The sequence below is a fragment of the Anabrus simplex genome, chromosome 14 (genome assembly GCF_040414725.1).
Source record: "Anabrus simplex isolate iqAnaSimp1 chromosome 14, ASM4041472v1, whole genome shotgun sequence".
Taxonomy (NCBI): domain Eukaryota; kingdom Metazoa; phylum Arthropoda; class Insecta; order Orthoptera; family Tettigoniidae; genus Anabrus; species Anabrus simplex.
Genome location: NC_090278.1, coordinates 66,047,599 through 66,191,777, shown reverse-complemented (window position 1 = coordinate 66,191,777; position 144,179 = coordinate 66,047,599). Strand labels below are relative to the sequence as shown.

Genomic DNA, 144,179 nt, shown 5'->3' with positions numbered 1-144,179 from the left:
TTTGAAGGTGCTCAAATACGTCAGCCTCATGTCGGTAGATTTACCGGCACGTAAAAGAACTCCCGCGGGACTAAATTCCGGCACCTCGGCGTCTCCGAAAACCGTAAAAGTAGTTAGTGGGACGTAAAGCAAATAACATTATTATTATTAAAAACACATACAATAAGAAAGCCCTCTTGGAACACCAAAATAAGGCATTACAACAAAGTAATTAAGCCGGAAGCACTCTATGCAGAAAAAACACTAGTCATTGGGAGGAAATTACAAATGGAGAAATTGGAAAGCAAGGAGAGGAAAATTTTGAGGAAGATCATGGGTCCCAGATTCGAAAATAACAAACAATTTTTCTATAGAAACGAAGCCCTCTATGTAAAGTCGGAGAGACTCTTGGATACCATGAGGAAAAGGAGGATTGATTTCTATGGACACATTTTTCGAATGAGTCCTGACAGATTAACTTAACAGATCTTTGACTTCTTTCACAAAAAGAAGGCTAAACCCAATTGGTTTAAGGAAAAAAAAAAAAAATTTAATTGCTTATGGCTTTTAGTGCTGGGACTTCAGCTCACCAGGTCTTTTGATTTGACACACGTAGGCGATCTGAGCTTCGTGATGATGAAATAATGATGAAGATGACAGATACAGCCAGCCCCCGTGCCAGCCGAATTAACCAATGATGGTTAAAATTCCCGACCCTGCCGGGAGTCTAACCCGGGACTCCTGTGACTAAAGACGAGCATGCGAACCATTTAGCCATGGACCGGATGTTTAAGGAAGTGGAAAAGGGTCCGAGAGATCTTAAGACTACCAAAGTCCTGTTAAAGAATGGTACAGCCAAAACCGTGACCAAAGACAAAACTACTGTAAGAGGTTCCAAGTTAAGATCAACACCAGAAAACCGATTCAGATATCAGAGATGGGAAGAAGGAGGAGATCAGATAGATTGAAGAACTATTGGCAGAAAAAAAGAGCACAGTGATGTATCCCAAAGATGGGTGATTCAAAGTGAAGAAGAAGAAATTAGATTTAACCCTACATAAACAATTGTGACCAGTTGCACCGAAACGGACTCAAAGTTTGCAGTGGAAATTTTATAGCAGAGTTGAACAAAATTGTCTGGGATGTAAAAATTGCATTTCTGTGTTTTGACTTCTTGTACCTATAGGTCTTCTTAATAAACTAAGTTATCCAGTAGTTCGATTCCTCGCCACTTGATATCATAATACCAATATAGTTGGTCCATTATTGGACATTATAAATTTTCCAGCTAACTCATTCCTGGTTGCCAGCGTTTCACCCCAGTGTGCTAAGTTGGACTCATCTTTTTTTTTTGGTGGGCGAAGAAATGGAGAGTCCTAGGGCGAAAACTATGCCCTTTTACTCATCTGTGTCCAAGGAACAGCCGATGAGTCGGAAAATCTTAATTCATTGCACTGGCGGGGGTAAAAGCGATCTGTCTTGTAGGTAGAGAACCTACAAGTCAAGAGAAGAAAACCCCTCTTCGCTACATTAATTTGGAAAATATAATCATGATCGTTAGTGGCGGTGAAGAAGAAGGAGTCTTCTTAACAAACGGCTTTTCAGGGTATAATGTAGAGGTATTTAGTGGACAGGTCGTGCTATAATTTGGAAAAGGCCGAAATGAATTTAAGGCGGGTCATACATGAGCCAAGGACTGCGGTTTTTATAACGAGTGTTAGGCTTCTTGGTCCTGATGACTCGTTTTAGTACTGAGATGCCCTGATCGGTAGACTGGGCTTGGAGTATTCTAGCCTTGGTCATCTTGGTTAACTTATTTATCTGTGTTCTAATAGTCGGAATACGGACTTCTCTGCGTATCTTTCTATTAGATCTCAGAATGGGAGCGCTTGTCATCTTTCTGAGTATTTTATTTTGGAAAACTTCTAATCTGGAAAGAGGAGTTTTGGGAATATAACCCCAGGCCTCGCACCCATAAAGCAGTATGGGCCTGATACATGCTAAATAGAGCTTTCTCTTGATGGAGTTTGAGATGTATCTATTATAAAGCAGAGGTTTCAGGTTGGCCACACGTACCCATGCTCGTTGCAGGGCCTGTTCTATATTCCCTCTCCAGATAAGACTTTTGTCCATTGTTAAGCCAAGATATTTGATTTGATTAGTCCAGGACAGGGCGGTATTGTTAATATGAAGATGACCCGGTCTATCAATCAATCAGTCAATACTGATCTGCATTTAGGGCAGTCGCCCAGGTGGCAGATTCCCTATCTGTTGCTTTCCTAGCCTTTCTCCAAAATGATTTCAAAGAAATTGGAAATTTATTGAACATCTCCCTTGGTAAGTTATTCCAATCCCTAACTCCCCTTCCTATAAATGAATATTTGCCCCAGTTTGTCCTCTTGAATTCCAACTTTATCTTCATATTGTGATCTTTCCTACTTTTATAGACGCCATTCAAACCTATTCGTCTACTAATGTCATTCCACGCCATCTCTCCGCTGACAGCTCGGAACATACCACTTATGATACAGATGTTGATTCCCATAGGGAATCTGAAATATTTGTCCTGAATGAGCAAATTTATAATACCAATATAAATGGTCCGTTATTGGACATTATAAATTTTCCAGCTAGCTCATTCTTGGTTGCCAGCGTTTCCCACGGTATGCACTAGCCAGCGTATTGGTAGGTGTGCTAGGTACCAACTGATGAGCCCACCCTAGCACATGAGGGCGAAACGCTGGCACCAAGAATGAGCTAGCTGGAAAATTTATAATGTCCAATAACGGACCATTTATATTGGTAACATACCACTTAGTCGAGCAGCTCTTCTTCTTTCTCTCAATTCTTCCCAACCCAAACATTGCAACATTTTTGTAACGCTACTCTTTTGTCGGAAATCACCCAGAACAAATCGAGCTGCTTTTCTTTGGATTTTTTCCAGTTCTTGAATCAGGTAATCCTGGTGAGGGTCCCATACACTGGAACCATACTCTAGTTGGGGTCTTACCAGAGACTTATATGCACTCTCCTTTACATCCTTACTACAACCCCTAAACACCCTCATAACCATGTGCAGAGATCGGTACCCTTTATTTACAATCCCATTTATGTGATTACCCCAGTGAAGATCTTTCCTTATATTAACACCTAGATACTTACAATGATCCCCAAAAGGAACTTTCACCCTATCAACGCAGTAATTAAAACTGAGAGGACTTTTCCTATTTGTGAAACTCACAACCTGACTTTTAGCCCCGTTTATCAACATACCATTGCCTGCTGTCCATCTCACAATATTTTCGAGGTCACGTTGCAGTTGCTCACAATCTTGTAACTTATTTATCACTCTATAGAGAATAACATCATCCGCAAAAAGCCTTACATCCGATTCCACTCCTTTACTCATATCATTTATATATATAAGAAAACATAAAGGTCCGATAACACTGCCCTGAGGAACTCCCCTCACAACTATTACAGGGTCAGACAAAGCTTCACCTACTCTAACTCTCTGAGATCTATTTTCTAGAAATATAGCAACCCATTCAGTCACTCTTTTGTCTAGTCCAATTGCACTCATTTTTGCCAGTAGTCTCCCATGATCCAACCTATCAAATGCTTTAGACATGTCAATCGCGATACAGTCCATTTGACCTCCAGAATCCAAGATATCTGCTATATCTTGCTGGAATCCTACAAGTTGAGCTTCAGTGGAATAACCTTTCCTAAAACCGAATTGCCTTCTGTCGAACCAGTTATTAATTTCACAAATATGTCTAATATAATCAGAAAGAATGCATTCCCAGGCCTTGTATTAGAAAAAATAATTGCTTGGGTCTTGCTGGCATTTATTTTAATTCTGTTCCGAAAGCACCACTTCCAGAACAGTAAGATCCAAGCTTGCAGAGCAGAGATGGTATCTCTGTTTCTCCTTCTAGAGGCATAAACAGCTATATCATCAGTGTACTGCTGGATTTCTATTCCCTGCCACTGAGGTAGATCGTTCACATATAGGGCGTAGAGTATAGGAAAGATTTTTCCACCCTGAGGGACTCCAGCTCGAAGCCTCCAAGGGGTGGAATTTTCTCGGTCTACAGTAACGTAGAATTTCCTATTTGTGAGATAGGAAGTAATACATTACATACATACATACATACATTATCATTATAGACTGTTAAGCCTTTCAGCGTTCAGTCTGCAAGCCTCTGTGTATTTACTAAACGTCGCCACAATCCTCGATTTGCAACTAGTGTTGTGGCCTCATTTAGTTCTATACCTCTTATCTTTAAATCGTTAGAAACCGTGTCTAACCATCGTCGTCTTGGTCTACCTCTACTTCTCTTACCCTCCACAACAGAGTCCATTATTCTCCTAGGTGACCTATCCTCCTCCATTCGCCTCACATGACCCCACCACCGAAGCCGGTTTATGTGTACAGCTTCATCCATAGAGTTCATTCCTAAATTAGCCTCTATCTCCTCATTCCAAGTACCCTCCTGCCATTGTTCCCACCTGTTTGTACCAGCAATCATTCTTGCTACTTTCATGTCCGTTACTTCTAACTTATGAATAAGATATCCTGAGTCCACCCAGCTTTCGCTCCCGTAAAGCAAAGTTGGTCTGAAAACAGACTGATGTAAAGATACTTTTGTCTGGGAGCTGACTTCCTTCTTACAGAATACTGTTGATCGCAACTGCGAGCTCACTGCATTAGCTTTACTACACCTTGATTCAATCTCACTTACTATATTACCATCCTGCGAGAACACACAACCTAAATACTTGAAATTATCGACCTGTTCTAGCTTTGTATCACCAATCTGACATTCAATTCTGTTGAATTTCTTACCTACTGACATCAATTTAATCTTTGAGAGGCTAATTTTCATACCATACTCATTGCACCTATTTTCAAGTTCCAAGATATTAGACTGCAGGCTTTCGGCACAACCTGCCATTAAGACCAATCGTCAGCATAGGCCAGACTGCTTAGTACATTTCCACCTAACTGAATCCCTCCCTGCCATTTTGTACCTTTCAGCAGATGATCTATGTAAACTACGAACAGCAAAGGTGAAAGATTACAGCCTTGTCTAAACCCTGTAAGTACCCTGAACCAAGAACTCATTCTACCATCAATTCTCACTGAAGCCCAATTGTCAACATAAATGCCTTTGATTGTTTTTAATAATCTACCTTTAATTCTATAGTCCCCCAGTATGGCGAACATCTTTTCCCTCGGTATCCTGTCATATGCTTTCTTTAGATCTACGAAACATAAACACAACTGCCTATTCCTCTCGTAGCATTTTTCAGTTACCTGGTGCATACTGAAAATCTGATCCTGACAGCCTCTCTGTGGTCTGAAACCACACTGGTTTTCATCCAACTTCCTCTCAACGACTGATTGCACCCTCCCTTCCAAGATGCCAGTGAATACTTTGCCCGGTATACTAATCAGTGAGATACTTCGATAGTTGTTGCAATCCTTCCTGTTCCCTTGCTTATAGGTAGGTGCAATTACTGCTTTTGCCCAATCTGAAGGTACCTTACCAACACTCCAGGCTAATTTTACTACTCTATGAAGCCATTTCATCCCAGCCTGCCCACTATACTTCACCATTTCAGGTCTAATTTAATCTATTCCTGCTGCCTTACAACAAAGGAGTTTATTTACCATCCTTTCCACTTCCTCAAGCATAATTTCACCAACATCATTTTCAATCTTGAATAAATAATTTGGAATGACATGGAGGTCCAGAAGTTTGGCTATTAAATTTTCATGCTAGACGGTGTCAAAGGCCTTTTCTTTCCAGGCTCTCAAGCAGCTCCGTCCAAGGTCACGGCTTAACACTTGGCTCTTCCATCACGACAATGCTCCAGCACATCGTGCTAATGTAACAGTGGATTTTCTTGTCAGATTAGGGTTGACTGTGCTTGATCACCCTCCATACAGTCCTGATCTTGCCCCATGTGACTTCGCACTCTTTTCCAGAAGTTAAGATGACGCTGAACGGACAGCGTTTTTCATCCGACGAGGAGCTTCTGGCATCATGGGATCGAGAGTGTGCAAATGTAACCGAAGAAAAGTGGCAGAGTTGGTTCGGTGACTGTTTTCGATGTATGGAGAAGTGTATTGAGTGTGGTGGAAATTAGTTTGAAAAAGTCTAAAGCGTTCACTCACATTGCAAAACTTTCCTAGTGCCCTTTGTATAATGGGACGCGTAAATGTTTTGTTATAACTTATTTTTATTATTTGTTTGAAAGGATCAACTACTTTCCAGACTATCTGGGCTGCCACGAGAAAATACTTTAAGGCGAAACAAAATAATATTAAGCTAGAACGTTCAATTATACACATAACAATATTTCTAAATTTACAAAAGAGTTCATAAACAATCAATCAATGTCACAATTAAGAAAACTTAAAAGAACACTTGAAACAGGTAATACAAATCCTAAAAGTAAAAGGTGCGAAAGAGGAAACCAGCAAAATTGTAGATGAACTTGTTTATAGTACCTTCCAGAATAGTTCTCAACCAAACTTCGTACAAATATAAATTACTATCTCAAAAAGATACTGGAGGAGTAAAACACCTAGCAAATCTCGGGGAGGGAACGACGTCCAAGAATAATCAATAACGACCAATATTAGCTTGGAATCCATAGTTAAAACTAAGAAACAATGTTTAGGTTTTGATCCACCCTATCAATACACATCACTTTACAAGTGAATTATTTAATTGAAAAACATATTAAATATATTTAGGGACATGTTTCCTCTCTATTTGAGGCTTCATCAGCCATAAAATCATGTGGTAAATTACAAAACTCAAAATTCAGAAATTGAAAAAAATGGAAGAACCTAAGCTTTTTAAGGCCATTTTTGAGAAATGCAAAAATAAATATAAATACATTATTTACACAAATTGACCTCACTTCTTGCAAAATCATTTGTTGTCTTCAATGTTAAAAAATGAAATATAATTTGAAATATGACATGCCTGCCATAACGTCTCATATGGAATCAATGTCCATTGTTGCTGACGTATTTAAAATGGAAGTTCCTTTTGAAACTGTTGAGAAAACATTGGAGAACAAATATACACATATTTAATGAGGTAATTTAACACTTCTTACAAACAATCTTTCTGCAAAGTTAAATATGAACGACCTCACTTGAAAAACGTTGCAAGCATTGTTGGAATCTGGTAGTTTCAGTGTGTTGACTGGGAAGATCGAAATTCTAGCCTCGGAAAAGGTGTGGTACTAAATCCATATCAGAACATTTAAAAGCATTAACTTGTAGAATTTTCTTTCAAATTGAGCTATTCTGGTAGAAGTAATTTGAAGCCTTATGAGACCTCCTGTCATATGGCAAAGACCAGCGCTGCATGACCGCCATATTCGTGGCTTAAATCTTAAGAATATTCCATTTTGAAAAAGCCAAGGTCAGGAAAGAAAGAGATTAAAAATTAATGGGTTCAAAACCCTCGGATATCTTAAGAAAAGAGATTCCGTCACGAATGTATGACATAAAAGCTTACCATAAATGAAACTCCCTATAGCTGGTTTAGACTGAGCCTCGCTCTGACTTGCTTCTCCCCACGCTACTGCGCATGTTGTAGTTTTGTTTTCTTTCGCCCAGCAGAACTTGGCTAGTGGCGGAAGGGGGAGAACAGTGCTATTAGTGGGGGAAAGGGGAAATAGCTCAGCCTGTAGTAGGAGCGGGAGGGCAGGAAGTTTGAATTAGTTGAGGTGACTTCAAATTATTAATTTTTTGTGATGATAGAAGCGATGGTATTTGTTCATATAATGCATTTTTGTTCTCTTGAACGTCATTTACATGTTTGTTTGTGTTAATACTCTGGTCCAAACCTATATGAATATTTTCGTAATTGCTCATCAGGTTCCCTTGCTTACTTTTTTTAAAATGGTCAAGTCTTTATTTATGTCAGTATATTGGTGACCAGTATCCCCCATACGGACACTCATTGCAGAATACTTCTTGTGTCTGTTGGCATTGATGTGTTCGAGATATCAAGATTTTTTTCATTTTCTGAATTTTGAGTTTTGTAATCTACCACATGATTTTATGGCTGATGAAGACTCAAATACAGATGAAACATGTCCCTAAATATATTTAATATGTTTTTTAATTAAATAGTTCACTTGTAAAGTGATGTGTATTGATTGGGTGGACAAAAACCTAACATTGTTTCTTAGTTTTGACTGTATCAATACAGATCTATACGATGAAGTTCGTAAATTGTACGAATCCATAGTTTCTGCAGTCGCTGAGTTGTATTGTAGCATTCTGGATGCCGTTTAAATACCACTTCAGCTGTATAGGTATGGCGAAAAGTGGTGATGAAGAAAGTGTTCAAACTTACCGAGATTATTTAATTAGCGAGAAACAAAATAATCTACTTGTAAGACTTGAAATGAAACGCATAACAATAACTTCTAAACTACAAAATAGTTCTTAATCAGTCAATGTCACAATAACAAAATCTACAAAATTTATCTTCACACATAATTAATAGGTAATAAAATATGTTGTATACAAGGAACTTGGTATACAAGGCACAACATAAAAGTTTATTGCTTCAACACATTTATACAATATGTACATGAAATAGAACAAAACTTTTCTTGAAGCTTGTTGAGTTGCACACGTTTAATGTTAATATAAGGTAGTAGGCTGAGGGCCTGAATAATTTTACATTTGTACAAATTGAGATTCCTATATACATTCAATCTTGTCTTGATGAGACAGTCTGTTCAAACGAGAGAATGTTCTTGATAGTCGAAAACTGTCGGTCATGATTAATAACAAGTGGAACTTGTAGAGAGAGTTCGTATTAGCAGAATGCTAACAGGAGGCATATAACTTGCAAGGAACTTGCGTCTAGTGTTCATATATAGCAGAATGCTATGATTGGAGTCGGAGCACTGTAGGGGACTTGAGTGAGTATCCGAAGGCTTGGATGGGTGCTCGACGTGGCTACGGGATGCAGGATGAATGAGGCAATGTCCAGAGGTGAAACCTCACGGCCAGGAATCAGGCCACCTGTTCAGAACACATTTTTAAGAGGGTGCCTCCGTCTCTGACTTGCGGTGTAGCCTGGTTGTTGGACACTGTGGGAGTCCTGGAGAGGCGAGAAACATTGCTCCTTTTATAGCGCTGGCTGACGTCACAGACGATCACGTCAGCGCTTTGCAGTCTGCCTCGTGGTCTCTGGAAACATCCATGTCGGGCGGGCTGCGGCGCTTGTAGGCGCGGAGGACACACACAACAGAATATCTAAAAGTAAGCAATCAATAAAATGCCCAGGCAGCGCCGGGTTATATAGCTAGTGCTATAAAAATTGTGGCTACCAACATATTCTTGTTCTTGTGAACACTCGCTGGGGTAGGTGTTGGTGGTTATTGTTTTAACCCTTTCACTCTGGTTGACTGCTGTAGCAGTCGGGAGGGAGCTGTGCCACGCACCCGGTCGACTGCTGTAAAAGTCGCGTGCCTTTCGGCTGTTTTCCGTTTCACTGCGATAGACTGCTGTGGAAGTTCGGCCTTGGATGTCTCTCATGGCTGTCTTGGGAGTGTATACACTGTAGTTATGGCTATGTACACCAGATGACAGGAGTAAACAGTTCGAAGATGAAAGCAATATGTCCGGTATGCTACTCAATTCGCACCTAGTTGCTCCCTTGTGCCGACGTGCTTGTGCTTCTTGACTTAGCTTTCAATTGCTTTGAAACTGTGAAAGGCGTGTTGTCAGAGGAAAATATTGCAGAGGAAGCTCTTGCCCTCATATTGGGTAGTGACTTTGAAGAAGGTGACGATGATAGCGATTTATCATCTGATTCTGGTGACGGAAAAACTTCAGTCACACCTGCTTCAGGCACGTTTTCTACTCCAGTTACCACTTTGTCATCTGAAAGGTCCACCTACTTCAATGATTTGACTGAAGATGAAGATAGTAAGGATGAAGATTAGGTGCCTGAACACTGAGCAGAAAACTAAATTGGAAAAAGTAGAACCTGAATCCAAAGAAACATAAGTTCGACGCAGCTAACTCCGGATTGAAAAGTTGAGTGGAAGAGAATGAAAAGTGCTAAAAATATAGTCGTAAGCTTTTCACCGAATATGCATTACAAATAAAATTTAAAAAATAATTTTAAACTCTGCCTTTCCTCTCCTCACGTCATGAGCCGACTGTGGACTGGAAAGGGGAGCAAGACAGGTATCCTGTACAGCGGGCTCAGTGAACCACCCGCTGCTTGCGTCCAGAGGGTCACACCACCATACTCGCTACGCCGGAGTTAAAGGGTTAAGAGGAAGTACAACTGGGCAACCATCCTCTGTTAACACTACTCAGAAAGGAAAATGGAAGAAGTCCAACACTTCAAAAAAAATGAATGTATCAACAAAAGAAGGAGATTTAAAATGAAGGACTCCCTTGTCTTTGCAAACTTAATAGGCAGTGTCAGAAAAGAACAGGAGTTGATCAAGAGAGGTCCAATAGGAAAGTTGACAGTGAAGAGCCTGGCACAAGAATGAGAAAACAATGCCTGACTCAGCAGCTAGGACCATGGTGGTTGTCAACCCACACTCCCAAGTTCAGAGTCCCTGGTTCCTTTCTTAATCACCTATCAAAAAAAAAAAAAAAAAAAAAAAAAAAACAACCACCCCAACAATCACACGTATTTATAAAATTCCCCAATCTTTGCTTCCATTTTTTTTGGGTTCAGGTAAACCTAAGTTGGTGAGCAAATTTCAGAGGCTGTAGCACACTATTTCAGGATTATAATAACATTCAGTGATATTCTTTGAACTACTTTTGATGTTTGTAAAAAATATCTTTAACTAAACCGTGCATTATTATATTTTTTAGAGACTTCTTTTTTACAATTTGTTTTACGTCACACTGACACAGATAGGTCTTATGGCTATGATGGGATAGGAAAGGCCTAGGAATGGGAAGGAAGCGGCCGTGGCCCCAGCATTTGCCTCGTGTGAAAATGGGAAAAACATGGAAACCCATCTTTAGGGCTGCCGACAGCGGGGCTTAAACCCACTATCTCCCAAATCCAAGCTCACAGCTGTGCGGCTCTAACTGCACGGGCAACTCGCCCGGTTTCTTAGAGACTTGCACCATATAACATGAAAGTGGGGTGAATAGGAACAATGGGAACAAAGTATAAGAGAGACCCTCATTCAAAAAAACTTATTTACCTGTGGATGCTGAAATAGTTAAAGTCAAAAGTTTTGAAAGTCAATACATTTAGCAACAGAGAAATTCAAAATTTCAAAATCTGCTTTACAAAGATATGTTGCTATGAAGAAGAAAGGAGGACAGACAAGTTTGTCACATGATTTTGAGGAGAAATTGGTAGAGTGTATTCTGATATATTGTGAGTGGGGTTACCCGCCGAGTACTTTTGATGTCTGATGTTTAAGTATTATTTAGACAGAGAAAGATCAAACGTTGCTAAATTCAGAGACAATATGCTAGGAATCGATTGGGCCTTCTCATACCTGTCTCGATGTAGCCTTTCCCAAAAAATGTGTCAGAATGTGAAATGTAGCAGAGCAAAGGTGTCATCAGCAGACATCAGGAAGTATTTTGACGAACTGGAAAAGACTATCGAAGGTGTCCCTCCTGAGGCGATTATCAATTACGATGAAACCTGTCTTGCTGATGATCCAGGTTGGCGCAAACTGATCTCCAAGAGAGGGTGCAAATATCCCGAAAGAGTGATGTAATACATCTGTGAAGTTTGCAGCAACTGCCGACAGGATGCTTTTACTGCCTTATGTCACCTATAAGGCTCAGCATCTGCATGATTTATGGACAGGAGGAGGGCCATGCGCAGCTTGATACAACCAAAGCAAATCAGGCCGGATAAATGGATGCTGCTTTTTTGATTGGCTCGAGAAGATAATTATTCCATACTGTAGGTGCTTCATTGGGAACAAGGTGGTTATTGGAGATAATCTAAGGTCTCATTTTTCTCCTGTTGTTATAAAGATGTGCAAAGGGAATGACATTTCCGTAGTGTTTCTGCCTGCAAGTTCAACACATATGACCCAGCCTCTAGATTCGGTATTCTTCAGACCACTAAAAGTTGCCTGGCGCCAAGTGATGGAGTCATGGAAACTGAAGAGAGGAGGCAACAAACCTCTTCGCAAGATGTTTCCAAGGTTGCTAAAGCAGACTCGACAATATGCAGGATAATGTGGAAATGAACATCATGTCTGGGTTCAACAAATGTGGAATACAGTATATCTATTAAACAGGAAGAGCATTTTGGAGAGACTTCCAGGCTGCAAAGAAGTAGAAGATACTTCTAACAGCCTGGATGTCAATGACAGACTGACAAGTTTTCTCAAAGAAATGCATGACGGTGGTGATGAAGAAAGCAACTCTTTGATGCCTGATGAAGAGCAAGGAAGCGAGCCAAACAATTCAGAACAAGGAATAGAGGAAGGAAGCTGGGTGAAAGTGAAGTTTTTTATGATCGAGGTGTGGAAAACGTCTTCGTAGGAAAGGTACTGAAAGTGATAAACCCAGGACAAAATTACCCAGGAACATTTCTCAGACAGTCTACGAAAGTGTTTGGTATTTATCTATTCCCAAATGTGGCTGGTGAGTTTGAATTCGAGCAGACACAGATGATGACTATTCTGAAACCATGGGTTGTAAGATCCCCCCCCAACATGGCACTACAGCCCTTGAAGGGCCTTGGCCTACCAAGTGACCACTGCTCAGTCTGAAGGCCTGCAGATTACAAGATGTCGTGTGGTGAGCACAACAAATTCTCTCGGCCGTTATTCTTGGCTTTTGAGTCTGGGGTCGCTATTTCACGGTCAGATAGCTCCTCAATTCTAATCACATAGGCTGAGTGGACCTCGAACTAGCCCTCAGGCCAGGTAAAAATCCCTGACCTGGGTGGGAATCGAACCCGAGACCTCCGGGTAAGAGGCAGGCACGCTACCCCTACACCACGGGGCCAGTGCGGGTTGTAAGAAAGGGAAGATATAAGATTTCAGTGAATTGTGAAGATTTTTGGATGGTTTGTTGTGCCAACCATGTAAATTCTGCACCCATAATAAATACATTGTTCTTTATAAGCTGCTCATAGAAACATACAATGTGTCCTAATTAACCTAAACATTGGTCAGAATAGGGACATCCATTTAAAATACCCCAATGATGGGGTCAATTGGGACAGCCCTTTAAAATAATATATCCAGTTCTACAACTGTAGGAGAATATTCTGTGTGTATAAAATATAAACACTTGAGTTCCTTTTTAATAGAAAAAATTACCCCATTAAAATTAACCAATTGGTTCCTGCAAAAGTTACCAAGCAAAAACCGAAAAGACTCCCTATTCACTCCAATTTATGGTATAGAATTTGCTATGCTTGGTAGAGTAGATATCTGATGCCAATTAGACAGTGCATGCAGACTTAAAATTAAACAATCAAACAAATAGATTTTGAAGAATCGATACATTATTAGTAAGTTAATCCAAGACCAGCAACAATTATATCAGTGGGCAATTTGACTAACACTCAGGGGCCACGATGAGACAGATACATCTGACAACCCAGGTATTTTTCGAGGTTTTCGTGATATTATCTGATGTTTGCTACATGATTGTTCTGTCTCTGAAGCATATTTATATTCGCCACTGCTATCAGATTATTATATTTTAGCTAAAAATATTGTGGTGCTGGTCAGTAAAAAACTAGACCGATTGGGGAGGAGGAGGAGATGGTGTCACAGCCCTGCCAGAGTAAAAAGTCACAAACTGCTACTGCCTACAGATTACGATGTATCTCGGTTCAATCCAACATACTGTTCCAATAAACTGGCCAGTTATTTCTGCCTCTTTTGGTTACATTTTTATTGCATGGTACACGTAGGTTTAAATTATAATAATTGAAACTTTTAAAAAACAGTCAGTATAAATGTTAGTTTAAAATTATTTAGCCTAATTTAATGTAATCCTCTAAATGTTCATAAGCAGCATCCGACTTCTGGAATAAAATTACTTATAGCTGGTTTCAGCATTCTGAAGAAATATTGTAAATAGCTGGCTCCTGTTGCAAGCAAACATAAGGTAACCTGTAATTTCACTTTTGCTGGAATAGCAGCTCGCAAAACAGTGCCTGTTTTTTGAAATAATTTTAGGAATGATCGTTTCAAGCAAAAACTCAAACTGCTCTGATCCAATCTAATTAAATATCTGTATTCTCTGAGATCATGTTTCAAATTCCCTTAACAGAGTTGCAATTCCTCCTTTACTATCTCTTCTTAATAGGCATCATCTTGTCCATAATTGTTTCCTATTACTGATAACTTCATCTTCGATTTTCTCTATTAGGGCAGGTATGATCAATTAAAATTAGAATTAAAAGTACAATAGTTCCACCTTTTCAATACAAATTCAAGTAAAGTGAGTTACTTTACAGAAAAAACATTTTTTAGGTACAAGTTTCGACCCATTATCAGGGTCATCATCAGCCAAAAGCGCGAGTGGCACAATGTATCAAACAGTCCATAGAAATAGTAAAAAAGTTGCAAAAACATAGTGGATTTGACATTATAAAGATGAAGAAGAAATAGTCGCAATTGTGATAAAAGTTTCAGTAATGTAGGCCTTCTTAGCTGTCATTGAAGGAAGAAATCAAGACGATCAATTTGGATGTCGAATCTTGAGATTTGTAATTCTTTCGTTATGAAGTTCTGACGCCTTGCACTGAGATGTGTTGTACGTATTACATAACTTATGGAAACCCAAGAATCTTTAGAGTTGTGTATCACTCGTTATGAAGTTCTAACAGCTGTATGTCATCAAAGGTTGTAGTGGTGTTAAGAAAACAATTTATGCACACGTACTGAACAATGTAGAAAGATGATACAGAGATGTCATTAAAAGATATTAAAGTCCTAAAAAAAGTTGCAGTAGTGATTAAAAACTCTCAATTTTTCTCATTTTCCTCCTTCGTGGAACCATGTTACTGTACCCTTGAAACATTTCAATAAACTAACTCGTCCAATATCTCTTTGTCATGTGATCACATCTACGCCTCAGTAAGTTACTCGGCTGAGTAACACAGCGAGTGACTAGGCCCAGCACTCGATAAGTGCAAATACACTATAGAGAATACGTGCCACTTTGCAAGAAATTGATTGTCAGCGCACCTAGCAGGACGGCCTTGAAACTGAGTGTAGTAGTGCCATTATACACTATAAATAATGCCAAAAGTGTCAGTTTCTAAGTCACCTTTAATTAAAAAGTGGTAACAGGAGTTTTGTCATTTCACATCGGGTGGTAACATTATATTCTGTGATGTTTGCAGCAAGGAGATGAGTGAAACTTATTTATGTTTCCCCCTAACTAGTTATTATCAATTTAGCAAAATAATCATTGTATTTTAATTGATGCATATTAATATACATAAAATTGAAGCTTCCTAAAAATATTTTAGAACCTATTTGAGAGTCTATTTTAGGCAGCTGACGTTTAAGGTCAGACCGGCAATTGTGTCACTGTCAACATGTCTCTCAATCAGTTTAGTACAGGAGAATACGGAAGTGTCCAGTATTGTTTATAGTGTATGTGGTACGTTTAATTCCGCGTTAACAAACAGTACTGCACACGAAACTGCTCTGGACACAGTTGTTAATTAATGTTGAGGCTACCTCGATCAGACTGTTCATTGCGTGCTTTAAGCAAATAGGTCGCTTGGGGTTGCTTTCCTGTAGTTTCCCCCTCCCCTACTGTATTTGGTTTCCCGTAGAATCCCGTTCGTTTTGGTTCCGCTATAGACAAATACAGTAGAGACAATACGCGACACTGAGCGAGATATCGAGGGACAGCTATTGGAGCTCACTCTAGTGGATAGACCTGAACGGTACTGATTCTGTCATAAGAGCACGTGTATTTTTGTGTGAAGTTTTTGGTGTTATTTATGCGTTTACAGTGAGTTGACATAATTAAATAGTAGCATGTGTCATTCCTTGATATCTCCTCTCAACATGAGGGGAAAGGTATGTGCTGTGTTTGACTGCAGTAATTACGAAGTAGAGAAAAATGCGCGGTCGTTCTTCAGGTTCCCTAGTGACAAGAACATGTAAGTAATATTGTGTTTGTATATATATGTATCCTTCCAGTGACAGAGATTTTTATAGTACTTCATAATCTTCTGACCTGCTTGAGCCATGTTTTAACACGCTTAAAATATAATACGCATATTTTATTGTATAGTGCAGCAGTTAACCTTCAATACTGATGTGTTGTTGTAGGTGTGATCTATGGGTTTTGAAATGTCACTGAAGCAATTTGGATAAAGTGTACAAGAAAGAAGGGACGTTACGCTTGTATAAGAATTATAAGATCTGTTCAGATCATTTCCAGGCCAGCGACTTTAAAAATCCTCGACTATACAGCCAAGGGTATGTTACATTTTTACTCTAATTGTACGTACATAAATATTCCTCAAAGCATCACTATCGACAACATTTTCAAACTTTTATTTCTTTTATCCCTCTTCTCAGATTAAAGTCGGGATTTTATAGATTTTCTTTCTGTTAGTAGGCTTCATGTTAAGAGGAAAATTGTCCAGCTATTAAGTGTTAATTCATTGCGTCATATGTGTAAGGAATGTGCCGATATTTTTATTGACAAATGTCTTAATGTGATGATACAATGTTTTTAAATGAGTAAAAAAGACAAATCCAGCCGTAAGATTTCAGGCAGGTATGCTAAAGCTAAAAAAGTAATGCATAAATTTAAGATCAAGCCATTTCACACCTTGTTTATATGTCTAATTTCAGTCTTTGAATAATAACCTTTTAAATAATTCTTCATTCATTTATCCAGAATTGCTTTAGCAACTTCGAAGTTAATATCTCAATACCACTTTCTTTCTAGACGTAATTTATTTATCCATTTTCGTACATACATTTCCATTGATATTAGAATTTAGCGCGATTTGTTCAGGTCACGTCACTAGGAGCGCCACCGTCGAATTGTCTCCCATTTTAGTAAGGCGAAATCCGTAAGTGTCGTGTATTGTCGACTGTATTTCCTATAGATGAGAGCGGTCGAGTGCAAATATCGACTCTTCGATTCGATTCTAGTACATGCAAGACAACTATCTGCACAGGTTTAATGAAATAAAAACACTCTGACAAGACAAATACTGTACGCTCACACAATTACAAAATAATGTAACACAGAACTGGTACAAAACATAATTAGCGGGGAAAGGACACCAAGTAACATTGACAAATATAAAAATACAAAACAAAATAGTGTCGTAATAATATCAACGTTGCCCACGTTACCATGACAACAACACGCCATTTTTCGCAACAGCGGCACCAACGTCAAACTACAAGTCTCGAAAAGGAGACCTATTAAAATGGATGACGATCTAAGTCATTAAATGAAAATTGGGTTGGCAACACTGATAGAAAAGTGACAGTCGTGTTGAGCGCGAGTGTGAGACAAGGATCATATAAGAGACAAGTTGAATAAGAGTATGGGCATATAAGTAGTGTTGTAAATACATCGGCCCAACACTAAGCTTGGTAAGAAAATATTCTTATCTATCTTTGTAATAGTCAGTGTCTACGTCACATTAAAAATCAAAATTACAAAGTCTGTTTTGATGCAGCTCTTCATACCATACCACCTTTCCCTGTGCTAACCTTTTCATTTCTCTGTAACTATTACATCTACTCTAATTGCCTTCGAAATCTAATTACTAGGGCGCCGATTTAATATATACTTAAGAGTACTCCATCTAAGACACCCTCCACACAACTTTGATTATAATGGATTAACATACTGTATATTTTTTCAAGATTTTCCCAAATGAACCCTGTTCTATTGCCTCTCAAAATATTTTGCACCTCACATGAAGTTATTAGACAAAACTTCATTGGAGCAATTTCATGGATACCAGAAAATTTGTACTGGAATTTCTGAATCTCCTTTTAAAATAGAACAGATAGTTGAAATATTTTTCTACTCTGGATTGTGTTATGGTTCATGTTTGTGGGTTACTGTAGTCACGTCCTAGTTCGTGAACCATGGGCAACGGCTGAGTGGCCTAGTAAGTGGTCCTGAGAGTCGGGATACCAGTTGCTATGGAATGGGAGTGGGCATCTCGGACATATTCTGAGTCGTGGCCCTCCTTGTGCTCAGGCGGCCAGGACTACACAATTCACCGGTGGTCCATAACCCGTTAGAGGAGAGATCCTCACTTGGACTATGTGCAAGTAGGGCAGCATCCTGCTTCATGAATTTGCCGAGCTCAGAACACTTTAAGCAAGCCTCGGACCTATGGGAGTAATGGAGTCCCACTCCCATTTGACAGGCGAGGGACTCCTTGGAAACAACTTGGCGAACGAAATGGAATTCGATGGGGAGCTATCAATATTAATGGGGCTTATGGAAGAAAGAAGGTAGAACTTGCTGAGTCAGCAAAGAGGATGCATCTGGATGTGCTAGGAGTAAGTGATATTCGGGTAAGGGGAGATAAGGAGGAAGAGATAGGAGATTATAAAGTGTACTTGACGGGTGTTAGAAAGGGAAGGGCAGAGTCTGGGGTAGGGCTCTTTAGCAGGAATACCATTGCACGCAACATAGTTTCTGTTAGGCACGTAAGTGAGCGAATGATGTGGGTAGATTTGTCAGTGGGAGGAATTAGGACAAGAATTGTGTCCGTGTATTCACCATGTGAGGGTGCAGATGAGGATGAAGTTGACAAGTTTTATGAAGCATTGAGGGACATCGTGGTCAGGGTCAACAGCAAGGATAGAATAGTGCTAATGGGCGATTTCAATGCGAGAGTTGGGAATAGAACTGAAGGATACGAAAGGGTGATTGGTAAATGTGGGGAAGATATGGAAGCTAATGGGAATGGGAAGCGTTTGCTGGACTTCTGTGCTAGTATGGGTTTAGCTGTTACAAATACATTCTTCAAGCATAAGGCTATTCACCGCTACACATGGGAGGCTAGGGGTACCAGATCCATAATAGACTATATCTTAACAGACTTTGAATTCAGGAAATCTTTTAGGAATGTACGAGTTTTTCGGGGATTTTTCGATGATCCAGACCATTATCTGATCTGTAGTGAACTAAGTATCTCTAGGCCTAGGGTAGAGAAAGTGAAATCTGTCTGCAAACGAATAAGGGTAGAAAATCTCCAGGATGAGGAAATTAGACAGAAGTACATGGATATGATTAGTGAGAAGTTTCGAACAGTAGACAGTAAGCAGGTTCAGGATATGGAAAGTGAATGGGTGGCATACAGGGATGCTGTACTAGAAACAGCAAGGGAATGCCTAGGAACAACTGTGTGTAAAGATGGGAAAAGGCGAACATCTTGGTGGAATGATGAAGTGAGAGCAGCCTGTAAACGTAAAAAGAAGGCTTATCAGAAATGGCTCCAAACAAGGGCCGAGGCAGACAGGGATTTGTACGTAGATGAAAGAAACAGAGCGAAACAAATAGTTGTTGAATCCAAAAAGAAGTCATGGGAAGATTTTGGTAATAACCTGGAAAGGCTAGGTCAAGCAGCAGGGAAACCTTTCTGGACAGTAATAAAGAATCTTAGGAAGGGAGGAAGAAAGGAAATGAACAGTGTTTTGAGTAATTCAGGTGAACTCATAACAGATCCCAGGGAATCACTGGAGAGGTGGAGGGAATATTTTGAACATCTTCTCAATGTAAAAGGAAATCATCATGGTGGTGTTGCAAACAGTCAAGCTCATGGGGAGGAGGAAAATGATGTTGGTGAAATTATGCTTGAGGAAGTGGAAAGGATAGTAAATAAACTCCATTGTCATAAGGCAGCAGGAATAGATGAAATTAGACCTGAAATGGTGAAGTATAGTGGGAAGGCAGGGATGAAATGGCTTCATAGAGTAGTCAAATTAGCGTGGAGTGTTGGTAAGGTACCTTCAGATTGGACAAAAGCAGTAATTGCACCTATCTATAAGCAAGGGAACAGGAAGGATTGCAACAACTATCGAGGTATCTCATTGATTAGTATACCAGGCAACGTATTCACAGGCATCTTGGAAGGGAGGGTGCGATCAGTCGTTGAGAGGAAGTTTGATGAAAACCAGTGTGGTTTCAGACCACAGAGAGGCTGTCAGGATCAGATTTTCAGTATGCGCCAGGTAACTGAAAAATGCTACGAGAGGAATAGGCAGTTGTGTTTATGTTTCGTAGATCTAGAGAAAGCATATGACAGGGTACCGAGGGAAAAGATGTTCGCTATACTGGGGGACTATGGAATTAAAGGTAGATTATTAAAATCAATCAAAGGCATTTATGTTGACAATTGGGCTTCAGTGAGAATTGATGGTAGAATGAGTTCTTGGTTCAGGGTACTTACAGGAGTTAGACAAGGCTGTAATCTTTCACCTTTGCTGTTTGTAGTTTACATGGATCATATGCTGAAAGGTATAAAATGGCAGGGAGGGATTCAGTTAGGTGGAAATGTAGTAAGCAGCCTGGCCTATGCTGACGACTTGGTCTTAATGGCAGACTGTGCCGAAAGCCTGCAGTCTAACATCTTGGAACTTGAAAATAGGTGCAATGAGTATGGTATGAAAATTAGCCTCTCGAAGACTAAATTGATGTCAGTAGGTAAGAAATCCAACAGAATTGAATGTCAGATTGGTGATACAAAGCTAGAACAGGTCGATAATTTCAAGTATTTAGGTTGTGTGTTTTCCCAGGATGGTAATATAGTAAGTGAGATTGAATCAAGGTGTAGTAAAGCTAATGCAGTGAGCTCGCAGTTGCGATCAGCAGTATTCTGTAAGAAGGAAGTCAGCTCCCAGACAAAAGTATCTTTACATCAGTCTGTTTTCAGACCAACTTTGCTTTATGGGAGCGAAAGCTGGGTGGACTCAGGATATCTTATTCATAAGTTAGAAGTAACAGACATGAAAGTAGCAAGAATGATTGCTGGTACAAACAGGTGGGAACAATGGCAGGAGGGAACTCGGAATGAGGAGATAAAGGCTAATTTACAATAGAGTAAAATAATATATTATTATTGGTCCACCTTTTCAATACAAAATGAAAATTACATAGGGACTAGTTTCGACCTAGTAATAGGTCATCATCAGCCTGAAGTAAATTAAAGCGTAAATATCGAAGAAAACATAAACAATGTAAACACAAGTACAGTCTTTTTAAAGGTACATACCATGTGGGAAGTTGAGTAGAGATATATTAAAAATAATAACTCTTCCATTTGACGAAGCACTGAGCGGAAGTTATGTAAAGTTCGGTGCGCCGTATATTATAAAAGACCACTGTGCACTAAATGATGTAATAAAGAAGAATAGTAGGTTGAATGCTGGCTTCTTCGAATATACAACAGCTAAGAAGAAGCCAGCATTCAACCTACTATTCTTCTTTATTACATCATTTAGTGCACAGTGGTCTTTTATAATATACGGCGCACCGAACTTTACATAACTTCCGCTCAGTGCTTCGTCAATTGGAAGAGTTATTATTTTTAATATATCTCTACTCAACTTCCCACATGGTATGTACCTTTAAAAAGACTGTACTTGTGTTTACATTGTTTATGTTTTCTTCGATATTTACGCTTTAATTTACTTCAGGCTGATGATGACCTATTACTAGGTCGAAACTAGTCCCTATGTAATTTTCATTTTGTATTGAAAAGGTGGACCAATAATAATATATTATTTTACTCTATTGTAATCACAGTTCAATACGGATCTATCATTATGAAACTTATTTCTTTTAAAGGCTAATTTAGGAATGAACTCGATGGATGAAGCTGTACGCATAAACCGGCTTCGGTGGTGGGGTCATGTGAGGCGAATGGAGGAGGATAGGTTACCTAGGAGAATAATGGACTCTGTTATGGAGGGTAAGAGAAGTAGAGGGAGACCAAGACGACGATGGTTAGACTCTGTTTCTAACGATTTAAAGATAAGAGGTATAGAACTAAATGAGGCCACAACACTAGTTGCAAATCGAGGATTGTGGCGACGTTTAGTAAATTCTCAGAGGCTTGCAGACTGAACGCTGAAAGGCATAACAGTCTATAATGATAATGTATGTATGTATGTATGTATGGATTGTGTTCAAGCACACACTTTAGTTTGAGTTCACTGCTTGGCTTACGCTGCCTGACACTCCCTAGAAAGTTAATGCAGTCTGTCTAACAATGTTGACCGTTTACACTAGCGGTTTAATTTTTACCAATAGCTCTGTGATGGAGCTGGGGATTCCAGAGAAATGGCACATCATGCAGCTTAGATCAGCTTGCAAGTTTGCTGATGTTAATTCTGTCTTGGCATCCTTCACAGAAGATGCTTCCAATTCGTCAATTTCCTCAATTATCGGGAGGTAAAAAGGCATGAATTTTAAGCTCAATACTCGTAAGAGAAAAAAAAATTATGTTGTTCCACCATTCAGTACTCTGTTACAAACAACTTTACATTATTGATACATAGTGGAGAGATATTAATTTTACCAGAACATATTTTAGTTGTCTTGAACTGTCATCACCTGGCTGGATAATTAATTTGATTAAAGACATTTTAAGAATAACTAGAAAAAATACATAAATGGATGATGTATTATGAAAAATAAAATGTACATTAAGAAGTAGCATGATGATTAAAAAATCCACTGTTTATGTACATTTTAAATACACATTTCATTATTATAAACATTTTTGGTTACGGTATACATTCATACTATCTCCAGTTCACTTGTAGGCGCAGTGATATGCTATTAGATCTGTTCATTAGGGTACAAGGAAGGAGTAGAGGTGCAAAAATACTAGGTTTTTGTACTATTACCTGCCATATAGAACACTGAAAAGGACACTAAATAGGACTGGAAGAGCACATGGCGACCATGTTTACTTGGTGACGGAGGCTCCAGCAAGTCTGAGTCTCAGTTCAAGGGCGTGCTCCAGATGTACAACACATACTGCGTTAGTGAACTTGAGACAACATACCCCCAAAGTAAGGCAAAATAAAAAACAGCCCCTCCGGGGATTTGAACTGGCTTGCCATTTATGAGGCTGCCCATGAATTAACTGCTGGTTTCAACTGAGGTTACACATTGACCAGTACGCTTGGCGTAGACCTGATGCACACTTCAACGTTTATAATGTTTTCATTCGCTGTTGCCTAATGAGTTCATTCAGGAGTGCTACTACTCCCTGATCCATGGCATAAGGTCGGTGGAGCACTATGGATTGTGTTAAATAACATCCGTATTATGTGCACACTGGAATGGTTTGATTTTTGTAGGTTGTCTATAAAATGCCTGTGTGTAAAGTGTGGCCTAAAGCTATATTCGAAGGGACAGAAGACTCATACTGTATTATATAAAAACATAAAGGTCTAATAAAACTACCTTGGGGAACATCCCACTTAATCATTACATGATCACTTAACACTTCACCTACTGTAATTCTTTTGAGTTCTGTTTCCTAGAAATTTAGCCACTCATTCATCCACTCTTTTGTCCAGTCCTTTTAGAACATTCCAGTTGCATGGGATGGATCATCTCCATCCTCTGCAAATCTCTCTTCTAGTTTTCTCTTTGTACTTGTTTCCTCTATCTTGCCAATATTTCCATGCTCTTCAGCATCTCTAACACGTTCCTTATCCACCTCTATCATTGACCATGGGCGCCCATACCTGGGGGCTAGCACTCAAGGAAAGGAAAAAATCTAATGTAGTCAGGTGATTTTCTTTCAAGAAAATGATTTAAAAGTCGGTATTACGTAGAAGTGGTAGTACCCCCCCCCCCCTTCCCCCACCAACAGGCAGGGGATACCGCAGAATACAAGTCGCCATTCACCTTCCAAAATATTAAAAATACTACATACCCCCAGGTCTAGGCCCCCTCCTACAAAGTGGCATATGGGCACCCATGTCATTGACTGCACCATGCTGAATACAGTCCCATCCTTCTGAACACTTCACATCTTGCTGTGTTGTATTTGTTAAAAGTTTCACTAACATCATACAACAAAAAGCAATTGTTCATCTTACAAAAATTGTTTTTTTAATTCCTACACCAGATAATACAATTTCAACTCTCGTTTGGATTCTGCATTTGCCTTTGGAGTCACTTCTTCAACAATTATTCGGAGAAGAAATACACATTATTCAATAGAAAGTACGTTTTTGGAAATCAGAGGCATTTTGACAGTTACAATGCCTTTACAGATGTACTTAAAACTGTTTTTAAAAGTTCCTACACAGAAAAATAATGCTGTGTATTATTTCATGAAATACAGTACATTTCATTTTGGATCTGTGTTGACTGTTATGTTGTACAAGGTGAAAACTAGTACTGGTATATTGGTTCCACCTAGTCAGTACTTATAAGTTTATTTATAGTTCAAATTTGTAAAAGCATCTTATTAAATAACAGGACATGTTTCGGCCACATTACGCCATCTTCAGTTCTCTAGAATTAACTTAATTAATAAGGTAAAAGTTACAAAACATGAATAAAATTTACACTCATATGATATACGGTATTTGTAAATGAAAAATAAGTGCATATTGAATCATCATCAGATGAAGAAGTCGCTAGATGTAATGTGATGAAGTCAGAACAGTTCTATGTAAAATGACAATGGCTGACAAAAAGAAGAAAAACCTCCATAAACCTGATTAAGTAGTCCTATTTTGGCTAAAATATTTAAATAAATAAAAGCTATATATTTTCAAATTTTTTACAAAACAACCTTATCCCCTTCAAAATACTCTCCATTACAACCAATACATTTGTCCCACCAGTGCTTCCACTGTTCAAAACTTTTTTTTTTTTTTAGCCATCTTTAGAAATGGCTGACAGCTCCTCCCTGGTTTTTTTCTTAACCTCTTCAGTGTTGTCAAATCGCTATCCTTTCATGCTCCTTTTCATGCGTGGAAATGAGAAAAAGTTGCACAGAACCAGGTCAGGCGTGGGGCAGTGGAACCATGCCATTTTTAGCCAAAAACTGTCTAACAGAATGGCTGTGTGTGCAGGTGAGTTGTTGTGGTGGATGAACCAATCTCCTGTCTACCACAAATCAGGTCTTTTTTGAGGAACACTGTTGCACAATCTTCTTAAACTTCCCAATAAAAGGTTTGCACGTTGTTCACTTAAATTTGCCAACATAAAAAACAAAACAAGAACAAAACAGCGCTAGAAAAAATAATCACTGCAGATGAGCAGAACAGGCCAGGTCGACAACACAGGCGGCAATGAGTTGGGCTATACACGCCTAGCGGCAGAAATGTGTACTACACAGGCTTCGCCCACGGCAATGTTATTCCGATTATTTTTTAGTATCCCCTCGTAAAATAAGAGTTTTGTCTGTACATTGCTCAGAATTTAAAAAGAACGGTATTTCTGGATTGGTTGTGTCCACAATAACAAGGAAATGCACTTTTATATTTCTGTCTGTCTGTCTGTCTGTCTGTATGTATGTATGTATGTACGTATGTATGTATGTATGTATGTATGTATGTATGTATGTATGTATGCATGTGATTCACGAGAAAATGGCTGAAGACAGTATAATTAAAATCTGTATGTAAAGTTGGGGAAAGTACCGTTACAATTTAGGCTATAAATAATTTTATTCTCCTTGGATGAAATGGTAGTTTAGGGGAAAGCACCTAAAATTTAATTCTTTAAATACCTATGTTATTTGTCCTACTGGAAAGTACTACATAACAGAAGTTATAGAGAATACAATGTTCAGTTTTACCGCACCGACTATGATAATAATGGTGGTGATTACTGTTTTAAGAAGAAGTGCAACTACTGTATATAACGCTAATCAGAGGGAAAAAAATGGAAGGGGTTCGACACTTTGAAAAATGAAGGTATCGACCTAAGAAAGACAAGGGCTACGAAGGGAGTGAAAATGAAAGACTCCCTAGGCCTCCATATGTAATACTGTCAGGGTCAGAAAAGAACAAGAGTTGATCAAGGGAGGTCGGATATGATAGATAAAAGTGCCAGCAATGCCAGGACTCAGCTAAGGGCCCCGTGGTAGCCAACCCAGCTCCTAAGTTCCAAGCCCTTGGGGCCCCTTTTAGTCACCTCTTACGAAAGGCAGGGGATACCGTTTGTTTTATTGTACCGCCCCCACCCACAGGGGGTGTCTGTGATAAGAGTTCATGAATTTCGACTTTTGTTACTTAGTCCATGTCAACGCCGAGCAATGCTGACATGGAAATATTGTTCAGTCGTATTAACTGGCTATGGTTTTTGTCATGATTGTCTTTACGTCTAAAACGGAGAGATGAGTGGCGACAGAAGAGACAAAGCATATCACATAAAACCAGTCGTCAGTATAATGCTATTGTTGATCAATTTCATGAGCTTTCATTATTGTAGGCCTGTCTTTCTCTTCTGAGATGTTATCTTCATTTGGTGCATATACGGCAATGAAAGTAGTATCTTCATTGGTGCTGCTGTTGAGAGTTAAAGTCATTGACATCATTCTTTCATTGATGAATTTCCAGCACTTGACGTAATGTCTGTAGCCTTCGGGGATAACTATGGCGACTCCTCCCTTTGCTGTCTGTTCCTTGTCCACGCCTGAATGAAACATTAAAAACCTTTCACCACTGCTTGGTTCCATTAGCTGTTCACACCCACTGCCTTTCTTCTTTGTCTCTGTTACTGCCAATATGTTCAGCCTTGCTCTTAGCATTTCTGACAACAGTTCGAACTCCTTGCCAGCTAGTCCCCGTACGTTCCAGGTTGCTATGTTCATAGTCCTTTTTCCTCGCTTGGTCGTCAACAGTTTAATCAATCCGGTTTTCCCTCTGTAATTTCTTTTAATAATTGTTTCTCGGATACTTGGATTATCAGCCTTAGTTCCAAAGCCTTGTGGGAGGTGCTGCCTCCCTCATAGCCCTCGGCCTGCTAGATTTTCTGTCAGGGTTTCTTCCCTTAGCCTTTGAGGTATCTCCCTCTCTGCAAGGCAGCAGTTTTGCCTCGGTCCGGGACTGCTTATTTGGGTTTCCCCTTATTCGCAGCTAACCGCCATATTTGAGGGCCGTTCGCTATCCGCCACCTGCAACCCGCCCGGTAGTTGAGGCTCGCCCTGGGTCATCATCAGTAATACATATTTAAAAAACGTACAGGCCACCTCATCACATATGCCAGTGTTGGCTGTAGCAACCAGATCGACTTCATTCTTGTTCAGCGATGCAGCTTTACAGCGGTAAACGATGTGTGCAATGCCCTGCAATGTTAGCTGATAGTCCCTAATATGAAGATCTGAAAATCTTCAAACAAAGATCACCCGTGATCAGATCAAGTGGTGGAATTTACAGGAGTAAAAGGCAGCTCTTATCAACTGCATCAAATTTCCCACCAGTCATTCCAGGCTCCGACACAACAGTATTCATTTAAGGGCTAGGGAATCCTTCATTTTCACACTCTTCGTGGCCCTTGTCTTTCTGTGACTGAATCTTCATTCTTCGAAATGTAGGTCCCTTCCATCTTTTCTCACTGACTAGTGTCGTATAGAGGATTGTCGGCTAGTTGTACATCTTAAAACAATAATCACCACCACCACCAATAAAATCTTTAATGACAATAGGAATACAGGTTTTTTTGTTTGTTTTTTTTTCTGGACATTACACAAGCATTTGGCAAGTTCTGCCATGACAGGCTAATTTACAAAAGGAAGCAATTTGTCTTTCTACCCCACCTAACTGCTCTCATTACGAGCTACCACCCTAAGAGTAAATTTCAAATAACTGTTAGGAAGGTGCTGCAAAATCACAGCAGGCATGCTTGCCAAAGGGGAGTATGATAACACACAGCATTTTCAACATTTACATACCCGACAAGCCAAAACCTCCAAAAGCTAATCTTTTAGCAGTATCATGGCATGCACCCAGAGTTGAACAGTATCTCCAGGACACCATCTCCACACTCGTACCCTCGTTCGAGCAGTGAAGAATCAAAAAAATTTCAATTATTGCTACATATTTCACTAAATGTCAAGATAGACTCGATGGCGGTCTAAACTTCTTTGGAGAAGTTATTAGATGGTCTGATCAAAAGTTAGATGTTGGCTTTTCAGGCATTTGCTCTATTAACCAGCGTTTCGTCTTAGGTCTGACACTAGACTCGTCAGAGTGGGATGTGTCAGACCCTACCCACTGACGCTGGGGTGTATGCAGGTGAACTTATCAGAAGCCTATTTATAAGGCACAGTCTGATAACTGCATACGGGAGATAAAACTCCACAATGGAATTAATGCCCGCCTAGCAATTCCAAATGGAAATTCTAAGTTCCCATGGAGGGAATTAGATATTTTTCCACCCGTATGCAGTTATCAGACTGTGCCTCATAAATAGGCTTCTGATAAGTTCACCTGCATACACCCCAGCGTCAGTGGGTAGGGTCTGACACATCCCACTCTGATGAGTCTAGTGTCGGACCTCAGACGAAACGCTGGTTAATAGAGCAAATGCCTGAAAAGCCAACATCTAACTTTTGATCAGATTTTTGATATGCTCTATTGGTGGAAAAATATCTAATTCCCTCCATGGGAACTTAGAATTCCATTTTATTAGATGGTCTTCGAGTGCCAATTATCTGGTGTCATCCTAGACTGAGGATTGATTTGTCGTGAGCATTTCAAATAAATTTTAGCCATGGCCCACAGCAGAGTCTCTAATGTATTTCCATTATTGAATGCCGAGTCCCCAGAGGAGTGCGATAGACTTTGGCAGCCGGTACATTTCCTATCCTCGCCGCTAAATGGGGGCTTCATTAATTCCATTCCTGACCCGGTCAAATGACTAAAAACAGGCTGTGGATTTTCTATTTTCATTGAATGCTGAGTACTGCCTTTCCACATAAAACAACCCCAACTGTACACATCACTAGTCAGACCGCTATGGGAGTATGCCTGTCACCGATTGGCACCCGAATAACGTACAGTCCATTCAAAACCAGGTCCTTTGCCTTATCGCAGGTGCCCATTGGTAGAAACGTAATGCCGACATTCAGGAAGAGCGTCACATTGTCACCCTACGGGAAAAACGGCGGGACATGGCTGTCAAATTATATAGAAAGTTACTCTCAGTGAAGTGACTAGTGATGTGTACAGTTTGGACTTGTTTACCTCTCTAGGTCACCCCCTGTGAGTGGGCGCAGTAGAATAACACACACTGTATCCCCTGCCTGTCATAAGAGGCGACTAATAGGGGGCCCAGGGGCTCTGAACGTTGGAGCGTGGGTTGGCAACCATGGGGCCCTGAGCTGAGTCCTAGCATTGCTTTCACTTACTTCTGTCAGGCTCCTCACTTTCATCTCTCCTATCCGACCTTCCTTGGTCAACTCTTGTTCTTTTCCGGCCCCGACGGTATTAGAGCATTTGAGGCCTAGGGAGTCCTTCACTTTCATGCCCCTGGTGACCCTTGCCTTCTTTAGCCGATACCTTCATTTCTTGAAGTGACGGATCCTTTCCAGTTTTTCCTCTCTAATTATAATAGTGTTATATAAAGGATGGTTGCCTAGTTATACTTCCTCTTAAAATAACAATCACCACCACCTTTCTTGGTCAAATCGACATCCAAGGCCTTAAACATGAAAGGTCAAGGGTGATCCTGAGATAAACAACGTGCTTTGTAAAGGTCACACACTGGCTAGCCATGACAAAAATGGAAAATTCTAATATGCACCAGTTAACCAGTCAGGGGATGAAATCATTAGGGTATGGCATTCGAGACCTGTACCAGTCGACAAGCCACAAGTCCATGGTCCTTCGGTTTACCCCACATTGCAAATGAAAGAGGGCTGGGTAGTAGTAGACAGTTCAAACTACTGCATCGACCAGTCAGCCTCTTGCATCATGTGATGAAAATATTTGAGCAGATTTGTGATCGGCGTCTGAGAGACATTGTCACAATGGGCATCAACCAGTGTGGTTTCATAAACGGAGTCGATACCTTTGATTCAAACGTGAATTCTGTAGAAACATTGAAACAAGAATAAGTAATTACACGTTTCATTCCTTGACCTAAAGGAAGTGTTCAATCGTGTTCTGCATCAGCTTATCTGGTATGCGTTGTGTGACCTTGACATTCAAGAGCTGCTTATCGACTGGGCCCAAATACCACAATAAATAAATTTCATAATTAATCCGTATTGTCAGCCTCAACACCCCGTGGTATAGGGGTAGCATGCCTGCCTCTTACCCTGAGGCCCCGGGTTTGATTTCCGGCCAGGTCAGGGATTTTTACCTGGACTTGAGGGCTGGTTCTAGGTCCACTCAGCCTACGTGGTTAGAATTGAGGAGCTATCTGATGGTGAGAATGCAGTCCCGGTGTAGAAAGCCAAGAATAATGGCTGAGAGGATTCATCGTGCTGATCACATGACACCTTGTAATCTGCACGCCTTCGGGCTGAGCAGAAGTCACTTCGTAGGCCAAGGCCCTTCAAGGCCTGTAGTGCCATGGGGGGGTCAGCCTCAACAAGATAGAAGGTCTTATTAATTGAGTGACTCCACCTTTACAATACATTACAATGTTATTCCTTTTTATTTTATTTTAAGGAGGGACATGTTTTGTTTCTTTTTTGTGAGTATCTTCAGCCTAAGAATATTATAATAGACACACAGTATTCTTAATAACACTAAAAAAAAAAATCACTTATCCTTAAAATGTTTAAGGGTCAAGATGACTCAATCTGTCATATGTAAACACGGTTTTAAAAGCAATTCATGTTGTTAAAAAGTTGTCATAAGACCAAATTACTAAGTGATGAAAGTCTCCTTGAGTTTTGATCCTCAAAATAAAAATGAATGTGTTGATCCCAGTGTTCTAAAATCAGAAATAATCGTGAATTAGGTCGATGTCATCTCAAGTTAAGCCTCCGTGGCTCAGGCGGCAGCGCGCCGGCCTCTCACTGCTGGGTTCTGTGGTTCAAATCCTGGTCATTCCATGTGCGATTTGTGCTGGACAAAGCGGAGGTGGGACAGAGTTTTCTCCGGGTACTCCGGTTTTCCCTGTCATCTTTCATTCCAGCAACACTCTCCAATATCATTTCATTCATCTGCCAGTCATTAATCATTGCCCCAGACGAGTGCAACAGGCTTTGGCAGCCGGCACAATTCCTATCCTCATCACTAGATGGGGGCTTCATTCCATTCATTCATGGATTTTCATTTCATCTCAAGTTGGAAGCTTGAGTACGTATGTGTCTAGTTAAACAAGGCTTGTTTTTCTTGGTGGAATTACTCAATATGCTTGTTATGTAGCCAGACCATTTTTTAAATTTTCAGAACCTTTCATATACCAATAATATGTGGATCGCACGAATTGTCCGGCTACATAACTAGCATATTGAGTAATTCCATCAAGAAAAACAAGCCCTGTTTAACCAGACACATACGTACTCAAGCTTCCAACTTGAGATGACATTAACCCAATTCAAGATTATTTCTGATTTTAGAACACTGTGATCTAGAATTGATTATTTTAACTGTGTTGGTTCAATCTTGTCTGTATTGACTTATATTCAATTTCTATGAAACACTTAAGTTAGCCACTATATACTAAAATTTTAAATCTGCTCTACTCTTAAAACTTTTGCTTTCCTTGAGCCCTATTTTACACCTAAAATGAAAATGAAAACCCACAACCTGTTTTCCAGTCATTGACTGGGTCAGGGATGTAATGAATGAAGCAGATAAAGGCTATTAGTACGATGGGATCGCCATTCCCAAAGTGATTTATTAATGAATGATAGATGCTATGAAATGAGAATGGAGAGTGTTGCTGGAATGAAAGATGACAGGGAAAACCGGAGTACCTGGAGAAAAACCTGTCCCGCCTCTGCTTTGTCCAGCACAAATCTCACATGGAGTGACTGGGATTTGAACCACGGTATCCAGCGGTGAGATTACACCTAAAAAAGAAATAAAAAATATTTCTTTCTGTCTAAACTGTTCACTTACACTTACTATGTCATTTAGTAAACACTTTAGATATAGAATAATTTTCAATTCATAAAATGAATAAAACCTATTAAGTTAGTCCATATATGCTAAAATTTAAAATACTTTCTTCTCTGTTCTTGAAATTTCTCCTTTCCTTAAGTTCTTATATACACTGCTATAGTTCTGAGACCTTTCATATAAATCAGAATTTCTTCTTTTAATCCCATCCAACCATGCGAACCATTTTTAACTGTCAAGTTCTTCAATTTCAGCTGGTACCAAATTTGTCAAAATTAAAACAGCATTACACTTGTCTGAACTAAACAAACATGTCCTTGCTCCTCTGCTTGCTACCAATGACCTATGATCAACACATTAATTTGTATTTTGAGGATCAAAACTCAAGGAGACTTTCATCCTTTAGTAATTTGGTCTTATGACAACTTTCTAACAACATGAATAGCTTTTAAAATTGTGTTTACATATGACAGATTGAGTCATCTTCTCTCTAAACATTTTAAGGATAAGTAATTGTTCTTTAGTGTTATTAAGATTATTGTGTGTTTATTATTATTATACTTTTAGGCTGAAGATGTCTCACAAGAAAGAGACAAAACATGTCCCTTCTTAAAATAAAATAAAAAGTTATTAAGTTATTAGACCTTCTATCTTGTTGAGCCCGAATGCTTCATGAGTATACTTGTAGCAGAGTGAGGTGTTTTGCTGGCCTCACTAGGAGCTTCCATGTGAGAGTTGGAGTATGTCAGGAATGAGCCCTGTCATCGCTGCTCTTCATACTTGTCATATAGTAGGAGTTAGACCCGTACTTCAGCAGAGGTGAGTCATCTTTGTCCTCTCGGGCCAATAACAGGGAAACTTAACATATTCAGTTCTACAACTATATTTACCATTTTGACTTAGAATCCGGAAGCAACTCATTCTTCAAAGTAATTTAAAGGAACTACTTCTAAAGATCGTAACAATCCTTTATGTCATGAAATATTGTAATTCAAGGATTTTACTCAACATCAAAGGTCATTCTACAATGTTTTTATGATTGCACCTGTTAGTTTTACGGACTTCTTCATCAAGAATTTTATGAACAATTCTCATTGATATTATTGACAACATGACTTGGAACTTTAGTCAAGTTTGCAGTTATATTATTTGAAACGTCCTTGTATTTTTTTATTATTTCACTTTCACGGCCACATTGGACCACTGCAGTCAATTTTTTTTCTATTTGTTTTACGTCGCACCGACACAGATAGGTCTTATGGCGATGATGGGACAGGAAAGGCCTAGGAATGGGAAGGAAGCAGCCATGGCCTTAATTAAGGTACAGCCCCAGCATTTGCCTGGTGTGAAAATGGGAAACACGGAAGACCATTTTCAGGGCTGCCGACAGTGGGGTTTGAACCCAGTATCTCCCGGATGCGAGCTCACAGCTGCGCGCTCCTAACTGCACGGCCAACTCGTCCGGTAATCCATTTCTGTCCGGTCTTCTATGATGTTTTATGGGTTTTTTTTCCCTTTCTGTTCTTCCGGTATTTCTTCATTCTGTCTGAGCTTCGTTTTCATTGTTTTTCTGAAATTACCCTTTTAGTTGTTCCTCTTTTATAAATTTTTGGTAGGAATCTAATTTTACTGTTCTTCAATTTATTTTATTATTTATTTTTACTTTATATCCTCCAGGGTTATGCCTAATTCTTTCATATCTTCTATTATTTCTTTTATCCAGACAGGTTGTTGGTTTTGTTTCCAAAGCTTCTCCAAAATTCTGCGTGTTAACCTGTCTTGAGGTGTTCTCAACAGATGACCAAAGAATGATATTCTCTTCTTTCTTATGAAATCCGTTATAGGTTCTATTTCCTGATATACTTGTATATGTCTTATCAATCTATTAATGTAATTTTATATCTGATGTATTTTGTGAAATATTCTAGCTGATGATGTCCCATAGGGGAAAGAGACATGTTCTAGATCAAAATAAATATATGTGTTGAATAGGTGGAGCACTTTACAATATTTAACTATATTCTTAAAATTCTTGAAATGTTCAACTGACACCTAATGTTGCATCTGATTGCTTAAAATGGCATTCTTCGATCAGAAGAGTGGACGCTGCACCTGTGGGGAAATGCTAACGTGAAGAGGAAGAAAATTATACGTACAGTTCAAAAAATTCACTTTATCCTACATACTGCTACACTTGGTACAAATCTGATAACTTACCCGTTTTACATTTCAGATAAATCGCGCCTTTTACCGATGGCAGTAACGAGTGATACGTGTAGACAGCTTATGGCATGTCTTAAATATCCGCTACGCCATGTGCTTCATGAGCAACACTCTAGCGACTTCAAATCATAGAGCTGATCTTAATAATCTGATTTGACTGTGATTTTTAGTCTCGCTTTTTGTTTTGTGTCTTAATGAAGTCCAGAAACCTGTACTTACAAATGCTAGGAGTTGGAAATTAAATATATGGATGGCCTAGTCATAATTTAACAGGGTCATGGTACTTAAAACAAAGTATATCCCTGGAAATGGGAAATTATGTAGATTCCATAGCCTATTCAGTTGTTACCTTTTTATATCCCTGTGGCCACTTATTTTATAATAATAATATAATTCTCTTTAATCAGTTACAGTTAACAAGATGACAGCCAAGGACGGCCTTCTCGACAGTGAGAAGCCTGGTGAAAATAATCAGTTTTCTAAGCATACATTGGTGTACTTCGACTTGGAAGCAACAGGCATTGGAAGAAATTCTGAAGTATGTCGGATAGTGGCTCATTTTGCGGAGGAAAGCTTTTTAAGATACGTGTGCCCCATTGGAACAGTTGCAAAAATGGTTGCAAAACTAACTGGATTATCTAAGAAAGATGGTATTCTTTACCTTAGAGGAGAGAGAGTTGAAACTGTGTCAAACATTGATGCTTGGAAAGACTTCTTGAAGTTCCTCCAAAGTACTAACAATAGTGTTGTGTTGGTTATACATGACAGACGCAATGAATGTTTCTTACTTTTCCGTGACTTGTCGGAGCTTTCTCTGATGGAGGAGTTTAGGAAACTTTGCTCAGGTATAATAGTTACACTTCCTCTGAGCAAAAATATATTTTCAGGAAGTAAAAAAACTAGCAAGAATTACAATCTAAAAGAACTTGCGCAAGATAACCTGGGTAAAGAAATCTCAGCAGGTATTGACGGTGCTATAGCTGATGCAATAAATTTGGAAAAGCTAATGAAACATGCCAATGTTCTACCAAAAATGTTCCAACAACATTTCTTTTCTCTTTCCATCTTGGAATATTGGTATCAGATAAATAGGCACACAATATTACTAAGGAAGAAATTTCCTTTAACAAGTTTAGGACTGCCGAAGGAGATGGCTAAATCTGGGATAACTTATGATGACCTAGTAAGGAGCTACGTCGAAGGTGGAGAAGATGGCATTGCATTGTTCCTCTCTCGCAGGATGAAGACTACAGATCCAAAAGCCATCAAAGAGGACATCATTGCTATTACTCCAGTTCTAGAGCAGCAGTTTGCTAGTCTGGACTTGGAGGGCAGTCGCCAGCATTCGACCGACCGCTATGTGCCCCCACATTCACGCAAAGAAGGTTAGTAACTGTATGTATTTATTTTTCATACATTTGTCCTTAGCAAGTGCATACAAATCAGCATTGCTATCTTTGGCGATGGCGGCGATGGGATAGAGAAGGCCTAGAAGTGGGGAGGATGCGGCTGTGGCCTTAATTAAGGTACAGCCCCAGCATTTGCCTGGTGTGAAAATAGGCTGCCGACAGTGGGGTTCGAACCCACTATCTCCCCTAATTGTACGGCCAACTCACGTGGTGGAAACCTTAGATCTACTCAAAGTTAAACATACAATAATAAAAAGTGGCATATCCAGCACGAATTGTTCCAGGAGATTACTGACAAAATAACAGTTTTTAAAAAATGTCGCGAACTTTATGCTGGGATCACTCGGGAATAAAGAGAATAAACAGCTCGACTAAGTGAAATGTTTTGTCAGTGGAGAGATGGCTTGAAGTAACATTTGTAGACGTATAAGCTTGGGTGGAGTTTTCAAAATTAGGGAAAAAAAAACCCCCTGTGAAAATAAAGTTGAAATTGAAGAGGACAAGCTGGGGAAAATACTATGAGAGTAATCCCAAAAATAAGGTCTCCTATTTTTTTTATAAATACAGAACTCTGTTCATGTGGGTGTTGGTCACAATATTGTGAAGAGTGTTTCCCTGCGCTCGCATATAAACATGCACACGCTGCGCTGAGGCACTCAGTCTTGGCTTGGCAGCCGTTGAGAATGGAGCTCCCGTTGGATGTTACTGCCAAATGCATGGATGTCAACAATGTTCATAAGTGGTGTAGAGAGTTTGCAGCCGGTCGGACTGAAATTCACGAGAAACGAAGGAGCGGGAGACCGTCAATTTCCATCGAGACAGTCATCAAGGTTGAGCAAATCATGCGTGAAGACTGGCGGATCACCCTGGATGATTTCTCCACTTTGGTTCCTGAGGTTTCCCGAAGCGCCGCTCACAGAATTTTAACGGAAAAGTTGAAATACTGTAAGGTGTGCACAAGATGGGTGCCAGCACCGACAACGAGGTTCACAACTTCCTGAACAGCATGACGGCAAGCTGGTATGAAATGAGTATACAAAAACTGTCATAGCGTCTACAAAAATGCATCGACCGAAATGGAGATTATGTAGAAAAGTAGCTAAATGTTCAAGCTGTAAAATGATGTAAATCATTGTAGAAATAAACAGGTCTATGTATTTATTTAAAAAAAATATAAATACATTTTCACGATTTACTGAAGCTTTGAGACACGTACATTTACCGAAAGAAAATACAATTTATGTGATAGGTTCCACATTTAGTAGCCTCTTTTGACAGTATAGGAGACCTTATTTTTGGGATTACCTTCATAGTTTATAGGAAGAGTAGGATTGGAGTAAGTTTAAGAGATATATTATTGATAAATTTCCAGCTTCTTTAATATAATTTAAGAAAATACCTGGTATACAGTTGATAAGGAATCTGCTACATGGCCAGCAACCCTAAATACACATCAGAGGAGGTAGGTAGGTCGGTCGGTCGGTTGTGGCACTCTAGCTTGTCAGTCGGACCTCACACACTTTCGTAGCCAAAGTTCACTTCTTGAATTAATGGCATGTCTCTCTCCATAATTTCCACTTTGGTTCTTTGCAATAGTATTGTTATTTTGACCACTCATAAAACGAAAGCAGCATGTAAACAGGTCACAAACTACACTTTGTTCTATACACTGCCACATGACATGCTAGGGGCTTTACGTCGCACCGACACAGATAGGTCTTATGGCGACGATGGGATGGGAAAGGCCTAGGAGTTGGAAGGAAGCGGCCGTGGCCTTAATTAAGGTACAGCCCCAGCATTTGCCTGGTGTGAAAATGGGAAACCACGGAAAACCATCTTCAGGGCTGCCGATAGTGGGATTCGAACCTACTATCTCCCGGATGCAAGCACACAGCCGCGCGCCTCTACGCGCACGGCCAACTCGCCCGGTCACATGACATGAAAGCCAATAGCATTGCCTTTTGCATTTCAGATAAATCATCCCTTTTACCCATGACTCTCATGAGTGATGCTTTCAATATCCGCTACATCAGCTCACGGCACTTGATGTACTTCATAAGCTATACTCTGGCAACATCAAATGTTGGAGTTGATCATAATAATCTGTCACAACCATGATTTTTAATAATTCCTTTTCTTCCTGCCTTAACGAAGTCCAGAAACCCCCCATGTTTTCCAGGTTAAAACTTTAGTTACAAATACCATGAGTTGGAGATTGAATATATGGCTAACCATAATTTGGAAGGGGCATTGTATTTTAAACACTAGCATGTAACCAGAGCTTCACCTGTGTTTATTAATTCAACTGTTAGATAATTTTCAATAATTTATTTAAAAGCAAAATAAAAGCATCTATTAGCATACATCATTTGCACATAAATTGAACAAATTACATTATCTTATTTGTTAATTATACAGTAGAGTCTCGCTCAACTGACCTTCACTTATCCGTCATTCTGTATTATCCGACACTGGTAGACTTAATTTGAACTTTTGGTGGAGCAAATAAAAGCAATATGTGCAATTTAAGACATTAAGACATGACTCATCTTTCAAGCGACTGCGCACCCTATCCAAGTGCAGTCTTCCCTGGTTAGTACCAAGTGGTGGAAATTTACCAAAAAGATTTCCATCCATTCTTGACTGTCAGAGGCATTTAGCCTTGGATGCAGCAGGCTCCGAGTTACAAGTATGGTTGTGAACCATAGAGGTTGCCTGAAGATGTTCTCTGGCTGTCATTATTATAGATAGTACATATTGGCATGTATTGTATATCCTTGGAAATGGGAGATTCCACAGATCCTCATTGCCTATTCAGTGGTTACATTTTTATGGCCCTATGGCCACCTTAATAATAATAATAATAATAATAAAATTAGGCTTTTTAATCAGTTGCAGTTAACAAGATGACAACCAAGGACAACCATGAGAACCCCAGAGGAAGTCATCACTTTTCTGAGCATACTTTGGTGTACTTCGACCTGGAAGCAACAGGCTTTGTGAGAAGCTCAGAAGTATGTCAAATAGGTGCTTATTTTGCGGAGAAAAGCTTTTCAAGATATGTGTGCCCCATTGGAAGATTAACGAAAAAGGCTACCAAAAGAACTGGATTATCTAAGCAAGATGGTATTCTTTACCTCGGAGGAGAGAGAGTTGAAACTGTGTCGAAGATGGATGCTTGGAAGGATTTCTTGAAGTTCCTCCAAAGTGCAAACAACAGTGTTGTACTGGTCATATATTACAGGCACAATGACTCTTTCTTACTGTTCCGTGATTTATCAGAACTTTTACTGATAGAAGAGTTTAGGAAAGTTTGTGCAGGTATGATAGATGCATTTCCTCTGTGCCGAAATGTATTTCCTGGAAGAGTGGAAATTGGTGAGAGTTACATACTACAGGAACTTGTGCAAGACAACCTGGGTAAAGAAATCTCGACAGGTAGTCACAATGCTATAGTTGATGCAATAAATTTAGAAAAGCTAATGAAACATGCCGAAGTTCAACCAGAAACATTCCAGCAACATTTCTTTTCTCTCTCCAACTTAGAATATCAATTTTGGACTGACAAACAGACAAACAGAGAGAAGAGATTACTAAAGAGGAAGTTTCCTTTTATGGGGACATCTATGGCAGTGAAGTTCGCTGAAGCTGGAATAACCTACAATGACTTAGAAAGTATCTACATCGAAGGTGGAGAAGACGGCATTGCATCGTTGCTCTCTGGCAGGATGAAGAATCCATATCCAAAAGACATCAGAAAGAAAGCCATTGCAATTTCTCGGATTCTCAGTAGTGAACTGGATTTATACTAAAAACTCTAGCCTTTTTATACTCATCGATCCAGAAACTGTGAGGTGTATATAGTAACTCTTAGCTGAATCTACCATTTCTTCCACTGACTTTTGCTATTTAACCTCTGTCACTCTATCTTTTAATGTTGATGTTTGAGACTGATTGTGGGTGTTGTTTTAAAGGGTAAAACCACAGGACCATAAGACCAGAGAGGAAATCACTTATTCACAGAATGAAGCTGGTTTTCTATCAAAGTTACCTATACACAGTATGCCAATTTAACCGTGATGAATGACAACATAGTTAAGCTGTAAAATATGATCATTACTTAATCAATAATAATTAACAATAACATTGAAGAAATTGTCTGTTTATTTCAATTAAGAGTAAGCTTGCACCAATACCAATCCTGCCACGAGGAAGGGTTGGCGGCTCTTGCTTACGTCACATTCTCGCAGGTGTACCACATGTGCAATTTGGACGTACAAATGTAATCCTATGATTTACTTTCGGCGTCAATAAACAGGTAGGTATTGGCGTTAGGGGTTGAAGGCGGTCGCCAAGTGGTTACGTTTGTTAGGTTGGTACATCTTAAGCGCATGTGTAGATCGACGATGGCGGAGTGGTTACCTGCAGCAATTACCACGTGGTCGTGATATACGTACAATTTGCAAAAACTCTTAATTTTCGCATCTAAGTTCCTTTTTTGGACATGGTAGAATTCGCCCTTTAGGTTAAAAAATTTCTGAGACCCGAATTGAAGGTGATGGAGTTTCACCAATTCTTTTTAATTTGGTATTAAACAAAATCATGAGGCAATGGGAAATTAGATTACATGAAAAAATAATATTCTAAGTATCCATTTCTGGCAAGGGAAAGGAAGATTTGAGGTGGAATGTCTTGCCTTTGCTGATGATATAGATGTAATATCAGAAAATCAATTACAAACAAAACGTAAGGAAGATCTGTTTTGATTGATTTAAATAGAAAAGTGAGTACCCTATATGCCAATCGCTAGGAAATAGAACGTGGTAAAAATTTACATTCGCAAGAAATAGAACGCGACTGATATTCACATCACCGGCTATCAACAGATGGTGCATACAAATCACACCTTTAGCACTAGAGATGGGCAAAAAATAACACAACAGTTATTTTGGAACTGTTCCGTACTCGGAACTGGTCTCTAAGTGAACAGTACGCCGGAACATCCTGTTCCGAAAGAACAGTGTTCCGTGTCGCCTGCACTCCAGCGAGATTGGTCTAGCAGCATCCTGTTCCGAAAGAACAGTGCTCCGTATCGCCTGCACTCGGCGTCTACCAACACCCTGTTCGGAAGGAACAGTGTTCTGTATCGCCCTGCATCATAAAACTTAACTGATATTATTAGAACACATAAAAATATTTATTGGTTAACCAAATTCTGTTTCATAAAGGTGTATACATGACTAATAAAATGTCTTCACTCATAATATTAGTTAATTAGTCAGCTGATCCAATTGGAGGTTAGAATCGGTTTGTTGCATTTGTTCTTGATTTGTGTTTGTTCCCAGCAGTAGGCTATTGCTTGACTACAACTGGATATTAATCCATATGTTCAATAGGGTCACTTGATATTTTCGTTGTTCTGACTTTCGGTGCATAGGAGAATGGGTACCGGTAAAAAAATTTAGAGTAATGTGAGAGAAGAAATGTTCTTTCTGGAAAGTTTTTGGGTTGCAGCCTATTGCGCACTCTATAACCCTCCTTTCTTTTTCTTTCTTATGTGCTCTTAAAAATCTCTGTTGAGATAGACTAGCAACATCTTGGTTTACCGGTGGTATAAGCGGAGCATAAAAGGATAGACTGGGTCTCCGAGCAGAACTGCACCAGAAGAAAGTCTCCAACCATCAGTCATCTTATTGTTCAAGTCACTTAGCCTTAGAGCCCTAGCATCGTTGACACTACCAGGCTAATTCTCACAACATAATAAGAATTCTAAGTGGTGGTGGTGGTGATGATTATTGTTTTAATAGGAAGTACAACTAGGCAACCATCCTCTATATGATACTAATCAGAGATAAAAAAATGGAAGGGATCCGATACTTCCAAAATGAAGGTATCGTCCAACGGAAGACAAGGGCCACGAAGGGCTGAAAAAGAAAGACTCCCTAGGCCTCGCAACCTAATACCATCGGGGTCAGAAAAGAACAAGAGTTGACCAAGGGAGGTCGGATAGGTTAGATGGAAGTGGCACAAATAAGTGGGAGCAATGCCAGGACTCAGCTATGAGCCCCGTGGTCGCCAAACCAAGCTATCAACTGTATAATTCTAAATGTGGCCCACATATGAGCATTAGATTCAAGGAATGTTTCCCATAACAATCAGCAAATGCTGGTTCATACGCACTTGGTGCATCAATTTCTGGCGTTCCACCAAGTACTCCACAAACTAAAGGAATACCGCCAAGTTCAGCGAATATGACAAATGCAGCATTTCGCCATAGTCAGCTAACCATCATGCGATATCATGAGGAAGGGTGTCATCTGGCGCTGACATAACTCTGCAGACTGTCGTTTTTGAAATACCATGTATATCAGAAACAGAATGCTACTGTGTACCACTACGTAACCAGTTCAGTGCAATCTGAAGCTGCTGTTTTGAGGTTAGTGCTTCATTCCTTGCATTCTCCTATCAAGCATATATTCATATGTTCTGTAATCCGACGTAAATCTCTCATTGTATTCATATGTTTGTTCCCCACCAGTACATTCGCTCCTCATCACTATTTGAATCAGAGTCAACCCGTTCACTGATCTTTACAATTTTATGCCAAAATATTAAAATACCACTCACTTTGCTTTTTTTTTTTTTGCTATTGGCTTTACGTCGCACCGACACACACAGGTCTTATGGCGACGATGGGACAGGATAGGGCTAGGAGTGGGAAGGAAGCGGCCTTGGCCTTAATTAAGGTACAGCCCCAGCATTTGCCTGGTGTGAAAATGGGAAACCACGGAAAACCATCTTCAGGGCTGCCGACAGTGGGGTTCGACCCACTATCTCCCGAATACTGGATACTGGCCGCACTTAAGCGACTGCAGCTATCGAGCTCGGTCCACTCGCTTTGGTTTCACTAATAATATAGATTATGAGTCGAAATACACTCATGGAAATAATCCCAATAATATGAGTAACTTTTATAAGTCATATTGTCCTTGAAACTGTTTACAAATATTATTAGGAATATCTACTAATATTATTACCTAATAAATCTATGAAACGTAATACTCATAATATTAGATAATATTATTGGTTTCTTACTAATAATATTAGTGAAAAATGTTTAATGAAAGGGGGCTCTACTGTACACTCGGCGGGATTGGTCTAGCAAGACCCTGTTCCGAAAGAACAATGTTCCGTATCGCCTGTACTCAGCTGGATTGGTGTAGCAACACCCTGTTCCGAAAGAACAGTGTTCAGTATCGCCTGCACTCGGCGGGATTGGTCTAGCAACACCCTGTTCCGAAAGAACAGTGTTCCGTATCGCCTGCACTCGGCGGGACTGGTCTAGCAACACCCTGTTCCGAAAGAACAGTGTTCAGTATCGCCTGCACTCGGCGGGACTGGTCTAGCAACACCCTGTTCCGAAAGAACAGTGTTCCGTATCGCCTGTACTCAGCTGGATTGGTCTAGCAAGACCCTGTTCCGAAAGAACAGTGTTCAGTATCGCCTGCACTCGGCGGGATTGGTCTAGCAACACCCTGTTCCGAAAGAACAGTGTTCCGTATCGCCTGTACTCAGCTGGATTGGTCTAGCAAGACCCTGTTCCGAAAGAACAGTGTTCAGTATCGCCTGCACTCGGCGGGACTGGTCTAGCAACACCCTGTTCCGAAAGAACAGTGTTCCGTATCGCCTGTACTCAGCTGGATTGGTCTAGCAACACCCTGTTCCGAAAGAACAGTGCTCCGTATCGCCTGCACTCGGCGGGACTGGTCTAGCAACACCCTGTTCCGAAAGAACAGTGTTCAGTATCGCCTGCACTCGGCGGGACTGGTCTAGCAACACCCTGTTCCGAAAGAACAGTGTTCCGTATCGCCTGCACTCGGCGGGACTGGTCAAGCAACACCCTATTCCGAAAGAACAGTGTTCCGTATCCTGGTTGGCTCATTGTTCCGACTCTGGGCGAACGTTGAGTGCTATTTCTCTGCACTGGCTTCGAAGTTCTTTGAAACTTGACTGCACTGGAGCATCAATGGAAGGGGAAGGAACCCACAAAATATGAAACTGTAAGACGTAGAGGCGCCCATCTCAGTCAGCATTTTGACAGACAGCGAAAGTGTGCATGGCACTGATTTTTAATCTTTATTCGTATGAATTCTTGCAGCGTGAAACCACGTGCATCGTCAAAGTATTCTTTTAGCGCGATTTACGGCTGTCTGTGTTGTGCTATCCACTCTAATTTGTTCATAAGAAGTGTTAGACTATTATACATAACGATATATAAAACATGGCGATATCAATATACCAAATGTTATTGAACAAGGCCTAAATATTTCATATTTTACTGGTACCTGTCTTCTTAGTCCGCCTCTGTGGTGTAGTAGTTAGCGTGATTAGCTGCCACCTCCGGAGGTCCGGGTTCGATTCCCGGCTCTGCCACGAAATTTGAAAAGTGGTACGAGGGCTGGAACGGGGTCCACTCAGCCTCCGGAGGTCAACTGAGTAGAGGTGGGTTCGATTCCTACCTCAACCATCCTGGAAGTGGTTTTCCGTGGTTTTGCACTTCTCCTCCAGGCAAATGCCGGGATGGTACCTAACTTAAGGCCACGGCCACTTCCTTCCCTCTTCCATGCCAACTCCTCCAATCTTCCCATCCCCCACCAAGGCCCATGTTCAGCATAGCAGGTGAGGCCGGCTGGGCAAGGTACTGGTCATTCTCCCCAGTTGTATCCCCCCGACCCAAAGTCTGAAGCTCCGGGACACTGCCCTTGGGGCGGTAGAGGTGGGATCCCTCGCTGAGTCCGAGGGAAAAATCGACCCTGGAGGGTAAACAGATTACGAACGAACCTGTCTTCTTAGTCAATATGTCTGTCGAAACTAATTTATTTATTAGGCTGTAAGATACCTGAAATATGAAACAGTTAACAACAGATCACACCTGAAAATGAAATTCAATTTAATTAAGGTGTTTCTTTCTCAGGTTTCATTATTACCCACTTTTTGTGATAAAAACTATATTTCAGCGTTCTTTACAGACATTAAGAGTAAAGCATGAAACTAACAGTGAGGAACCAATTTTAGAATTAGCATTTATGAGGTTCGTTTCGTTAATGTTTTCTAATTCCCCACTGCCTAAACCGTTTACTGTTATTTTGGAACTGTTATTCGGAACATAGTATTTTTTCGGAACCGGAACAACCGGAACTGTTCCGGAAAAAGAACAATTTCGCCCATCTCTATTTAGCACTCACGCGGCCATTGGACCACGGCCCGCTTGATTCGTCGCTCAAGTAGCTTCTTGGAAGGTGGGCAGGGATGGGTGCAGCCGGCCGTGAGTTGGACCCGTAAACGCTACTGGCGCCGACTGGCGCAAGGAGCGGCATAGGGACTCTCTATTTTGCACAATCTGGCCAAAGTTGGGCGATGAAAAGATAGGTGCTTGAATAAATTTGTCGTATTTCCACCGAATTTTACGTGTTTAGAACATTGTTTAAATTGTGACGGTTTACTGTCTATTTTTAAGTAGATCCACACTGTACTGGTCGGTGGAGCCATCTTCACAACTGAAAGTAATTTTCACGGGAAAACCACCAATGCAGAAACGTAACGTGCGATAAAAAATTCATATTTATTCGCAAAGTACAAAGTGTCAACAATATGCAACAGGCCAACAGTACCAACGCAAGATGTTCGTTCCAACACGAGTCCCTGACCGTCCGACGCATGTGCAGTTGAGAGAAAGCGTTCCAACACACACCAAACCAATCCCGGACTGATGCACGTACTCAAATTCGGCGTTACAATACACCTCAAACTGCAGTTATTGACCGCCAGAACTCGTCCGCGGCCTGTGGCATGAACCGGTAGGACGGACATGCGCAATATAAAACATGCGCGAGAGAGGAAACTCACTGGACAGACCACGTGCATTTCCACTCCTGTCCTTTTTTTTTTTTTTGCTAGGGGCTTTACGTCGCACCGACACAGATATTCTTATGGCGACGATGGGATAGGAAAGGCCTAGGAGTTGGAAGGAAGCGGCCGTGGCCTTAATTAAGGTACAGCCCCAGCATTTGCCTGGTGTAAAAATGGGAAACCGCGGAAAACCATCTTCAGGGCTGCCGATAGTGCGATTCGAACCTACTATCTCCCGGATGCAAGTTCACAGCCGCGCGCCTCCACGCGCACGGCCAACTCGCCCGGTCCACTCCTGTTCTGTTCCTTGTTCTTTTCAAATGTGGTTTGTTAACAATGTCTTAACCTCTAAGCAGTAATCATTATTTCTAAATCTGTTAATAAATTCTGTTAAGGTATTTGTGAATTGAGGAGTAGACATAATAAATAAGTAAAAAATCAATAAATAATAAATTAGTAAATAATAAATACGCAATAAAAATGGAAAGGTATGGAGATTTCGTTGAAACTTTATCCAGTGAAGATGTATTGGATATGCAGTTAGCAACACCAAGGAAGCGAGAAAGTTATTTGCGTAAGTTTTATTGTTGTAGTGGAATTCTCGAGGTTCTTTCTAATCGCGTCATTCTGAGTTCACTCTCCAAACTCAGTAGTGATTATTCTAGTTGTTTTTTCTAATGGCAGAAAGTGACAGGGTCACGGCCATATAAAAGTCCATTAGTAATTTAAAACTTGTAGGTAATCCTGGTACATCAAAACGGAAACCTACTTACCACCTGTTTCACTGCTTTCCTCTCTCACCCTAGTGGGGCCTGGGAGCGAACTGTGCTGCACATGTGGGTGGGTGGGTTGGTTGGTCGGTCGGTCGGTTGTGTCTATGGGGAGCATGTATTGAGGCGAACACAAACACCCAGTTCCCGCGTTCGTGGAATTAACCAGACCTGGCCAGGAATTGAACACGCGACTCTATGAACCGAAGGTTGAGACAATGAACTTTGAAAATAGTGAATTATGATGATAAATAATAAATAACGTGCAAATGTATTTATTTTTATACCGAGCGAGTTGGGCGCGCAGCTGTGAGCTTGCATTCAGGAGATACTGAGTTTGAACCCCACTGTCGGCAGCTATGAAGATAGCTTTCTGTGGTTTCCCCATTTTTACACCAGGCAAATGCTGGGACTGTAACTTAATTAAGGCCACGGTCGCTTTCTTCACACTCCTAGCCCTTTCCTATCCCATCATCACCATGACGTATCTGTAACGGTGCGACGTAAAGCAGCTTGTAAATTTAGTTTTACGTTTGTAGTTTGAGACTGACTATGCCTAACAAAAATGTGACGATATCAGCAGTTCCCTTACACAGTATTTTCTGCCGAGTATTGGGAGCTGAAAACTTTTATTTTCTTCCTTACATCCTCAACCGTAATCTCCTTTAATATCATTCGCTATCTCGCTGTATTTCCTTACTTGCAAATATTTAGATATATATAAACATTCATGTTATTTAGTTACTTAAATCATGTTTCCTTAACAGTGAAATACAGGCCTAAGGCTTGGTGGCAGATATCCCTCCCTAACCAATTAAAACGAATATAAACCATGTGTGCGTATTTCATACCTTATTAATTTTTAAAATACTTGTTGTACCGTATTATATATATGTATTGAATTTCATCAGTATTTCAGTAATTTATCCTTTCTTTTTTTCGCACGAATCTACAAACAACTAAACAGGGCAAGGTAATACTAAATACCTACGCGCCAAATTCTTTGTTTACACGTCAGATCGCTGTCCAGGAAGTGTTCCAACACGATCAAGTTCGGGACCAGCCGCTGACCAATCCCAAACCGGCGCATGCGCACAGGGTGATGCATGAATCCGCCGATGACCGTAAAAAACTCGTGTGTTGGAACGAACCTAAAATACGCGCAGAACATTGATAGGCTAAATGAATGGATAGCCAACAATATAAGGAGCAGATCCTTGCTACCGGTCACTACCTTTTCCCCGTATTATAATACTTCGTGTTTTCCTTTCAGGCCATTAGACTACTCAGAAATATATTCATTATAATTTTGTACCTGTTGTTCGATTTATACCACTATTTCATAATTTTTGAATGATCATTTCGATATCGGTAAAATATCACAAAACAATATCGATACCACAAAACTATAGAAAGAATACATCGATGCTGAAATATCGAATATCGGAGGAAAAGTATTGATATTTACTCATATCGAAAACATGAACGAGCAAGGAAAGCCTTGAAATAACTCGTCTAACACAAGAAGAGTTGTAATTTCAAATCCGTAACAATTAAGCCCATGTGTGTTGTCCATGCAAATACAGTTATTTCCATAATCGCGTAACATATCAATGTGCGCCTCATCCATTATACTTAAGACAAAGTCTTCTTCGCGCAGCTGTGGAAGGGCTTCCAAACTAACTGCCTGAGGTTTTTAGAACCGGACTACAGAATCTAGATTTTGCATTTCCTTCACCCAAGTGTCCACACTCGTGCTGTCATTCGCATGTCTAACTGCCTCGGCTTTAAAGTTATAATCTCTTGCTATGTTGTGAAGATCTTTCTTTGGGCTACATCGCGCATTCCTATCTACGAAATGTCACCGTAAAATTTGTCGCAAATGGAACATAATAATTGCTTTTACTTAAATGAAGTGAAAAATCTGCGGTAAATTAAGAAATACAGTCGTTTTTAGAGAAATATGAATGCATACTTTAGGCCTGTATACAGGACACCTTTATGTCGTATTTCGCTGCTGGTGCCGTCTTTTGTTAATTTCTTGAGGTTCAGGGCTAACACCGAGAAATGGGAGTGCTATGTCTGTGGACTCTCATTATCTTTGTCCATATTACTAGAGCGGCCAGTTGAAACAGCAAAATGAAGGTCAATAGCATTCACGAAAAGAAAAATAGCATGATCCCTGGACCAATAATTTTTTTTTTTGTTCGAACGAAAATAGCATGATCCCTGGACCAATAAATCACTAGTCCACAGAATTCTTCCTATGTACATTGGCCATTAAATCTTGCATATATGTATTTCGTATGGCATGAGGATACATTGTTACAATTTGGTTATTAACAAATATGTATATACAATTTTTTTTTTTTTTTTGCTAGGGGCTTTACGTCGCACCGACACATATAGGTCTTATGACGACGATGGGATAGGAAAGGCCTAGGAGTTGGAAGGAAGCGGCCGTGGCCTTAATTAAGGTACAGCCCCAGCATTTGCCTGGTATGAAAATGGGAAACCACGGAAAACCATCTTCAGGGCTGCCGATAGTGGGATTCGAACCTACTATCTCCCGGATGCAAGCTCACAGCCGCGCGCCTCTACGCGCACGGCCAACTCGCCCGGTACTACACAATTACACAATCTTTGGTACTGATGTGCCTCAGTAAGTTTTGCAGTTCACCTAGAGCCACCGGCGAGCGCAGACGTACGGAGTGGAGGGTCCCTGGAGTGGGAGAAGGTAGTGTAAGTGCGGAGTGTTGGAAGTCAGCGAGGTGCTTACAGGCAATGATTGGTGTAGAACAGTACAGGGCGAGCATAGGTGGTTGGGAGGGAAGAAAGAAGAAGTGAAGGCAAGAGGATGTAAAATAGAACTGGATAAAATAGGAGAATTTATGCTTTCTGCAGCGGTGATTTTGATATTGCTTTGGATCGGGGGAGTAGAACTAAACCTAGGTCCGACTTCCAGGGGAAATATGAGCTGGGAGGACATGGAAACAATCAGAAAAATTGTAAAAGAGGTGGTCGCGGAGACATGTCCCTTCGAACAAATCAAAAACATGATCAAGGAACAAACGAGGGAGTTTGAAAAAATGAAGGGGTGGTTTCAAGAAAAGGTAGAAGACACAGCTTCACAGGTGAGAAGAAATGGTGCAGAAGTTTCAGCATTAAGAGAGGAAATAGGGAGATTGGAAGAGGAGATGTCGAAACTGAAAGCCGACGTAGTTGTTAACACCCGAAGTCGCAGAAATAAATGCTTATTTATATATGGAGTGCAAGAGGGGAAGAAGGAAGATAAGACGAGTATAATTTATAAAGTAGTGGACATAATTCAGGGTAAAATGAAAATAAATTTCAGTGAAGTGGACATTGATGATGTGACAAGAGTGGGAAGATTTAGAGGTAATAGGCCTATCAAAGTGCAATTATTTTCTACATTGATGGCTGATACAGTGGTGCGTAATGCAGGTAACGTGCAAAGGGAAAAATATGGATAAGGAGGGACATGGGAACTGAAGCGTGGAGGAATGAAAGAATCCTTAAAAAATACATGATACGAGCCAGGCAGCAGGGGTTGAATGCAGTCATCAGAGGACAGGAATTAGTGGTGACAGGCAACAACTGGAGGAGAATATGGTCGGTGAATAGACTGATGGATCTAGAACGGAGGATGAAACAATATGAGGAGGCTAGGAGAAGTGTAGTGAATAATGGGGAAGACAAACGAGTGAAAGATAATAGGCAAGTGAAAGATAACGAGGGTAGAAGTGTAATTATCGGAAGTATTACTGAAAAGTGTCAAGAGAGACAGAGGGAGGTGCTAAGTGGAAGTATGAACAACGGCAAGGAAAGAGCAGTGGACGGACAGTGCAGTGGAGAGGCTGAAGAACAAATGGGTGATGGGGGCAAGGAGAGTGAGCAACAAGAAGCTGAGAGAGCTGAGTGTAGTGGTGTAGTAAGGCAAGATCAGGGTAAAAAAGTAAGGTCAGAGTTAACCCGTGAGAGTTTCGAGCGGAATCAGAGTTTGAGCGGAGGGAGAAATAGAAACTTTACGGACATGTGGAGAGTTACGAAAAGTAATGAGGGTATTGTAACAAGATGCAAAAAACAATAATATAGCGAGTAAGTAAGCAATTAAGGGCATGATTGTAGAAGAGGTAAGAGATGGAGGTGGTGTTAGTGGAGTTGAAAGTTATGATGGTATTTATTTGTGGAGGCTGAAACGTTGTGATGGAGAAGTGGTATATAAGTTATGATATGTTATAGGGTTGAAATGTGATGTTGGAGAAGTGGTGGTATAAGATGGTGGATGGCAGAAGGTGAGTGTAATGGTAGAAGTAGAGGTGGTATATGAGGTGGAGTTGGTGTTGTATTGCTGAAATGTGGTGTTGGAAAATAGTGAGAGCTTGGAATTTATGATTATGTGTTATGATTAATTTAGGAGGTGTTATATCGTTGGAATGTGGTGTGGGAGAAGTGGTGATATAAGTAGAGGTGGTATATGATGTGGAGTTGGTATTGTATTGCTGAAATGTGGTGTTGGAAGTATTGAAGGCTTAGTATTTATGATTATGTGTTATGATTAATTTATGAGGTGTTATATCGTTGGAATGTGGTGTGGGAGAAGTAGTGATATAAGATAGTGGAAGGCAGAAGGTGAGTGCAATTGTCGAAGAAGTAGAAGTGGTATATATAGAAATGAGGTGTTGGAAATGTGAAAGGCGGCTTGGTAGGTTGATATGATCATTTAATTATGAATACTGGAGATTGTATGTAGAAGGTTTATTTGTTGCTGAATTCGGAGCTGGGAGGTGATAGTATAGCATGGGTGATTGGTATGAGTAAGTTGATGAAATCTGATCATTGATTACTGAATTACGGAGATAGAGAGGTGGTATATGAGGTGATGTGCGAAGATGGTTTGGTATTGAGATGGTTTATTTACGGCTGAATTCGTGGGAGTTGGGAGGTGGTACTATTGTATTGGTGTCTGGTATGAGTATTGAATTTTTGGAGTTGGAGAGAGGAGATTTTATTATCATTTTGTAAATTTTGGTTTCTTAGTATGGAGAGGACGAAGAAATGTGATGTTGGAGAGGTGTTGGTATATGCGTGATTGGTATTTGTTATTCATTGCCGAAATTTTTGGAGATGGAGAGGTAATTTTATTATGCAGTGTTATGGCGGAATGAAATGAAATGAAGCAATGTTAACGCGGATTGGTAAAAGTTGTGGTATGGTGGATTGGAATGCAATGACGGAATATTGTTGTTATTATTTGGCCTTCTACTATAGGAGGTGGAATCTGAAAGATTGAATGCAATGTTAGTGTTATGGCTGGTTTGGTATGCAATCGTGTAATGTTGCTGTTGTAGCTTATTTTGGAGTACGTCAGGGAACAATAAAGGTGATGAAAATGCTGAAGCAAGAAGGTTGCGTGATGAGTGGGTACGTGTGAGTGATAACAAGCAGAAAGTTGCAACACCAGCAGTAGAATGTAAACATAGACCCGGCTGAGGAGGTACGATAGTTTGGGACCAGCAATAAGAAATGGGATAGTTGTTATTCTTAGTCTTATTTTTACTTTTATTTTTATTCGTGAGTTGTTGTAAACTGTTGTTGATGGAGTTAGTTCTGGTCTATAACTGTGGCGTTAGGTCTTTTTGTTTTATTGTTCATTTTATTTTGTATATGCTGGAGAGTGGTGGCTTAGGTTGGACTATTTTATTATGAACATGTTTTGGGGGCTGAACGCCTGTTATGTTCATGAATAAATGATATGATATTCAGTAAGTTTTGAATTACACTAAATGACTCACTGCAGAAATTACAATGATACCTATCCTATGGATTACAAGATAAATTACGCATATCCACCCCTTCAGTAATAATATCTTCAACTCACTACGACACTCTTATAAATCACAGGAAAAACTTTAAAATGCCTAGAGAACCTGAACACATTACGCCTATCCACCCCTTTAGTAATAACAAATACTTTGATACACCAATACCGGACAGCTCTATCTCCACAGCATTGAGTGGAGTGCGAAGAGCGACGGTGGTGACTTCTAGCGTGTTGGTGTGAACTGCATACTTGTCTATGCTACAGTCAAGACCAACGGGAGAGGAATGCACTACACTCATTGGAAATATTTTTGTTAAAATAATTGAATAATAATAATAATTGAATAATAATAAATTTTTAATATATGAAATGCCTCCTTCATAAACCTCCAAACGAGCATTATGTTAGCCGTGCCTTTCGCTGTCTTAAAAATTATAAAGCAGAATTTGTTTGAGGATCCACCCAGCCTCTGGGAGAAATATTTAACAACGAATCTCTCCTCTTCTTTTTGGCCTTTTCTCAATTACCTAGCGCAGGAATTTGTATGGACTTAGCCTAGTTTTCCGGCCGGATGCCTTTCCTAACAGCAATCATATATGGAGGAATATATACCGTACTCACTATTGCGTGTTTTTGTGGTTGTTTTCTATATGATGTGTTGTATATACTTGAAGATGCGTATGAATACAAATACAAATCCGTACCACTCGATCTACAGGAATTAACAGACGCGATTAAAATCTCCGACTCAGCCGGGAATTGTACCAGCGCCCTCTGAACCGAAGGCCAGTACGCTGACCATTCCGTGGTGATGATTATTTTAAGAATAAGTACAACTGGCCAGCCATCCTCTATTAATACTAATCAGAAGGGAAATGGAAGAGGTCCAACACAGAATTCCTGCTGGACTATATTCCGGCACCTCGGCGTCTCCGTAAAAGTACTTAGTGGGACGTAAAAAATATATTATTATTATTTTCTTACAGTAAAAACAAGGTGACTGGATGCGAAACTCATGTCCTTCAATTTTCAATTTCAAGACTACCACGATAACCATTACGCTACAGGCCCACAAGTCTCCGATTGTGAAATTTATAGTACTGTTTAACAATGTGGACCCTCAAGTTTGAATATACTAGAGTTCCATATTTGTTAATATTATTAGTTTTAGGTCCCACTAACATTTCAGTAGAGTATTTGATTGATTTTCTTAATATAAGGAGCATAGAATGTATTAAAGTATTTGGTAATAATACCTTCAACCACGGCCGACTGGATCCCTCGCTGCGCTCATTACACCGGCCTTGACAATCGCTTGTGAAGTCCAGCATAAAGCTGTAATTGGAAAGTTTCACAATAATGTCGCTGGAGCGCCAGCCTCCTAGTCACTGACAGGAAGCTGTATACCGTAAATTGCCGCATTTCCAGTTTTATTTATATTGTTTTACTGTCGTGAATGTTCGCAATGAGGTGCTTGTTGGCTTCATATTGAGAGCTGATAGTTATGCGCTTGTGAGTTTATTTTTTGTGATTATATTTTTTAAATTGTGTTTACAAATCTCTGAACTTATGACATTAGTGTGCGCCTTTTTTTTTACTTCGAGCAGAAATTTTCTGCAAACAAGAACAAATGTAACAAGTGGCTCAAAGTGATTTCTCGCTGTAACTTATTCCTGAACAAGAATTTTAATTTATGCGCTTATTAGTTTTTTGATGGTGTAGGGATTTGCTTTTCTTTAACTGTGTTTGGAAATATTCGAATATGTATTGCTGTGTGCCCTTTTGTATTTCGAGCCAAAAAGGGGGACACTATCATTTCATGAATTCTCTGTAGACTAGGACAAAACTACGGAGTGGCTCAAAACAATTAGCACATTCATCTTAGCTTTTCCGTTTATATTTCGGGTATTTATCTTCTTTCTTTCTTTCTTTCTTTCTTTCTTTCTTTCTTTCTTTCTTTCTTTCTTTCCTTCTTTCTTAATCGGTTTACCCCTCCAGGGTTGGCTTTTCCCTGGGATTTATTGAGGGATCCCATCTCAAGGGCAGTGTCCAGGAGCGTGAGACTTCGGGTCGGGATATGCAACTTGGAAGGATGAACAGTGCCTCACCCAGTCGGCTGCAACTGCCATGCTGAACAGCGGCCTTGTGTTGGGGATGAAATGATTGGAAGGGATAGACAAGGAAGAGGGAAGAAAGCGGCCGTGGCTTTAAGTTAGGTGCCATCCGCGCATTTGCCTGGAGAAGTGGGAAACTATGGAAAACCACTTCGAGGATGGCTGAGGTGGGAATCGATCCCCTCTCTAATCAGTTGACCTCCCAAGGGTGAGTGGACCCCGTACCAGCCCTCGTACCACTTTTTAAATTTCGTGGCAGGTCCGGAAATCGAACCCGGGCCTCCGGGTGTGGCAGCTAATCACGCTAATCGGGTACTTTTTACCCCTAAATTTTCTTTCAATGAATAATCCTTTAGGCGGTGCCGTATTTGACATATGACAGCAACACAACACATTGTTATCCATGATAATCTGAACTTTAACATTTAAACATTGACAAGTAAGAACCATTACTTTTATGACGGTAAGGCCAACATATGAAGTGTTGTTACCTGAGCAATAAACATTTTACAATGTATTTACTCAAAATACTTTTCTCTCACTGAATTTTTGTTTAAAATTCATCTTCTTTCTTTTACTGTTTATTTTACGTCGCACCAACACAGAGATGTCTTATGGCTACGGTGTGATGGGAAAGGGCTAGGGGTGGGAAGAAATCGCCCATGGAATTAATTAAGGTGCAGCCTGATGTGAAAATGGAAAACCACCGAAAACCATCTTCAGGACTGCCGACCCACTATTACTCGGATGCAAGCTCACAGCTGCGCGCCTAACCGCACGGCCAACTCTCCCGGTATTTAAAATTCTAGTGCAAGGTATGAATGAAATGTAATCTGAAACTATATATATATTGAAATTAAAATTTAAACATGTTTGAGTCAACAAATTTATGTTATCCATACAACGAATATAGAAAAAATAAGACATTTATATTTTGTCCAGCCCCTTCCTGAGAGAAGCACGTGAAGAATTTTAATTCTCTAATTGTACACAGACTCTTAATCTCAAGATTAACATCAGAAGACAAAAGTATTGTGGTAAGTTCTGCTATGTATCTGAATGCCATGATAATAAAAGCGATTAATATTATTCCTCACAGTTAAGGAACGCCAGATGGACTACTCTATCTCTCCGCTGTTTCATTTCACGACTTTATTTTGGCACATATCAATGAAAGTAGCCTTTAGGATTAATAATTTTAACAGTATTAGTCAATGTAACATACTCCTTTATTCCCTAAATTAAGATAAGTCGGCAATCAGAGTCAATATCAGAACGTCTGATATGACATTGTATGTAATTGCCAGGAGATCGCAGTGATAGACTGGCTGTCATATATATTGTTGCTCACTTAGCACCACCCAGGGGTCACGTGTAGGGTATTTTGAGGTTACAACCCAACTACAGAGTGGAAAAGACGGTGGGAAGCAGCAACGGAGACGCACCTGCACAGTATGTTCTCGAATGCCAAACTTCCAAGTGGATTCCAACTACCACGTAAAATATGGTCTGCTCTGAACAGAATAAGAACAGGCCATGGCAGATGCAGAGACATGCTGTTTAAATGGAACAAGTTGCCGACACCCGCGTGTGACTGAGGATCTGCACGACAAACCATACATCATATTGTCAGAGAGTGTGAAATGCGGGTATACACAGGCAGCAAAGTGGATTTCCTGATGGCAACTCCAGAAGCAATACAGTGGATCAGTGATCTTGACATTCAGTTGTAGGGAGCCTTTTCTTGTTCATTGTTTTCTTGTTATGTAAATATGTATATAATTTATATCTGAACTCAACTTGAGTGTATGGGCCATACGCTAAATAAATAAATAAATCAGAACGTCAGCTGGACTACTCCATCTCTCCGCAATTTCATTTCACGACATCATTTTGGCAAATATCAACGAAAGTAACCTTTAGGATTAATAATTTTAACAGTATTAACCTATGTAACATTCTCCATAACTCTAAATTACGTTAAATCGACAATCAAAGTCAATATATTTTCCATAAAGAAGTATGCACTTCTACCGCAAATAGTTAGGCCGCCAGCGCCACGTGTCGAGCTGTGTAACTGCTCCGATTACAGCAAATACAGTAGAGACAATACGCGACACTTACGGATTTAGCCTTGTTAAAATGGGTGACAATTCGACGGTGGCGCTCCTATTGACTTGACCTGAAAAGTCGCGCTAAATTTAAATATCAATGGAAATGCATATACGAAAATGGATAAATAAATTACGTCTAGATTGAAAGTATTATTGAGATATTAACTTGGAAGTTGCTAAAGCAATTCTGGATAAATGAATGAAGAATTATTTAAACGGTTATTATTTAGAAACTGAAATTAGGCATATAAACAAGACGTGAAATGGACTGCTGTGAAATGGCTTGATCTTTCGTTTATGCATTACTTCTTTTGCTTTAGCATTCCTGCCTGAACTTACGATTAGATTTGTCTTTTTTCTCATTTAAAAAACATTGTATCATCACATTAAGACACTTGTCAATAAAAATATCGGCACATTCCTTACACACATAATACAATGAATTGACATTTAAAAGCTGGACAGTTTTCCTCAACATGAAGCCTACTAACAGAAAGAAAATCTGTAAAATCCCGGCTTTAATCTGAGAAGAGGGATAAAAGAAAGAAAAGTATGAAAATGTTGTCAATAGTGATGCTTTGAGGAATATTTACGTACAATTAGAGTAACATTGTAACATACCCTTGGCTGTATAGTCGAGGATTTCTAAAGTCGCTGGCCTGGAAATGATCTGAACAGATCTTATAATTCTTATATAAGTGTAACGTCCCTTCTTTCTTGTACACCTTATCCAAATCACGTCTGTGACATTTCAAAACCCACAGATCCCACCTACAACAACACATCGGTATTGAAGGTTAACTGTTGCACTATACAATAAAATATGCGTCTTATATTTTAAGCCAGTTAAAATATGGGTCGAGCAGGTCAGAAGATTATGAAGTACTATAAAAATCTCTCTGTCACTGGAATGCAAACATCACTTACATGTTCTTGTCACGAGAGAAGCGAAAGAAAGACCGCGCATTCTTCTCTACTTCATAGTTACTGCAGCCAAACACAGCACATACCTTTCCCCTCATATTGAGAGGAGATATCAAGGAATGACACGCTACTATTTAATTATGTCAACTCACTGAAAACGCATAAATAACACCAAAAACTTCACACACAAATACACATGCTCTTATGACAGAATCAGTAGTTCTCAGGTCTACCCGCTTGAGAGAGCTCTAACAGCTGTCCTACGATATCTCGCTGAGTGTCGCGTATTGTCTCTAGTGTATTTGATTAGAGTACGTGGGACCGATTGTCAAGGCCGGTTCAACCAAGACCGACTCCAATCCTCAGACCGTAATATAAAAAAACATGGCGGATGAAGTAGCCGGATTTCTGGTATTAGCTAACACTAAAATATCACCTTCATATTATATAAACGGCGGTAATTTAACATGATAAATGCAACATCATAGGGAAAATCACTTTTACACGTATACAAGCGCTTCGCCAGCAAGTACGCACCACATATAATCAACTAGAAACACATATATTCTACTAGAAAAGAAACCAACAAGCTGATTATTTAGAAATTTCAATTCGTCAAATAACGTTTTAGATTTCACTTCGCTGGATAGATGAAAATACATGATAAAACTGTTAAAATGATTTCTAACATCATTTTGAATGTTTCAAAATAAATTAAATAGCGAAATTCCTCAATTTATTCGCTCTCATGAGAACTATGAAACATAATTTGTTGCCTTAGTTTTGAAGTAGTGGACAATATCTTAAATTTAGCACACAATGAATGGGAAGTACAGCCGAGATAATAATGTTATAGGCTTTACGTCCCACTAACTCCTTTTTTTACGGTTTCCGGAGACGCTGAAGTGCAGAAATTTAAGTCCTGCAGTAGTTCATTTACGTGCCATTAAATCTACCGACACGAGGCTAACGTATTTGAGCACCTTCATATACCACCGGACTGAGCGAGGATCGAATCTGCCAATATGGGGTCAGAAGGCCAGCGCCTTAACCGTCTGAGTCAGTCAGCCCTAGTACACCCGAAATGATTATGTTAACCCAATGAACGGCCTTGGTAATGTTAACATAATGGTGACATATGGCATAACAGCACTTCACAATTATAGTAATCTTAGTAATGAAACGTTCGGACACTAAAGATATAATAGGTTTTTACTCATTAAAGAACATGAGTGCAAAAACTCTATTGACTAAACATTGATATTTAACCACATGGACGAGCTTCATTTCGGCGCAGTCTGCTTGATAACAGATAACCACTGCTTGTATCGGAAGATGTTGGTAGTGTAAAACTCTACGTTACAAACCCAGCTAATCCCTCTAAGTCACTATTTCTTCTGTGTATTAATATACAGATTGCTCCATCTGTCACACTTATACGTTTTGTTATACTCCAAGAACCAGCCAAACATTTCCGCAGACAAACCACAGATTATTGTAAAATTCACTTGCATCTACATCACTCGACACTTTGAAGCACATAGACACTGGCGCAATAACACAATATCAATTATATTCTATCTAAATTAATATTTTTCGAGGAACACGAATAGTTTGGAAGTAGAGAAATGGCTTCCCTAACCTCAGACTTATTCTCAAAATGATGTATGCACGCTACAGTTTTGTCATACACTTGAAAATAATCACGATGTATATTCATAATCCATTTCTCTCTTATGTTCTATTCCGTAGGAAACTTAAGAATAGTTGTATGAGAAGCATTGCCATAGTAAGACTAAAACCTGGTCCACCTAGTGCACTCATGTTCTTTAATGGGTAAAAACACGATCAAAACAAGCACATTCTCACATTACTGGGTATAATTACAGATCCTGTGTGTCCATTGACTTATATAAATACACTCACATACTTATATTCTACAAAGAAACTAACATTCATCGTCAACTTTCATAAAATTACACCAACTAAGTACTATAACAACAAACCGAAACAAATCCACATTTCCGACTTCTCGATTCGCCATCTTTGAACGATCGAGAGTAGCATTAAGGTCTGAGGATTGGAGTCGGTCTTGGTTAAGCTCACTGCGGCACTCTTAATCACTGGAAAACTTTAAAAAGTCTAGAAAACTTGAACACAAACACATAAAAACAGAACAGGCACAAAACCGAAAAGAGCCGAAACAATCCGAGTGGCTCCACGCGCTGCGTGACGTACGCAGTATATAGTTCGTAGAACCGAAGAGAGCCGAAACGTTCCGAGTGACTGCACACGCTGCGCTCCCGAGACAGAACAGTAGTGATAGGTTGCGACTGGAATAGCGAAGAGTCGATTCCATATGCTTGGGGAACCAGGTACCCGATTCCGGAATCGATTTCGAGGAACTAGTAGCACCATCTGTGATACAGATACGTAAACACGTGAAGCACGAATGTGTTCTGTAACATGAGTTCGTTTTGGTTTATAACCAGGTCACTTTACAAGCCATTCCTGCTCTCATTGTACTGTCCTGGAGTTACACACTCTAATGCGACTGTCATTTGATCAGAAAATATGATTCTCTGTTTGAAACTAATCAAATTCTATGGATTGTAAACAAATCAAAACTTGTATGGGGATTATGACATAATACAACACTACTATTTCAACAAAATACAATTGTACTAAAGAGGCAACCTTTTCTAATGTTAAACTGTAATGAAAACAAAAATAGTAAAACTGACAGCTGTTTCTCATAATAATATTTAGCAGTATGATGAAATTTATCCTTCTCTTTCTTGACCACCCAGCCAATGAGTCGTACAATAGCACGAAATGAAATAGCGTATGGTTTTTAGTGCCGGAAGTGTCCGGAGACAAGTTTGGACAAGTACGGCTTGCCAGGTGCAGGCCTTTTGAACTGATTCCCGTAGGCGACCTGCCGGTCGTGATGAGGCTGAAATGATGGTGAAGACGACACATACACCCAGCCCCCATGCCAGCGCAATTAACCGATTACGGTGAAAATTCCCGACCCTGCCGGGAATCGAACCCGGACCCCCTGTGACCAAAGGCCAGCACGCTAACCATTTAGCCGTGGAGCCGGATAGCACGAAATGTTCATTGCAAAGTAAATGTAACGGAAGACAGGCATGCTACTAAACAATGTGTGTACATACAAAACAAATGTTACTTAATTCCACAGACTTCATACGTTTATACTAGCGATATTTGAAAACCACTTTAGAAACATACAGTATAAGCATAAGTAACAATGTCGATTGCTACACCCAGTGTCGAAATGTGTATATAATGTGATTTCCAGACTACCAGGATAAATTGTTATTTCATTATTATGTGGCATAATTCATTCGTGACAACCAATAAGACATTTCACTGTATACAAAAGAAATAGTAAATATTGTATGTTCGAATTTGTCCCACTTATAAACGGAAGACTCATTGTATTAAGTGCACCCAGCACACTCTGGTGACGTCATCGGGAACCGATCCTTCGCACGCGACATTGAGTGAAGCCGCGGAGTTTTAGGAACCGATTCTCGCGATTCAAGGCGTCATTCGCGCTTCTCTTTGATTCGCGCATATCACTACAGAACAGTCCTAGTCCTTGGTTTACTTATTCTCTTTGCTTTGGTTTGCAGCATTGCTGGACGCATTCTCTTTGCTTCGCAGTCTAACACGGCAAGTGCTAGCAGTGGGTTTGAAGCGTATTCGTAACAGGAAGATAACAGGTAAGGTTATACATGTGCTCAGATTAACAATATTTTATGTCTTCATAGAACTGATTGAATATATTCTAAAGTTAATTTTGTAGGCTGTAAACTTTCGCTCTACGTTAATCTTAGATTTGCAGTTGAGCTAAAATATTGCTTAGTTATAAGTTATAAACTTAACGCTGTGATGGTATTGAAACCTTGAATGAGCCTAGGTCAAATTGGTCCAATTGGAACTTAAGGAAATATTCTCATAGCTGTGAAGTAGGTAGTGTTATTAGTGTATTTGCATCGTTTATATCTGGTGTGGAAAAGTACCACGCGTATTTACGTTCGGTAATTATATTCATATCGCTCTTTTATTTCCTCCCCAATTCAAACTTAACCATGCGTTCCCTTCTGGAAAAATTGCGAAGGGATACGTTACAGTATGAGTTAAATGTTTAAATATCGCACTTCAGTTAGGCCTAGTTTCTATTATCGTACATTTCTTTTAAAATTTTGATTCGCTGCTCCGTATTCAGATTTGAGTTATAGTGTAGGACAGTAAAAAGTACTTCACAATCACTCCTTCGCGAATGGTCGTAGAAACAATTTGAAGTCATAACAGCCGCTCGATTAACAATGCTGTCGCACTTAACCGAAGCTAACCTAACCTGTCACTATCAGTGGTTTTTGGTGGGTCACAACCTAACCTGCCGCTATCAGTGGTTATCGGTGGGTCACAACCTAACCTGCCGCTATCAGTGGTTTTCGGTGGGTCACAACCAACCTGTCGCTATCAGTGGTTTTCGGTGGGTCACAACCTAACCTGTCACTATGAGTGGTTTTCGGTGAATTGCAATTGTTTTCGTAAGGGATGCTAGAGGCCTGTTGGCCGTTTCGCGGTCCTAACCTAGGGTTTTGTCAATAGCCGGACCAAACCAAACCAATGCTTTTCGTACTTGCCTCATACTCAGGTTTTGGCCACGCCACGTCAGCGGACGTCTGTCCGTTAATGTCTCCTTTTACGAACCAGCTAGTGAAGAGCCTGTGAATTGTGTTACAGCCAACTATAGCAGACCATAATTCATACATTTTAGCTGTAGATACACGTCCCTTCGAATTATCCGCCATGATTGGAAACCTCAGCTTTCTGGACACGTCATAAATGACGTCATATAGACCGATGACGTCATATAGACCGCGGAACAGCAGCTGCGGATCCTGTGCTCGCCCGTTGCGGGCGGATCCTGCATTTACACCATATTTTGACTAGTAGATAAATTTGCAATCACTTTAGAGAAAACCAGAAGTCTCTAGCTTAAAAACTGATCACTTTATGTAACTTTGAACTAAGACGGAATTGATTGAATTTCGAGAAAATCTAGGAAAATGGGGTACCGGTAGTACTCCGATAAGAGATTTAAGAAACTGTTGCACAGCATGAAGTCATATTTGCTTTGCTTATTAAAATATTTTAATAAATATTTGGGAGTTTTATTCTCCGCAAATTAAATATGCATGTTCAAAATTTGAAAAAGTGAAAAGGAAGTTTGTCTTGCGGCACTCTCACGACGAATATTTGTCTTAAGGTGGACAATAAATACAATACAATAGTTACAACATGAGTAGTAATGTTACGGTAATAATAATGTTGGATATTTTAAAATATCATTCTGAAACTACACACAATCCGTATCCAATTAATGAATAATAATTTTTATATTAATAATGTAGATTCCTTGGCTGAATGGCCAGCATTGAGACCTTTTGGTTCAGAGGGTCCTTGGTTCGGTTTCCGGCCGGGCCGGTGGTTTTAATCGAGTCTGATTAATTCTTCTAGCTCAGACTGTGTGTGTGTGAAAACCCTTTCCTCTTCATATTCAGACAATACACCAACCACCACTGAAACATGCAATAGTCATTACATTCCTGCATATGGGGTTGGTGTCGGGAGGGGCGTTCAGTCTTAAAACAGGGTCAAATCCACATGTGGGAACAGTAGTAGAATAATTTATATTAAGTCATATTATATCTTGTATCCTGTAGTAACAAAACTGAATTGTTGTATTTTTCTGGAATATTGTAAATTACGTATGGGTGTTCCTTTTGCTAACACAGTCTTGCTTCTCGGTTTCAGACCAATGGGACTCTAATTCAACCACTGTGTCAAACACTTTTTCGCCTGGCCGTTGGCACAACAAATCTCCTGTTTCCGCTGTTCAGCACTCTCGAATGTTGTCACAGTTATTTCGTCCTTTCTGCAGTCATGCCTTTAACTTCCAAATTCTTAGGTAGGTTCTGAGGAAGATTACCTGCCTTGCAAATCTTTGCAATTACAGTTGGACAGTCCAATTTTTGTTGACACGGAATTACCCTGGGTATATTTTTTTCATGGTAAAATGTCTGAAAGATGTGATCTAGGGAACTCTTCCAACCCTGTTGCCAGTCATACATATTTATTAAGGGGACCTGGATGGAGATTCAGGGCCAAAAACCTAAAATTAACTTTGAAATCTCAGGTTTAAAATGATAAATCCATTTTGTATGATAAGTGGAAGTTTTTAAAATATTAAAAATGGCTCATGCATGAATAGTCAGCTGGTAGCAATCATGGCTGATGGAGTTAGGCCTGTTTCTAAAGTTTCAGTGTGAGTATTTCAAATGTAGCACTTCTGTAAAGGGGTGGGTGGTTTGATAGCTGGGAAAAGCATAACCATCCACACAATCTACCTCTTGCTGTGATGGAAATAATAAAGCTTGTTTTTAGGGACTTAGCACACCCTCATCTGCTGAAGGAATATCTGCACCAGAAATCAAAACGATAGTGTAAACGTCTTCTGGAGTTGGCTTCCCAAGACTGTTCGTGGGTATTTATACCCTACACCTCGAAATGCAACAAGATGTATGGTTTTGGGTGTCTGGTGTCACTGTTCAAGTCATGCTAAGATGCGACAAAGAAAGACTCCAAAATGTTGACTGAAAAATTCAGAATTTAATGAAGGAAGCCAGAAAACAACAGTTTGAAGAGGAAGCGGAGGATGACCAAAGTTATGAGGCAGGCTGTTTTCCCATAAGTTTTTTTTTCATAAGGTACCTTTTGAAGCCTCCATAGCCGAGGCGGCAGCGCTCCGGCCTCTCACCGCTGGGTTCCATAGTTCAAATCCTAGTCACTCCCTGTGAGATTTGTGCTGGATAAAGCGGAGGTGGGACAAGTTTTTCTCCGGGCATTCCAGTTTTCCCTATCTTTAATTCCAGCAACACTCTCCAATCTCATTTCATTAATCATTGCCCCAGAGGAGTGTGACAGGCCTCGGCAGCCGGCACAATTCCCATCCTCTCTGCTAGAAGGGGGCTTCATTCATTCCATTCCCGACCTGGTCAAATGACTGGAAACGGGCTGTGGATTTTTTAAATGTACCTTTTCTAAGCTGCTTCTACATGTAGGAGCTTGAAACTGTTTATTCAAGTGTTATATATGTACCAAATGTCTCTCATTGCTTAATTTCAAATTTCTAGTCACCTGAATGAAAATTATATTCTGTAAAGTGTATATTATTTTTGATGCTTTTAAAAAGAAGTATGTTTATTAAATCTGAGGCACAGTTTTAATTCTATGTGCTTCAGTAGCTAGTCAAGGTACATATCCTAAACACAAAAGTTTCATATGTCTGTCGTAGATAGTTTTTGAGAAAATGTACAGCAAACATTGATCACTTACCATTGCAGAGATAGGGCATTCCGGGTCCCTTCAACAGCTCTCCAGTTTCTCTTTCCAATGATGAGAGCTTTAAGTTTTGAGTCAGTGGTGGTGTCTTAAATGACAGACAGTATGTCGTGCAGTATTTCCTTTTCATGAGACTAAAAGTCCAGTCCCACGAACTTACTACGCTGGCGTAGCAGGGGGAGAGGTGGTACTCCCACGTAGCGCGTCCCAGGTGGCGGACAGAGGGGTCCTCTCCAGCTTTCCGGCGGACTTGGGCGAAATAAAATGCCTCTCGCGGACCAAACACACAAACCCCTGTGGCTGGGGACGCAGAAGAAGAATACACCCACGTATACCCTGCCTGCCGTAAGAGGCGACTAAAAGGGGCGACCAAGGGATGATCAAATTAGAACCATGATACTACTTGTAATTGGTACCACCATGCAGTGAACACCACGGGTCACTTTTACTTGCACATAGTACAACTATGTTAGGTCCACAATATGTTTGTGAGTAGTAGCAACAGTGTGTGCTCAGGATGCATTTTACAGTACCTGTGATATGTATCACTATATGGTTCTGCCTTGCCTATGATTAGTACCCACTATGTAAGGAACACCACAGGATAGTGAGTCCCTGTGGTTAGTCCACTTATGTGAACACCGTAGGTTTGCATTGCCTGTAAATAGCGACACAATGTGCGAAACACCATACGTCTGTGACGTGCGCATTACATTATCTGTGAGTAGTACCATAATGTGTAGAATACCGCAAGTCTATGCTACTTTTGATTAGTAACTCAACATGACAAATACCCTATGCTACTTTTGATTAGTAACTCAACATGACAAATACCACGATTCTAATTTCCTAGCGATAAGTACCATTATGAGAGGCCGATGACCTGGATTTTGGACCTGTTTCGACTACAAGCATCATTGATTCAGTATTGTTGCTTTGAGAAGCAGTCCCTTGGTCATCAATACTATTGTTTAATGCTAGTTTCTGGGAATGTAGGGCATTGCGGGTAGGATCCACTGATTGTTTTAACTTCATATCCATCCATTAATTCTTCGTCCTCTCATTTTGAATTCTGGTCAGTGGAGGATTATGGATTTTTAATTGTCCTTCCATTTCGTTTCATTTTGTGCCATTAGGAGCCGATGACCTAGATGGTAAGCCCCTTTAAACGACAAGCATTATCTATTAAAATATTATGCATTTGTCATATTAAGTATTAAGTTCCGATGTTTATAGTTTTAATTCTTGACCTTAAGATTAGTATTAGGCTGAAGATGCCCATAACTAGGGCGAAACATGTCCCTAACTGGTGTTTTTAATTCATGTAGAATTTAATCACAAAAATCAGGCTGGTATGTGATTGCTATGTCATAGATCTGTTGCAGGCTAATTTTCTGGATACAAATCTTCACAAGAACAGAAATAGGGGAAAATTTCTGGATGGTCTACGAACCTCAGTATCGCGAATGTCTGCTGTATGCTTTCTATGGATCGATGAAACCTAAACATAACTGTATTTCTGTCGGAGCATGTTTTAAGTATCTGCTGATCTGAAATCACACTGGTTTTCATCCAGCTTGTTTTCTGACCCCCATTTCAAAAAATAAAAAAGGCCATTGGACACCTTACCTGATATATATATTTACAAGTTGCTTTACATCTCATAGACACAGACAGGTCTTATGGTGACAATGGGACAGAAAAGGGCTAGGGGTGGGAAGGATGTGGCCATGGCCTTAAAGGGACAGTTTGTATATACAGATATGTTTAATTAATGCACGGATTTTCACAGAACTGTGAATTTTACCTAAAGAAAAGTAGTGATGTCATGAAAATTTTTCATATACTGTTAACACATTCCTTGCAGTTTGGGACACCCTGTGTCCCAAAGCATGTCACTCTTTACCATCAGCATGAACTTCCCAATTTTGTGGAGTAAATAACTGTCCTAGTTACGTATTTCCGATAAGTAGTGGCAACATAGTGTTCATATTAAAGCATTGAGGCGTGATGCTAGTTTCGATCGGCCTACTGATGACCCGAAGGAATATTTTTTAAATATTGCTTCGGGTTATCCTGTTTTCAGATTGTCTGACTTATCGTTTTAGCATGATTACGGTAAATGAAGCCTATGATATTGCTGCCATTAGATGGCAGATTGTTTAATACAAAGAGTATCACCGTTCAATATCTTGTGTAACCTCTTCCATTTTACATTGCTCTAGGTAAGCGAATATAAGTTCTGATTTTTATTTATTGGAGTAGTTAACGACATTTGTCTTCCTTAGATCAAATTTACAAGCAAGTTCATGACCACTTTTTTAGGCATGGAGCCCTCACATCTTGTAAACAGATCTCGAAACTGCTGGAAATTTCTCACAGCTGCTTACGCTTGCTAACCTCTTGGTCAGTTTGTTGAACAGTGTCATCTGTGCCCCTCCACTGTGAACATCGGTCCGGCCTTCTTTAAACTTTCTGCACCATTCATGCACAACTCCATAGATCATACAGTTTGGCTGTTATACCCAACTCATTCATCAGTGAATGTCAGCTGCACTATTCCCTTCTGCTGGAAGGAAACTAATCAAACTATGAAACTCACATTTGGTGGGAGCGTCAATCGTAGCGACTATATTTCTGTGCCAATAACTCGGCTCACAATGGCATGATGAAGTTTGTTTTGGCCGTGGATAGTGGGGGGGACATGCACAAACAGTTCCCACAGTTTTTGTTTCCTGCGTGATTGGAGGTTGGCAAAGTGTCTCTCTCTCTCTCTATATATATATATGTTGTTTGAGTCGTCAGTCCATAGACTGGTTTGATGCAGCTCTCCATGCCACTCTATCCTGTGCTAACCTTTTCATTTCTACGTAACTATTGCATCCTACATCTGCTCTAATCTGCTTGTCATATTCATACCTTGGTCTACCCCTACCGTTCTTACCACCTACACTTCCTTCAAAAACCAAATGAACAAGTCCTGGGTGTCTTAAGATGTGTCCTATCATTCTATCTCTTCTCGTCAAATTTAGCCAACTCGATTTCCTCTCACCAATTCAATTCAGTATCTCTTCATTCGTGATTCGATCTATCCATCTCACCTTCAGCATTCTTCTGTAACACCACATTACAAAAGCTTCTATTCTTTCTTTCTGAGCTAGTTATCGTCCATGTTTCACTTCCATACAAGTATTATATATATATAATTAAAACAGAAACGGCTTGAAACTAAATAATGCCACCATTTTCTTCATTTTATTGTCTTGTCGTTAGCAGGACCTAACCAGTCCAGAGCAATATTTTGTAGCTCTTTACCATTCATCATTCTTGTTATTCACTATCTGTGGATAAGGTGCTGACGTTGGCAAGCCTGTTTAGTGCATTGCAAGCTCCTAAAAGCCCCTGCTATGTTGTATCTATAACCTATACTTTCATTCCTTCATTCTATGAAGACCAGTAATGAGCTAAAAGCTTCAGCAGTTGACTTTTGGATAACCAACCGTATAGAGGTAAAAAAAAGTATTGTGCAGAGTATGCAGTAGTGTAAATGAGTGTTTATGAATCCACCCTCTTCATATTACTCTTTGAAGCAATTTCATCTCTCCCATTTAGGAGATAATAGGTTCAAACCCCAGTTGGCAGTTCTGAAGATATTTCTGTGGTTTCCAATTTTCATACCAGGCAAATGTTGGGGCTGTATCTTGAGGCCACAGCCACTTTCTTCCCACTCCTAGCCCTTTTCTGTCCTGTCATCATGATAAGACCATCTATTGGTCCAATCTGAAGATGGTTTTCTGTGGTTTCCCATTTTCACACCAGGCAAATGCTGGGGCTGTACCTTAAGGCCACGGCCACTTCCTTCCCGCTTCTAGCCCCTCCCTGTCCCATAGTCACTATAAGACCTATCTGTGTCGGTGTGACATAAAGCAACTTGCAAAAAAAAAATCTAAAGCAAATGGTCAAAAATTTCATCTCTCCTTTCCCATTATATTTCACTACTTCAGGTCTAATTTCATCTGGTTTATGATAATGTTTACCATGTTCTCCACTGGAGTCATTTTTCTCCTCCCCATGAACTCGGAGACTACAACAGAAGCCTTTCCTTTCACATTGAGAAGATTTTCAGAATATCTTCAAAGAGTTCTTTGATTTCATATTGCAAAAAGATGTTCAAAGTGTAATTGTTCTGATCAGACGGATTTTTAATGATCACAGCTGTTCTATGACTTCCCTTTCTTCTCCCAGACACGAAAAATGAAATCTGTTTATTTGTAAAGGTCCCTGATATGCTGATCTGTAGTTGGAACAAATCAGAAGAGCTTAGACACTTTTGGACAGGAGGAATGGTTTTGAATTAATCGTAGTCACACTTACAATAGATGACTTATACCAGACGGATAATGTGATAAGTTTGTCTTTAAAAGGTTTCTCTTAGGTAAGAAACATGAAAGAATTAAGAATTCTCTTAGAGACAAGTTTCTCTAGCACTGAATAGAACCTAGTTCATTTAGCAGATACATTAAATAAACAGAAAATGTAGTTCTGGAGAATTTTTAGTTGAGAGACTTAGTGCAGATCAAGTATTTACTGAAGTTTTGTAGCTTGTTGTCTGAGTTCCTAATTTTGTAGAACGAATTGCAGATTGCACTGTTTAGATAGTGCAGGGTCTCTCGTACAAACTCGGACTGAGCACACAGTGTTTGTACACCGCGCTATAGCGGCTACCTCGGCCGAACTTGTCGCGCACAGATGCATGCTTTAAGCGTGTACACAATCTTTTATGAAATCTTGCCTTATAAAAGATGCTGGAAGTGTCCTTCCTGGGTTATACAGGCATTGTATCTGGAAACCAAATTCTGGCTGATGTGAGAGAGTTCTGCTACTGTGATGTTCCTGATTTCATTCGTAATGTTCTCTTCCAGTTCTTCCAATGTGTGAGGGTTTGTTTGATACTTTTTCTGTGTTTACCCCACAAGTAAAAATCGCACACTGCACCGTCTTCTCAGAAAAACACCAATCTCCCTATCATAATGAGGGACTTCATTAGCAATATTAGGATTTTCTGCTCACCAGTTGCAAGAATTATGACCAAGTAGCGAATATTTAAGTGGTCCGCCTATTCAATACGTACATAATTTATTAGATGTAGTACACGTTTCTTCCCCTAAGGAACATCGGCTAGAATAAATTACAATATCAGATACAAATGACATTACTAGATTGGAAAGACAAAAACACTTTTATACACAAGGACATTTAAAATAAATTATTAGTAAACTTCGTTAAAGTTGTCATACAGTCAATAAAATTGGTTGAATTGTTCATTAAACCCTTGATGATAAAGTTCATGGGAACTAACAGTTGTATTCATAAAATTGTAAGATGATTGTTGTTGTGAATAAAAACCTTTGATTTAAAATATTTCTTGATAAAAGATTCTTAAGATCTTTGATAGACATTTCCTTAAATACTTATGATTGAACACTTCAGGATTTAAAATGAACATGGAGCAGTGAATTATTTGTAGAACTGAATGTTTTGTCTGAAATTTAAAGAAAAACTAAGTATAAGTAAAGAGAGATAAAAGATTAAATAAGATTTAAATTTACTTCCTTGTTATTGGCCCTGATGCACAGAAAAGGGCTCGCTTCTGCTGAGGTAAGTGTCTATCTGAATTCATAACGAGTACCGGTAGTTGGCTACGTTGAGCGGGGAGTGTGGAGGGGAAGTGGGAAAGCGTGCTCTGGGCCGAGGAATGACCTGAGTGTCACCGAGCGTGAAGTTGGATGTTTCTAACTTTTGCTTTAATCACTTCCTCATACAAGATATAAACTTCTCAGAAAGATTATTTATATTACCCGTTGGATTGTTCCTCTAGTCCAGATAAATGTAAATTTCCTCGGGGTGCTCCTTGCAAGGTCAAGAGCTGTGTGTGCACCTCCCATACTGCTGCTGGTCTGGGTTTGAGACCCTGTATACTTGTCTGAGGATTATGGTTTCATAGCCTTTCTTTGGAACAACTTTCCCCTTACTTTGTTAGAAGTTAGATCATTTTCTCTTGGGAGGAGTGTTTCTTATTACTGCACTTCATGTATTGAGTCAACTGTATTGGTATGACTGACTGGATGTTTCTTGTATTTTCTAGGTAAGCTGGACATTGAAGGTGGAATGTTCAGCTCTATTTCTGGTAGATCAAGCAGCTCAGAAGACTGGAAGAGGCCCTGGTGTCGACACACTTTCCATCCGTACTCGACAAGCTCAATCACCGTAGTCTCAAGTGTTTGGCGCTGTTTACCATGTTGCTTGCAACAAGTTATGATGGGAAATGATTTCCTCTGTACAGAAACAGGTCTGTGTTGCTCCATTTTGACTCTTAGAAGTAGCTCTTTACTTTTAATACCGTGGATAGATTGTTCCAGGAAACCAGTTCTTGTTTTAATGACAGAATGGCGGTGGGGGGTGTGAGCATCTGTTAAGTGGAGATTAAATTTGTTGATGGCCATATAAATATTCTATTTACATACTGCAGTGTCTTTTTCTTTTAGCTTTGGTCGCAGCACCACTCAGAGCACGGCATGGCTGGCGCAGTGACACTTCATCGCTAGCCAGTATAATTGAGATAAATAAATTAGTGGTTCCACCTAATAGATACTAATTTACTAATACAAACTAACAATGAACAAAAGGAAATTAATGGAGAATGATGAAAACATTCACATTTATTTGGACAAACTCCTCAACAAAGACAAATTTAAATGACATTCTAGAGCACAAAAGTCCTAAAGATATTAGGAAGGAAATATGACTTAATAACTAACATAAACGCGCTAGAATGTTCAAATTCTCAGCTAGAATCCCCCTCGCCCACAAGAAAACAGAACAGAGCTGAGGAGACACCTTTTCCCACTTCCGTGCCGCACTGCGATAACGAAGATGTTTCTACACACACGCATGCACCAGTAAAACACCAGACAGAACACAGACAACAGATGGAAGACTACTCTCTAGAAATGTAAAGGGAAAATGACACTTTGGATGTTGAGGGGGGGGGTAAAGTTTTTCTTACAGCAATCAAAATGACAATTCTTTCCACAACAGTTTCCATCATACATATATTTCTCCCATTTCTTCCCGGTTACAGATTGGGTTGCGTACTACCAGCCAACTTATAAATGCAGTCTAATGCCAAACAATCCTTGAGATCCTTGTATGGAATCCCAACTCTAATGCGAATCTTCAGCCAAATAAAAAATTAAACTACTGAACAGATTATAAGGCTAAAAGTTTTTTTTTAAATACTCAAAGCATTTACCTAAACAGTGTTTTTATAAGTATGCTAAAAGTGGTCACACTTTGTATTTCTAGATGTAACAGATAAAATAGTACGAATCACCTTGGAGAGTTTATGATAGCGTATATAAGAACACCCTCGAATTTCTCTTCAGCTATTAATATGAGAAAAAGCACAGAAATTGGTAAATCGGTCGCAGAGTGGGAGGAAGGATGAAAAATTAGTAGTTTGTGAACAAAGTAACCTTGCTGATCAGGATGAAAGTGGATAGCAGTGAGGGTGACATTGGCAAAAGTTTTTATAATAGGAAAAAATATTCAAAGGAGGCCTGTAAAAGTATGTATGGTGCAGTATTTAAAGGCACATAGTTTTGGAAAATGTTAGGAACTTGAAAGTGACTAAAATATGGATCAGGATACAGCTGGAGGTGTGGTTTCAAACAATATATCAGTGCCAGGATGAGTGGCTCAGACAGTTCAGGCGCTGGCCTTCTGATCCCAACTTGGCAGGTTCTATCCTGGCTTAGTCCTGTGGTATTTAAACGTGCTCAAATACGCCAACCTTGTGCCTGTAGATTTACTGACACGTAAAAGAGCTCCCGCAGGACTGAATTCTGGCACTTCGGTGTCTTCGAAAACCGTAAAAGTAGTTAGTGGGATGTAAAGCCAATAACATTATTGAATATATATATATATATATATATATAAAAGTGGGTGTTGGTATATTTGAAATTAAGACTCAAACTACTGGACCGATTTTGCTGAAATTTCACAACTTGTTCTCATTACTCCTGGGAGGGTGTATGAATTGGTTGGATTGAAATCAGATATGTAGTTTTATTATGAGGAATTTTATGTAATTAATTTAATTCCATCAATCACTACTGATCTTTATTTAGGGCAGTCACCCAGGTGGCAGATTGTTTTCCTAGCATTTTCTTAAATTATTTCAAAGAAATTGGAAGTTAATTGGCAAGTTATTCCAATCCCTAACTCCCCCTCCTATAAACTAATATTTTCCCCAATTTGTTCTCTTAAATTCCAACTTTCATATTGTGATCTTTCCTACTTTTTTAAAAACTCCACTCAAACTTTTTCGTCTGTCATTCCACGCAATCTCTCCAGTGACAGCTTGGAACATACCCCTTAGCCGAGCAGCTCTTCTCCTTTCTCCCAAGTCTTCCCAGCCCGAACTTTGAAATATATTTGTAAAGGTACTCTTTCGTCGGAAATTGCCCAAAGCTGCATTTCTTTGGATTTTTTTTCCAATTCTTGAATCAAGTAATCCTGGTGAGGAGCCCCATACACTGGATCCATACTCTAGTTAGTCTTATCAGAGACTTACATGCCTTCTTTAAGTCCTTTATACAATTCCATTTGTGTGATTAACCCAATGATCTTTCCTTATATTAACATCTAGGTACTTAGAGATATCTCTAAGGAACTTTCACTCCAACACAGTATTTAAAACTGAGAGGGCTTTTCCTATTTGTAAAACTCAAATGTGACTTTTAACCCCGTTTATAATCATATCATTGTCTACTGTACATCTCACATTATAGAGGTCATTTTGCAGTTTCTCATAATATTGTAACTTATTGTAAATTGGCAGGTCCGATCTTGGCTCAGTCCATTGGTATTTGAAGGTGCTTAAATACGTCGGCCTTGTCAGATTTACTGGCCCGTAAAAGAACTCCTGTGGGTCTAAATTCCGGCACCTCGGTGGCTTCTAAAACTGTAAGCGTTAGTGGGACGGAAAGCCAATAACATTATTGAATATATCCTTGGAAACAGGCTGATGGTGGTAGATCTTGGTCCGGCAAGTAGCTACAGGAAATGGAGGAAAGTTCTGTGATAGGTCAGTTCTGTGCAGGCAGACCACAGAGTGTAATGGCCGAGCAGAAACAGATAGTGAACTTGGCCAAAAAATACATTTCTGAGTAGCTTCACACAGTATATCAAGAGTTTTAAAAATTATTTGTTGTGTGATGTTCTGCGAGCATCAATCAGAAACTCCAGTGCTCTGACTTAATCTTTATTAAATAAAAAATACAAAGGTCATTTTTATTGGCCTGAGAGCAAAAGACAGCAACATCTCAGATTATTGGAAGTGCTTGTTATGTGCTTCTCTTTTTGTAATATCTCCATACTCATGGAAACCTTTGCATACAGGACCTTTTTTTGTTCAGTGCTACAGAGTTGCTACTCCCTGTGGGTGGGGAGATGCAGAACAATACACCCATGGTATCCCCTGCCTGTCAAAAGCATATTAGAACCATGAGACATAGTTGTGATAAGTACACTCATGTGAGGAAAACCATGTGCCTACGTTCCAGTGGAGCAGTACTATTATGTGAGGAACACTACGGGTCTGGGCTTTGTGATAATGGTGTGTGTTCTATTGGTCAGTTCCCCTGTGTTGAGAATGGGCCTACATTGCCTGTGATTAGCCCCACTATCTGAGGAGCACCATGGGTCTACGTTGCTTGTGAGTAGTATACTTATGTGCAAAACACCATAGGTCTGTGTTACCTGTAATTAGTACCACTATAAGAGGAACGCCAAGGGTCTGTTACCTGTGATTAGTACTATTATGAGGGGCCAGTGACCTGGAATTTAGACCCCTTGAACAAGAATCATCTTATAAAATAAGGAATTGTAAATTGGATCCACTGATAGTTTTAGATTCGTGGTCAGTTTTTCTTCATTCATTTTAGATTCTAGTTAGTGGAGTCATTTTGTTGCAATTCGTACCATTATAGAGGCCAATGACCTAGCTGTTTAAACAGTCACCAAACTGAGTTGCTAAATTGTTCCATCTACTGTTACCAGGAAGACACTCAGCAAGTTTTGTATTCCATTCACACTTACACTCCTGACTTAATCTTAGGTTCTTCTTAAGTGTTAATACAAGAACAGATGACTCCACAGGTACTTCATTTACAATTTTTCCCTTTTTGCATTGCTTCTATCATCTCCTTTAGTCTTACTTCTTTATAGTAACAAGTTGGGAACCCCCTGTGGGTGGGGGGCGCAGACAAAGAATAAACCCACGGTATCCTCTGCCTATCGATAGAGGCGACCCAAGGATAATGAAATTAGAACCATGAGACTACTTGTGATTAGTACAAACGTGTGAGGAACACCATGGATCTACGTTATCTAGGAGTAGTAGTAGTACCGCTCTATAGGAGGAACACCATGGTTCTGCTTTACCAGTGATTAGTACTATTATGAGGGGTCAGTGACCTGGATTTTGGACTCATTTGGACAACAAGCATCTCAGAAAAGAAGGCATTGTGAATTGGATCCACTGATTATTTTGGATTCATGGTCTTTTTTTCATAGTTCGTTTTATATTTTAGTCAGTGAGTTTTAATTATCTTTTCATTCCATTGCTCCTCGTACCATTAGGGGCAGATGACCTAGCTGTTAGGCTCCTTTAAACATCAATCAACAAGATGGGAAAATGATAGGGTTGGAAGAAGTGAGCGTTTCAATGGTACTGGGTTTGCCTCCAATGCAGTCCACAAGGTTGCCATGGAGACTGATCGGGGCTGTGATACATCAAATAAACTTTCAACATATTACTTAGTGTTCAGTACAGGTATTTAACATCTCAGTACGCAAGGTTATGCACTAAAAAGCAAATATCTCTCCTATTCTCTATTTCTAATGGCTCATCACTGCTGCCAATGTGATTAGTTACATACGGAAATCACAAGGCATAACTACCAAGTGTCAATGGAGGTTCCTTTATGCAATAAATGATCAATCAAAATGTTCAAGTCTGTCTCAATCAGGAATTAAGGAAATAAACACACCTCACCTTCACTAAATTTAGTGTTAGGCCTATATATTTCTTTATTGTGATGTACGCATTACTTTAACCGCATTCTTCAGTGTTTGCCTTGTGTAAGTAATTCAGCTCCCTTCTTGAAATTTGCTGTTACTTTTCAGAATTACGTAAAACCATGCTGTAATAACACACAAGCAAATATATTACGTTTACGTATGCCGTAAGTCAATAAGAATACACAAAGGCCAAGTCTGCAAACCATACCACAGTCGTGACTAAGCCAAGGTTAAGTTAGGTTGATAACAAAATTTCCTTCCTTTTCAACTGAATTGATCTTTACAGTGGAGGTAATATTGCTTTCTCTTTCGGAGGAGTTCTTGCAGATTTTTCTTGCTTCTTATACATCCTAGCTACATTCTATACATACGAAATGGACGAAATAAGACCGAATTAATAAAATGCTGTTTGTCATTTAACACCAACTGTTAATAAATGCATTATTCGAACATGCCACAGTTCTACTTACCTGGTATTATCCAAACAGATTTACAATCATGCAAAAAAAGAAAATAGGCTTTACTTATACCCGCAAACGTAACACTAGTGATTTTCACAATGCGGCAGTTGCAGTATGTATGTCGCAAGTCACGAAACATCCAGGATTAACAGAAACTGTAAGATGTATCGGCAAAGTAGGGTCCCAGAACTGTATGGTTAGTGACAATGAATCAAACCCAACAGTTAGGAAATAACTATAATACACTACCTTCAGTATTAACAGGGGAGAAAGAGTATGCATTTACACAGCAGGGAGTGTGCTATATATACTGTGCATGACCTAATACAGGGTCTTTCTTATAACCCAGACTGAATGCACTATTTCCACTCTGCGCTACAGCAGCTGTAGTACAGGAGGTGCGCTCATAGTTCACGACATTGCAAGCAGCCTGCGCACGTTCAACCTGGCAAGCGTAAGTCGCCAGTCTGAATCTCAGCTGTTAACATGGCGAGACAATAACGTTTATGTGCGAAAATACGGTGCCCCAATGATTACCAAGTAAGTCGGCTTGACGGGTAGGCAATGCCTTTTTTCAGAAATTTCGTGATAAAGTGCCACCTTCACAAGCACAGTTTCACATAATTATTGTAAATAAATTTGAAACTTCTGGCTCAGTGCTCAATAAAAAACATATGCACACACAAACAGTTGTTACAGAGTAAAAGCTAGGTGACATTGGTGCAAATCTTGAACGGTCACTGAATAAATCCCTCACGAAATTAGCTCAAGCAGGTTTGTTTCTTCTGCGCACACACAGAGCTACAAAGCTGTTACAAATCAAACCATATAGATTTACATGGGCCCATTGCTTAAAACCTGCTGATCCAACCACAAGAGTGAGATATTGCGAGTGGTATCTTGCATCACTGAATGATCGTTTATTGGACCCACAGCTTTGTGTTCTTTTTGGATGAGGGCCGTTTTAATGTTAATAGTTGTGTGAACACTCATAACTCTTGCTATTGGTGTGCATAAGATTGTATACACTCTCAAAGCAGGGCAAACGTCGTGCGCTCGGTGTATGTTGAAAATTTTAGTGCACTGTGGTTATGAAAATTCCGTATTCATGGTGTCACATATCCAAATGATTATGCCTACATTAATTTTATTATTCTTCCTCGAATGATTAAGGTTGCCAAACTGACAAAGAAAATCAGACAAAATAAATTTAGTAATCTAATTCATCGTCGGCTTTAACTAGTTTCCGAGTAATTAACTTCTTCCCATGAATTAACTTGTCTGTGAATGTACTTTCGATGGTTGAACAGACCATTTCTAGCATGGAATAAGCATCCACACAGATTGCATAGAATTGCTGCAGAGTTTTCGTACTTCCCTCCCAGCCTTTTCATGTCCGAGTTGTTCCCTCTGGTTTGAACCAATACATCTACATGCATTTCTTATTTATGATGAGGACTGTTAGGTTCCGCATGTCAATTTCAATTCATCCTTATTTCCTTTTCCATTATTTTCAATATTCCTTCATCATTGCATTTTGCTTTATTCTTCTTTCCCCTGACCACTTCAGACGGTTTCCTGTTCGTTCTTCCTTAGAATCCTTCCATTCTTAAAATCTAATTTTTTTAAAAAATATCTGATTGCATAGTTTTGTCTTTTCTTATTTTATTTCTCTCTAAATCTTTCTTGCCCTCTTGAATCCAGCTTGTGGTAGACTTTTCTACACGTACTCATTATAGACTCATGACTTTCAGCATTCAGTGTGCAAGCCTCTGTGAATTTAGTAAACATCACTACAGTCCTCTATTTGTAACTAGTTCTGGGTCCTTGTTTAGTTCCATACCTCTTAAATTTCACTCGGTGGAAACCGAGTCTAACCATCATAGTCTGTCTCCCTTTACTTCTCTTACTCTCCATGACAGTCTATTCTCTTAAGTAACCTACGCTCCTACATTTGCCTCGCATGACCCCACCAGAAACCAGTTTATGCCTACAGCTTCATCCATAGAGTTCATTCCTAAGTTAGCCTTTCATGTCTGTTACTTCTAACTTATGAATAAGATATCCTGAGTCCACCCAGCTTTCACTCCTGTAAAGCAAAGTTTGTCCGAAAACAGACCTATGTAAAGATAGTTCTGTCTGGGAGCTGACTTCTTTCTTACACAACACTGTTGATCGCAACTGCAAGCTCACTATTGGCTATACTGCACCTTGATTCAGTCCCACTATACTACCATCCCGGGAGAACACACATCGTAAATACTTGAAACGATCTACCTGTTCCACCCCGTGGGTGGGGGATGCAGACGAAGAATTCACCCAAGGTGTCCCCTGCCCCTCGTAAGTGGCAACTAGAAGGAAAAACCAGGGGATGATTAGTACCGTTTCATACGGAACACCATAATTTAATAATTATTGTGATTACATTTCAATAAGGATCAGAACCATGAAGTTTATATCCTATGATCACCATAGGTCGACGTTACTTCTGACTAGTACAATCTTACGAGGAAAACCATGGGTCTACATTGCATAGAACCAGTACTGTTATTTGAGAAATACTACGGGTCTGGACGTTGTTTGTGGTGTCGTGCATTCAGCCAGTCTGTTCCACTGTGTTCAGAATGGGTCTGTATTACCTATGAGCAGTACCACTTCATATGGAACACCATGGGTCTATGTTGCCTGTGGTTGGCACCACTTGGTGAGAAAAACTATGGGTTTTTACTGGTGCCTTTGTTAAGTACCACTGTGAAACCCATGGGTCTGCAGTGCTGAGAGTAGTACCATTATGTGAGGAACACCATGGGTTTGTATTGCCTGTGGGCGTTACCATAATGTGTGAAACACCGTGGGTGTACATTGCCTATAAGTGGCCTGTGATTAGCTCCACTACGTGAGGAACCCACGGGAATACCGGTGCCCGTGATTAGTCCCACTATGTGAGGAACACCATGGTTCTGGTTTTTGTTACCTGTGAGTGGTGCCATTGCGTGTGACATGCCATGGGTCTACATTACCTGTGTTCAGTACCACTGTAGGAGGAACACCATGGTTCTGCTTTACCAGTTATTAGTATCATTATGAAGGCTGGTGACCTGGATTTGGGATCCTTATCAATAAGTATCATTCCAGTAATTAAGTCATTTTGAATAGGGCTCGCACATTGTTTTTGTTTCACATCCCCTTTTTCATAGTCATTTTACATTCCAGTCAGTGGATTCATTTTAAAGTTTTAATTTTAATTTCATTCACCTCGTACAATTAGGGGCAGATGACCTAGTTGTATGCCCCTTTAAACAAGTCTTGTACCTCTTCCAGCTTAGTATTACCAACCTCACATTCAATTCTTAGGTTTCTTACTCACTGACATCACTTCAATCTTGGGAAGGCTAATTTTTATATCATCCTCATAATAGGAACCTTTTTTTTCTATTTTCTATATTCTTTTATATTTCCTTATTTTCTAATTTCCATTGTTCCATTTTCATTGGGCCTAAGATTTTTTCCTGTTCTTTTTAGTGATGCATGTTGTTTAAAGGGGCCTAACATCGAAGGTCATCGGCCCCAGATTTCTTCTTTTTAGAAGTTTATCTAAACTATAGTTCAAAACTCGACATTCACTTGCATAAAATAATACATTCTGGTTTTACCACTATTGTATGCCTTATTTTATGATCTATAGGTAAGAGTTCTTGTAAAAATTCTTACTCTTGCCATAGGCTCTTTCCATCTTGTGTAACTGCGTAGCAGAGGCAGAGGTGATACTCCCAGGTGGCGGATAGGGGGGGTTCTAACCGGCTTGCTGGTGGACTTGAGTGAAATAAAATACCTCTCACACCAGGTAAATGCTGGCGGTGTACCTTAAGGCCACGACCGCTTCCTTCCACTTCCTAGGCCTTTCTATCCCATCGTCGCCATAAGACCTATCTGTGTCGGTGCGACGTAAAGCAAATAGCAATTTTTAAAAAAACTCTCGCGGACCAAACAGCCAACCCACTGTGGGTGGGGGATGCAGGCGAAGAATACACCCATGGTATTCCCTGCCTGTCGTAAGAGGCGACTAAAAGGGGTGACCAAGGGATAATCCAATTGGAACCATGAGACTACTTGTAATTAGTACCATCACGCAGGGAACACTATGGGTCGCATTTACTTGCGCGTACCAGTTAGGTACGCCATAGGTTTGTGTTCAGTAGCGACAGCGTGTGAATCAGGTGGGTCCTACAGTACCTGTGATTCGTACCCCTATATGAGCGACGCCATGGTTCTGCATTACCTATGCTCAGTTCCCACTATGTGAGGAATTCCACGGGATAGTACGGGTCCCTGTGGTTAGTCCACTTATGTGATGAACGCCATAGGTTTGTGTTACAGTTAAATTGAAATAATAAATATGGTAGTTCAACCTATTCAATACAAGTAAATAAGAGATGTAGAGATTACATTCTTATTTAATTAAAAGTGAAAATGGTACCGGTTTGTGTTGCCTGCAAATAGCGCCGCAATGTGCGAAACACCATAGGTCTGTTTTACATGTGCGCATCACTACCTGTGAATAGTAACATAATGTGGAATACCGTGAGTCTCTGCTACTTTTGATTAGTACCACATTACACATAGCATGGTTCTACTTTCCTAGCGATAAATACCATTATGAGGGGCTGATGACCTGGATTTTGGACCCGTTTCGACTATACGCACAATCGATTCAGCATCGTACTATAGAAGCTGTCCCTTGGTCGGTAAGATTTTGTGCCAGCTTCTGTGCATGTGAGGCACTGTGGGTCGGATCCACTGATCGTTTTAATTTCATATCCGTCCATCCATTCATTCTTCGTCCTCACGCTTTGAATTCTGGTCAGTGGAGGCTTTTGAACTTTTAAGTTGTCATTTCATTTCATCTCATTTCAAACCATTAGAGGCTGATGACCTCAATGTTAGGCCCCTTTAAACATCAATCATCTTGTGTAACCTTTCTTCAGATTTTTCTAAACCATTTTCTTGAATTATTTTTTTCAGGTATTTGAATTTCTCCACTGTTCAATATGTCAAAATTTTTTTGGAGTGTTTCCTTTGAAATAATTCCCCCTGCCCCCACCACCCCCCAATACAGATTCTGAAACCTGTTTTGTTAGCAATTTCTTCAAAGAGATTGATTCGTCTTGTTGCATCTATCGGGCAATCATTTCAACAGCTTTGTTTTTCTCCCCCAAGGTTATTCGTGAGATTTTTTGTTCTCTTAATTTTCATTCCAAATGTGTGTTTATTTTTACCTAAATGTGAAACCTAAATTTAGTAAAAAGATAACCAAAACTGAAGTAGTTTTAAAATTCAGTCATAATTACCCTTAGTATTTTTTTGCAGGAATTAATTCATATTTATTTACGGAAAGGGTAAAAACTGGAATGCATACAAAATAAATTATTGGATTCTATGAATTTAGTGTTGTAATAAACTGGGCCAAGGAACTTGATGATATTGTCTGCTTTAAGAATGAATCAGGGATCAGTTACGTATGAATTCAATATTTCTGATATTATTTCAGGATACTAAAGTTAATTTGGTTTACTGGCAATATCCATTTGTCTTTTCCGTACTCCTTGCATGGGAACGCAAAAAAAGTAACGCTAAGATCATTTTAACATTCTGAATTACAATATCCAACAACGGACCAACTATATAGGTATTATAAATTTACTCATTCGGAACAAGTATTTCAGGTTCCCTATGGGAATCAACATCTATATCATCTGATGGCCAGGCAGGCAACAATTTTTGAAAAAGAGACAGTCTCTAATAGTGCATTGGCACTGCCAGTGGCTCCAAGTAGCCTACAGTGTCCTCAACAGTATGCACTAGTCATGTGTCTTGGTAGGTGTGCTATTTACCAACTGATGAGCCCAGCTTAGCACACTGGGGTGAAATGCTGGCAACCAGGAATGAGTTAGCTGGCAGATTTATAATGTCCAATAACGGACCAGCGATATTGGTATTATCTCTGTGGATACCAACTTATGGGAGCCGGCCAAGGTTCCTGTCAAAGACATGTCCGAACACCAGACCTTGAGGAGATAGTGTTGGATTGTGCGGTCGACCACCCAGCAATAAGTACCCGTCAACTTGCCTGTGAAACGCACACTTCGAAGGATAAATTGTGGAGAGAACTGTCGGAACAGGTATTGCACACCTATCGTAAAGAATGTGCAAGCACTAGGATCGACGGACTTTGAGCCCCGCGTACACTGCTGTCAAAAAATTATCCACCGTGGTGCTATAGTGCCGAACTTTGTACAGTTTGTATTGTTCATGGATGAGGCCTCATTCACTTGTGATGGTATTTTCAACACTCACAACAGCCATGTCTGGAGTGAGGACAGTCTCCATGCCACCCACACCAGTGGCCACCACCAACAATTCTGTTAAAATATGTGAAAGCATTGTCCAATATCACCTAATAGGGCCTTATTTTCTGTTCCTGTTTGACTGGTCCACTTTACCTGGTATTCCTATGAAACGTGCTGCCACAGTTCCTGGAGACTATATCCCTTATTGTCCACAAAAGGATGTGTTTTCAACACGACAGTGTACCAGTCCACTTCGGTGTTAATGTCTGCGGGCACCTGAACAACACATACCCTTTTCGTTGGATCGGAAGGGGAGGTAATGCCTCATGCCCAGTGAGATTACCAGATCTCACAACTCTGGACTTTTTCCTCTGGAGTTACCGGTATGTCAAGTGTATAAAGGGATCCAAGCAGCCTGTCTCCTGGTACGACACCAGGGATCTTTGAGAGAGTATGGCAGAAATTCATGTGCCGTTGCCATGCATGCATTGAGGCTGGCGGTTGTCACTTTGAACAGTTGCTATGAGCTGCGTTATTGTGCGATGTACTCTCTTTGTCCACAACACAAGAAATATTAATTTCCAATCATTGGTTCCCTATCTCAATGTAATCTGTTGTGGATCCTCTTATCACCTGTTTCAGTTTCACCCAAAAGGTTTGAGACACCCTGTATACCCGTTGTCCACAATTAAACTGACAGTAGCTGGGTTGAGTGGTTCAGACAGTTGAGGTGCTGGCCTTCTGATTCAACGTGGCAGGTTCAATCCTGGCTCAGACTGGTGGTATGTGAAGGTGCTCAAATAAGTCAGTCTTGTCTGTAGATTTCCTGGCATGTAAAAGAACTCCTGGGACTAAATTCTGGCACCTTGATATCTCCAAAAACTGTAAAAGACTAGTTAGTGGGATGTTGAGCCAATAATGTTATTATTAAACTGTGTTCAGCACAGGTTGTAATGATTGTGGGCGTTGGAAATTTTGTAGATATGTTAAAAAAGCAAAGTGCTCATAAATTATGCTACAAAAATGACTTGTCGCGGCCACCAAATTAGGCGGGTGAGGGAAAACTGCGCTGTCGTCAGATATGGGAACGGCAAAGCGACAGATGGTTGAGATTCGCTTATCTCCGAGCACGGATTGGCAACGCTGATCGTGCAGTGCTGTCTAGTTGAAGCCCATCCGCTTCAGGCCACCTTACCCATGTCATTCCCTGTCATGCAGCTTTACCTACCTTACAGCCGTTGAACTTGCACCGGTGCAGTTAAAATAGATAGTGAATGTGAATTGATTTGGGCTCAAGTCAAGAGAGAAGAGGCAGACAGGACCAAGACATTCAAAATAAAGGACGTAGAAAAACTCGCGTCAGAAGCAATCGACCGTGTGATTGCTGCAAATTGGGAAGTGCTTCAATCATGCGGAAAATCATCAGACGATTGGGCCAAGGAAATAGTAAGGGACGAAAGAATGGAGCCATTCATTATCAGTGTAAATGACGACTCAACAGATAGTGAGATGTGTGATGACGGTGACTAAGAAATCTTAGATTGCCTTGAAGCTAGAACCCGATTCTTAATTCATTGTAAATTAATGTTAACCTATTCTTTAAAGTAGTTCTTTTTTCATATTACTCAGTACAATATACAGTATTCAAATATCTAAAGTTATAATGTAATAAAACTAAAACTGTGCTGGCGCGCGCGCCCCAAACTGCCTCAGCCAGCGACATTTACATGATCGCTTTCTGGGCCATTTTCCAGGAAAATTACAAGACTCACGGAAATATGTTTCAGATAAAAAATGTAAGTCAGGCAATTTTTTACATTTTTCTCGCAGACAAAATTTTATTGACTGAAAAAATAAAAACTTGGCCACTTACTCAAATTTTCAATACATGATTCTACGGATTTAAATTTACTCGCTCAAGATTTTGTTTTTAATTATTTGAAGTGGTTTATATGGAAAATAGTTATATACCACTGAAATCAGCAATCTTTACTGAGGCTTGTAGTATAATTTGTTTTGAAACATTGTATGAAGTAACATCGAGAGCTTGAGAGATAACAACTTGCCTCGCGCTCCGAAATAATGTGTTCAGTTAGACATTTCTTCGCCAGTTGCTACATAGTCTTGGCAACAGCGTAATTTCTCTGACCCGCCTAATTTGATGGCCACAACAATAGTTGCATGACTTGCCACCAGGTGCAAAGTATGGTGCTGTAATGAGTGGTAGGGTAGTAGAAAAAGGCAGGAAAAAATCACATGAAAATGGTGATTCTGGCATGTTTAGGATTTATGGTTACACTGTTTAATTTGGCCTCCCAGCTCAGCAACAGGCTGCATTCGTAACACGGCATGGTCGACAGTTGACCGCAGCCTATCTGGTGAAATCGAAACGACATGTCATTGAATGCTAGCCTTTAGTTTCGGCAGAGGAGAGACTGTATGTGTCCCGATATACCCACATCAAGAAGTCCCATGGATTTAGGTTCGGGGATATTGAAGATTGCGCATCTGGAAAATGACCCGAGTTGATGTGGTCTTTACTGAAGGTTTCTTGCAGCAAATCTTTCTCCTGGGAAGTGATACGTGGTGTTGTCCCATCTTGCTTGAAAAGAGCAGTCCATTCTTTCCAAGCTGGAGTCATGTGTTGCACAAGGAGTTCCATATAAGGTGCACACCTAACAGGCTGTGAGGGGTCATCTCTTCAAAGAAAAATGGACCAAGAATGAATGAGCTTGTAAAATTATGCTAGTCACTTAAGCTGAATGCAATGGTTATTCCTATAACAAAGGAACTGACAACGGAATTCCACGGGGAGAACTTTCTAAAGTCACGAGTTACGAAAAATTGTTATAAGTTAAAAACATTTTCCCGTATTGAACTGAGATTCACAATTAGAATTAAGGAAGGTTCAACCTTTTCAATACAAAACGTGTTGTATAAGATGTTCACAACATATTTATTATTAGAACCGAACATATTTATTATTAGAACCGAACATATTTATTATTAGAACTGGTTTCGACGCTTATTGCGTCATCATCAGCTACAAAAATCACAAATGGGCAAAGTACATATCACAAAAATTGCATAAATGACTTGCATGGCTGAATACAAATGGACTTCTTTTCTCCTTAAAGGCTAGAAGAAAATGAGTAAAATATGATGTGATGTGACACACAAGCGTAGTAGTTTGATGAGTGAGTATTGTGCATAAAATTGGTCTGATGTTTTGAACATAAAAGTCTGAATATGATAATAAAACGATGTAGTAAAATTGTCCACTCTTCTGTTGCTGTTCAATTAAGACACAAGTCCAGGTCCGATGTTATATGAGGTTGGCAAGACCATCAAAAAGATTTTGTCAAGGCCAGGACACCTGATGTTAAGCGATTGAATAAGGTTGATCTTCAAATTAGTCTCAGCTCAACCAAGGCCGCATTAGATACAGGCCACAAGGCTCGGACCGTGACGTCACGCCAGTGGCTGGCGTTCAGCATGGTAGTATACGGCACGCTCTCACTGTTTCCATGATATTATTAATTTATTGAACCTTAACGATATAACTGAACACGCCTTTAATTGTGGTTTTATTTAGGCTTGTGCACTACATCAGTTTTATGCGAGGAAAACTAGCGGAACAGTTTATGTACATTTATTTACGTAAAATTAAGCTGACATCTGTCATTTGTAACGGAACACAGTTTCATGCAAAAGATTAAAACCCATAATACATATAAAAATAGTTTTAATGTTACTATGCAAATACATAACAATTCACAATAGTCTGGAACCATTCTTAGAAATTAGGCTTCAGCTTAAAACTTATCTAACAATTCTTAAGGTTCCAGTTTATCAATTTTCCTTTTATTCACCGATTTATGACTATCCTTACTTGAGGATTTCTTCTTCTTAGCAACGAGTTATGCCTTTGCTGGCGGGACCTAGTGTTTACACTGCACTAAGTCTTCTGGTATGGGCTAGAGCAATTTTGGTACTTTCATTGATCTGTCTGTCTTATCCTTGGTTTTGACAAAATGAAAGTGACTGAGGTATGAGCAATGATAGTAATGCCATTCCTTACGCAGCCAGTCCCTGCTATGAATGGTGTGAAACTGTTGCTCACAGGGTCGGTTGGTGCATCCATTTCAGGGGGCTTGGCAGACTGATATGTAATAGGAACTTCTGGCTCGGTGAGGAAACCAACGGGAAACTACCTCGCTCCTCATTTCCCTAGTACACCTCTTCAGTGATGCCTAGGCCATCTATGACAGCTCATGGCAGAACTGTTGAGGATCCAACCAGCCATCGGGCTGATGACTAAACATACATACATACATACATAAAGCAACGAGTTTGTCTGCGATAACTTTTCTATAGATATTCAATAATATATTACAAAAGATGTGTATATATATATTTGTCAACGTAATCTTTAAAACTACTACAATCACTGCATGTTTCAAACATGACGTTTTCATTTTCCAGAACTTTGTTGACAAGCAAAATCAGAATGTTTCTTTGAGAATCACCATGTAAAAACCTCGATTCAAATTTATCTCTTATAAGTACACTAAATAATTTAAACTGTGTGATCAAAATGTTACTGTTAAAATAGACCCATCAGGTCTTTTAACAGAATCCTCCCTAATTACAAAACGTTCGAAGTGTTTTATGCACACAGCTGAGCTTGCTGAAGGGACAAATTCTGTTCGATGGATGCCTAAGATCCACTTTAGTTTCCGAACCAAATCAGTAGGAAATTTAAACACTGAAATACTGGGCTCTTCTGAACTATAGTTGCTTCTACAACCAGGTACACAACACAACGTGGGCATAATTCACAATGTTCTCACACGTTTAAGTCATTCAACATCATTGACAGCCTTACTGCTACGAGGTTCATATCAGCCTACAAGTCACTGGCGAAAAATGAAGCGGATGGCTCTTTGTGTGACGTAGCGCCGGAAGTGGAGGGGGAGCCTTATGGCCTGTATATCTAGTTGGCCTTGGCTCAACAAGGGTGGTGAATCTTAAAAGAAAGGAAAGAAAAACTAAGTTAGTGAAATGGAACTCTAAATGGAGTCGCGACCAAGGATGATAGGATATGAGACTCACCTTGTTCAGCGTGCTGTGTGTGTAGTGTGAGGAGAGTTGTGGACAAGTGAGATGGGTGTGACTGAGGAACGAAGGTAGAGTGAGATGGGTGGGAGGGGGAAGGGGAGAGAAGGGTAGGGAGGCGGAGTTTAAGGCGGGTCAGGAGGGCGGAGTGGTAGTGGTGTGGGACGTAAGAGTGCTGTGGAGACCGTGAAAGATCGATTTTCCTCCCGTGGTTTTTATACCTCTAAAGACTTCGATTAGGAAGTCAAAAAGGATATTGGATTTTTCTGAAATTTCGTTAAGATTTAAGTTAGGATTAAAAAATTGGTCTAGGTGAATGAAACAGTTTTCCGTAACATCGAGTAAAGGGCCTTTATTTATGTTTTTGAGAATTTCTAGGTCTTGTTCTATGGTAGTAAAATTATGCTTTAAGTCATGTACGTGTTGGCCTATTGCAGAAAATCTATTATATCTGATGGCATTGACGTGTTCTAAGTATCTAACTTTGAAGGTACGCCCGGTCTGTCCGACGTATGAGGAAAAACAGTTATTGGATTGAAAACGGTAAACACCTGACTTTGCGTAAATGTCGGATCTGTTTATTGATTTGGAATAGTGAACTATATCTGTTTCTATTGCTGGTTCTGTATGAAATTTTAATATTATGTTTCACCTTTAAAGAAAACCTACACAGAAACTATTTTTATATTAGACTTTATTAAGGCTTCATTTTAAGAATATCATAACTATTGTCAACCATTTCGCTCACCATTTGAAGCATATTACCAACATCTTCACATTCATATGTAATTTAATTACTATCAGGTACCTGATTAATTATCTTTCAGATTGAGATTAAGGCTTACAGATTTGATTATTAAAATCTCTTTATGTATAGAATAGGTGGAATAAATAAACTTTAATATTTATTTGACTTTAATGTAAAAATTTCATAAAGTCGACTGTAAATCAGGGATACAGTGAGTTACCCTCTCAAGCTCCCCTTCATCTTGGTTTGAGGTGACTACAATTTAGTAATTTTTTGTAATGTATTAAAGTAATTTCCATGCAAGCCACCTCAGTAGTTTGGGACTAGCCCCTGTTTCATTGGCCAAGAGCCCTGTAGGTTTTAATAGTTCTGTTTGTGTTCGGGCCATTTATTTACCCTGCTCTTTTTCTCGAAGGCCCTGTAGGTTGGCTACTAGATGCCCCTGTATAAAACTATTTCAATTTGAAAGTTGTGCCTTGAGAGGCCAGAGATTGTAGGCTGGAAGAAACTTGAGAGACTGTTAACTCTTTTCAAAGTTTTGTAATAGTAAAGAGTTCCTCTGGAAGGCTAGATAGTGTAATTTACAGATAAAGTGCTCTTGAATGAGGGAATTTCTGCCCTTGACTAAATTGTTCATGTTGAATTGAAATTTTGTAAAGTTGAGCTCGTAGCTCAGAAACTGTAAATCGAGGGCTTGAAGTCCAAACTTGTTAAATTCCCTATTCTTGAAGTGTTCCACCCTTATTTGCTTTTGTACCTGACATGTTATGTTCAGTAAGTGAAAATTTGTCTTCTGATTAAAGTTCCAAGTTCATGTAGTATCAGTTTAACCTTTGAGGAGTTCATTAAGGTGTTTATTTTGAATGATTGTAGTTGATTTGTACCTCCTGGTACAAAACATTCAGCCTTTATGAAACGCCCTCAACCTCCACAGGATGCCACTTTACAAAATTTATGTTCTTATAAAACTACCAGTATACAATTTGTTACCAATTTTTAAACAAGGACATTCAAGAAAGTATATAAATTTAAGACTATTTGTATATTAGACTTTATGAAGGCTTCATTTTAAGATCATCATAACTATTGTCAACCATTTTGCTAACCATTTGAAGCATATTTCCAACATCTTCACATTCATATGTAATTTAATTACAATAGAGTCCCTGATTAATTATCTTTCAGATTGAGATTAAGGCTGAAGATGCCCTTAATTAATGGGTGAAACATGTCCCTATAATTTTGTTTACAGATTTGATTCTTAATTAAAATCTCTTTATGTATTGAATAGGTGGAATAAATAAACTTTAATATTTATTTGACTCATTTTACATTTCAATATGGACCAAAATATGAGAATTATAACATGTAATTTTTACATTAGCAGAAAGAAGAATTGCATTTTAGAAATGTTTGTTACACAGTTAAAGATTCGGTCCTTCCCCTCGAATAAATTTGCAGAGACAGCAAGAAAGATAGAATTTACGTGGCCATTACCTTGTAGATGTTCTGCTGGCTGAAGAAAGAGGCACCCTGCCTCCTGCCTTCACACACACACACACACACACACTTAGAAAGATGGCAATCAAATGACAAGGTAGCCAGGAAAGCTGCAGTTTATATACCCTCAGGGAAAGTTTGAGAGAATTCAGGAATAATCTGGCCACACCCTCTGAATTTTTATTGCCAAATTCAAAGTGAACAAGAAATGTGGGATTGGTGGAAAATTAATTACAAGAATGTGATTGGTCAGATTCAAAACTGGTGGAAAGGGAAAGTAGTGTTGCAAACTCAGAAATAAATCAACATAGATTTAGGTATGGAAAACCTAGGAATATGGAACTTGTTATAAATTCTTGCACCAGAGTGCATGATTATAGTTTTTTGGTAGACATCTGGAAAAATGTCCAACTTCTTGATGTGTAGTGAAAAAAAAAAACAAGGAGAAATTCAATTAGTTTAGGAAACTTCACAATAACACAATTACTTAATATTTCAGTAGTGACATCTTCTGATTAAAGTTCCAAGTTCATGTAGTATCAGTTTCACCTTTGAGGAGTTCATTAAGGTGTTTATTTTGAATGATTGTAGTTGTGTACCTCCTGGTACAAAACATTCAGCCTTTATAAAAGGGTGATATGCTGCAGATAGAGGTAACTGTGACAAGGCAGGGTACTTTGTAGTTACTGCTTTTACTGCTCAAATATCAGACTCGCTCTTGTGGGCCCGACTATAAATGAACCTTGACAGATTTGTTTCTCATTGGTGATTGTTTGGATGTATAATGAATTATATGAAAAGCAATATTCCAGTTTAAGGGATTAATTTCCAAATTGATTTTCTTTGCAGTTGCTGAGGGCTGTATTTTCCTGTACTACATGGATGAGATGATTTGCTATGGCAGTTAGAAAATTGTTCAGCAATGAAGACAAGAAAAGTAGTTTAATTTTGCATTCATGAAAATACAGTAGTGTTGCAAGAAAGATAGGACACATTGTGTTCTATTACCATGTGATAACAATACATTTTAACTGTGTTAACATTTGGAAAAAGTATTTTTTTGGCCCAAAGTAGACATTTTGATGGCTGACTATTGTTACTATGTGCAGTAAATTTTATAGCTTATTATTTTGACAATTAAATGTAAAATAATAGAGTAACTGTGGAGCACTTTTTATTTATTGCTGGATTGTTTGTAATGTACTATATTTTAAATTGATAAGAATATCTCCTTCAAGAATTTTGCAAATGGCTAAATATCTTCAGTTATTTCTCTAGATTAGGGTGGAGGAAATAGTGGAATAAGTTTGATATAACTTCCAAGGGGCTCATCAGACTTACAGTACTTTTTTGTAAGATCAATATCTTGAGATAATGATGCTTTTTAAAAATGGAAATACACTTGTTTTATACACATACCCTTAACAGTATAAATTCAGCACTGTGATTATTTTGAAAATCAGAAAAGTACTTTGGGAATTAAAAAAAAAAAATTGTTTTACGTCGCACAGACACATCTTATGGCGACGATGGAACAGGAAAGGCCTAGGAATGGGAAGGAAGTGTCAGTGGCCTTAGTTAAGGCCTTGCCTTGCCAGCATTTGCCTGGTGTGAAAATGGGAAACCACAGAAAACCATCTTCAGGGCTGCCGACAGTGGGGTTTGAACCCTCTCTCCTGAATACTGGATATTGGCCGCACTTAAGCGACTGCAGCTATCAAGCTTGGTGACGGATAGTCTTATGGTGACAATGGGATGGGAAAGGCTTAGGTGTGGGAAGGAAGTGGCTGTGGCCTGGTTTGAAAATGGGAAAACCATCTTCAGGGCTGCAGACAGTGGGGCTTAAACCTTGGATGTAAGCTCACAGCTGCCAACTTGCCCAGTCTTTGAGAAAATCCATTGTATTTTTGTGATGTACTTGTCTGCTGATTTTCAAAATCATGGTATTCAATTTGTAATACTGTATTTGTAGTTTTCAGGCTATTCATAGTTCCATTTAAGAAAATGGTGCCATTACTGTAAGTGGAAAGAGAATATCTTGAATGGTTCATGAGTTATTTGAAGTGGACAACTTTGCTGAATAATCCTGTATAACACATTTTTAGCATCTTGGTATATTATATGGTTTGTTGGAGAGTCTTGAAATGTGGTTTTGATATTATGTTCAGATGTTCACTTATTGTGTGACCTGTTTGTAATAGGAAGCTGGCAACTGTTTCCTTGCTACATTTGCTACTGTAACAGTTTTCCTATATTTAGAGAACATTTTGTTTTGTCTGGAAATTTTCACAAAAAGTAAACTGAATGTCCAGGATTTTACATGATAAAACCAAAAGAGTGGGTGTCTTTGCTCAGCCTTGATCAATTGTATTACTTATTGTAACACTGAGAAAATTGTGTAATAAAGGCTAAAAAGAACGAAGGACTTCTATATATTTTCCTTATTCTTTCCTCCTCATGTAATAAAGCAAGTTGTAATTTAACAGCTTTGGCTCAGGTGCTTATACTGAAATGAATAAAGGATTTCAACATTTCAGGTTTTCCATTCTGAAAATACCAAAATTATGGAAATTTGGACTTAGTTTTTTTTCTTTGTTTATTTCTTCACAATTACATCAAAAAAATGAAATTATAAAAACAATTTTTTTTTGCAATTTTTCATAAATTTAGTGGAATAACTAAATTTTACTGTAAAAAAACTGCATTTTGAGCAGAAAAATAGCTTAAAAATATACCCTAAGTCCAACACCTCATTTCAAGTGTCCAGGTTCAGCGTCGAAACTTTTATGAATCACGGACTTTCCTGTTCAAGAAAAAAAAAAATTGGAAAAATTATATTACTAAGTGCATCCAATACAGTACTGCTATTGCACAAGAAGAGAGAACTTCTACTCCCCCACTTGTGCAATAGCAGTACTTTTATACATATCATCGAAGCACCTACAAAAACTACTGTTATGTCCAAGAATTCTTTGAGGCAACTCTCAGTATTGAACCGTTAGGGTTTTGCTATCTCAAGTGGAAAAATTTCACACAGGTGTTTCTGCAGGTGCAACGATAAGATGTAGTTGTTATTAAAACATTAAACATAGCAGTACTGCCAACAATTGGAAGTGCGTATGGAAATATAATGCACACAATTGCCTAATATGAAAATTCTTGGCCTGTTTCCAATCATTTGACCGAGTCACAATGCAACAAGGGCAGGAACCGTGCCGGCTGCCAAAGCTCACCGCACTCCTCTGGGGCAATGCTTAATGACTGACGGATGAAATGACACTAGTGTGTGTTGCTGGAATGAAAGAGAAGGGAAACCGGAGAGAAACCTGTCCCACCTCTGCTTTGTCCAGCAAAAATCTCGCATGGAGTGACGACTATTTGAACCACCAAACCCAGCGGCGAGAGGCTGGCGCACTGCCTCCTGAGTCAGAGGTTTAATAAACTATTCCACAAGGAGGCAATTATAAACCACCCTAATTTTATCAGTTTAAAATGGCACTGTTATTTCTTTGGTTTTTTGGGCACAAGATACTGAAAGGGCATGTGTTTATCATCCCTTCAACTACTATAAGTCGTAAGAGACTTATTATCTCATTAGAGTAGACCTCTTCTTTGCTAGTGTTTTAACATAGCACAAATACATTGAAGCTTTTCGGCAACACAAAGATTTGCCTGGTGTGAAAATGAGAATTCCCTGAAAATGATTTTTAGGGCTGCCCTGAACCTGCCATCTCCCAAATGCAAGCTCACAGCTACGCAGTCCTAACCACACGGCCAACTTGCTTGGTTAGAGTAGGTCTTTTGTACTGGGAGATTGTACTATTCAACCAAACTTCCTGGGAGGGCCAAACACTAACAATTTTTTTCGTGTTTAGTAAATGATAATTTCTTGAAATAGCCCGCCTAGTGGCCGTGACCGTTAAGGCATCAAGTTTATATGCTCTGGCGCCGTGGTTAGCCCGTTTGAGTCACAGTGGTCGAAAATAAAAACTACCATCAGAATGTTGGCAGGTAGGAGAGGTGGTGATACACGATTTCTAAACATTACATTGAGCCAAAAGCCTGGATTAAATTCTACACCTCTCTGCAGTGCTCATATGGAATGAAGGCATATGACATGCGTGATTCGCCCGTCAGATGGAGATGCTGAGCCTTGAGCAGGCCGCTTGGTGCTATTGAACAGAAGTAGGCTATGTGCCAGCACCACGTTTCACCCCTCTCCCTTCCTATTGCCACGTCATGCGTTTCATCTCATCAGCTCTTCTGATGAGGTTGACGTCAGAAAGAGCACCCGGTTGTAAAAACTCTTCATACCCGACTCCGTAAAGAAACTAGGAAAGGGTTGGATGAACATGTTAACTGAACCAAGATTGATAAGTTCTTAAGCTCATTAACTTTAGGTTCAGATTATCTGTACCATTTTCAATAACAACTGTTCAACACTTCCAAGAGTTGGCAATAAATAAAAAAATCACAAACCATTTCTAACAAGTAAGGACAACTTTCTGATCACTGACTTGTGCAACAAATTGGTAAGCCCTCATATTATATTCAAATTTACATTATCAATCATGACTGATCAGCAATTAGAGCAGTCACCCTAGTGGCAAATTCCCTACCTGTTTACCTAGACTTTTCTTTAAAAAATGCAAAGAATTTGAAAAATTTATTGGACATATTCCAATCCCTAACGCCCCCCTTTACACTAAGAGTCCAAATAACGAAGGTGAAAGTTCAACAATAAATAGCTCTCTTTTTAAAAAATAGAAACTTTGAAAATTGAAACATGATCCTCAAGGGAATGAACAAATAAAAAGTTGATAATTACATGACAGCTACGAGATCTTTAAGTTTTACATGACATTCTAATATCCTATATTAACTGGTCACACGTGCCTTAGTGGAGAATCACTATGACATCATACCTAATATACATACACTTTATTTTTCCGGGGCAAGCATTCAAAAATTAAACACGAAATATGATTTGCTCTACTAAACATTTGGAGAGAGGAACGTAGTATCTGAGGAACCAGCTTAAACGTGTTATTATATTTACATCTAGCTTTTACAGTACCATATCGTTGACAAACCTGAGTTTATGTATAGCTTTGCACCTCACAACAAAACGACGGCCTCCAACTTCAATGCAAGCATGATATTCACGAACAAGATACCCGCGGTCCCTTTCAAATCGCAGGCGACTACAATCCTGGCAACAAATTCCAAGTATTTCTTTTTTGAAAGTTGCCTTACGTCGCACTGACACAGATAAGTCTTATGGCGACAATGGGATAGGGAACGGCCCTAATTAAGGTACAGTCCCAGCATTTGCCTGGTATCAAAGTGGGAAACCATCAGTGGGGTTCGAACCCAGTATCTCACAGCTGCACACCCATAACTGGATGGCCAATTCGCTCGGTCACTGTGTATGTCGAATGAAGTACAGTAAAGTATTGATTTTTCATATAGATTGATTTATTTATTTTGATCAGTTAATGCAATCATGAACTCAATCGATTCAATTCTAAGACTTAATACCTTTACAAGTCAACAGCGCAGTTAGGCGAGTGACAAGCATTTTATTTAATGTTGTTATTACTGTTTTTTGTGAACACCCAATTTTCTGACCACTGGAAATAATATAAAGCTAAATACATGTAAAACATCACTGTAAATAAGCCAGAAAATCGTGATAGACATATTTAACCCCCTTCTCTTCAGACCTTAGGTTTCCTATCTCAAAATGTTCGGCAGAGCATCCCCTATTTCTTGTTTAATTTTTGCAAGCATTTAGTAAAATCTAATTGAATGCTGCCAACACTTTTCAACACAGATGCACAAACTGCATTTCCTTCCATCCTGACATATTGTGTAGACTGTTATGATTGGATTCAACATCATCCAGTCGCTTTGATAAATTTGCATTTAAAAAAAAAACTTATCTCCATTTCGAAGGTACTCGTGTAATATGGGCACAAGGTGGACTACAGCAAAACAAGTTACACTTGAAGATCAAAACCAGCGACACTGTTGGCCACAATAAGTTTACACCTACAAGTAAACTGAATATGTTGAGCACTTCAAAACCAAAAAGAAATCAATGATTTGCATTTAGGGCTGTCACCCAGATGACAGATTCCCTATCAATTGTTTATCTAGCCTTTTCATTTAACATTTTCCTTGATAAATTACTCCAATCCTTACCCCCATCCTATAAATAAATATTTGCCCCAATTTGTCCTCTTGAATTCGAACTTTATCTTCATATTGTGATCTTTCCTACTTTTATTAAAGCTCCGCTAAGGTTTAAAAAAAATAATAAACCCCAATCCTCGAGACAAGATCAACACAATATCATCTGTAAAATAATATGCATCCTAACCAAAAAGCTAAACGAGAGAGGAAATACATAAATTAGCCAAAGACTTTGTTCGTACTTCCTTGGGGATCGAATATAATAAATGTACTTTTGTACCAAAGCAGTCCACAGAAGAACACGGTTAAAATGCTACATCCATACACTGTTTCAAGAAGGTTGTCCATACTTGCTTTAAAATGATTAAATTCTCTTGAACACCTTTGTTACAATGTAGGAACATGAGAAAATGTTAGACATACCATTGTAACAAACAAATAAATCAAGAGAACTTGACGGACTGGAAGGAAAAAGAACTGAAAGAAAGTCTGAAACCAGTCAGCATAAAGCACAGAAAGAGATTTCTCAAGTTATTCTTCCAACCAGATTTTAACTAACTCAATTCAAAATTATTCTCTTTCCAAATCAAATTTTCTTAAAGCTTAATTCCATATTATTTGCAGGGCTAACAACAAAAGAGATGGAGAAATGAACAGAAACAATGCTTTAAACATTACTTTTAAATAAGTTTCATTTTTTTACTACAAGGAATTAAACCAGTTTCGCGGAGACCCAGGAATATATCTATATTCTAGAGGTAGCTCCTTTCGTTTTAAAATTATGATTTGGACAGACCTGTGATATCCTAAAACAGTGCTTTTATTATCATTTGTTGAATGATCAAATGATGATAACAGGATTGTTCGACATGAGACTCATCCCATCAAATTATACTGCATCATTGTATGAGAAAAATAACATCATTTGGCTTCACAGAACTGGTCTCGAAATCAATCACTTCAAAATATTTCTACAGAAAGCTATTTGCCACTTATATCTTCAGTTGAAACATCTAACCATTTTATGTTCCTTGAAATCATTGCTCATTTTTTCCTTTCTGAATCCATCTTGCTATCAGCTTTTCTAAGTCATGGTCATTTGGTCTCTTTCTAGACATCCTATCACACATATCATTCAGCGGATTGATCGACGTGACTTCATGTTTTCACTCAACAAATAAGGATACCCCTTTAAGGCTTAACGTTTCCTCGTTCAGCACTAATTTGGACGCTATTACAACCTTGGATATAAATAGAAGACTACAGCTTCATGCAGAAGCCTTGTACAATCAACCAGTGTCAATCCAACACACAATCTTACGTGCCTGGGCACATTTTATACGTTCAACAGTCTAGATGTTCAGCGGACTATTTTAAGTTAAAGTGAGGTTGCCGCTTTATTTTAAACAGACATAAAGATTTTAAGCCAATATATATGTTTGTGGGTTACTGTAGTCACGTCCTAGTTCGTGAACCATGGGCAACGGCTGAGTGGCCTAGTAAGTGGTCCTGAGAGTCGGGATACCAGCTGCTATGGAATGGGAGTCGGCATCTCGGACATATTCTGAGTCGTGGCCCTCCTTGTGCTCAGGCGGCTAGGACTACACAATCCGCCGGTGGTCCATAACCCGTTAGAGGAGAGATCCTCACTTGGACTATGTGCAAGTAGGGCAGCATCCTGCTTCATGAATTTACCGAGCTGAGAACACTTTAACACGTTGAGTGCCGAACCGATTGTAGCACACTATTCCACTGGTGCCAGGCAAATTTTTGAATTGCATTCCGCTGGTGCCAAAGCAATTGTACGCGTTGTAATCTGTTTATATAATCTTGGGATGTATTTATATACTGTACTAAGTAAATTTTATCTCACCATACCATGGTCATGTGTGACGCCATATGGTGTCACATCAATTTTTAGGAAAGATAAAATATAGCGTGACGCCATACGGTGTCACAGAATTTTTTGACATGAAATGTGCAATACGAATTTCAAATACGGGATATTTATTTGCTAATTCAAATTAACACAATATTTATGAAAATCTAGTAAAATGCAAAACAAGTACTTATATTACATTACATATTGTTGTGAACAGTTTTCTGATAAATCTAAACAATGAAAATATGCGTCTCGGCACGCCTGAGTTCTTGTTACTCGTAATTTTTCAAACCTTATTGGCATCGTTGTTCAAACATCGTCCTTTGTACACTTGTTTCATGTGCTATTTTCATATTTACGTTTTGCACATCTGATCGGGAAGTTAAGGGGAACGCGCTAACTATACGCTACCTGGCTGCTAGCGCAGCTCGACGCAACCCAGTTGGTTCACGTCCGCTGCTTCACTCCTCCCTACCTCTCCGCCACACCCCGATACTCCCGCGGCACTTCTAATTTTATTACTATTTATTTGTTCAATTCTGGCGTTTAAACTTGCGCTGGGTACATGCAGTTTTCACCTTAGCATTCTACTGCCTCCCACGAATATTCCTACCAAATTTCAACCGGATCCGAGTGTAACACATGTATGTGTTCCCTCGTAAGACTATTACCAATATCTTCCATTTTGTATATTTTTGCACAACTATATAAACTGAGTGATAATACGTACGTAAACGAGGAATAAACAATGCCTGGCGCGCTTTCACCTGTGACAATGACCACTGGCCAGTCAGTGGCATCGGAAGAATACTGTGGCGCCACATGATGGCATAGAGTAAAAATACATAGCTGGAATAGACCCTGAAGTTCGCCCTTCACATAGTACCACTTTTACGCGCATAGATGTCACAGCTGATTATCTACGGTGCATCGCCTGAAACTCAACTGTGCCGCCATATGGCGTCACGCCAACTCTGATTTCAAGAACGGTGTGCCGCCATATGGCGTCACGCCATCTCAGATTTGAAGACCACCGTGACGCCATATGGCGGCACGTGGCACCCAACGTGTTAAGCAAGCCTCGGACCTATGGGAGTAATGGAGTCCCACTCCCATTTGACAGGCGAGGGACTCCTTGGATACAACTTGGCGAACGAAATGGAATTCGAGGGGGAGCTATCAATATTAATGGGGCTTATGGAAGAAAGAAGGTAGAACTGGCTGAGTCAGCATAGAGGATGCATCTGGATGTGCTAGGAGTAAGTGATATTAGGGTAAGGGGAGATAGGAGATGATAAGGTGTACTTGACGGGTGTTAGAAGAAAGGGAAGGGCTGAGTCTGGGGTAGGGCTCTTTATCAGGAATACCATTGCACGCAACATAGTTTCTGTTAGGCACATAAATGAGCGAATGATGTGGGTAGATTTGTCAGTGGGAGGAATTAGGACAAGAATTGTGTCAGTGTATTCACCATGTGAGGGTGCAGATGAGGATAAAGTTGACAAGTTTTATGAAGCATTGAGTGACATCGTGGTCAGGGTCTACAGCAAGGATAGAATAGTGTTAATGGGCAATTTCAATGCGAGAGTCGGGAATAGAACTGAAGGATACGAAAAAGTGATTGGTAAATGTGGGGAACATATGGAAGCAAATGGGAATGGGAAGCGTTTGCTGGACTTCTGTGCTAGTATGGGTTTAGCTGTTACGAATACATTCTTCAAGCATAAGGCTATTCACCGCTACACATGGGAGGCTAGGGGTACCAGATCCATAATAGACTATATCTTAACAGACTTTGAATTCAGGAAATCTGTTAGGAATGTACGAGTTTTTCGCGGATTTTTCGGTGATACAGACCACTATCTGATCTGTAGTGAACTAAGTATCTCGAGGCCTAGGGTAGAGAAAGTGAAATCTGTCTGCAAACGAATAAGGGTAGAAAATCTCCAGGACGAGGAAATTAGACAGAAGTACATGGATATGATTAGTGAGAAGTTTCGATCAGTAGACAGTAAGCAGGTTCAGGATATAGAAAGTGAATGGGTGGCATACAGGGATGCTGTAGTAGAAACAGCAAGGGAATGCCTAGGAACAACTGTGTGTAAAGATGGGAAAAGGCCAACATCTTGGTGGAATGATGAAGCGAGAGCAGCCTGTAAACGTAAAAAGAAGGCTTATCAGAAATGGCTCCAAACAAGGGCCGAGGCAGACAGGGATTTGTACGTGGATGAAAGAAACAGAGCGAAACAAATAGTTGTTGAATCCAAAAAGAAGTCATGGGAAGATTTTGGTAATAACCTGGAAAGGCTAGGTCAAGCAGCAGGGAAACCTTTCTGGACAGTAATAAAGAATCTTAGGAAGGGAGGGAAAAAGGAAATGAAGAGTGTTTTAAGTAATTCAGGTGAACTCATAATAGATCCCAGGGAATCACTGGAGAGGTGGAGGGAATATTTTGAACATCTTCTCAATGTAAAAGGAAATCATCATGGTGGTGTTGCAAACAGCCAAGCTCATGGGGAGGAGTTAAATGATGTTGGTGAAATTATGCTTGAGGAAGTGGAATGGATAGTAAATAAACTCCATTGTCATAAAGCAGCAGGAATAGATGAAATTAGACCTGAAATAGTGAAGTATAGTGGGAAGGCAGGAATGAAATGGCTTCATAGAGTAGTAAAATTAGCGTGGAGTGTTGGTAAGGTACCTTCAGATTGGACAAAAGCAGTAATTGCACCTATCTATAAGCAAGGGAACAGGAAGGATTGCAACAACTATCGAGGTATCTCATTGATTAGTATACCAGGCAAAGTATTCACTGGCATCTTGGAGGGGAGGGTGCGATCAGTCGTTGAGAGGAAGTTGGATGAAAACCAGTGTGGTTTCAGACCACAGAGAGGCTGTCAGGATCAGATTTTCAGTATGCGCCAGGTAATTGAAAAATGCTACGAGAGGAATAGGCAGTTGTGTTTATGTTTCGTAGATCTAGAGAAAGCATATGACAGGGTACCGAGGGAAAAGATGTTCGCCATACTGGGGGACTATGGAATTAAAGGTAGATTATTAAAATCAATCAAAGGCATTTATGTTGACAATTGGGCTTCAGTGAGAACTGATGGTAGAATGAGTTCTTGGTTCAGGGTACTTACTGGAGTTAGACAAGGCTGTAATCTTTCACCTTTGCTGTTCGTAGTTTACATGGATCATCTGCTGAAAGGTATAAAATGGCAGGGAGGGATTCAGTTAGGTGGAAATGTAGTAAGCAGTTTGGCCTATGCTGACAACTTGGTCTTAATGGTAGACTGTGCCGAAAGCCTGCAGTCTAATATCTTGGAACTTGAAAATAGGTTCAATGAGTATGGTGTGAAAATTAGCCTCTCGAAGACTAAATTGATGTCAGTAGGTAAGAAATTCAACAGAATTGAATGTCAGATTGGTGATACAAAGCTAGAACAGGTCGATAATTTCAAGTATTTAGGTTGTGTGTTCTCCCAGGATGGTAATATAGTAAGTGAGATTGAATCAAGGTGTAGTAAAGCTAATGCAGTGAGCTCGCAGTTGCGATCAGCAGTATTCTGTAAGAAGGAAGTCAGCTCCCAGACGAAACTATCTTTACATCGGTCTGTTTTCAGACCAACTTTGCTTTACGGGAGCGAAAGCTGGGTGGACTCAGGATATCTTATTCATAAGTTAGAAGTAACAGACATGAAAGTAGCAAGAATGATTGCTGGTACAAACAGGTGGGAACAATGGCAGGAGGGTACTCGGAATGAGGAGATAAAGTCTAATTTAGGAATGAACTCGATGGATGAAGCTGTACGCATAAACCGGCTTCGATGGTGGGGTCATGTGAGGCGAATGGAGGAGGATAGGTTACCTAGGAGAATAATGGACTCTGTTATTGAGGGTAAGAGAAGCAGAGGGAGACCAAGACGACGATGGTTAGACTCTGTTTCTAAAGATTTAAAGATAAGAGGTATAGAACTAAATGAGGCCACAACACTAGTTGCAAATCGAGGATTGTGGCGACGTTTAGTAAATTCTCAGAGGCTTGCAGGCTGAACGCTGAAAGGCACAACAGTCTATAATGATAATGTATGTAATGTATGTATATATCTTGCTCACTGTATTCTTCCCTACAGGACTTCCACAGTTCCATTTGACCTCTTTAAACAGACATTTCACCGTTATGTGTTTAGAGAGCTATGTTTCATTCTTGGTTGTGTTTTTTAAAAATCTTGTTTCGGTTTACTGGAGATGATGATTACATTGATTGAAACTAGTCCAAAAACCTTTGAATGAGTTAATGCTAATTAATGTATTGATTAGGTGGGGTTTAAACTTTGTTTTTTGTAAATACAGTAGAGATACCAAATCTGTTCACTGACTGCAACAGGCCTTAATGACGTTGGGTATGTTGTTCAAGAGGAACTCTATGGTCTACCTGATAAAAGGAGTACACGGTGTACAGACATGAATGCATATAAAAACGTTGATGGATCTCCATTCATTATCAATCCAACAATCATATTCTAATCTGACGCCAACCAACCTATGGAATTGCACTAAAAGAAAAAAAAAGAGTACACAATCCAACTGTCCCCCATTGCTTTGAAAAAGGAGCAAGAGGACTAACTTTATAGGATGCGTGGTCGGCACAAGGGGAACCGTAATATCCTTCTTTAAAATTACCTTTTGCAAAGGTTGCATTTCCCTAACAGTACAGGGTCTCTCTCTTAAAACAAGACCTCCGAGCGGTGTTTCTACTCTCCGAGACCTGCACGGAAGGCATGCGCATAGTTGTTGACCTTGTAAGGAGCATGCACGTGTTTGACCTAGCATCAACAGCCAGTCTGAATCTCAGCTGTCAACATGGTGAGACAGTTATCATTGTAACACTGTATTTTCGTAAGTAAAAGTTATTTTAAGTACGAGTCGGCTCAACGGGTACGCGATGCATTTGTTCAGCAATTTCCTGGTGAAGTGCCACCTTCATGAGCATAGATTCACGTAATTGTAAATAAATTTGAAACTACTGGCTCAGTGCTCAAAAAAAAATTGCACGCACAAGAACAGTTTTAACAGAGGAAAAGCTTTATGACATTGGTGCAAATCTTGAATGGTCACTGAATAAATTACTCACAAAATTAGCACAAGAAGTAGGGGTTTTGGTTTCTTTTGCACACACAGCTACAAAGCTGTTCCCCATCAAACCGTACAGATTTACATGGGCCCACTGTTTTAATCCAGCTGATCCAGCCACAAGAGTGAGTGGTATCTTGCATCACTGAATGATCATTTATTTGACCTACAGTCGGGTGAGGCCTGGTTTCATCTTAATGGTCGTGTGAACAGTGAATTCTCGCTATTGGTGTGCAGAAAATCCTAATGGTGTTTATGAAGTCCTTCATTATGAAAGATGACGCTTCCAGTATCTTTTATAAGGTAAGATTGCATACACGCTTAAAGTAGGGCGGGCGGCCACGGGAGACATAAGTTGGGCTGAGCAGCTGCTGTAACGCAGAGTACAAAGACCGTGCAGTCGGTCTGTTATAAGAGAGACCCTCAATTATGAAGAAAGTAGCCCTGAAAGTATATATTGCAATTCTTGGGCACCACCTACACCAACGTCTTCCTCCATTGCAAGCCACAAGAGGTGATACCTCCACTACTGGATAAAAATGCGAAACTTTCCACAGGTTTAGCTATGTTTGTTAAAAGGACAGATTTGTGGATGTACTTTTAAACTGCAAAGTTTCATTTATATTTATAATACATATGCAAACATTACACTTTGTCCAATGTGGCAGCCCTTGCTTTCAGTATATCACCAGAAATCTTACCAATTCCAGCTGCTTTTCTAGTTTTAACTTTTACATCTTTTTTGTAAATATCTTTGTTATCGTGGATAAATCTACTTCCTCCACCTGGATATCTGTGTTTCGCAGATTAATTTAGTTAATAACTGTTGGCCATACTTTCCGTCGTTTGCATGTCTCTCCCAGATAACATTTGAGATCAGCCGAGACAATCCAGTCCCTTTCTGTGTCGTTCCCCACAAAGCTGATTATTTTATCAAATAACTCTGCATCGGCAACATCCCAAAAGCATCAAGTTGCCTATTAATTTTAGAGACGAGCCTTACATGTAGAATTTCATGTTTCTCATCCTTAACTTTTTTTTCAGCTTTCAAATTATTCTTTCACCTGCATGCATATTCCCGCTTCTACCGAATCTCCTGTTTTTCTCATAAACTCTCCAGTTCTGGGAGAAAAATTTTTGCGTACAGAATATTCTGGAAGGTTTAACGACGATGACTATACATTAATGAGCAAGTTTTTTACACATCACCAGTCTTCAAGATATATTTGTGACATAAATAGTCAACATAATAGCTCTCTGTAAGTCCTGACCAACTCCAAACATCAATAACAACCAAGCATTGTTACAAGAATCACAGGCCGTTAACAGTCAATATAATAAAATAAAATGAACAAGTGCTTACCATAATTTTAAAACTTTGCCAGTCTGGAGGTTCCAAGTCTGTTCTGTTGGCAAATGAGAGAAGACTTGTTGACCTATAATCCAAGAAATATTAGTTAGGCCTCTCATACATGATAAAAAATCTATGTAAGGGTTTTTCACTCTGTACTGCAAATTTAAGTACAGTTGAAACCGTTTATTGCGACATCACTGTTAAGGACGTACTGGATATAATGGCAAAATCTAACGGTTCTGTCTAAATCCTATAAGCACTGTATTTTTAAAAATCACTTAGTATGACATATCTTATAAAACAGTGTATTTTTTCACATTTTCGGAGAAATGTATCAACAGTAACATCTAATGTTTTTCTTTGTTTTTCTTTTTCTTTTTTATGCGTTTGTGGATTGTTGATGACACTGTACGGCTTATTTTCAAACTGTTGTTTTCAGCAGATTGCAGATAACAAATCAGTCTGTGTGTTAAATAGTCAAGGCAAGCATAGCTTTGAAAATGTTGCTAAAGAAAGGCAAAGAAAGACAAATAATATGGCGTTTACAAAATGGGGAAACAGACTACTAAAAAGGAACTCTGTCAGCGCTGCACCAAGCTCCTTTAAAGCTAATGGGAAATCCATCTCCACGCCCACAGACATTGCCTCAGCCTTCAGTGAAAAATGTAAACAAAATTTCTCCTAGATACAATCAGCTGGGGACATGCATATAACACCCCTCCCTCTCTTCAGCCTCTACTTCTCAGAAGTTTGAAGAGGATTCGACCCCATGCGGCGAACAGCTCCGACAAAATAACCCCGCCTTATACTCCGTGACTGTGTTGAGTCAGTGGTACCATCTCTCTTCGAACTTCAATGTGGATCACTGCCTCAAGATTGGAAGAGTACTGATGTAGTTCTGATTTTCAAGAAAGGAGAAAAATCGTTCGTTGACAACTATCGGCCGGTGTCTCTCGCATCCCACATATGTAAATGCATGGAACGACTGGGAATACTTCAGGGAAGGTAATCTGCTAAGTGAAAGATCCTGTAATACTTTATTAACAAAGGCAGTTCTCCCTGGAGAAATCTAAAATTGTTCAGGTAGACTGCGTGGCTTTGGAATGGATTAAAGCTTTTCACCAAATCCCGCATGAATGGCTTTTGTTAAAATTAGGACAGATGAATATCAGGGGACGTGTACTGGCATGGTCACGGTCATTTCTCGCGGGTTGAACTCAGCACGTTGTGTTTGATGGAGTCCGATCTTCGACCGTTAAAAATAACCTCAGGAGTATGTCAAGGCACCAACTTAGGACCTTTATTATTTAATGCATTCGTCTCTGATTTACCTAAATGTGTGACCTCAACCATGGCCCAGTACACTGATGACACAGTAATGTACAGAGATATACAATGTGTACATGATTGTCTGAAGTTACAGTTGGTCTTGGACACTATAGCGGTATGCTGTTACCCCAACGGTCTCAACAATAATGCTGGCAACTGTAAGAACAGGGTCTGGCAGAAACAATCTACCATTTTAGTATAGGTCCTATGGTAACACTGAATAGGGAATGTAAACGACTAGAGTGGTAATTGATAGGTAACATACTGCTATTTCATGATACAACAACACAAATCATGTTTTTTTTTTTTAAATCACATCTTAAAGATAACCACCGTCACTTGAAAAGCACGCATGAAGTCAACGTTGTTGAATGAGAATCAGGTACGTAGAATTACAGCAGAGTTGTTGACTCCAAGTGGTTGCGTGATAAGGTCAAAAGGCGCTTGAAGCATCAGTATAGAAGTGTTGTGTCTCCTTCTAGAATTCTTATCTTATCACGCAACCACTTAGTCAACAACTCTACTGTAATTCTACGTACCTGGTTCTCATTCAACAACGTTCGAAGATTCATTTTTCGATATTTTAATTAATCCATGTTTCATTAATATCAAATAATTTGTACAATCCAATTGTATGTCAGATCATTATGACTATGTCTCGTTCAATTATCTAAAGATAAAAATTTCATTGTTCCGTATTGAAATTATTGATGTTAAAAATTAAATATTTGAAAGGGAGGTTCAACCTATTCAATACTTAAAAGAAAGAAATGCAGTAATCACTTTCCTATTTAAATGGGACCGGTTTCGACCTTAGTCCAGGTCATCATCAGCCGTAAAAACATGTACAATGTTTATGAATCAGAGTGTGAAACTGACCTCCAATATTCATAAACATTGTACATGTTTTTACGGCTGATGATGACCTGGACTAAGGTCGAAACCGGTCCCATTTAAATAGGAATGTGATTACTGCATTTCTTTCTTTTAAGTATTGAATAGGTTGAACCTCCCTTTCAAATATTTAATTTTCAACATATGTCTTGTTCTACAAATAACCAACTTGTGCTTTTTTAGACAAACACTAGTATTCATTCCATGTAGGCCTACATATAATACTATGACAAGTTTATTGTTGAATATTTGTTATACTTAAGCATCGCTTTCTCCACAGACTAGAATTTTATGACTGTTTTTTCTTGTATTAAAACATGTATTATATATTATTGAGGAACACAGGTCAGGGCCCTGACTTAGCTTTAGATTAAGTGTGGCTGAAGATGCTTACAAAGCTTAAGCGATACATGTCCGTGATAGCAATATACGCAGGGCCACTAACACCCATTGAAGAACTAATAGTAATAATCATGTCCTCCATAAAGCAAATAGCTCCGGGCAGAGACATAATACTTGCTGGAGACCTAAACTGCAGACTTGACAACAACAATCATAGAGCGAAAGAGCTCCTGGAAATGATGACTGAGGAAGGTTTCAACCTTGTTAACAACTTTGAAGATAGAACGTACTTTACATATACAGGGAGTAGTACTATAGACTTAATCTTTTACAAACGTCAAAACATTAAGCTAATAAATTACTCCGTGTGTTTCACTACAGAACAGGCGATGATAAGGAAACACTGTCCTGTCTCGACGCATTTTAATGTCTCAAGAATAGAGAAGAGAGAGAACTATGCTGATGCCAAACCCTCAAGACAGATAAATAAAAATGTACTCAAACTGTAATGGATTTAAAATTATTCTTCGCGATGGTACGATGCATATTGGTTATGTGTCCATTTTCTTGTCTGGCCCACCGTGTATTCAAACTTCAGGATTCCATGGACTTTCTCTAATTGGTGATGGTGTGCTATCTAGCGGTCGACTTGGAATTTAAGCAGCGAGGTAGCTAAGTTGTGCTGCTATCTGGACGCTAGAAGTGAAGCTTTCTCAGTCATAGTCAGTCGACAATGCAGATAGCAGTTGTTCTGATTATTGCTTCTTAACCTGAAGACGCTGGAACCTATTCTCTGCTGATTGTGCCTTAAGAAGAGTAGAAAATCATGATGCAAGAAGAGGAGATGGTCGCGAAATTAGACCCTGGGTGATGGATTGTCCATCTAGGCGATAGGCCTGAACATTTGGTTATCCTTTTAGAATATTTAATATATCTTGTTTCCTTCGACCTCGTAAGTAAGCTGCATCCATCTTCTGTACCAAACTAAGCTACCAAGGAATGGATTAGTTAATAGTGTTAATACGTGGAGATATTTAACCTCAAAGGTGAAATTCTGCATGTGGTTTTAAAAGAAATTGACTTCCTAAAACAGGTCCTCATAATAATCTTGTAATATGGTAATATTTTCGGGCTTCAAGTCGTAATGGTCATTACGGCATTTGTTTACCTTCTTGACTTCAGTTAATTAAGGTTTTGTGCACAAAACAAGTTATGTTTATTATTATAATATTTTCAAGCCAATGTCGGGCTACTAATAGAGAAACATTGTGCCTTTAATGTAGGGCTTCTAATGACTTCCTCGTTACTTCAAGTGCTTGTTTTGATTTCGGTGCTCGTCATCTGTTACACTCTGTGTAACAGAATGAAAACATACCGTAGCCATGCTCTGTTGAATTTGACATTTGAGTATCGACTTATTAATGGTAACTTGATTTTCAGCTGATTTTTGGTGTGGATCTTCGTGCATGTGGAAGGTTTTTCTGATGAGTTTGATTAACTCATTTGGTTTAAGCTACCGTACCTTGGAGAATATTTGGGTTATTTATCCTATTTATGGATTTATGTCCATGTTTCGAATGATTTCTTGGTGTTAACTGAAGTTACGCTTTTTCGTGGATTTGATGTAATTTTAATGCAGCCCTGGAGTAACCAAGAAATTCATTAGGGAAATCTCAGCTTTCTTTCAGTAATAGTTGTCTTAAGATTTTAATCTTCTATTGATCTACGTTTGTTTATTGTTCAAAAAGATTTTCTGCCTCCTGGCAATTTCAGTTAGTGTTAAAATAATTTATTTTCAATTGATATCCTCGATTAATTATTCTGAAAGGTGCTCACGTTCATTGTGCAGTGGTAATTGATTTTTTTAAAATTAGTTTTGAGGTCGAAAATTCTTAAATTATTTACCTAATTAAATTTTGTTTGATCAATTTAATTTGAGTTATTATTTCAGCCAATTAGTTAATTAAGCTTATTTTAGTTGATTCGCTAGGCCTCTTGTGTCCAGAGCTTCCTCAATCAGCGACGGCCTTTGTTGGGATAATTCGCAAGTAGTCCTTTTGCTTATTTTATCCCTGGTCGTGCTAACACTCTTGACATTTACCTTATGTTGTGAGACAAACAATAAACCAAAGAACAGAAAGAACTTGAAAAGAACATAAAGAATAATGACATAGATGCAGCTGCACTATCCCTGGAGAAGACAATCAAATCAGCACTTGTGTATAAGCGTAAGAGAAGATCGCGAATATGGTTCGATAAAGATTGCTATAAGAAGAGAAAGAGCACTATTAAGGCCATGCATGCGGCAAAGAACAACAAGAGCATTGAGACAATAAGGCAATATATCGTCATCAGGAAGGAATACAAGAAACTGCTCTCGGTAAAACGAAATGAACATATGGAAAAGGAAGCGATAAAAATCGTGAAGGATGTCATCAAGGACCCGTTTGTAGCATTAAAGCCTAGGAAAATGCAAAGCAGTGGAATGATAGAAATGGATACATGGAAAGATCGCTTTAGGAATATACTAAATATTGATGAGGACGTCAATACTGAGGCTGCGATAACAGGATCATACCAAGAAGTAACTGACCCGTTCACAAAGGAAGAGGTGTACGAAGCTATTATGTCACTTAAAAATAAGAAGGCCATAGGACCCGATGGCATATACATCGAACACACAAAAAACTCATCAGAAACACTATTACCGGTGATTTCAAACCTAATGAACCTCTGTCTACAAGTATGCAACATCCCAACATCTGGGAGAACCTCGACTATGAAAATGTTGTACAAGGGAAAAGGCGACCAGTCAGCCCCTAACTCATATAGAGGAATAGCTATAGAAAAATGCATGCTGGAAATAATGACAAAGCTTCTCACAAAAAGAGCTGCAGACGCAGTAGAACACAAACTCCCAGAGGAACAGTTTGGATTCCGTAAAGGAAGGAGCATCCTCCATGCCATTAACAACCTCATCAATGACATTGAAGAAGCCCTCAGACATCCAAGAGGCAAATTCCATGCAGTATTTGTTGATTATACAAAAGCTTTCGACACGTTAAGCAGACCACTAATAATCGCGAAGCTGGAAGCAATAATGGGGAAAGACAAGCTCACAACTCTGGTAAGTAACATACTGACGACAAATTACATACAATTTGATGACCAAGTCGCGACTTCGAAATTGATCATGCAGACCAACGGAGTACTCCAAGGAGACCCACTAAGCACCTTGCTGTTTAACATTGTGACGTACGATCTGGTAAAGGTTATTCAGCAAGGAATAGAAGATTTGAAAATATACTTATATGCAGACGATATGGTCATTGGATCAAGTTCCCTACATGATGTGCAAAAAGCTGTAGACAATCTAGACAGGTGGGCAAAAGATAACAAGATGAAAATTAACACAGAGAAAACAGTGAAAATGACATTTCAGAAAGGTGGCCGAGAGGCCGCAAGTGACAGGATATACCTAGGATCTACAGTCCTCAAGATTGTCAATACATTTAAGTATCTAGGACTGACCATGCAAACAACAGCAACAACCTATAGTATTCACATAAAGTCTAGAGCAACGGCGGCCACCAAAGCAATATATGATATTAAAACAATTACCAAGCTTTCACTAGAAACTGCTATGAAACTATTCGATGTGAAAATTGCGCCAATTGCCACATATGGACTGGACATTATATGGAATAAATTGGGTCTCGCTGAGCTGAAGACAACTAAAGCAGTCAAGTCGCGCTTCCTGAAAGCTACACTGGGAATACCAAAATACATAAAATCAAGGCTTGCATATGAGCTTGCAAAGGAAACCTTCTTCATCGAGGACCTCCGAATGAAGCGAGGGTTTCCATCCACAGATGCTTGGGAAAAATTAATGCAGGACAGAGTGAAGAAGACGGAAGAAATCTGGCTCGATTTCTACTCAACGGAGGCGATGATGAATAGAACATGGACAAAGACTAATCAAGACATGCGACATTTCGTTAACTCGATGGCGGTCCATGGGTATCACCATAAACTGTGCAACACCGATTACTTCCATGACCCCGGCGAAACCTGTGTTTGCAAGCTGTGCAATGAGCATTGCAGTCAATATCACGTAATCACATGCAAAAACCGGGGATTATCTATTGTGAACTTATGTAATAGTGAGAAGTGACAGTACATACGACAAACTTTGTTTATACAATGCACAATTTGTGTGCTGTATCTTTATTAATTATGATGATTAATAAAGTGTTTATTATTTTAACATCTATGTAATATTTGTATCTTAAACATTGTAAAGTATTAGATTGGTGGTCTTTAACAAATTTCTTTGAAACTTTTTACATGCCACTTAGTCGAGCAGCTCGTCTTCTTTCTCCCAATTCTTCCCAGCCCAAACTTTGCACCATTTTTGTAATTCTACTCTTTTGTCGGAAATCACCCAGAACAAATCGAGCCGCTTTTCTTTGGATTTTTTCCCATTCTTGAATCAAGTAATCCTGGTGAGCGTCCCATACACTGCAACCATACTCTAGTTGGGGTCTTACCAGAGACTTATATGCCCTTTCCTTTACACCCTTACTTCAACCACTAAACACCCTCATAACCATCTGCAGAGATCTGTACCCTTTATTTACAATCCCATTTACGTGATTACCCCAATGAAGATCTTTCCTTATAATAACACCTAGATATTTACAATGATCCCCAAAAGGAACTAACACTTTTCCTATTTGTGAAACTCACAACCTGACTTTTAACCCCATTTATCATCATACCATTGCCTGCTGTCCATCTCACAACATTATCAAGGTCACGTTGCAGTTGCTCACAATCTTGTAACTTACTTATTACTCTATACAGAATAACATCATCCGCAAAAAGCCTTACCTCTGATTCCACATGTTTACTCACATCATTTAAATATACCAATAAGAAAACATAACGGTCTAATAATACTGCCTTGAGGAATTCCCATCTTAATTATTAAAGGATCAGATAAAGCTTCACCTTCTCTAATTCTCTGAGATCTATTTTCTAGAAATATAGCAACCCATTCAGTCACTCTTTTGTCTAGTCCAATTGCACTCATTTTTGCCAGTAGTCACCCATGATCCACCCTATCAAATGCTTTAGACAGGTCAATCGCGATACAGTCCATTTGACCTCCTGAATCCAAGATATCTGCTATATCTTGCTGGAATCCTACAAGTTGAACTTCAGTAGAATAACCTTTCCTAAAACCGAACTGCCTTCTATCGAACCAGTTATTAATTTCACAAACATGTCTAATATAATCAGAAAGAATGCCTTCCCAAAGCTTACATGCAACGCATGTCAAACTTAGTGGCCTGTAATTTTCAGCTTTATGTCTATCACCCTTTCCTTTACACACAGGGGCTACTATAGCAACTCGCCATTCATTTGGTATAGCTCCTTCAAGCAAACAATAATCAAATAAGTACATCAGATATGGTACTAGATCCCAACCCATTGTCTTTAGTACATCCCCAGAAATCTTATCAATTCCAGCCGCTTTTCTAGTTATCAACTTTTGTATCTTATTGTAAATGTCAATGTTATCATATGTAAATTTTATTCCTTCTTTGGCATTCGTCTCCTCCTCTATCTGGACATTATCCTTGTAACCAACAATCTTTCCATATTGCTAACTGAATACTTCTGCCTTTTGAAGATCCGCACATACACACTCCCCTTGTTCATTAATTATTCCTGGAATGTCCTTCTTAGAACCTGTTTCTGCCTTAAAATACCTATACATACCCTTCCACTTATCACTAAAATTTGTATGACTGCCAATTATGCTTGCCAACATATACCTTAGCTGCCTTCTTTGCTAGATTCAATTTCCTAGCAAGTTCCTTCAATTTCTCCTTACTTCCACAGCCATTTCTAACTATTTCTTTCCAATCTGCACCTCCTTCTTAGTCTCTTTATTTCTTTACTAAAATTAAGGTGGTTCTTTACCATTCCTTACCACCTTTAAAGGTACAAACCCGTTTTCACATTCCTCAACAATTGCTTTAAACCCATCCCAGAGTGTGTTTACATTTACCGCTTTCCACCGATCATAGTTACTTTTTTAAAACTGCCTCATGCCTGCTTTATCAGACATATGGTACTGCCTAATAGTCCTACTTTAAAGTCTTCCTTTCTAACACATTTATTTTTAACTACGACAAAAAAAGCTTCATGATCACTAATGCCATCTATTACTTGGGTTTCTCCATAGAGCTCATCTGGTTTTACCAGGACCCCATCCAGGATATTTTTCCCTCTGATTGGTTCCATCACTTTCTGAATCAACTGTCCTTCCCATATTAGCGTATTTGCCATTTGTTGGTCATGCTTCCTGTCAATCGTATTTCCTTCCCAATTGACCTTTCTTATTACAAGAACACGAGTATCAAAAACTTATAACAATGAACCCAAAACTCCCAACTGCAAAAGCCTTGCCAAAAATCCATAAAAAAGATGTACCTGTACGCCCTATTATTAACTGTATGAATAGCCCCTCTTATAAAGTCTCAAAATTTTTGTACAATTTCCTTAATAAACATTTTAAGTTCAATAATACGGCTTGTATAAAAAATTCTGTTTGAGTTCTGTGAAAAATTGGCGAAATTCAACCTTGAGAACAGCCACATAATGGTTTCCTATGACATTACTAATATGTACTCAAACATTCCTGTAAATAAAACAGTTAAAATTATTGAAACAAACCTTTTAAAACACAGCAATTTGAGCAAATGTGAAGTAGAAAATGTCATTAGTCTATTAGAATTTGTCCTTAATAACAATTATTTCACTTTTAATAATAAAATATATCACCAAAAGGGCTTAGCAATGGGAGATCCAATCTCGGACATTCTAGCCAATATTTTCATGGATGATTTGGAAAACAATAAAATAATTAATAACATCAACGGCCTTCATTTATGGCTAGGATATGTTGATGACACTTTTGCTATTATTGATACTCAAAAAAATGATAGCCACAATATTTTAACTTTCCTTAATGAACTTGACAACGATGTCAAATTCACTAAGGAAGACTAAATAAACGGTTCCTTAAACTTCTTGAATTTAACCATCTCAAGAGAGAATAATAAGTTTAATTTCCAGATGTATAGAAAGCCTTTACACGACTCTTTACACCCGCAATCCCATAAACAAGCTGCATTTTTCAGTCTCGTTTATAGAGCATTAAAAATCCCGCTCACAACCATAAATCGTAAAAAAAGAATTAAATTACATCAAAGATTTGGCCAGAATTAATGGTTATAACCCTTTGATGAATAACAAAATCATCAATAAGGTAAAATTAAAAACTGCAACTAAGTTGATTCCGGACAAACCTAAAAAATCGAAATATGCTGCCTTCACCTACACAACCCCAGGCCTATTTCAAATCCCCAACCCCCTAAAGAAATACGATATCAACATCGCCCATAAAACCCGAAACACAAACCGCAACATTTTTCTCAATTCAAACAGTAATCACACTAAATTCTCGAACTCTGGTGTCTATAGACTTAAATGTACTTATTGTGATTTTTCCTACATCGGACAGACTGGATGTAGTTTTTTGACTAGGTATCTTGAACATTACAACGCCTCAAAACACAAAAAATATTCCGCTATGAGTATTCACATGGAAGAAACCGGCCACAGTTTTACGACGATTGAAAAAGATTTTCAAATCCTAAAATACGTCAGTAAAAGCAAACTAATGACAGAGTTTGAGAATATTTACATATCCTTGGACCAACATTTCAATGGAAATCAAAACTTAAAACGAAATTTCAGAAATCAAAAGCCCATTAATTGAGAAAATCCCAGAATTACTCTCTTTTTTTAATATAAATAACAACAATTTCATGAACATTTTTAATTATCCAACCGCTAAGAGCATTTCCTCAGTAACAACAGTTACTACTCCACCACCCTCCCATGTGACCCCCTCCACGTACATCTGGCGCATGTAAGGAATTAGCTACTTCCCCTCCTCACATGACTCACTCCCCGCCTCTACGTATACACACTTACAACACGAGAAGCAATAACAAAGCCGCTTGCCAGTTGGCCTCACGCAGTTAACCCTAGCGGACACTCCCTTTCTATTACAGCAGGTAAGGTTCCTTTTTCAATTTTCTCTTTCTCTCCCTTTTAATTTTGTCATAACATGGCCTCAATTCCCCCCTTTTTTTTTTTGCCTTCTTTTCAGATTCAAAAATAATTTTCAAGTTCATGCTTTCAACATTATCCATGCGTCATATATGGACGTATTCTAGTGCCTACAATATTATCTGTCTCAATTCAACACTACTCACTAGAGGCAATAACAAGTGGCCTGCCTTGTCCTATTTCACGCTGTCATCGCTAGCAAATATTTACACCGGTCTAACGGATTTCAAACTTCATGTTTATACCCAACAACTCTACAATTAATCCATGCTTCAAACATCGAAGTTCTTTTTAATGTCTACTATTACATCTTTTTTATTTTAACAACCTTTTCAGATTATTAATATTCATTGTATTTTATGAAAAATCTTTGATGCTAATCTGTATAATATGTTACAGTCTAATTTTAGTACTATACAACCACTTTTATCACAACTTCACCATTCTGTTAACATAACGACATTTTTAACTATTTAAATAAACTCAGGGCCCTGACCTTAAGCTTTGTATAATTATAGCTGATGAATGTTCGCAAAGACGAACGAAACATGTCCTATTAACCAATGTACCTCATGAATATTTTATAAATATTTGAGTACATTATTTTTGTATTGAATAGGTGGTAATAAAAAGTTTTTAACTTTATACATTATCTTCAATACGGTCTAATTATGAGATTTATCACATGTAATTTCAGATTTCCGCTACAATCACATTCCTTTCCATGTCGTTTCCCACATAGCTGATTATCTTATCAAATAATTCTGAATCAGTGTCAGAGCTACCCTTTCCCGGTCTGTACACTCCAAAGATATCAAGTTGCCTACTATCTTTAGAAATGAGCCTTACACCTAGAATTTCATGTTTCTCATCTTTAACTTTTTCATAGCTTACAAAGTTTTCTTTCACTAGAATGAATACTCCCCCTCCCACCACTCCTATCCTATCTCTACGATACACTCTCCAGTTCCATGAGAAAATTTCTGCATCCATTATATCATTTCTCAGCCATGATTCAACTCCTATTACAATATCTGGTAAATATATGTCTATTAAATTACTTAATTCTCTTCCTTTCTTTACAATACTTCTACAGTTCAACACTAACATTTTTATGTCATCCCTACTTGACTTCCAGATCTCTGTACCCTTATCACCGCTTCCTAGACAACCCCGTTTCCCTGAATGTACCTCCCTATTACCCTTCCAAACAAATTTCCTAACTTATACGTACCACTGCGGTTTAAGTGAAGGTCATCTGAGCGCAGATCCCTATCTCCTACCCACCCATTAGGATCTAGAAATTTCACTCCCAGTTTCCCACATACCCACTCCATAGTCTCATTTAAATCCCCAATCACCCTCCAGTCAGTATCCCTCCTACACAGTATTCCACTGATAACAATCTCCGCTTCCTTGAACGTCACCCGTGCTGCAATTACCAGATCCCACACATCCCCAACTATGTTGGTACTTATACCAGCTTGCCTTACATTGTTGGTAACGATATTGTTTTGGTTGGTGAGTCATGTCAGGAGGTTAGGGCAGTCTTGGAACAATGGCGAGTAATACTAAGAGGCAAATGGATTAAGTATAAGTTGCAAGAAGACAGAGTACTGTGTAGAGATAAGAAGAATGCAGGAATGAGGAATGTGGCCTGCAAGCAAGAACTTCCTGCTCTTCCCAGACAGATCGGCTCTTATCTGCTCTTATCTGCTACACGAAAACATTGACTCACACTTTGCAGTTTGTTGGATTACAACTGACAAGAGCGAAGAGTTGCCAGTAGCAGACAATATGAAGTCGCCTGGGTGGTAGCGGAGTTGCTATGGTAACCATCGCGTCACTGGCTGTGCTGGTGAAAATCCCTTCGCCCCGTGCCTCACCAGGCATGTGCATTCTTCTGATCTCCCAACAATACATGTTCTTCAACTTTGCATAGCCAAGGCAAGTGGGCCCACACAACACTGTCTTCCTTGCTGGAGAACCACTGATGATGACCGATAAGTTCAAATATCTTGGATCAGTCATCAGAACTGATGGTGATATCGAAGCAGATGTCAAGCACCGCATCAGTGTTGGCTGGATGAAATGGCGGTCTCTTACTGGTGTTCTGTGTAATAAGTGGATGCCAGTCAAATTAAAGGGCAAAGGGTACAAAACCACTCTCCGGCCTGCCCTCATGTTGGGCAAGGCAGAAAAAACATGACCAGCGAATGCATATCACAGAGATGCGGATGTTGCGATGGTCGGCGGGAGTCACTTTGTGGGACAAAGTGCGCGATGAACATGTGCAAGGATCCTTTAAAGTTGTGCCCATCAGTGACAAGATGAAGGAAAAACAGCTCTGCTTGTATGGTCACGTCAGAAGAACAAATGAACACCATTTAGTACAGAAAGCTCTTGCCATTGAAGAGCAGAAGAGAGGAAGGGGGCGTCCTAAGGCAACAAGGAAAAAAACTGCTGAGGCTGCTTTAAGGAAAAGTGAAGTGCCATTAGATCTGGTACAAGAACGTCGGACATACTCTCTTCGAGTCAGACGAGCCGACCCTGAGTAAGCTCGAGAGTGCCCGTCTTATGGACGCATATACGACCAGGAAAGAAGAAGAAGAAGATAAATGTATTGGCTATAACGTCCAATGTTTATTCTTTTTGTTATGCATTTAGGGATTGCTGACAACAATGCAAAGCTTATTTTCAAACTCTTGTTTTCAGTACGAAGGTGGTTTGAAAAGTCTAAGCAAGTCCGAGAGATGCACCACCGACGCGTATCGAGGTCACGTTTAGTTAGTAGCATCTCTTGAATGAACGCACACCAAGTTTCAGCCATATTGGTCTATTTCTTTGTGTTTGGCATTCATGTGAATCAAGGAAGTCGAGTGATTTTCAAGAAATGGACGAAAAAGAATTTCGTGTGGTGATTAAACATTACTTTATGAAAGGCAAAACGCCTCAGGAGACTAAAGAGAAGCTTGATAAACATTATGGTGACTCTGCACCTTCGATTAGAACAGTTTATAAATGGTTTCAAAATTTTCGGACTGGCCATTTGGGCACAAGTGATGCTGAACGCTCTGGACGGCCTGTGAAGGTTACGAATCCAGAAATAATTGATCAAATCCATGATATGGTGATGGATGACAGAAGAGTTAAGGTGTGTGAGATTGCTAGTGCTGTGGGCATCTCGACTGAATGGGTACATAATATTTTGCATAAATATTTGGACATGAGAAAGCTATCCGCAAGATGGGTGCCGCGATTGCTCACGCTTGACCAAAAACGGAATCGTGTGAAGTGTTGCAAAGATGGTTTGCAGCTGTTCCAGAAGAATCCAGAGGACTTTAAGCATCGTTTCGACACTGTGGATGAAACATGGATACATTACTATACTCCTAAGACCAGACAACAATCTAAACAATGGGTTACCAAGGGGGAATCTGCACCAAAAAAGGCAAAGACCGTTCCTTCGGCCGGAAAGGTTATGACGACTGTCTTTTGGGATTCGCAAGGGATAATCCTCATCGACTATCTGGAAAAGGGTAAAACTATTACAGGTGCACATTATTCATTGTTATTGGACCGTTTGAAAACCGAGCTGCAAGAAAAACGTCCGTGACTGGCCCACAAGAAAGTCCTTTTCCATCACGACAACGCACCAGCACACACCTCAGCAGTTGTGGTCGCAAAATTAATGGAAATAGGATTCCAACTCGTTTCACATCCCCCCTAATCTCCAGACTTGGCTCCTTCGGACTACTATTTGTTCCCCAATTTGAAGAAATGGCTGGCGGGACAAAGATTTTATTCAAACGAGGAGGTGATTGCAAACACTAATAGATATTTTGCAGTCTTGGACAAATCCTATTATTCAGAAGGGATCAACAAACTAGAACATCGTTGGATGAAGTGTATACGCCTAAAAGGAGACTTGTGATACAAATTCTTATATACCGAGCTCGATAGCTGTAGTCGCTTAAGTGCGGCCACTATCCAGTATTCGGGAGATAGTAGGTTCGAACCCCACTGTCGGCAGCCCTGAAAATGGTTTTCCGTGGTTTCCCATTTTCACACCAGGCAAATGCTGGGGCTGTACGTTAATTAAGGCCACGGTCGCTTCCTTCCCACTCCTAGCCCTTCCCTGTCCCATCGTCGCTAGAAGACCTATCTGTGTCGATGCGACGTAAAGCAACTAACAACAACAACAAATTCTTATAATTTTGTTAATTACCATCTATTCAATACAATAAAAACGTAGTTCAAACTTACACATTTATTAAGATGTTTATATGGTACATGTTTGCCTGCTGCCATTTCTTGATGGATACAGTACTTTTGTATCCATCTCTTAGCACAGGCCAGAGTAAATTGTAGCTTCCACCGAAGTCCCAGTCTCATCCATGGCTGTGACAATATGGAAGCTGCTGGGGTATGGGTGGTGCTGAGTAATGACATTCAGAGCACGACTAGTGCATCTGAGTGTTATGAAAGGTGTTTGCTCATAGGGTCAGTCGTGCTGCAATAGCACTTTCTGACCCAGTGAGGAAAGCGATGGCAAACTACCTCACTCCTCGTCTTGCCTAGTACACCTCATTTTGGTGCTGCCATTGGTTTTTTCGGTTTCCCTATAACCGCATAACCTTTGGTGGTGCTATTTGAGGATCCAACCAGCCTCTGGGCTGATGACCTAACAGACAGACATGGTACATGTTTCACTCCTTTTTCGTGAGCATCATCAGCCAACTATTATTCACTTAAGGTTGTATAAGATCATGAAACAATTCTTTTGGATTAAGATTATTCCTATAAAACTAATTGACAAATCTTATAATATTTTAAAAGTCATATAACAATAAAATTATGCCCTTAAGTTAAAACATATTTGTCTAAAATCTATCTAAGTCTAACATTTTATTGACGAAACTCATCTGGTGAACATCTTTTAAATTGTTTAAAAATAAAAAAAATAAAAAAATTTAAAACTTTTGAGATCTGGCTAATTGTATTGATTCAATGTTGCTTAACTTGTATGATTGTTGTTAAAACTTTGTAAACTATACTGACAATTTTCTGCAGTTGATAATAGTCTATGTTATGGACATTTGACTTGTTCTCGTTGCTGGAGTAACATTTATACAAATGTATTGGCATTAATTTTATATTGTCAATAGGATAACATTGTTCGTGAACAAACTTGTTGATGAAACACTTTCTAATGTGATATTGGATTTAAAATGTTCTCGTATGTTCCCAAATGGCTTGTTGGTATATCTGTAATGAAAGATAAAAATTATATGTTTATGGTTTTGATTATAATTCTGTATAACTTTTTATTGGAAGAATTGTCACTTACTTTTCTTTCTGCTGCGTAATTGTTTAGTGTTACTCCTAGCCTCTTGAGAACTACTTGTTGTTCTGTTTGCACTTCTTGTATTATATGAGTGAGTGTGGATGAGTTTACGTTTTGGCGGGGAGTGGGAAGGGGAAAGTTAAGGTAGGCGGTGCATTGATAGCTGCAGTAGATTGTGGAGGGGATTGTCTAGGAGAAGGGGAGGAGTTGAGTTTGTTTGCGTCAATAACTTTTGTCGGATTAAAATGTTTATAGTATTTATTTATATCTGATTTAAGCATTTGTATTAATTCCGGTAATTGTACTAATATGGGGTTCTTTATTTCAATTTTGTCATTTAGGTTTTTATTTTTGTTGTATTGTTGATCTAAATGAATGTATATGTTTTCTAATTCCGTCATTTCTTTTCCTTTTTCTGCAATAAAAGGAGACCGTCAAAAAATAAAAAAGGTTTAGCCCAAACACGTAAGTAGTTTTTATTTTTGCACGGACTTTGCAAACGCCCCTCATAGATTTAAATTGGGCTCTGTTAAATAGTCAATGCAAGCGTCGCAGTGAAGATGTCGAAAAAGAAAGAGAAAGTATTTAATATTGAAGAAAAGACACAAATAATACGGTGATTACAAAATGGGGAAACAAACGCCGGCGTAGTGAACGAATTGTGTGAATCATACACAATGATTTGTACAATCTTGAAGGACAGAGAGAACTTCTCATTTATTAGCCAAGACCGTGTACAACATTACTGATCAATTTACATTGTTGCTACGCTGCTGTATCCTCTCAGTCCCACTCCACAAATACAGTACTTATTTTAGTTATATGCTTTTTGAAGTTATAACTTTATTCTGTTAATAACCATGCAAGTGTGCAGCCCAAAACCTACAGATGACATTTTTAGCAACAAAAAAAGAAAAACAAGTTTGTGCGACTATCGCTTACAACAACTGTTAATTAATGGTCCCTTCAGAGTCGTCATAAACGGTTTCGATTGTACTTCTATTTCTAGGAATGTCTAAAGTACTGCCGTCTACTTTCTTATTGTATAATAAGATACAACTTACAAGTACTCACCTAAGAATTTAAACTTCACCAATCTGGATGTTCTGATTCCACTTTGCGGCCAACTGAGAGAAGACTGGCTGACCTACATTAACCCAAAAAATATTAGTTATTAGATAAAATATATTATACTCGAGGAGTTTGTAAATATTTCATACAGACAGTACGCTACTGTCAGGTTCATTTTCCTTTACACATAGGCATAGGAAAATGAACACAAAGAAAATTGTTATGATGTACTAAAGATCCACATGTGGCTGGAAGGTGACAAGTCTTAAGGAAAATAACTGATAGGAGGAGCGTTGTCAGATATGTGGTATTACAACTAGGACGTCATTATGATAAACTACAGGGTCTTTCACAAAGAATGAACCTTGCATCAAGCTATATTTTCCCAACAGTCAGTAGTACAAGATTAAATCTAAGACACATGTGTTTGACTGATGTTCAAGTTTAGTCCTACAAGTGTTCAATATCGTTCGGTTTCTACAGGCGTAATTATGCTGCTTATCTGAGATGAGTACGACCACTCACCATTGTGGGACTGCGCCCACTGTCACTGCTTCTCTACACTCCTATGCCTCAGTACTCTGCTAGGAAGTCTTAAAATATACTCTGTGTATATACAGAGCCATGAAACTACATCTAAGCTTCTGCAGGGACATCCGGTATGTTTTACAGACCTCAGCCTCATCACCACTTGTTCGTTCTTGCGATGGACCTACAATCGACCGACACCCTGGACCTATCTTACCAAGCTCGATAGCTGCAGTCGCTTAAGTGTGGCTAGTATCCAGTAATCGGGAGATAGCAGGTTCGAACCCCACTGTCGGCAGCCCTGAAGGTGGTTTTCTGTGGTTTCCCATTTTCACACCAGGCAAATGCTGGGGCTGTACCTTAATTAAGGCCACGACCACTTCCTTTCCATTCCTAGGCCTTTCCTATCCCATCGTCGCCATAAGACCTATCTCTGTCGGTGTAACGTAAAGCAAATAGCAAAAAAAAAGGTAGGACCTATCTTAATGTTCACATCATGCTAACTACAGTATCAAAAACAGGCATGATGGCCAACACCAACCCCACAAAAATGAAATGATCCATTAGCAGTACATAGGCTATGTATTAACAACAAATTCATGTACCTAAAATAAATTGCAAGAAACTGGGTAAAGCTTCTGTTGAGCCTTCGCGAAAGGCAAGTTACAGATCTAACATGGCGCAGCTTGGATGATGTCACAGCATGCTATACAAGGCTGCCAGTTTAGATCCAGCAAGTGACAAGACCATTGCAATGGGGGCAAGTAAAGAGGATCTGGGAGCATAAGCCTCACGTCAGGGCCGCAAACAGGCTAAGAGGTCTTTAGCATCCTCTGAAGTCTTGCTAAATGTGACAAAAAGTGACAAAAAATAAAGTTACTACACCAATGTTCATGCATTGATGTTCATTGATCAGAAGCTGTCTATACAATTTCAAGGTTCACTTTAATTAATCTTTAATTAATTAATAAGAGCATACAAATGTAGTTTACGTAGAGAATTGTGGGTGGGTCTCTGCTATAATCTAGTAGGGTTCTCTTGCGATTCTTGCACCAGGAGAAGTGACATCTGTCACAGAATTGATCACACAAACTACATAAACAGTCTTTGTTGGGTTCATGGTATTTCGTATTCTTGCATATTCTGAGGTGGAATCCACGTATCGCCAGCCTTGTCAGTGCAGAATGCATGCCATAGTTCTCTTTTGTCCATCCTTTATCACTCATGGCATCTGTAAAGTAGAATTTTTCTTTTATTTTCATCCGCTTGTCGCGTCGGAGGGTCAGTAGTTTCCTCTCTTGACTGGTTGATGGCAGCATTAAGTGACATCTCAAGTCCTCAATGAAGAAGGCTTCTCTTGCAAGTTCATATGCAAGCCTTGAGGGCCCATTTTTTGCTGTTCCGAGGGCTCATTTTAGCAAGTGGGCTTTTACTTCCTCTATCGTCCCTAGATCTTTGATAGTTAGGAATTCTCATATCAGTACCAAGCCGTACGTGATAATTAGTACTTTTTTTTTAATGTCGCACCGACACAGATATGTCTTACGGCGACGATGGGATAGAAAAGGCATAGGAATTGGAAGGAAGCGGCCATGGCCTTAATTAAGGTACAGCCCCGGCATTTGCCTGGTGTGAAAATGGGAAACCATGGAAAACCATCTTCAGGGCGGTCGACAGTGGGGCTCGAACCCACTATCTCCCGATTACTGGATACCGGCCGCACTTAACCGACTGCAGCTATCGAGCTCGGTGGTACTTTTTTAGCACTGAACACAGTCATAGCCATATTCAGAGAACTTCGTTATATTCTTCAGATCGTACACGGTTCTTTTTGCAGAAGTTGCCCTTTCCCTGATGTGGATCCTGTATGATGTTCCTGATGTCTGCAGACTTAGCCCTATCTAGGCTATTTGAATGAATTTACCAGATTTACTACTTTCGTTCCTAGTAATATCTTGTCTTCAGCTGGTACCCTGCCCACTTTTGAAAAACTAAATATATTTCTTTTTTCCTGGTTTATGATGTCCTGAAGTTCAACTCTGGTCTGTGAACCTTAGGACCATGTCATCAGCGTAGGCTACATATAGAATAAAGAAGTTTTCCCAAAGACAACATGTTAGCCTAATCTTTTAAAATCAACAGGAGGAGTTTAAACAGTTAACCTATATTGTGAATTTTAATACCCGTGGACAGAAGCAAGAAGATTTTACGACAGACAATTTACTGTGTTAAATAATGTTTTCACCCAATCATGACACCCATTATTTTATTTATTCACTCATAGATTTTAAAATGTTATTCCATTGTTCCTGTTAATTGTATTTGATGATCACAAAAGGTAAAAACATGTACCAAAGAAAATACAACTAAATTTATCTCTTAAATTGTATTAGTTTATCAGGCATTGAAAGGTGGACCTAAAATTAAAATTTGTAAGCAGTGAAATGGGCGTACATCACAACAACTTGAAACTGAATGGTTTTCTTATTTTCAGCGAAGGTGCAGGCAGCCCTGTAGGCACACATGATGCAAGCTCTATTGGAGGCAATAGAACACCCAAGTTGGCCACCAGCAACACAGAACAAGGTCGCAAATCTGATATTTTCAATGCCTAAATTTTAATTCTCCCATGTAAGGAATAACACTAGGGGAGGTTGGTGGGTCCCTAGCAAGCAAAACGGAAGGATCTCTCTTCTATGCTACTTCAGGTTTCATTTTATGTCATCTTTATATGCTTTTTTCACCCACTTAACCTACAAAGGCTCTTGGGAAGTAACACCAAAAACTGAAATGATTAAAGGACCTGCAGCTCACTTATAAGCAACAAGTTACTGACATACACACTCTTATTTTCTCATATACTGTATTTAGATACTACAGTAAAACTCTTGAACATCATTACTTCTCGCAGCCCAGTACTCGCTTCATTCAGCTGTGCGCGGAATGAATGTTGTTTGTTTACACGCTCGCGGCCTTCTCGGGAAGGATGTTGTGAAGCGGTAATCAGAGCTGCCAACCTCTGTACTGAGGAACTAATGAGTGAGGTGCTTCGATAGCTGGTGGTGGTGATTATTGTTACACGATTGGTCTGGACTGGTTCTTGCCGTGCGGATGGTTAGGATAGGATCTGGACAAGACCATTGGTCTGGATGGTTAGAAGCCGTGAACCAGCCCTAGGCCCCTAGTTTCGTGAGGAAAGATGACTAGTCCGGACGGAAGACGATTGGTCTGGACGGTTAGGATTCTTGCCGGAGACAAGACGACTAGTCTGGACGGTTAGGATCTTGCCGTGGACAAGACCATTGGTCTGGACGGTCAGGATTCTTACCGTGGACAAGACCATTGGTCTGGATGGTCAAAAGCCGCGAGGCGGCCCTAGGCCCCTAGTTTTGTGTGGAAACACGATTGGTCTGGACGGTTAGGATTCTTGCCGTGGACAAGACCATTGGTCTGGACGGTCAGAAGCCGCGAGGCGGCCCTAGGCCCCTAGTTTTGTGTGGAAACACGATTGGTCTGGACTGGTTCTTGCCATGCGGACGGTTAGGATAAGACCTGGACAAGACCACTGGACTGGACTGGTTCTTCCCGTGCGGGTGGTTAGGATAGGATCTGGACAAGACCATTGGTCTGGACAGTTACAAGCTGCATTGTTACTTTACATGGTGATTTTTGTTTGTGCTTTTATTCAGGCGGGGTTGGTAACGCAATGTATTTATCAGCATTGATGGCAATGACGTCACATTCTGTTCACGTTGACCAATGAGAATGCACGAAGCTACTTTAGCCATGGACGATGGCGGCTGCTGCTCTTTATTAGGTTACAAAAGTAAATGTACTTCTGGGGGCGGGATAGTGGGTTACTAGACATTGCAATGAACACATATCTCCTCTAAAAGGAATTCCAAGAAGATTTGCATTATTTTCACTTCCTTATAATGTTACTAGGCCTAAACGTTGGGCTGTGGGATGTAAAGTTATACCGTAGGCCTATATAAAAGCCTGAATGAAGGCTAATCCCTTAAGCTCTACATTAATTAGAGCAATATTATGGCATAGTATGCCGAATCCATAGAGCTAGGCCTACCTCAACTGATTTTCTTTTTACAATTGGCTTGACGTCGCACCGACACAGATAGGTCGTTTTTTTTTTTTAATTTACGTCGCAACGACACAGATAGGTCTTATGGCGACGATGGGACAGGAAAGGGCTAGGAGTGGGAAGGAAGCGGCCTGGCCTTAATAAAGGTACAGCCCAAGCAGATAGGTCTTACGGCGACGATGGGATAGGAAAGGGCTAGAAGTGGGAAGGAAGCGGTCTTAGCCTTAAGTTAGGTACAGTCCCAGCATTTGCCTGGTGTGAAAATGGGAAACCACAGAAAGCCATCCTCAGGACTGCCGACAGTGCGGTTCGAACCCACTATCTCCCGAATACTGAATACAGGCCGCACTTAAGCGACTGCAGCTATCGAGTTCGGTACCTCAACTGAGAGGCAATAGTAAAATCAAGCATATGCTATCTTCAACATCTTTATATCCAAGGCCCCTTACCTTTACCATTAAGCTTAACAGTAATTTCATACTTTTTTTACAAGGGAATGAAAAATAACAATAAACATCGTTAATGACGCACTCTTAACGCTAATGCATAATTATTAATGATTAAAATACACCGTAGTATAGTACTTACAGCAGCAATTATTATTCAGTGCAAATCCATAGTTGATGTTAATATTTCTTGAAAGCGCCAAGTCATATCTCGTCAATCAAACAGGAGTATTTCAGGTTGGTTTTGATCTTGATAATTTAATGGGCTTCGCTTGAGAGCGAGTATTTCAGGTTAACAATACTACACACATTCATCACTGAATCAATCATACCAACGATATTAACACTATATTATTTACTAACACACGTGCGTAAACAGTTTACAAATTTGCAGGAACGCCCAAGGTATCGCCATTTTGCATGTAAACAAAGATCATGTAAATATTGCTTCTTCTTCTCCTTCTAAGTACTTTAGTTTTGGATGTATAGGGAGGTCAAGTCACGAATGCTACTTATGGAGCCGCCATATTGGGTCTTTAAGCGAGCGAAACCAAAGGCAAATGTATTCGAATTTAGACGAATTCGGTACTGTACATTGAAAAAAAAAAACTATTTTTCATATAGAATTCAATTAGGCGTTTACTGTTCATGTATATACAACTGTATAGCACTTAAATGACATGAATACATTCACAACTATTTGAATAGGAAGATAATTAACAGAGCCTGATTTTGTTTTTGAGAAACAAGAATCAACAGAAATACTCATGTCCTACTCTTTTACTTCCTTAAAACTTGATCTTACTGTCTCATATTAATATCATCTGGCAAATACGTAATCTTATTGACAGAAACATAGAAATCTGTACAGATATTTTGATTACCAGTACATGAAATACTGAACTTGAAGTAAGGTACTTACAGTAATAAAAGACAGTTGCTTAAGTGCGGACAGTATCCAGTATTCGGGAGGTAGTAGGTTCGAACCCCACTGTCGGCAGCCCTGAAAATGGTTTTCCGAGGTTTCCCATTTTCACACCAGGCAAATGCTGGGGCTGTACCTTAATTAAGGCCACGGCCGCTTCCTTCCCACTCCTAGCCCTATCCTGTCCCATCGTCGACGTAAGACCTATCTGTGTCGGTGCGACGTAAAACAACTAGCAAAAAAAAAAAAAAAAAGACAGTTGCAGTAAATTACCTTAAGCGTTTTCTTTATTAAGAAAGCAATTACCGATACTGCGTTTCTAAAAGTTTACCCCAGTATGTTGACAAACACTGAATGCCTCTTGAGTTGAGTCATTAAATTATGTACGGTAACTGTTGTACATTCATGCGGTAATTTCTTTGTGTTTTAAGACAAAATTACTCTGCACATATGCAACAAGCGCGAAGTTCTTACCTACTCTTAACTAGTTTATTGCTAACCCATACAGCTATAAATTACAAAGTGGTGGTGGTGATTATTGTTTTAAGAGAAGGTACAACTGGGCAACCATCCTCTATTAGCACTAATCAGAAGAAAATAAATGGAGGGGGTCCAACACTTCAAAAAATGAAGGTATCGGCCAAATAAAGATCAAGGCCACAAAGTGTGTGGAAATGAAAAATTTCCTAGGCTTGGAATGTGCTAATGCCGTCGCGGTCGGAAAAGAACAGGTGTTGTCCAGGGGAGGTCGGATGGGATAGAAAACGGAGGAGCCTGACACAAGTAAGTGGAAGGAATGTCAAGACTCAGCTAAGTGCCGCGTGGTCACAGCCCAGAATAGATTTCCCCCTGTGGGTGGGGACAGTAGAATAACATCCACGGTATGCCCTGCCTGTCATAAGAGGCGACTGAAAGGGGCCTCAGAAGCTCATAACTTGGCAGCGTGGGTTGGCGACCACGGGGTTCTTAGGGGAGTCCTAACATTGCTTCCACGTACTTCTGTCAGGCTCCTCACCTTCATATAGACTATCCTATCCGACCTCCCTTGGTCAACTCTTGTTCTCATGGTCAACTCTTGTTCTCAATCAATCAGTCACCAGTGATCTGCATTTAGGACAGGCGCCCAGGTGTTCGCTTTCGTCCTCTTGAATTCCAACTTTTCTTCATACTGTGAATTTTCCTACTTTTGGAAACACCACTCAGACATATTAGTCTACTAATGTAATCCCACGCCTTCACTCCACTGACAGCTCAGAAAATACCGCTTAGTACAATTTACGAACTTCATCGTTGATACAGTTAAAACTAAGAAACAATGTTAGGTTTTGGTCCACCCAATCAATACATATCACTTTACAAGTGATCAACTATTTTAAAAACTTATTAAATATATTTAGGGACATGTTTCGTCTCTATTTGAGACTTCATCAGCCATAAAATCACGTCGTAGATTACAAGATTCATTGTTCAGAATTGACAAAAGATGAAAGAACCCAATGACTTTTTAAGGGCTAATTTGAGAAACGCAAAAGATATATATACACATTATTTACACAAATTGACCTCACTTCTTGCAAAAACTTTTGTTGCCTTCAGTGCTAAAATTGAAATATAATTTGAAATATGACTTGCCTGCCATAACGTCTCGTACGGAATACAATATCCATTGTTGCTGTCCGTATTTAAAACGGAAGTTCCTTTATGAACTGAGGGAACAACAGGGGAGAACAAATATACACGTATTTAATGGGGTAGTTTAACATTTCTTGCAAACAACCATAGTGCAATGTTAAATATGAACGACCTTGCTTGAAAATGTTGCAAGCATTGTTGGAATCTGGTAGTTTCAGTGCGTTGACTGGGGAGATCGAAATTCTGGCCTCGGAAAAGGATTGGTAATAAATCCACATCAGAACATTTAGAAACTGACTGAATGGGTGGCTCTGTTTCTAGAAAACAAAACTCAGAGAATTAGAGTAGATGAAGCTTTATCTGTCCCTGTAAAAATTAAGAGGGGAATTCCTCAAGGCAGTATTATTGGACCTTTATGTTTTCTTATATACACTGACTGACAGAGCAAATGCAACACCAAGAAGGAGTGGTCAGAACTTTATGCCAATTGCAGGGTAGACTGACGTCACTGAGGTATGCTCATGATGTGAAATGCGCCGCTGTGCTGCGCACGTAGCGAACGATAAATGGGACACGGCGTTGGCGAATGGCCCACTTCGTACCGTGATTTCTCAGCCGACAGTCATTGTAGAACGTGTTGTCGTGTGCCACAGGACACGTGTATAGCTAAGAATGCCAGGCCGCCGTCAACGGAGGCATTTCCAGCAGACAGACGACTTTACGAGGGGTATGGTGATCGGGCTGAGAAGGGCAGGTTGGTCGCTTCGTCAAATCGCTGCCGATACCCATAGGGATGTGTCCACGGTGCAGCGCCTGTGGCGAAGATGGTTGGCGCAGGGACATGTGACACGTGCGAGGGGTCCAGGCGCAGCCCGAGTGACGTCAGCACGCGAGGATCGGCGCATCCGCCGCCAAGCGGTGGCAGCCCCGCACGCCACGTCAGCCGCCATTCTTCAGCATGTGCAAGACACCCTGGCTGTTCCAATATCGACCAGAACAATTTCCCGTCGATTGGTTGAAGGAGGCCTGCACTCCCGGCGTCCGCTCAGAAGACTAGCATTGACTCCACAGCATAGACGTGCACGCCTGGCATGGTGCCGGGCTAGAGCGACTTGGATGAGGGAATGGCGGAACGTCGTGTTCTCCAACGAGTCACGCTTCTGTTCTGTCAGTGATAGTCACCGCAGACGAGTGTGGCGTCGGCGTGGAGAAAGGTCAAATCCGGCAGTAACTGTGGAGCGCCCTACCGCTAGACAACGCGGCATCATGGTTTGGGGCGCTATTGCGTATGATTCCACGTCACCTCTAGTGCGTATTCAAGGCACGTTAAATGCCCACCGCTACGTGCAGCATGTGCTGCGGCCGGTGGCACTCCCGTACCTTCAGGGGCTGCCCAATGCTCTGTTTCAGCAGGATAATGCCCGCCCACACACTGCTCGCATCTCCCAACAGGCTCTACGAGGTGTACAGATGCTTCCGTGGCCAGCGTACTCTCCGGATCTCTCACCAATCGAACACGTGTGGGATCTCATTGGACGCCGTTTGCAAACTCTGCCCCAGCCTCGTACGGACGACCAACTGTGGCAAATGGTTGACAGAGAATGGAGAACCATCCCTCAGGACACCATCCGCACTCTTATTGACTCTGTCCCTCGACGTGTTTCTGCGTGCATCGCCGCTCGCGGTGGTCCTACATCCTACTGAGTCGATGCCGTGCGCATTGTGTAACCTGCATATCGGTTTGAAATAAACATCAATTATTCATCCGTGCCGTCTCTGTTTTTTCCCCAACTTTCATCCCTTTCGAACCACTCCTCCTTGGTGTTGCATTGTCACTGTCAGTCAGTGTATATATCAATGATGTGTGTAAAGAAGTGGAATCAGAGATAAGGCTTTTCACAGATGATGACTCATGGGCGCCCACAAGGGGGGAATTCTAAAAATGTTGATGTTCAATTGTTTAATATCATACCAGATTATTTCATAAACTGAACTTGCTGACAGTCATCTAGCATCTGTTATAACTGGAAAGTTCTGTAAACAATTTAATGTTGCTGACGTTATATTGGTTTTATATTCAAGAAAATTGTTAATGTGCCCCCCCCCCCCCTGGAAAAGATCCTGCGGATGCCAATGGATGATGTTATTCTGTACAGAGTAATAAATAAGTTACAAGATAGTGAGCAACTGCAAAATGACCTCGGTAATGTTGTGAGATGGACGGTAGGCAATGGTATGATGATAAACGGGGGTCAGGCTGTGAGTTTCACAAACAGAAAAAGTCCTCTCAGTTTTAATTACTGCGTTGATGGGGTGAAAGTTCCCTTTGGGGATCATTGTAAATACCTAGGTGTTAATATAAGGAAAGATCTTCATTGGGGTAATCACATAAATATGATTGTAAATAAAGGGTACAGATCTCTGCACATGGTTATGAGAGTATTTAGGAGTTGTAGTAAGGATGTAAAGGAGAGAGCATAATTGTCTCTGGTGAGACCCCAACTAGAGTATGGTTCCAGTGTGTGGGCCCTTACCAGGATTACTTGATTCAGGAACTGGAAAAAATCCAAGGAAAAGCAGCTCGATTTGTTCTGGGCGATTTCCGACAAAAGAGTAGCGTTAAAAAAATGTTGAAAAGTTTGGGCTGGGAAGACTTGGGAGAAAGGAGACGAGCTGCTCGACTAAGTGGTATGTTCCGAGCTGTCAGTGGAGAGATGGCGCGGGAGGACATCAGTAGACGAATAAGTTTGGATGGTGTCTTTAAAAGTAGGAAAGATCACTATATGAAGATAAAGTTGGAATTCAAGAGGACAAATTGGGGCAAATATTCATTTATAGGAAGGGGTGTTAGGGATTGGAATAACTTACCATGGGAGATGTTCAATAAATTTCCAATTTCTTTGAAATCATTTAAGAAAAGGCTAGGAAAACAACAGATAGGGAATCTGCCACTTGGGCGACTGCCCTAAATGGAGATCAGTAGTGATTGATTGAACTTGTAAGGAATTTTCTTTCAAATTGAGCTGTTCTGGTAGAGGAAATCTGAAGCCTTATGAGATCGCCTGTCATATAAAACCCATTCATTTTTATTTCTCCTTTTCCAGAACTTGTTTTTTTTTTTTTTTTTTTTTTTTTTTTTTTTTTTTTTTTTTTTTTTTTTTAAGGAATATTCTCAAAATTTAAGAAATGAATATGGTGGTCATGCAGCGCTGGCCTTTGCCATACGACAGGCGATCCCTTAAGACGATGTCTGAAGACTTTGAAGCGGTAAACTTGGTGAACCCTGACAGCAACATACCGACTATCGCAAAAGCTTGGGGAAAAAATTGCTCACATTGGATGCTGAAAAACTAATAAATGACGTGCTTTTGGAAGCAAACTTGGACACTCTCCATCGCAACTCCGTAAAAATAAATGAATTATGTCAATGTCTAATCCCTCAAAGTACCACACAACCGGGAACAAGTAGTGACAGCACTTCACCCTTCTCCACATTTAATTATTCTTCTCCTACTCACAGTGACAACCCACTAATCAACAACAACCAACATCAGGATTTATCAGTGGTGACTTTTTTCAACACCTTCGCAGATTGAGGATTTTGAATTTTGATTCATTTTGATTGCCTCATTTCTTTTTGTTTTCTTTCTGTTTAATCAATACATAATTTAAATGGCATATGGCTTTTAGTACCGGGAGTGTCCGAGGACAAGTTCGGTTCGCCAGATGCAGGTCTTTTTTTATTTGACGTCCGTAGGCGACCTGCGCGTCGTGATGAGCATGAAATGATGATGAAGACGACACATACAGGCCTCAGGACTCGGAACTTTGGAGCGTGGGTTGGCGACCACGGGGCCCTTAGCTGAGTCCAGGCATGCTTCCACTTACTTGTGCCTATCCGATATCTCTTGGTTATCCGACTCGTTGGCTGAACGGTCAGCGTACTGGCCTTCGGTTCAGAGGGTCCCGGGTTCGATTCCCGGCCGGGTCGGGGATTTTAACCTTAATTGGTTAATTCCTACGACACGGGGGCTGGGTGTATGTGTTGTCTTCACCATCATTTCATCCTCACCATGACGCGCAGGTCGCCTACGGGAGTCAAATAGAAAGACCTGCACCTGGCGAGCCGAACTAAAAGCACTAAAGGCACTAAAAGCCATACGACATTTTATTTCATCTCTTGGTCAACTCTTGTTCTTTTCCGACCCCGACGGTATTACGTACGGAGGTCTAGGGAGTCTTTAATTTTCATGCCCTTCGCAGCCCTTGTCTTCCTTTGACCGATACCTTCATTTTTCGAAGTGTCGGACACCTTCCATTTTTTCTCTCCCATTAGTGTTATATAGAGGATGGATGCCCTGTTGTACTTCCTCTTAAAACAATAATCACCACCACACCCCGCACACTCGTTAACTTTAGGGACCTACTGAGGGCTCTCCTGTCACATCAAAGAGAAAACATTGTGCTTGCTAGACAGCAGCCACGGTCTGCGAGCCTTTGCCGTTTCCCTGAAAATAGAAAAGCGAAATGATTACAGCCGAAATAATAAAGATAACTGAATAGCACACCACACAAATCCGATTCGGTACGTTTGTCGATATCTTTGTGTAATAAATTACAAAGTGAAATAACGTTAAATATTTTTGAAAAGGCGGTAGGGTGGCGCCCAAGAGTCCTTCATGAACGAAACGACACTGACTGTAATATAAAAACGGTTACATTGGATTATGTGTTAAAGGGAGATATATGCTGTCGCGCACTTATGTTGTAAAACTTATTATCTGAACAATTCTTACCCTCATAGTATAAACACAGTCTAATATACACAGTCGCGAAGCTCCTTAGTGATGAAATGGCATCCTGTTGACAGGCGGAACGACACCAGAGATCGTAGCGACCAGCAAGCTCTAAATGTCCGGAACAATTCTCTACCCAACAGCTGATTGCACTTGCACAGTAAATTATAAACTGTAACCACCTCGACAACTATATTAATCGTACATTTTAATAAAATGCTTTGATACACCAGACTACTTATTGTTACAGCATGGTAATAATACCAAAGGAAAATAACAATAGTTTATTTTCGAAGGAAAAACTGATCATACCACTGTAGTTAAGGTCTTAGCCAATTTCGAAGTCCTATTATTGAACTGAATTTGATACTTTCACATAAATCATAAAAATAGAAATGAACTACAAAACAATTCAAATAATATTCAAAGATCTCAGGAACTTAAATGGCTGAATTTTGAGCTTTTTTTTTATGGCACTGAAAACTTTCATTGCAAAATATCACAATGTAATCTAATCTTAGCTTCACAAATAATTTCCACACTAATGACTTAGTACCTTCAAAGCATTAATGTGGAAAATCAGTTATTTACATTAGGGAATTAATAGTATAGCACATCCAAGTTAGTGAGCATACAGGAAATTCCTGAAAACAGCCCATGTTCTCTCGGCTCCTCCGAGCAAGTGGCCGCGCGGTTTAGGTCGCGTAGCTATCAGCTTACATTTCAGAGATAGTGGGTTCGAACTCCACTGTCGCCAGGCCTGAAGATGGTTTTTCGTTGTTTCCCATTGTCAAAACAGCCTGTACCATAATTAAGGCCATGGTCGCTTCCTTCTCGCTCCAAGCCCTTTCCTATCCCCCCGTTGCCAAAAGAACTATCTATGTCAGTGCAACGTATGACTGTGTGGTGTGCTCCTTTGAGACGTGCTAATCATCTCTTATCAATAACTTTCGGTTCGAAGAAATCTGCGGAGATTCCATACAATTTCTTCTTCTCTGCTGACATGAACTGGCTGCCTCCAAAATGATTCGAACATAACATTATGTTATTGTACAAATAGTTCACATGTTTCTCCAATAAATCAGCCCTCCAACTATTTACAAGCAATTTTCTTGCCTTTCTTAATCCGTTTACCCTACAGGGTTGGTTTTTCCTTCGGACTGCACCGCCTCAAGGGCAGTGACCTGGAGTGTGAGACTTTGGGTTGGTGGATACAACTGGGGAGGCGGCCTCACCTGCTATGCTGAAGAGGGGCCTTGTGGGGAATGGAAAGATCGGAAGGGATAGACAAGGGAGAGGGAAGGAAGCGACGGTGGCTGTAAGTTAGGTACCATTCCGGCATTTGCCTGGAGAAGTGGGAAACCACGGAAAACGACTTCGAAGATGACTGAGGTGGGAATTGAACTCCCTTCTACTCAGTTAACCTCCCGAGGCTGAGTGGACCCGGTTCCAGCCCTCGTACCACTTTTTCAAATATCGTGGTAGAGCCGGGAATCAAACCCGGGCCTCCGGGGGTGGCAGCTAATCACCTTTCCCATCCAATCTACCCGTCCCTCCACAAGGCCTCTGTTCAGCATAGCAGGTGAGGCCGCCTGGGCGAGGTACTGGTCATTCCCCCAGTTGTATCCCCTGACCCAAAGTCTGAAGCTCCAGGACACTGCCCTTGAGGCGGTAGACGTGGGATCCCTCGCTGAGTCCGAGGGAAAACCGACCCTGGAGGGTAAACAGATTAGGAAGAAGAAGAAGAAGTTGAAAAGGCGCTCGAACGTCCGTGTTTTCTTCGACTTGTTCAGCTTCCTTCTGTCATAGATGAGTGTTTCTGTACATAAATCTTTCTAGGGAAATACATAATAGAATGGTGAAAACCGCATCAAAATCCATCCAGTGGTTCTTTGATTAGCCTCCACAGACTATTTTATACTAAGCATTTCAATTTTTTTTAAATATCGTATATTATACATAGGTTTAGGATTCATAGTTAGTGAGTTTATAATTCAGATTTCATTTTGAGTCAATAAACACTTTATTCTTTGTTCATACTTCCGAACGAGGGACTGGAAATTCAGCTAGTTTCTTAAACATTGTCTGAACGTAACTCTCTTATTATCGAAACAGTTCTTCCGTGGCTCAGACTGCAGCGCATCGGCCTCTCACCGCTGGATACCGTGGTTCAAATCCCGGTCACTCCATGTGAGATTTGCGCTGGACAAAGCGGGGGCGGGACAAGTTTTTCTCCGGGTACTCCGGTTTTCCCTGTCATATTTCATTCCAGCAACACACTCCATTCTCATTTCATAGCATCTATCAGCCATTAATAAATCACTTTGGGAGTGGCGACCCCATCGTACTAACAGCCCATATCTGCTTCATTCATTCCATCCCTGACCCGGTCAATGACTGGAAAACAGGTTTTCATTTTTTATATCAAAACAGTTATCGATTAATATCGAAGGTGACTATTCTCTCATTTCTAGGGGACTCCCAGTATATTATCTTGTACGTACTTTGGCTGATAAGCCATTACTTTCTTAATATATTTGATAAGATACGAGCTGAAGTCTGTATCCTGATTGAGTTCGCCGTAGCAGCTGGATACTTATGGTATGTACAGGGAGATATGTTCATTGAAATTTATTTTTAGAACAGGGCTGTTCAGTCTTTTAATGTCTTACTGGGGAGCAAGTGACTCCTGGCTATGGAGGCGCGGGCGCCGTTTAATGAAGTTGTTGTTGTAGTTGTTTGAGTCATTAGTCCATAGACTGGTTTGATGCAGTACTCCATACCAGCCTATCCTGTGCTAAACTTTTCGTTTCTTCGTAACTTCTGCATCCCACATCTGCTCTAATCTGCTTGTCATATTCATACCTTAATCTACCCCTACAGTTTTTACCACCTAAACTTCCCTCAAAATATAACTGAACAAGACCTGGGTATCTTAAGATGTGTCCTATCATTCTATCTCTTCTTCTCATCAAATTTAGCCAAACGATCTCTTCTCACCAATTCAGTATTTCTTCATTCGTGATTCGATTTCTCCATCTCACCTTCTGTAACACTACATTTCAAAAGCTTCTATTCTCTTTCTTTCTGAGATAGTTAGCTCCTATGTTTCACTTCTATACAATTCCACGCTCCAGACGAAAGTCTTCTAAAACATCTTTCTAATTCCTATATTAATGTTCGAAGTGAGCAAATTTATTTTCTTAAGAAAGCTCTTCCTTGCTTGTGCTAGTCTGCATTTTATGTCCTCCTTACTTCTGCCATCGTTAGTTATTTTACTACCCAAGTAATTACACTCATCTTCCTAATCTCATGTTACCTGCATCACCTGACTTCATTCGACTGCACTCCATTATTTATGTTTTGGATTTATTTATTTTCATCTTGTACTCCTTACTCCACACTATTCAGCAATTTCTCAAGATCTTCTGCAGTCTCAGATAAAATAACAATTTCATCGGCTAATCTTAGGGTTTTGTTTTCCTCTCCTTGGATTGTGATTATCTTTCCAAATTCCTCTTTGATTTCTTTTAGTGTCTGTTCTATAATAACATTGAAAAGGAAGGGGCCAAACTGCAGCCTCGCCTCCTTCCTTTCTGGATTGCTGCTTCTCTTTCAAAGCCCTCGATTCTTATCACTGCCACTGCAGACTAATTTTTATACAGATTGTAGATAATTCTTCGTTCTCGGTATCTGATCCCAATCACCTTCAGAATCTCATATAACTTGGTCCAACCAACATTATCCAATGCCTTTTCTAGATCTACGAACCCCATGCACGTGGGCTTGTCCTTCTTAATTCGACCCACTAAGATCAAACGTAAAGTCGGGATTGCTTCACGTGCCCCTATATTCCTTCAAAAGACAAACTGACCTGAACGTATCAAGACACGTTATCTGATCTCAGTGGCGGCTCGTGGATATCAGCAGGGGGGAAGGGGGGGGGGGCGCCTTAGTTTCATAATTCCACAAATATCTCAAGTTCTTCAAACCAGTTTATCAATATACACACTTCGAACACTATACGGTGCAATGAATATACAATTATTATTATTATTATTATTATTATTATTATTATTATTATTATTATTATTATTATTATTCATGCAATTTAGTACAAGATAGTACATACCTTCATCCTCTGATCACGGTCTGGTATGGTGCATGGCATCTGTGTAGGCTTGGTGGTGTCCTCATGAGGATAAAATGAATGGCGAAGACGTCATAAACACCCAGTCCCCAAGCCAAGAAAATTAACAGTATGAGGAGGTTGATTCTGAAAATTGATCCGGGGGCTTCGGACCAAAGACAAGCATTCTATCCATTTAGCTACAAAACAGGACTTTAACTTGTTAAACCTTCGGCTACCATCTCCACTGATCAGGTGTTGAGCATTGTTACGCTCAAGTCTTGACGTTCACTAAACCAACCATCGAAAAGGGGTAACCTTAGTTTACTGCTAGCCCACGTCTTGATCCCAGCATACGCCACTGTTCTCTAACAATATCTTGGAGGGAGACAATGAAGTGAGAGTAAGTGAATTCCCAAAAAATTGGGACACAAACATATGCTCAATTTTTATGAATTTTATTGTTAACATAGGTATACGTTTTTGGAATATTCCATTTTTAAACAGTGCCCTTGTAAAAGGAGGCTACTGGTGTTTCCCTCTTTAATTCCAAATGTAGGCTGTGCAAGAATTATACTGAAGTCCAGTCCAAATGTATCACTTTCCTTATGCAACGAGCATTGGTTATACCATACGATTCTGAAGAAGACGTAAACATACCTTTGAGTTTATCATTTTAAATATGGCATATGCGGCTCACTATATGATTTTTCACGAGAGTTTAATCCTGATGTAAACAAGGCATGTCCACGCCTCAGCCAAAGAAAGAGTTGTGATTCGCTGAGCGTGTAGTATCGACCTCCGCCCCGTCAATGTCTCGTGTTCGGACATACAGTGCTGCGCATATGACCTAAAATAGACGAGGAACAGTTTTTGAGCGGTGTGAAACTAAACGGAGGGGTTTGAAGGGACATCTACTGCTAAAGATTAGGGCCTTCGTTATTTATTTATTTATTTATTTATTTATTTATTCATTTCTGAATATTAAAGAAAGCTATCGTAGGCTAGAACACAAAATTACACGCGTAGGAAGGTTTATCTTAGGACAGCTGTTTGAAATGTCCGCCCGGTAGACTGTAACCTAATAGAATACCAACTTTCGAATTGAAATGTATATCTCTTATCTTGTAGAGTTCCTATCATGATAGAGCATATAGCATGATTGGACATGTCAGACGGAACTGTTGATAATTCTGTAACAACATCTATCGATAAGAAACAACTCAAAAAGACAATACAATATCCTCCCTATCCATTAACACAGGTTTACGTTCTCCTTTAACAAACTGGAACCCGATGTCCTTTAAAAGTCTGTACAATGTAGTTAAACTGAAGGTGGGTAAAGTTTTTATCTTTATTCACACTGTCTAATACTTTGCGTAAAGTAGGTGGTTCATTCCGAAAAAAAAAAAAAAATCATGAATTTTCGTTCTAATACCACTTTTGACAATATCGTCGTACTTCTCGATTCTGTGAGGTCGTTTACGTTCCTTTCCCGGCGTTGTTAATTTCCCTGTCTTTCTAAACTCTGTCCGCATGTTATGAACCGAACTAGCCGACACACCACACAACTCTGCACTTAGTTTCTCTACCTCTTTTACGGCTAAACCTGGATTCTGGTCACTTATTTTATTAAAAAAAAAAACACAACGCACTGCCTATGGTCACTTATGAGTGGTTTTCCTCTTTTGTGCTTCACTACACGGGATGGTCCTACCTCTTGCTCCATTTCTCTCGCTATGAATACCGACACTGACAGCTGCTGCAAGATGCAACACCTTATCTCCGCGCTGTACAGCTTGGGACTTTCCCTCACTATGAGAAGACTTCCTGCATTACACCACGCCTTCTGCCTTCATATCTCGTTCTTTGATCACTGTTTTAGTTTTAAAAAACATATAGATATATACCGGTATATATGACAACCATATTTTAATTTGATTACGTACCCTTTCAGACTATCTAAATGTAATAAACTAAGATTAAATTAATGCGACGTACTGCTCTTCTTCGAGCTAGCATACAGTCGAGTGAGTGCGACGGTTGCTTCTCCAATCAACTACGTCTATGTCCACGTGCAGAGCCAAGGTGCTCCGCCTATTTGTTTACATCAGGATTAAACTCTCGTGAAAAATCATATACACGGAACAGCTGGTCACGTTTTTCAGATCGGAGTAGCGGGTGTAAGTACAGTAGAGATCACGTGGTGTCCGACTCGTTGGCTGAACGGTCACTTCTGTTCAGAGGGCCAGGGTTCGATTCCCGGCCGGGTCGGTGATTTTAACCTTGATTGGTTAATTCCAATGGCACGGGAGCTCGGTGTATGTGTAGTCTTCATCATCATTTCATCCTCATCACGACGCGCACCTGGCGAGCCGAAATCCCGGCACTAAATGCCATACGACATTTCATTTACTCGACTACTGCGTATTATAATATTAGTGAGAATGACACTTTGAACACTTCCTTTAACTACGAGTAAGTACAATGTGCAGTCATTGTAACATGTAACATACTAGGTTGAGACTGTTTTCTTGTTCATTAAAAACAACTCTACCAAAGTACTGGATACCTAATAACTTTTCTTAATATTGTATTGGTACCTTTTTCTAACTAGAATGACGTTTGCACACAATCAAGTTAGTGGTGGCTTCTAGTGTCGTGCAGTAATAGTTGCTTCAGTTTGCACTATTATTTATGATACACCATGTACAGTTTTTTTTCTTTTGCCAAGGTCATGGACACAGGTATGATTCATCCGCTTGTCGCGCGCATTCGTCAGTGTGACAGTCTCTTTAGTTTCTGTTAGTTTCTTAGTAATAAAATCCTAAATCACTTATTGTACAATCACGCCGTGGTTCTATTTAATTAAGTTATACTGCATGTGTAATATTGTTCTTTTGATGAAAGTTTTATTGTATAGTATTGAATCAAAATCTCAAAAAAAAAAAAAAAAAAAAAAAAGGGCTATTGTTACTGCACTTACCATTTTTTGGCGGGCTGAGTGGCTCAGACGGGAACTCCGGTTTTCCCCGTCATATTTCATTTCAGCAACACTCTAGAATATCGTTTCATTTCATCTATCATAAATTAATCACGGCCGCTTAGGGTTTCTGACCCCAATTTGGCAAGTTCAATGCTGGCTCAGTCCGGTGGTATTTGAAGGGACTCAAATACATCAGCCTCGTGTCGGTAGATTTACTGGCATGTAAAAGAACTCCTGCGGGACTACATTTCGGCAAATCATCGTCTCCGATAACCTTAAAAAGCGTAGAGAGACGTAAGGCCAATTTATTATTATTATTATTATTACTATTATTATTATTATTATTATTGTTACCGTGTTTTAGCGGTAGGTAGAGGTGTAAGAAGGTGCGGGCGTGAATGGGTTTTCAAACTACGGAATCAAAGTTAATGTAAAATTTAACGAGGTTATATTTTCTTTTCAATATTAAGTAATAACAAAGAACAGGTACTTAGTAGCCAAAACACAATTTGAAATGTACAATTACAGGGGTTACAGAGTTTGGGCTTCGAGCCCAGAGTTCACAATTTTTGAGCAACTAGCCCAACTTTCCGATATACAAATTTTAACAAAGGGGCAGAAGACCCCAATCAAACCCTGGAGCACTTGCTCCAAATTACACAGTTAAGCCTCCTCGAGGCACACAACACTCCGTTTCCAAAAGAGCCACCCGCTCTTTAATTTAAGCCTCTCCCAGGCCACACCAAACTCCACCTTCAAGTTGTCCACAACGGACACAAACCCAGGGGTAAAATACCCAATCTACTGAGGTCTATTAAATGAAAAGCAGGTTAATTAAATGACCTCTAAAACAATTTGAGAGGAGGCGAACTTGCACTCCTAATACACTTTGATTTTAAAACCTACCTTGGCACTAGGCCGTTATTACAAGGGCTAATCCCATACTACAGAGGTGACTTAATAGCAATTTACATTACATTACGGAAGAATAGGTTGAGAAACAATAAGTTCACCTCAAAACATTATGAGTGGGAGCTCGAGAGGGTTAGCACTCTCTATCCCAGTATGTAGCTTTTCAAGAGAATAGAAGAAAAGACTAGTTACATTTTAGGAAAAGGTTACATGGTGGAACGCTTCGCACCCGCCCCGAGAGTTAAACTGCTGAGCAAGAAAAGAAAGAATTTATTAATCGGCCATTACCTTATTGTTGACCGCTGCCGAAGAAAGAGGCGCCTCCCGCCTCCTGCTAGGTACTTAACACACTGAAAGATGGAACAGAAGTGGCCCAGAGACCCAAAAATCAGCAGTTTAAATACTCTCGCGGAAGTTTCTAGGCGTTAGGGGAAAGAAAACACCCGCCCACAATGTTTTTATTGGATAGGACCCCGCAACAGATACAAGTTGGGGGAAAATACACCAGATTGGTCAGAAATTACTAAAAGAAATTCGGGATTGGATAAATCTAAAACAAGGGGAAAAAGAGGGGTAAACAGCCAACTTAAACCATAACAGCAAGAAATTTAACAAGAAACAAACTTTTGAAATAAAAATTTCTCCAACAAAATAGTTCTTTGACTCCGCACTAGGGTGCACTATTGTTGATCTTCAGTAGTGTCCTCTAGAAGAGAAAGTTCACACTTCTTACTTCAAGCGAAACAAAAACACATCAAAAGTGACACAGTTCAAAAACTCAAAATTTTCCACGTGGTGACATCTTCTGAGAAAGTAGAGAATTAATAGAGTAGATAAAGTTCAGCCTTCCTCCAGAAGAGGAGTTTCAACTGGCGCAACTTTTAAATAAACGGTGTAGAGGTGTACCGCCCGGTACAGACCTCCCCCCCCAAAAGTTCCTCCAAGGGGTAACACAGAAGAACATAAACTTTTGTTTGAAAATAAGTTCCAAGTTTTGATGTTGAGATTAAGATAACTTGCAGAAGTATTTGAGAAATTTCTTAAGTCGGTTCCAAAATTTTGTTGTTGCAGGAGAAGTAAAGTCTTTATGTTTATAGAAGTTGAATTTCTGAAGATAAGCTTTTAATACTTAAAAGTGAGGGAAAAATTTGCAATGTCCACCAAATATTGCTGTTGAATTCCCAAGTGTAGTTATCTCTTATAGTAACTGTCCATGTAGTTGATGTTGATGAAGTTGGATGGCCGGACCGGCCGTTGTAGCTTGCGTCCAAAAGGAGGCCGCTCGGACCCCTTAAGTACCCTGAGATACCGCTCGCCCGCACTATGAGGGGAGCAGAGGTGTTGAAGCACGCCGCGCCCGCGGTGAACATATACAGGCTGCGGGCAAGTAGCAGGTCGTGCGCCGCACATCAGCCTTGGCCGGGAGGAGAGCTCCGGCTCGCCGTGCACATGTCGTCCTCGCTGGAGAGGAGGGGGCCCATCCCCCTCCCCAGTTACTGCACGGCGCCGCGCGGCTGCGGGGGCACTGAAACATTAAAGCTAGGCGGCAGAATTGTGTTGGACCATCATGTTTCTTTTAAGGGCACAGGCATGTAAAGAGATTGAGGGGCCAGCGGCGTGCAGATATCCATGGCATTTCATCTAAGCCAGCCACTGAGTGTAGTGGAGCAGGAGACGGGAGCGTGGTAATGGCCGTGGAAAGGACAGAATGGCAGTTTAACGGGTCGGGACAGGTTTTACAAAAATGCTTACATCTGAAACAAAATATTATAGGTAGTGCAGAATGCCTTAAAAATGAAACTCAAAAAAAATATAACCTTCATATCCTTTCAAAATAATATAAAGCAAGTTAACACAGAAATTA

General features: G+C 39.7%; 2 protein-coding genes and 1 long non-coding RNA gene across 7 annotated transcripts; 2 read left to right on the top strand and 1 right to left on the bottom strand.

The window, feature by feature from the left end:
• Positions 1–17,526: 17,526 nt before the first annotated feature.
• On the top strand, positions 17,527–39,792 carry LOC137502965 (uncharacterized). Of its 3 annotated transcripts, XM_068230226.1 has the most exons (4): positions 17,527–17,595; positions 22,280–22,420; positions 34,659–35,636; positions 38,553–39,792. In XM_068230226.1, exons 2-4 carry the CDS (start codon positions 22,351–22,353, stop codon positions 39,470–39,472), a joined length of 1,968 nt encoding a protein of 655 aa, XP_068086327.1. In that variant the 5' UTR covers positions 17,527–17,595; positions 22,280–22,350; the 3' UTR covers positions 39,473–39,792. The 3 variants fall into 3 exon arrangements, 2 of the variants coding, with proteins under 2 accessions (XP_068086327.1, XP_068086328.1); XM_068230227.1 differs by lacking the exon at positions 22,280–22,420; XR_011018966.1 differs by lacking the exons at positions 22,280–22,420; positions 34,659–35,636; positions 38,553–39,792 and adding an exon at positions 24,117–24,794.
• Positions 39,793–61,017: 21,225 nt separating this feature from the next.
• On the top strand, positions 61,018–92,516 carry LOC136885217 (uncharacterized). Its single transcript, XR_011018992.1, has 3 exons — positions 61,018–61,093; positions 70,930–71,128; positions 90,948–92,516. It is a non-coding gene; the product is annotated as an uncharacterized lncRNA (long non-coding RNA).
• On the bottom strand, positions 78,565–138,645 carry LOC136885566 (uncharacterized). 3 transcript variants are annotated; one of them, XM_068230380.1, is made up of 4 exons: positions 138,421–138,645; positions 121,866–121,938; positions 104,678–104,750; positions 78,565–78,736 (listed from the first exon to the last, which is right to left on the bottom strand). In XM_068230380.1, exons 1-4 carry the CDS (start codon positions 138,457–138,459, stop codon positions 78,616–78,618), a joined length of 306 nt encoding a protein of 101 aa, XP_068086481.1. In that variant the 5' UTR covers positions 138,460–138,645; the 3' UTR covers positions 78,565–78,615. The 3 variants fall into 3 exon arrangements, 1 of the variants encoding a protein (XP_068086481.1); XR_011018991.1 differs by lacking the exons at positions 78,565–78,736; positions 138,421–138,645 and adding exons at positions 86,523–87,761; positions 127,078–127,335; XR_010861564.2 differs by lacking the exons at positions 78,565–78,736; positions 138,421–138,645 and adding exons at positions 92,757–92,901; positions 127,078–127,335.
• Positions 138,646–144,179: the final 5,534 nt, after the last annotated feature.

Excerpts from the sequence above, each read along its gene's own strand:
- LOC137502965 (XM_068230226.1), top strand. The coding sequence starts at position 22,351 with ATGTTAATTCTGTCTTGGCATCCTTCACAGAAGATGCTTCCAATTCGT. Across the intron at positions 22,421-34,658 it reads ATTTCCTCAATTATCGGGAG|TTACAGTTAACAAGATGACA; the intron begins GTAAAAAGGCAT and ends CTCTTTAATCAG. Across the intron at positions 35,637-38,552 it reads CCCACATTCACGCAAAGAAG|TTGCAGTTAACAAGATGACA; the intron begins GTTAGTAACTGT and ends CTTTTTAATCAG.
- LOC136885566 (XM_068230380.1), bottom strand. The coding sequence starts at position 138,459 with ATGCCATGCACCATACCAGACCGTGATCAGAGGATGAAG. Across the intron at positions 121,939-138,420 it reads ACCGTGATCAGAGGATGAAG|GTCAGCCAGTCTTCTCTCAG; the intron begins GTATGTACTATC and ends GGGTTAATGTAG. Across the intron at positions 78,737-104,677 it reads GGCAAAGTTTTAAAATTATG|TTGCCACTTACGAGGGGCAG; the intron begins GTAAGCACTTGT and ends TTTTCCTTCTAG.